Genomic DNA, 107,435 nt, shown 5'->3' with positions numbered 1-107,435 from the left:
CAGAAGCACAAGTACCAAGCTGGGCTTGCAACTGGCACCTGAAGTGAAGGACAGTCTTGTGGGACTGAGTCCTTTATCTGTAGAATCTCATGGAATCTCAGACTATCTCCAGGTAGATACAGGCAGACCACAGAGATACTGCAGGTTCGGTTCCAGACCACCGCAATAAATCGATTATGGCAAGAAAGTGAGTCACACGAATTTTTTGGTTTCCCAGTGCATATAAAGATTATGTTTACACTATACTACCATAGTTTACTTAAGTGTGCAATAGCATTATGTCTTACAAAAAGCACATACCTTATAAAACATACTTTATTGTTAAATATTGCAGTCCATCATCTGAGCCTTCAGCAAGTCATAATCTTTTTACAACATTAATATCAAAGATCACTCATCACAGATCACCATAACAAATATAATAATAATGAAAAGTTTGAAATATTGTGAGAATGACCAAAATGTGACAAAGACACGAAGTGGGCAAATGCTGTCAGAAGATGGATGGACTTGCTGGATGGAGGATTACCAACAACCTTCAATTTATATATGTATTTTTAAAAAAGGGCAATAAATCAAAGTATAATGAAAGCAGATATGCCTGTAGTGCCAGAATTGGGTTGAACTGTAGTACACCCAGCTAGTATCCTGAGCGTTGATTGGTGGTGTAGGGGAAACGCCCCCCTCTGTGCATTGGAATTGCGTCCAGAACCCAAAATAAACTGTTTTACTAATCCTCAGAGAAAAAAGCGAAGTGAACCAGCTCGACTTGACTGTCTCCAGGTTTGGGGGGAAGGAGATCTTTCAATATGGCTTTTTGGCTGTAGGGGGTTGGGTGGGGGGAAGGAGATCTTTCAATATGGCTTTTTGGCTGTAGGGGGTTGGGTGGGGGGAAGGAGATCTTCCAATATGGCTTTTTGGCTGTAGGGGGTTGGGTGGGGGGAAGGAGATCTTTCAATATGGCTTTTTGGCTGTAGGGGGTTGGGTGGGGGGAAGGAGATCTTTCAATATGGCTTTTTGGCTGTAGGGGGTTGGGTGGGGGGAAGGAGATCTTTCAATATGGCTTTTTGGCTGTAGGGGGTTGGGTGGGGGGAAGGAGATCTTTCAATATGGCTTTTTGGCTGTAGGGGGTTGGGTGGGGGGAAGGAGATCTTCCAATATGGCTTTTTGGCTGTAGGGGGTTGGGTGGGGGGAAGGAGATCTTTCAATATGGCTTCTTGGCTGTAGGGGGTTGGGTGGGGGGAAGGAGATCTTTCAATATGGCTTCTTGGCTGTAGGCGGTTGGGTGGGGAAAGCACAGGAGCCAGTTTGGACTCAGTGCTTCCCTCTCTTTCTCTGTAGACACTTCTATTTCGTGTTGACTCTTGAATTTTCTTTTTTTTCCTGGTGGTCCTTTTAAAATCTAAGTCAGGTCATATCACTCCACTTAAAATTCTCCAGTGCCCCCGCCCACCTCTTTGAGAGTGAAAGCTGAAATCTCTCACTGGCTCTCTGGGCCCATAAGGCTCTGCCAGCATCCTCACTCCCAGTACCTCCCTAACCTGGTCCAGTTCTCTCCTCCTCCCTCTTTCTGCTGAGACCCTCTGGCCTCCCTGTTAGTCCTCAAGCTCACCATGTTTACCTGCCTCAGGGTCTCCTACCTGGAACATTCTTCCCTCCTTCCACCCCTTCCTGTATCCTCAGGGCTTGCTTCTTCTCTTTCTTTAAGTCTTCGCTCAAATATCCCCTCAAAGTGACCTTCTCTGACCAAGCTCATTGAAGCTACAGCCCTCAGCTCTGCTTGTTTTCGTTCCCCTCCATAGCACCTGTCACTGTCTAATATACGGCGCGGTTTCCTTCTTCATTTTATTTACAGATTGTTCTTCTGCTCTTCTCCCTCCCAAGATAAGCGTCACAAGGGCAGAGATTTTCTAAAATAGCACCTGGCACACAGCATTTCATCAATGTTGGTTGAACTTATTTGTTCGTTTTGTTTGTTTTATTTTGCTCATGACGTCGAGGGAGAGAAGGTCTTTGAGGACGTTTCTCCTGCCCCTTCCACCCTTCTCACTCAGTCTTCTCCAACAACCTATTTCATGTATCTTGATGAAAGGCAGTCTTGTTCCTAGAAAACCTGTTCCAGGGTGTAATAAGCTTGCAGTCAACCCATTCCAGGGTGTAATAAGCTTGCAGTCAACCCGTTCCAGGGTGTAATAAGCTTGCAGTCAACCCGTTCCAGGGTGTAATAAGCTTGCAGTCAACCCGTTCCAGGGTGTAATAAGCTTGCAGTCAACCCGTTCCAGGGTGTAATAAGCTTGCAGTCAACCCGTTCCAGGGTGTAATAAGCTTGCAGTCAACCCGTTCCAGGGTGTAATAAGCTTGCAGTCAACCCGTTCCAGGGTGTAATAAGCTTGCAGTCAACCCGTTCCAGGGTGTAATAAGCTTGCAGTCAACCCGTTCCAGGGTGTAATAAGCTTGCAGTCAACCCGTTCCAGGGTGTAATAAGCTTGCAGTCAACCCGTTCCAGGGTGTAATAAGCTTGCAGTCAACCCGTTCCAGGGTGTAATAAGCTTGCAGTCAACCCGTTCCAGGGTGTAATAAGCTTGCAGTCAACCCGTTCCAGGGTGTAATAAGCTTGCAGTCAACCTGTTCCAGCGTGTAATAAGTTCCTAAGCAGGATTCCTTCCTTTTAGAGCAGTTTATCCAACTATATCTTTAAGCGTCTTAGTTCAGGTTTCTTTGTTCAATGGAGTAACGTAGAAATACATACCGAAATAAAATATCCTTCACTCTAAGTGTCTTCATTCAATGGGGTAACATAGAAATACATACCTAAATAAATATCCTTCACTCTCTGCATTGCAAGGTCTATCTATTTTGGTGGTAAGGTAGGCTAGGAGGAAAAGGATAGAACAGTTGGAAGTTTATTTTGTTTATTTATTTATTTTTAAATTTATTTTATTTATTTATTTTTGGCTGCGTTGGGTCTTCGCTGCTGCGCGCGGGCTTTCTCTAGTTGCGGCGAGCGGGGGCTACTCTTCGTTGTGATGCACGGGCTTCTCATTGCGGCGGCTTCTCTTGTTGTGGAGCACGGGCTCTAAGGTGCGTGGACTTCAGTAGTCGTGGCACACGGGCTTAGCTGCTCCACAGCATGTGGGATCTTCCCGGACCAAGGCTCAAACCCATGTCCCCTGCACTGGCAGGCCACCAGGGAAGCCCTGGAAGTTTAACTCCCTTATTTTGATTCATTTATTTGCCATTCCTTCTTTTATTTCCCCCACATTATTAATGCCTCTTTGGCAAGTGGGTGACTTCTTTGAGTGGCAGAATTATGAGCAGTGAGGAGGGGGTTCCCTTCAGACTCCACTATATATTTTTCCAGGGTTTTTTCTTGAGCGTCTGCAGCCTTAGGCACTTCCGGTGATAACTAAATCTCTGCTAGCCCCTTGGCAGATTTTGAAGGTATTTAATATGAAATCAAAACATGATTTTAAGTGAGATATTGATTTTGAAGATTCATAACCAAAATATATGTAGTTTAATGATACATAGGTTTGTCTCTCAAGAACTCTGTAGTCTTATTAGCTTCAAACCACCTCAGCTAAATCCTTTATGTTATTCTGAATTCTTACCAGTTAACTCTGAAGACACCTGTTCACTAGAATCAAAGCTCACTTGATCATTAGACTAAACATGAAAAATCATCATCATTGTGTCTCAGGTGCTATATGCCAAGTACTTCACACGTGTCATCTCATTTAATCCCCCCAGAAACCTATTTAGCTAATTAGAAGGGTAATTTTTTAAAGGTTAAAATCGTAACCCTAATACAAATGTAAAATGCACACATGTCCATTTATTTTATTTAGCGCATTTTATTTAATGATAACTTATTAATAAACGAGGAAACCAATAAGGTATTATAACTGATTCAAAGAACAGTTCAAAGAACTACACACATGTAGTCAATTAGGAATACTGAAATGAACTTACAAATAAATGTAAAACAGGTTAATATCCAGAGACAATGATCAATTACATTTCAGTAGACACAATTTGCATATGGACAAGACTCATTTGAATTACTATCAGTATTTTACATCTTGTGGAGTTACAAAATAGCTCAAGGAAATAACCTATATGGGAAAAGAGTCTGAAAAAGAATGGATATATGTATATGTATAACTGATTCACTTTGCTGTACACCTGAAAGTAACACAACATTGTAACTCAACTATACTCCATAAAAAATAAAAATTAAATTTAAAAAAATAGCTCAAGGACAATGAAAGGTAGAGATAACCCAGAGGGTTGTGCTAGACGGGTCACCCAATACTCTTCATCCATTTCAAAGTCTTTTACTATTGTTGTTTCAGTGTTTTCCTGACAGTAAGATTCCAACTTTGGAGGTTTTAGAACTCAATGCATAGGAATAAAAGATCCGTTTACAAATATTTGGTAAACAAAAGATGATCTTTAAATAAAGCAAGTAATCACAGAATATTAGATCTGGATCAAACGTTGCAGCTAAAACTTCACATTTTATACATGAGAGAATCTGAGGTTAAATAATTTGCCTAAAGTCATATAGCTGGGTGTTGGCAGGTCAAGAGAAGAACAGAGAGACCAGGACTTTCTCCTAGAGTATTATTAAAATAAAGAGAAACAAAAAAAATTTAAAACCTTAAATTTTAAAACCTGAGGGGTAATTAACAGATTACCCCTCAGGACTTCCCTGGTGGTGCAGTGGTTAAGACTCCACACTTCTACTGCAGGGGGCCCGGGTTCGATCCCTGGTTGGGGAACTAAGATCCCACATGCTGCACCACACGGCCGAAAAAAAAAAAAATTACCCCTCTGTCGTTACCAAGATGAACTGGGGTCTGCTTGCCCATGGCACAGCAAAGCCAGTCTACTGACCCTGGGCAGTGGTGAATGAAAGTCCAGCGTTTATGGCAGGGCGCCCAGAAAGGAGAACAGGCCGCTCATGCTCAAAAGACCCCAACTCCCTGCTGGCTTTCACAGGAGGGTTCTTAGAGGCCATGTTCTTTCAGTTAGGGTTGCAGGGGGCATGACTTTCTTCTGACTGGTGGGTGGTGAGGTGACAGGATGATGCTTCTGGAATCTTAATCATCACCTCTGGTTCCAGCCAGGCTGGGGTCCACGTGCTTGTGGTCAGCATGCAGTCACCACCCTCCACCTGGGTAGGGGACGAATTTCTGCAGAACAACTCAAAGCTAAGTGTCAGATGGTGATGTGCAGCCCTCGAGGGGTAAGCAGGGCTCTGCTTTATCACCGAACCGTTGTTTAAACCATCACTCCTTTTCTCGCTTGGCTGCGTTTACTTTGTGTCTGCATCCCCTCACTTCCCTAATTAGTAACTGCTTGGGTCTGCTCTGTGGAACTCAGGGAAGGCCTAGAAGATTAAGCCTCTTTCTCCAAACAAGAAACAGGGGACATGGAGGCCCTTTTGTACCCAGGAGGGCCCTGGTCAGTTTTAATCCCCCCTTTTCTCTGATATTCCTCAATCCTAGGGGGACCAGGGGTGGGACAAGAAAAGGAATACAGTTTTGGATAGAGAAGTTAATCATAAACTTGGCAGGGGAACTCGGTTTTAGGGGGACTCAGTTTCACTCCGATAAAAATGGACTGAAGCAAGTATCAGTTAGGAAAATTCCCCAGGATCATAGTTCAGGATAAGATCAGGGACTGTGTTGCTATCAGAAAACCTATTTGCTCCCATCAGGGCAAAAGTGACAAACTCACATTGCCTAATGACACAAATGGTATATTCATTTTAAGATTTACAAACATTTTCTTTAACTGTAAGTTTTCACTGAACTGAGTATTATTTCTTTGATTCAATATATCTGCCAGGAGACATTCTCTGAAAAGACATGCTCATCAACTGACATTCTCTTTTTAATTAAGTCAGAGTAGTCCCCTGCCTTAAGGACACATTATCAAAGAGATTACTGCAATTACAGACTTGAACTCTGATTTAGTAAATTAAGGATGTACTTGACATTTAATCCAACAGAAAAGCAACCTGAGAGCTACAATATTTAAATTAAAAATCAAGTCATGTTCAGATTTGATTCATATATATGTACATATATATATATAAACAAATCAGTTTGTTACAGTGTTTCTTTGCTACTTAAGCTACTGAAATGCACCTATAGGTAATCAATACAGCTTGATTTAACACACTTTCACAAGTGGGAAAGTCCTGGAGATCCATTGATCTGCTTATTCATATTGTAGTTGTCAAGACAGGCAGACCCTCAGACATATTGCATGTTCAGTTCCACTAAAATGAAGCGACTATTGGAATAAAACGAGTCACATGAATTTTTTGGTTTCCAAGTACATATAAAAGTTATGTTTACACTATACTATAGTCTGTGAAGTATGCAATAAAATTATGTCTAAAAAAATAATGTGGATAACAATTAAAAAATATTGCTGTTGGGTAAATGGTACCAACAGATTTGATTGATGAAGGGTTGCCACAAACCTTCAATTTGTAAAAAAAAATACGTTATCTGTGAAGCGCGATAAAGCAAAGCACAATAAATCCAGCTCTGCCTGTGTAACAGTAAGTGAACAGGTGCAGTAACTTACTGTTGTGGGAGATAGGCAAAGGCTCGCGCATGGGACTGAATCACATATAACTGTTTTTTCTACTTAATCTATGTCCGTTTTCCAAAACCATTCACTCTGACTTTGAGAAAGCAATCCTCTGACCAAAGTAGCAACTAATCAGTCAAAATTAGTGTTGGAGAAAGATTGTTTAGATCTTTTATGACCTGAAGGCTGGAGCACATCTGGTGAACAAGGAAAAAGTGTTGCAATCTCTTCTTTGGAATAGAGATCATCTGTCCTGGGCTAGTACATGCTTGGCTAAAAAAATTACTTGTGCTGGCAAAGGCATAAACATTCCCAACATAATGAGATTTTCTCTTCAGGTACATCTTGCATTTGGAAAAATCAAAAATGTTGGAGGGACTGCTGTGAAATCTCTTCACTGTACTTGCAATTTTAATTGGTTCTCCTTCCAGCAACGGGACGAGTTTTAGACGCCACCATCTGAATGTTATATTGAACACTTTGGGTCTGTCGAAAACTTTATTAAAATTGCAAATTGGGATTTGAGTATACAGACTATAGAGGTTAAATGGAACTGGGATTTAATCTAGAGAAGAGAAAAATGATTTTTAATCCTGAGTTAGTGATTCAGTAAATGCAGAGACCGCCTGAGTTCCATGTTTAGTTGGCGTAGACCATACAGCCTCTCTTTTTCTCACGAATGCAGACCCAATTCATGAATAAATCTGTAGGCTCCACCTTCAACATTTATCTAGAAACGGACTTTTGTCATCACCTCCACCTCACCTTGGTCCAAGCCATTGTCCCACTAATTTATTACTATAACCAGTGATATCATAATGGAAGATACTGAATTTATCAGAGAACATTGAATTACTATTTCTTAAGAATTTTGGGACTTCCCTGGTGGCGCAGTGGTTAAGAATCCCCCGCCAATGCAGGGGACACAGGTTCGAGCCCTGGTCCAGGAAGATCCCACATACCATGGAGCAACGAAGCCCGTGTGCCACAACTACTGAGCCTGCACTCTAGAGCCTACAAGCTACAACTACTGAGCCCGTGTGCCACAACTACTGAAGCCCATGCACCTAGAGCCTGTGCTCTGCAACAAGAGAAGCCACTGCAATGAGAAGCCCGTGCACCACAATAAAGAGTAGCCCCCACTTGCTGCAACTAGAGAAAGCCCGTGCACAGCAACGAAGACCCAACGCAGCCAAAAATAAATAAATAAATTTATTTTAAAAAAAAGAATTTTGATTGTCTGTGTTCACTCTGAGTGTAAAACGTTATCATCAGCAAAGGCATTAACGAATCTCCAGGCTTTTCTACCATATTTGATTTCTGAAATATTTATACTGATAACGGTTTACCTAGACATATTTAACCTAGGCTAGGTTGTGTGCACTTTCTACTTTGAAAAATGTTCCTATGCAACTCTTACTATTGTAACACATCAAACAAACGTAACCAAATTATTTCTAGCATCTCTCTTTTCATAAAATAAAAGCACAAACCTTTGTGCTTTTCCAGAGGCCCTCTAGGAAATCTCAAAGATGGTTTTATTATAAAAGATAGTCTGAAATTTAAAAAAAAATTCTATATAAAAAATGTCAAAGGAAATTGAGGGACTTGATTAAGATAGGATACTGGGTGCCTGAGAAACTATTTAATCGAAGTGACAGTATAACACTTAAAAATAAGCATAGATGGGACTTCCCGGGAAGTCCAGTGGTTAGGACTTGGCACTTCCACTGCAGGGGGCATGGGTTTGATCCCTGGTTGGGGAACTAAAATCCCACATGCCACATGGTGTGGCTGAAAAAAACAAAAATAAAAATAAGCATAGAAAATAAATGTCCATCTGTGAACCAGGAAGTGGTCCCTCACCAAACACAGAATCTGCCAGCACTCTGAACATGGGCTTCAGATCCAAGTCCCCAGAACTGTGAGAAATAAATTTCCATGGTTTATTAAATAATTAATTTTTTTAAAAGCATAGAAATAGCATTATTGTACAGAACTTAGCTCTTTCATAAGCGAGGATCTTTGCTTTTCTTTTTCTTGAATAATCAAGTCCATAATACAGTCAATATAAAATGAAGAAAATTATTTAAGACACAGACTCTCTGCTTTGTAGGCAGATTACACATCAGGTAAACAATAAACTTTGATATCATAGGTGAAGGCAATAATTGGTGAACCAAGGAAGACAGCCCATCAGAATTGAGAAAATTTTGTTATAATTTTTAACATTTCATAGCTTTTATTGAGACTCGGGTATAATAAATCAAAGCAGATAAATTCAGTTTCAGAGTATTGGGCTTAATTATCCTCTTTCATATTCTGGAACAAACTGACGTTTTAGGACAGTAATTTCTTAGCGTATGATGTCAAAATAATACTAATATTAATACTAGGATGACATTAACATAAATATGCAGTGTGTTCATTATTCCTATCTTCAAAGCATTCAAATAACTTTTCAGTTTTTCAATTTCCAAAACATTAAGTCTTGATATTTATAACTCACAGACAAAAGTTCTTTAGGATACTCAACAAGTCCTAAAAGTATAAAGTAACTCAGAGACTAAAAAGCCTAAAGGTTGTTGCTTCAGAACAAAACTAGTCTCCCTTGAAAAGTGAAAGAACAGTGGTATTTCTCTGTCACTCTTTTTCTTGGTATAGTTTCAACCTCTTGTTTATAACCTTTAATGAAAGTGATGATCTTCTATCTCACAGAGGAAAGCAGGGAGTGGACAGTTGAGAACTATCAGACACAAGCCTTTTTTAACAGACTAGCAGCACTCATGAATGCACATAACTTTCTGCAGCTGTATTATTATGGGCTGAATGGTTGTGTCTCGCCACCCCAATCCACATATTGAAATCCTAACCCCCAATGTGATGATGTTAGGAGATGGTACCTTTGGGAGGTGATTAGGTCATGAGGGTGGAGCCCTCATGAATGGGATTAGTGCCCTTATAAAAGAGATCCCAGAGAGCTGTCTCACCCCATCACCCATGTGAAGACATGTCACTCATGTGAGGACACAGAGGGAAAATGCCCATCTATGAGCCAGGAAGCAGGCGCTCTCCAGACACCAAATCTGCCAGCACCTTGATCCTAGGCTTCCTAGTCTCCAAAACTGTGAGAAATAAATGTTGTGTAACCCATCTAGTCCATGGTATTTTTGTTACATCAGCCTGAACAGGCTAAGACACACATACATCTCTTACATGGCCTTAAAATGGCAACAACAACAAAAAAAGAATACATTGATTAATATGACCCAAAGCTATAGCTTCTCTGTAGCACAGAAAAATAAAAAGGCAAAGTATATAATGATCATCTGTTATTTATAACTCAATTTAATGTCAACCCAAGGCTGAATGGGAAACGTGAGCTGGAGGAAGACCGGTGGATAAGACGTAACAATCAAAGACAGCTTGGAGGTTCTGAATTTGGGTGGCTCCAGGGGCAGGAATGCGATGGAGAGAGATAAAGATCTCGGGGTGGTAAGCACCTTTCTCTGAAAGAGACGATTTCTGTTCTAGATGAAATGAGTTTGAGATGCCAAAACAATCAGAGGGAGATGGGCACCAAGCATTTGGCCCTGCATCCCTGGATTCACAGGATGTGTCAGGGCATTCGTTTGCGCTGGGTCTTCAGGGTAACAGATTTGTGAATTGTCCTCATTGAGGTCATGCAAATAGACGAAACAGCCAAAGAGAAATTTGTTTCAGAATTTAATTGTTACTCTGTGCATAAGCATTACTTGTTTTGTTCCTGAAATAGTGTCGCTTATAACTGTTTTGAAAGTGCAAAAGCCAAAAGAGGTTACACCATAGCACGTTCAGGCTTGAGGTCACCAACACAATTTTAAAAAAAAAAGTTTGATGAACGCTTCAAGGAGGCTCAGAGAATTACGCCAGTCTCACCTTCCTTTTCCCTACTTGGAACTTCCTTCTGCATCGGTTTCCCTTTAGTTTGTGACTTACTTGAATTTTTAGCTCATTAATCTCTTGCTGTGCCTGACTTGACTTTTGCAATACTGTTCTGGTTTACCTTGATGCCACCTTGGAAATCTAATGGGATTCTGCTTTTGCGACTAGCTCATGGTTTTTATTCAGGAGATGATACGCCCACCTTGCCTAGGTGCCCAGAGCACAACTGCCTGGTTTTCAACTCACGGTAAATCTAGTACAGCTTGTGGCTCGGTCACCACTATCTTTTCAAAACGTTTCAGGAAATTTATAAACATTACAAAGTTATGTTATGAAAACCAATTGTATTTCTACCTTTTGCAATATACACATCAGTTTTGAGGACAGTGCGTGGCACACAATAGGTGCTCAATAAATAAATGTTGAATAAATGGGTGGGGGCCTTGGATAGGTAGTTAGGTAAGTTTGAGTTATTTACGGAGGTGGTTCTCATCCCCGTAAGTTGCACTGTGAAATCTGAACTACTCATTATGCTGGGGGTAGAGATGGAACCATAAAATGCATGGCATTTGACCTCGAAGATAAGCCCTTGAAACACACATGAGAAAATATTCTTGGAACTCTAGACTTTTCACCTTCAGAGCTGGGTTTTGGAAAGATGATAGTGTTTTGAGTTTCAAACATATGGAGATTTAAAATTTAAGAATAATAAATGGGAGAGGGAGAGAATAGGTAAAGAGCCAAGGTATGCTTGTCCCCATCTTCAACTCGACCAAGTTTGCCCAAAGTGTGGAAGGAGTGTCTTTGGGTTGGGGGAGGAGGAGGGTCTGGTTGGAGGGAACTCTAAGGTTCTTTATGCCTCCTCGTAACTGGTCCCAGAGGAGGTTACAAATGGTACAGTTCTGGGCTTGAACATCCGGGAGTAGAAAGGACCTACGTGTCCTGCTTCCCAAGAAAGCCCAAGGATGTGGCAAGTCCATGAAAGAAGAATCTCCACCCAGCAAAGTTCAGTGGCAGTCAAGGAGGAGTGGTGTCGTGGCATCTCTGGATAGAGAAGGTCCAGGGTGGCTGCCTAAGTCTTACTTGGCTCTGACATAGCCCAGGGGTCGTAGACTAAAATGTTCCATTCTCATTGACGGTCATCAAAATGGCAAAGGGAAGAAAGGTCGTGGAGCTGTTTGGGATGAAGATAACATGGGATGAACTTCATGAACTTGAAGTCCGTAAGTGATGGGCCAGACTACGTGATGAGGTGATAGCAGGGGTACAGCCCAAATCGATGACCTGAATTGACAAGTTGCCTCTCTGTAGAGGCCAGTGGAAGAGAGAGGTTGAGAGCAGACCCGAACTCTTCCCCTGCTGTAGGAGCCCCGCTAGCCTGCCACATCATTATACCCTGAGCCCTGAATCTGTGCTGGTGGTAAGATGCCACGTCCTGAAGGGACTGACGGTGTTAAACCTGAATGCAGGGATAAACGACTGAAGTCTTTGACTTTATTTAGCAGGTATTAGATTGCCTTCTCAGCCAGCAGACAAAATGGGGACTCTATAGGGATTAAGTATTCAGAAAAATAAATTATCATTACAAACACCTGTGTTTGGGGCGCTCTCCCCTGTGCTCTTCCTAATATGTGTATTTCTTTAAGAGTGAGCCCATGTACCTACTTGGTTACCAGACGACTTACAACTCAGTAACAAAGTAGCAAGACTTATTCTTAAATCTCATAAGGGTAAAACATAAAATGGTTTTGAGGTATGTGCATTTATCACTTAGAGATGCAAATACTTATAAATTGTTTCTGAATGTGCTCCTCTAGAAAGACTCGAGGAGGTTAGGAGCAAAGACAACCGATCCACAAGAGCACGAGTTGTGTTTTTAGTGTCCGGCTGAAGTTTTTGTAATACTAATGAAAGTCGAATTTCGGAAGGGACCACCTCCAACTGAAGGACAGGGAACAGGAAAGAGCTTTCTTCAGTAGCATAAGGTCAGACGCGTTTTTATTTCCACTGAAGCTTGAAATTCAACTGTGTTTAGAAAATTTCAGCATCCCAACGTTGGAAATAAGGCAAAGCATAAAGTGTTAGATGCAAAACAAAAAAATAAGTGTTTCTGTGTTCCACTCAGCAGCCCCATCTGAGAGGAACATACATTAGATTTACACACTGTAAATTTAAATAGTCCAATAAGGGAATACATCAGATAGAGAAGCAGTTCTCCCTCATTTTCCTATCTGCAACATGTATGCATGGGCAAAAGGAGGAACAAAATGCCCCATTTGGGCTTATCAAAAAGGATAGACCAAATAATAATAATATCCCAAGTCACTTACATAAGATTTCATTATAAAATTCTTTAATGACTCTTATTAAGGTAGTTGGTGGGCTTCCTAGGTAATACACATTTGGCTCTTCTGTCTTTGTTTACCCTACATTTACATATTCGTTGACTTTGAAAGAAGATTGTTATATTATCAGCAGTAATATATGCTTATTGTAGAAGATTTGAAAAGAATCGGCATGATCTTGCTACCCAGACATAATGACTTCTAATATTTTGCTATATTTTCCTTAAGGGTTTTCTCTATGCACCTACACACTTATTTTCATAGTTGATATCATAGTACCTAAATAATTCTTCATCCTGTACTTTGTAAAACAAGTATTTTCCATGGTTAGGAGAAACACTTTAACCCTTTCACTGATTGATTAATTTTCTGTCTTATGTTGTATCACAACATACTCAACTATTAATATTTTTTGAACGGTGTGTCTGTTTTCCTAGTCTAACATTATAAACAATACAAGGACTGATTTTCAGTTTTCATATAGGGCTACATTCCAGTTACCGTTCCCTAATCCACACCCTCACCTCACACGCAGTATAGGCTGCTGGAGTAACTCTAACCCCACTGGACTATGGCTTTATAAGAAAAGAAAGTGAGAGAAATCTTTCTCTCTCTCCACCACGTGTGCACATAGGGAGAGGGCAGCTGTCTGCAGGCCAAGAAGAGAGCTCTTACCAGAAACGGACCTGCTGTACCTTGATCTTGGACTTCTAGTCTCTGGACCGTGAAATATAAGTTTCTGTTATTTAAGTCACCCAGACTATGGTATTTTGTTATGGCAGGCTGAGCAGACTAACACATTTTAAAAGTTAGTGATACCTACTGATAAATTACTTTCCAGAAAGTTGTTACCAATATACATTTCTCCAGCAGCATGTAAGGAGTCCTATTGCCCTGTACTCTCACTAGCACATTCAAAACATTTTTAAATTTTATTCTTTCAAGATGTATCTATGTATCAATCATCTATCTCTCTATCTATTCTTTCAAAGATTTTTTTTTTTTTTTTTGGCCACGCCTCAGGTCTTAAGGGATCTTATTTTCCCAACCAGGGATCAAACCCGTGCCCTTGGCAGTGAAAGAGCAGAGTCCAAACCACTGGACCTCCAGGGAATTCCCTCTTTTAAAGTTTTTTGAAGCTTGTTCTTTTAAAGTTTCATTTCATCCAAATAGACTTAGCTTCTAAGGCATTGCCCCATGGAGGTACCACTATATTTTGGAGTTCTCAGTGTTAGTAGTATTTCATAGAGGTAAAAATGGCCACTCAGGAATCCTAAAGCAAACACATACGAAAAAAAAAAAAAACTTTTTAAAAATTTCCATTATTTCATCATCTCCATTTTATATTCATGGAAAGGAAAAGCTAAGAACTAGGAACCTGAGATGGTTTCAAGGCAATTTGTTAATAGGATTCACAATCAAAGACCTGGGATATAGGCTTTCTTCAATATGAAGCCCTCATCTATCTTGCAATGAAAGATGTCATTTTTTTTTTTCTTTTTGGCCTTGCCGTGGGGCATGTGCGATCTTAGTTCCGCGGCCAAGAGATCAAACCCTTGCCCCTGCAGTGGAAGCACGGATTCCTAACCACTGGACCACCAGGGAAGTCCCCAAAGACGTCATTTTTGTTCGAAAACAGTAATGTAGAAAAATTGTCACATGCACAGAAACCATACTCTCCCTCAGTAACTTTTTATCATGCTCTTAAATAAAGCCCTGGCTAGCAGAGCATTCTCCTTTCCTCACTATGCACCCTAGACTGTTTATGTTTCCTGAACGATAATTTTCTTTCCTTCGGCTTGCAATAGAAATCAGTAACTTAAGAGACAGCTTGGATCTGAGAACTAAATTCCACTTTTCGTCTACTTTTATACTAAGAACATCGCACCGTGCTCTGTGCAGAATGCAGATGTTCATAGCATAAATTAGTTTACTATTAAACAGTAACAGAAATTTGCCGGTTTTTGCCACTGGCAGTTTATCTTGAGGATAAATTCACAATGGTGTGACTTGTGTCTGACTCACTTTTCCATTCTCCATTCTTAACTCACCTGTCCCATACAGTATTACTTTACAGTACACTGTGCACTGTTTTCCTAACTTTGCCCTGAGCTGGCAAAAGTGAGTGGAGATGAAAATATCTTTCACGTCAGTCTGTCTTGCCTCATAACATTCTCAAGCTGTTTTCCCCATTGTAGCCTTTCAAGGACAGTTCTGCCCTACTGGGTCCTCTTACAGCAGTTTGGATTTCCATGGAAGGGTTGCCTGCAGAGTTGATAATGGCACAGAGAAGAGAGAAAATTAAATTCACCTGGGTTGACCAAGTGGGCAAAAGAGAGCAATCCAAGGTCAAACAAAGGATATTTCAAGAGTCAATCTTAAGGGACTTTCATTTTATGGAAACCCCAGCCAGAAATGCCCTCAGCTCAGAAAGTTTTTCTTATGAGGTTTGAGTTTGCATCTTAATGTTATTTTTACAGCATCAGTACTGGTTTTCATTTACCATAAATAGAAACAACAACAACAATAACAACAAACCACTGAGTTGAGGAATTGAAATGATAATTTGAGCAGAGTGATGAATGGGTAGGGTATGGAGTCAAAATGCCAGTTCTTCATATAGAAAAATGTTCTATTTCAGGAAAAAAAAAAAAAAACCAAACTCTTGTGGTTCTTTAAAAAAGCCACTTCAGTGACGCTTGTTTTCTCCAATTTAGAAGTGCAGGTACAGCAATTCTAATTTCTTAACTGTCGAATGCTCTTTAAATTGAACAGAAAAAGATGTAATTAAGTGTGTAATGTACTTGGAATGAAATTAGGCTCAAATCTAATTCTTCTTCTGTGCCCACTGTAGTGTGGGAGTTGCCAGTTTTTTAACAGCCATATAGAAAAAGATGACTTTTTAATATTAGGATCTAATATAATTGAATACATGCTGGAGAATAATACTCACATAGTTTCAATGGAGACTTTTAGAAAAGACTTGTGTCTAATTCAAAGAACATTTTGATTTTTGCAGAAAGTCAGGTGGCGCTTCTCCTCTTTCTGGTGACATGCATGCCTCTGAGAGATGGGGTAACCAGGAGAGCTCAGCAATTCCACATCACGACAGTTCAGTTAAGATCCAGAGTTTTAAGTGTATTGGTGTTCCCCCAGAAAAGGGAACTTTCTCTCATAATATACAAACATGCCATAAAATAGTAACTCACGGCTTTGTCAAGACTGCCCCAAAATGGTATGTGGTCCCACACAAATTTTAGACAAATTAGAAGTTATCAAGCCCTGATCTCAAAGAAAAAGAATAACCGTGTAGTGTGGTTACTCTGTATGCTAAGTGTGTCACTTGTATTATATCATGTAATTCTCGTAACAGCCCTCTGAAATAGTTCCTATTATTATTTCCAAGTAACACATGAAGAAACTGAGACTGAGACATGTCAAACTTAATCCCCCAAAGATCCCACAGACAGTACGTGCTGGACCTGTGACCAGAATCTACATTTTGAAAAAAGCTACTTTACTCTGTTGTTCCTGATCCTACACAAAGTCTTCTTTTTAATTAATTAATTAATTAATTAATTAATTTTTGGCTGCGTTGGGTCTTCGTTGCTGCGTGCCCGCTTTCTCTAGTTGTGGCGAGCGGGGGCTACTTTTCATTGTGGTGCGCGGGCTTCTTGCTGCAGTGGCTTCTCTTGTTGCGCAGCACGGGCTCTAGGCGCGCGGGCTTCAGTAGTTGCAGCACGTGGCTTCAGTAGTTGTGGCTCACGGGCTCTAGAGCACAGGCTCAGTAGTTGTGGTGCACGGGCTTAGTTGCTCCGCGGCATGTGGGATCTTCCCGGACCAGGGCTTGAACCCGTGTCCCCTGCATTGGCAGGTGGATTCTTAACCACTGCGCCACCAGGGAAGCCCCTGATCCTACATAAAGTCTTGTGGGCCACAGGCGGTATGCTTGGGATGGAGGATTTGGAATAAAATGTTTCTGCAACTACCATATCCTTAAAATGTTATGATAGTTTATGAACAAACTGGCTACAAATACATTTTTAGCATTGCCTGTAAAGCAGCACAGAGTACACGTTTGACATTTTGAAACCAGTACCTGCTTAAGATTTCACAATACTTGATTTTTTAACTGGTAAGTGGTCTCATTTTCCCAAATGTAGCCCTGAATGGAAGGGCCCAGGGCCTCTCATTGTCTTTGAGCTAGTTTACAACTCAGAGCTGGAGTAATGCAGATGAATTTTGTGCAGAGGAATACAAAGGATCGTCGCCCTGTAGATACCGCCCAATTTTGCCTCCATGAGTAAATTTACTTCGGCATTCCTAATTGTGTGTGTGAGACTGTGTGTGTGTGTGTCTGAATTCTTCCTTGAACCAGCTGTAACGTCTGACTTCCCCCATAATTTAATGAGTTAAATAAAATCTTTGACGTACGTTCACGTCGTATCTGTATATGACTCCTGACTTCACCATTACATTTTTTTTCTTTTTTTCTTTTTTTTTTTTTTTTTTGCGGTACGCGGGCCTCTCACTGTTGTGGCCTCTCCCGTTGCGGAGCACAGGCTCCGGACGCGCAGGCTCAGAGGCCATGGCTCACGCGCCCAGCCGCTCCGCGGCACGTGGGATCTTCCCGGACCGGGGCACGAACCCGTGTCCCCTGCATCGGCAGGCGGACTCTCAACCCCTGCGCCACCAGGGAAGCCCTAAATTTTTTTTTCCTTTTTTCTTTATTTCTTCCTTCTATTTGAGCATCTATTACAGGGGCCAAATCTAACCCCAATCCTGTTTTTGTATAGCCTACTAGCCAAGAATGATGTTCACGTTTTTAGCAATTTAAAAAAGAAAAAAGAAAAGTGATATTTAGGGGCATGGGAAGACTGTACAAAATTCAAATTTTAGCATCCATAAATAAAGTTTGATTGGAGCACAGCCACGCTCATTAGTTTATATATTGTCTATGGCTGCCTTCCTGCTACAACGGTTGCTCAGTTGCTACAGAGACCTGATCTAACCTTCTTGCCCTCTACCACCTTCCTTCTCGTTGCTGTATCTCATCGCGGCTCGTTCCTGGCCGCCACCCCCGCCCCTCCCCAACCAGACTCCGAGTGACTGGAGGGATTCCGACGCCACCTTAGTTCCCTGAGTACCGTGGAGCCCTTGAGAGCCCCTTTCGGGCTGCGGGTGTGGACGAGGCTCCCAGCATCCGCTGCTGTCTGTTGCGTTCCCTTGCTCTCTCCTCCCCCAAAGAACTGTCTCTGCTTCACTGATCCTCTGCTGGCCAAACCGTTGCTGCCTGCCCGCTGCTGCCTCCTAATCCAGCCTGTAGTATTACTAAAACATTGTATTCAATTAGAATTCTTATATTTTGAACTCCATCAATTAAAAAATTGTGAAAATTTGTTTTCTCCCTGTTATAGAAGAGTTGATATTATATCCTAGATTTTGCCTTTTGGCCTGCAAAGCCTAAAATACATATCTCTAGCCCTTTAAAGAGAAAGTTTGCCCATCCCTGTTCTTTAATTGACAGGTACTATTCTAGCGCCTGGGGATACTGCGGGGACCAAGAAAGAAGTAGTTCCTGCCTCTGCGGGGCTCATATTCTTAGAAGAAAGACTGAAAGTCAGCAAATTAATATGTATGTATGTACAGGAGACTATCCTTGTTCTAGGTAATACACACCATACTTAGGGGTAAAGCGGTTTGATGTACGCAACTTGCTCTCAGATGGTTTGGATAATAACAACAATGTGTGTATCTACAGAGTTTTGAGGGGGAAAGAGCGTTACCCAAGAATTCTGTGCCCAGCTAAATTATGATTCATGTGTTAAGGCAACAATCTTTCATTATAAGCATCAAACTTGTTAAGAGACTAGATCTTAATTATTCTCACCAGAAAAAAAGACATGATAATTATGGGATGGGATGTGAAGTGAAAGAGGTGCTAGCTAATGCTGCAATGGCAATTATACTGCAATATATAAATGTACCAACTCAACATGCTATACACCTTAAGCTTACACAGTAGGTTAAATATATTTCGATTTAAAAACCAGCTTTTTGGATGACCATGATGCCAAGTTAGATTTAGTATCTACTGACATCATACTCTGTTTTACAGTTGGTTCTGTGCATGGATTTCTCCTTCACTATCATTAAGTTTCTTGAGGGCAGGAACTATGCCTTGCTATAGTAGAGTACCTTGCACATGTCAGAGTAAGAACTCAATGACCATTTGTAGAATTAAATTGAATAACGGCTGAAATCTCTTGCCAGGTGTAAGCATCTCATTGTACCTTCTTTCCTATGCTGTAGCACTATACATACATACATATATGTGTTACCTTATGGCTTTGATGGGGTTGTGGTTATTATAAATACTCATATTTAAGTTAATAGTATATAAGTTCACTTTTCTCCTAGCTAGGTACAAGAATTGCGTGTAAGAGCACCACCTGAAAACACACACACACACACACACACACACACACACACACTAAAAGAAGATATAATTGAGTTGTTGAAAGCCCTAGGAATTGGTGGTGATACTTTTAAGCTTCAAAAACCTGGACCAGGAAAGGCAAATATGTGTTCCTCATATTACTTCTTCTCATTTCCAGTGCCTTTTAGCAGACGGCTGATAGATGAGGGTCCTCTTTCTTCCCTAAGAGGATTGGTTTTAGACTCCTTAACCTGGTGTCCTATTCAGCCACTACTGAGCCATGTGAGTCAGCATGTGAATGAAAAACTGGTTGTCCATTCTTGAAACAGAGGAGAAGGTAATCGAATCTAATTTTATAAATATCATTTCTTAATTCCCTTTAGTCCTTTCTTGCCTTCTGTTTGAGTGATTTTTTCTTTCCCTTTTCCTCCCTTCTTTATTTATGAGTTAGATGTTTATCTCTACTTCTTAGTGGTATGTCAGTGGGGAATTATTGTGATGCAATGGTAGCTTCCGAGGCCACTACCAAGGGGTTAACTTGGAAAGGCTCACAGAACAAATGAAGATGCTGAAATCACACGGTTTGTTGACCCTATGTAAAGCCAATAGCAAGAGGCCAGGGAAAAGAGAGGGAGTAAGGTTAATCGTGTTCTTAGGAAAGTCTGCAATTGAGACGGAAGGACCAAGTTACCTGAATCCTGTAGAGGCAGACGTTCGTGTGTCCCGACCCCCATTTTTCTGCACCAGCCTTCCCCTCTGACGTTGTGCTGTGAGGACCAGCATTGAGGGTGAGCAGATAGAAGGTGTCTGGAGCCAGTTCATACTTTCTCTACCAGACTCAGGGACTGGGGTGCCTGGCTAGAGTTGTAACTCAACCCTGATAACTTGCTGAGCGTCCGTGTATTTTATCTGACTGGCTTGAGCAGAGGGCAGACGGGGCCACAGTAAATCCTCACGAATTTTTGGTGTCTTGTATGTCTCATGAATGTGCTAACCTGGTCCTCCCATCCCTTTCTGTCTGTATGTTCAGTATCAATATAGTCTATTTTCTTTACCTATAGCAACATATCTGTGTATCTGTTCATTGTTTTCTTTCTTTCATTTTCTATTACAGAATTGAATGTTCTTAAATGTTGCAGCAAACACACGACAGGTGATTACAAATTTTTAACATGCATACTTGATTTTATGCTGTCCGAAATTAATCAATGATTGATGGTAGCCTCCTCTCAGAAAAACCGTAATTTAGGAACACAAAATGTTTCAACTGTAACCTCTCCTTCTTTCATGTTAGGATGTTTTAATTTTCTTGGTTAGAATGCCTTATTATCACAACCAGTACTCATTTAGTTTCCCCCAACATGTAAAATTGCACTCTCACAGACTAGGACTTTGAATTTCCATGGGAACCATTACCTTCCCTACTCAGCTAAGACTGCTGAGCAGAGGATAAGCTTGGCAACTTCCTGAGCCTTCAGAAAGTGAAAATCTCTTCAGGGTCCTAATTTGCACAGGTATTTCAGTTCAGCTTCTCATTAAGTGGCCCTAGGGCCACTTCTTCATTGGGTTAAGACCTCAGTTCCTGGGTCTTACTACTGTGATTTGAATTTCACCTTTATTTCTGCCATCTGAAGCTTTTGCTTTCTCTATTTTGAGATCAGTTTTATATTTTAACATAGTTACACTGTACCTGTCATTTCTATAAATTTGGAGTCTCATGCCACGACCGTCATTTCTAGGTAGAAAGACGATTTGGTTCCACAGGTCTTGCTAAACGAACTTCATCCAATTTATTCAAGAGACTATCACGAAGAATCATCATCTCCCTTCTGATTCTTAGAGTTTTGGGCAACAACGTATGGATATTATTCAAATCAACTCAATAAATAATATGGTGCTAAATACTTCAGGAAACATAAAGATGACTAAGATAGTCTCTGCACTCAAGAGGCAAACATTATACAGTACAGAGATGAAGAAATGTTCATAAATAATCATAAGGCAGAAAATCTTTACGTGCTAGAGAGATGCATATCGCTTTGCAATAATGCATGCTACATTTATTATTAAACAAAATAGTAAGCTCGTTAAAAGAAGGAAAAGGGAATGGAAAGAAAGCATTTTCTTGAAGTAGTAACCGGAAGAGTTTCATGGGGGAGGTGCTAGTTGAAAAGTGTCTTGAATAATGAGTGGGATTTCTAAAAGTATCAATAATAATGGAGGGGGAAGTATTGGAAGAGAGGAAGTGAGTCTTCCAGGTTGAGAGGAAAGCATCCGCTTAGATAAGGAGATGGGAGAGTGGAGGGCATAAATAAGGAACAGCAAGTGGTGACAGTTGCCAGGTTAGGTTGTTAGAAGACAGTATTATTAGAATGTCAAAATAAAAGAAATGAAAGTAAAGCTTGGGTCAGGATGAGGTGGGACAAGATGGGCACTAATTTAATTTAATTTAAAATTTCTTACCGTCCTATTTATCTAAAAGGAAAGGAAGATGTTGGTTTTACCTTTTAAGGATAAACTTAAGAACCAGGATCACTTAAAATTTAGTTTGAGTGTTTTCCTCTTCGCAATGTCCTGATAGCTTAGTTTCACTAGTTTCCGAGGTAAACTGAATCAGCATTTTTGTCTCTCAGGCACACAAGCTCCATCTAGTGGCCAAAGAATGTAAGCACTGGAATGAAAATCGATATAGAAAACATTTATTTTTCACTTGTTGTTTATATAATGATTAGCTAATAAAAGTGGGCCACACTCTAACTGGACAGGGAAATCAAGTTGTCTCAAACAACTTTTGTCATTTATTTAAGAGAATATTGGATCAGATGAAAATGGATTATAGACCAAGGACTTCTTAAACATGAAACCTTTGAAAATTTCACATCAGGGACTTAACATCAAGTTGTATTTTGGAATGAACCTTAAAGCAGGACCTAGTTGAGTTTCTAGAGAGAGTCAAGAAAAGGCAAGTCCACGTAAATGAGGAAGAGGCTGAAATACTGGAGGTAACGGTATTCGACCAGAATATTCTCTTCTTCCCCGTGCCTAACTCCTACTTTGCCTTCAGATCTTAATTGAGATGTGACTTCCTCTGGACAGTGTTCCTTGACTTCTCAGGTCTGGATTAGATGAATCACTTAATGTCCTCCTAGCGACCGCCATCTCCACGATGCCGGGACCACACTGCACTGTCACTTCCCGTTTTCGTCTATAGACCTCATTACAGTTTAAACTCCTCAACAGCTGGTACCATGCTATTGGTGTTCACTTTTCTATCCGTAATGCTTAGGGTAGTACCTGCCATCTAACAGGCACCCCACATATATTATTTACAAAATCAAGGGACAGATAAATGAAGAGAATAACTGTGATAGAAATGTCCAAGGAACACATGTTGAAAGTGTCGGTAAAGCTTAAACGAAAAAAGAAAATATTTTCAGGAAAATTACTAGTAGAAGAAAAACACTTTTCTTCATTGTATGTTGATTCTGCACATGAAGTCCACTTACTTATAATCTCTGGTGCTTTATCATTTTCAGAGTCCTTAGCTACTCTCTACCTTGGTGGGGGAAAAATAGTTTTTAAGATACTACTTGAAATAGTAAATACTTAAGTATTTTAAAAGTAGTTAAGCACTAAATATTTTTAAACAGGGGAAAATAGCTCATGGTGTTACTGTAGAGATTAAACAAAAGGCTGCATATGAAGCCTATGGACCAGTGTGTAGCGCATCATGTGTGTTTAACAGTTGGCACTTTTATTCTTTCACCACCTCATCTCATAAACTCCTTGAAGCCACCCAGAGAGTCAGAGGAGGCAGGTATTTCAAAAGTCTTTCTTTAATTTTTATTTATTTTGCGGTACACGGGCCTCTCACTGTTGTGGCCTCTCCTGTTGCGGAGCACAGGCTCCGGATGTGCAGGCTCAGCGGCCATGGCTCACGGGCCCAGCTGCTCCGCGGCACGTGGGATCTTCCCGGACCGGGGCACGAACCCGTGTCCCCTACATCGGCAGGCGGACTCTCAACCACTGCGCCACCAGGGAAGCCCCCTCAAAAGTCTTTTTTACAAATGAGAAAACTCCTGATTATAGAGGCTATAACCATATTACGGACTTACATCAGTTATTACGTTTTTGAATCCACACTAAGTAATATTCATCGTCCCTTCTTTGTCACCATGTTGCTTACCTAGAGGGAGAGAAGAAAATAAAGGACATTTGGATGCTACGTAATCACAGGGCCACCTTGCAGAGGATGAAACTAACTTGTAAGGGGCATATTATTTTTTTATTGCTGCTCTAACAAATTGCACAAACTTAGTGACTTAGAACAATACAAATGTATTAGCTTAGAGTCCTTGTCGGTCAGCAGTCCAACACAAAGTTCACTCTGGGATAAAACCACGGTGTTGGCAAAAGGCTGCGATCCCTTCCGGAGGCTCTGGGGGAGAATCAGCGTCCTGACCTCTTCCATTCCTTCCTGCTGCTCCACAGCCAGCAGTGGTGGGCAGACCTCAGGGCACAGCCTGCTGACGACACCTTTGCCCTCCTCTTCTACTTTTAAGGGTCCTTGGGCTTACTCTGGGCCCACCCGGATGACCCGGGAGAATCTCCCTGTCTTAAGGCCAGCTGGTTAGCAAACGTAATCCTCTTTTTCCGTGTAAAGTAACATGTTCACAGGTTCCGGGGATCAGGGTGTGGATATCTTTGGGTGCACGGTGGCATTATCCTGCCTATTCCGGAGGAACAGTGAATTCTAAGGGGAATCCTGGCAAAGGGATCCCCGAAGGAAAGCAAGGGCTAGGTGATTGTGGGCATAGTGTCTTCAGATGGAAGGGTTAGAAGTATGACTGTCAGCTGCCTGAGTGGACCTAGTAACTCCTATAGATCTGGGCAGACACTACACGCTCCGCGTGCTGTTTACATGGGTACCGCTAGGACCTATAGCCTATTTTGTATTTCTGCAGTTTTCTTTCCAACTTGAACAAATGTGGGGGTTGTTATATATGTCTGTTAAATTGTATCTTTTAGGTTTTAGAGTTCAAATTGTTAAAATGAATTTTGTTTCCTGGTTCTGTCTTCAGTCATATTTCCTATGCTATGTAGGTTTTGTTTCATACTCTGATTTGACCAGAAAATGATTTCTGTATCCTAACCTATGTTACTTATGAAAGATTATCAACAAAAATTTGGCTACAGTTACCCAGCTTTGAGTCTACCTAATTATTATTATGTCAAGTCTCATCCACAAACATCATAAAGGGCCAGATTAAATGCTTTGCTGAAATTAATTTCTATCGTGACTATATAATTCCCATTTTTAATTCAAAGATTAAAAAAGAACTAGAGTATATAGCATGACATCCTTAGTTTAGTGATTCTGGTTCTTAGTGACCACCAACCTCTCTTCTAAACGTTCATAAAATATATTGAATGATGGACTCTGGAGTTTTACTTTCCTGTTCTAAAGTTTTCAGTGTCTTTTAAACCTTTTTTTTTTTAAAAGCAGGTGATCTATTACCTTTTTCATTTTTTACAGTTTCTCTGAACTTACCAGCAATGCAGTAGGTCTTAGATTACCTATAAACAGCTGTGGGATGTCGTTTGTGCCCAGAAACATGAACTTATTTGAAACAGATAGGTGTTTGTGTACAGTCTCCTCAGCCATCTCGAGTTTCAGCTCTCTTCCTATGTTGTTTTGCCTTTACTACTTTCAAGTCCGTGTTCCTTAGTGAAGAAGGAAAGGACGCACAGATTAAGTCGTCTCTTTTTTAACCTATCTATTATTCTTTCAGGTAAATTGATAATCCTCTGTTTATAAAAAGCCATGCAGGCTTGTTTCTCTGTGCTCTCTGATACATTCTCCTCTCTGGTTAAAGCATCCTCCTCCCTGTCTTTCCCTCTTGAAGGTACCTGGTAACTCTAGACCTCAATGAATTCTCTGTGGTACCTTATAGTTTGCAGCACATAGTTTAACAGTGGAACGGGTATTATCTTCCATTAGATGCTCTTTAATTATTATTTTGTGATCTTAGAATAATTGTTGATTTCTTGACCTTTTTTTGGTTCCCCTGAACAGTGGGGCTTCTTGCTAAGTAAGACTACTAGGAACTCCATAGACATTTGTTGGTTGGTTGAGTTTTTAAGTATCAAATTTGGCTAGACATTCTTCAAATATTAATCTCCTTGAGTCATTTTTCCATTTGGGGAAACACAAAGAAAGAATATAATACTTGAAGTTCTTTTTAGGGTAATGAAAACAATAGTAATAATTAGTAGTAGTAGCAGTACTAAACACCCAACAAACTAAAAGTACCTTTGGAAGTCATTCCCTTCTCCAACCTTCCACCAATTGTTAATCATTTCCCTAAGCCATTTATTAACAATCTCAGCCACATTTGAGACGGTAGTTTGGAAATCTGTTGTTAAAGACATGAGATTCTCTTTCAGCCTTGTCAGTCGAGGCTGTGTTTCTGGATTTGTCCTGCCTTATTCTAGAAAAAGGTACCAATCTGAACTTCTTTGAAGTTATACCTCATTTACACACTAAATTTAGAAAGCACATCACTCTCTTGGCACATTTTTTTAGCTTGTAGAAATGGTAAATGCTTAAAAACAATAATAAATAGTGTTTAATAGTTATAGATTTTAAAATGGTTCATGTAGTTTTCAGTGTATTGATAATCATGCAAAATAATGTACTAATTTGGCTGCAGAAAAACCATGCCCTAACAACTTAGCAATTTTGCTCTCAATTTTGGATAAAATAGCATCAGAAAGCCATGAAGTAAGGCTTTGGTCTCTAGGAAGTAAAAAAGCAACACAAATAGATTCCATTGTTTGCCAGCAGGAGGTTAGGATGTAGGTTGGCGTTTAGAGTAGCAAGCAAGAAAAATTCTCTTTTTCTACGTTAAATACTGTGAAAATTCTGGTGCGTCCTCGTTTATTTTGTTCAACTAGGCAACTTGTTACATCTCAATCTACGACCTGTATGGTCTGTGTATTCCCATGTGGTTTATTTGTCTAGAACTCTATTAATTGGTTATGGGGATTTGGGTTGCCACCATGACAACCAAGCAGTATAGCTCGTTTGCTTTTTCCTAGATACAGAAGCTTGGAAAGGAACATCTTTGCTGCAGCTGCTTATTTAGTACCAGGACCTGGTAACTATGGAAATTTAGATCGAGATTATGTGGCTAAATTGTTCACAAGGTACATGCAGTCTGCTAAGTAGCTGGCTCAAAGATACAGTAAAACATGTCATGGCCAGTTCATCCCTTTGCAGCAGTCTTTTTATTAAAAAGGTCTTATTTAGCATTCTCTCTGTTTTAGGATTCCACAAACCATATTTTCATAACTTTGTCATCCATCCATAAGAAGAATTTAATATCTTTCTTTTATTAGGTAGATTTTGTTCAGTGCATGGTGACCTTTTGGGGGGATAATAATGACAGTGTTTACATACTGTTGTACATGTGTTTTCTCATCAGCAGTGTTATCCACAGCATTTACTGTACACCATTATGATGCACAAGACCTGGAAGTTTAAATTGGTATAAGAAAAAGCTCTTAATCTCAGACTACTTACAATATGATTGAAGAGAGTATATAAGTAAAACCACGTGAACAAGATGGTAGCATGTGTGCAGTTGAGAGGAAAGTGAGATCATTTTGTCTGGGGTGATGAGGTTTTTTTTGGTTTTGGTCACGTTATACTGAAGCAAGAGCAGAAGTATAGGCAGGCTGAATGACAGAGAACATTGCAAGGATAAGAAACTCAGGAAACAAATGTCTAGAATAGTGGTAGAAATGATGCACAGACTTCTGAAGTTAAAGCAGTTGAGGCAACTAGTGAGAAGTACAATCAGAGAATTGGGGTGAATGTATATTTCAGTAACACATTTTCTCAGGTAGATTTATTTTCGACCTCCATTTATTTACATGCCCACAAATCCTAGGCCATTAATAATGCATTCTTCTGAACTTGTAACTAAAATGTCTTAGCTATTCCAAAAGAGAAAAGAATACATCATGTATAGTTTTCACTACTTGCCTTCTTCAGTTTTCTGATGTAATTCCTAGAACATTCTGTCTCCCTTCCCCTGACTCTCACTGCCAGATTTTTAATCATAATGGATTCCGCTAAAGCTCTTTGAATTTCCTGTTTAATCCATATTCAGTAGGAGAAATAACACATTTCCTTGTTTTTCTGTTTTTTGTTTATTTTGGTAGAACTTAGAGTGACTGTTGGAGAGATTTGGTTTAAATTTAAGGAGCAGAAAAACTACGATAAGTAAAACAACAACAACAACAACAAAACACAATGTATACAGGATCAACGGAATTTTTAAGATCTTAAAATAGTTAAATGCCCCAAAAGTAAAAAAACTGTGCAAAGAAATGTGACCATACAGAAATCTGGAGAGTAAAAATCTGTTGTGAGCTTTTCTTCCTTTGCAATAACTCTGACCACCATTTAGGTCAATTTGGGCAATAAAACTCAAAACACCAGTTTACATTTTTAGCAAATAAAAGTGCGGTATAGAATCTCCCACAGATGCGGTATGTCTCAGGCCATTTGGAAGATTCAGGATCTGCCACATCCCAGACTCTCAGGAGGACACTTCGGAATCTGAAGCATCTTTTAATGTCCACATGTCCTAGGTCAGGGTCTGATGGCACGAAGACACTGCACCCCACACAGGGCGGCGGGAAGGAGAAGGGGCTGCGGAATGCAGACCTGGGAGGGGACCGCTTAAAAGCCGAGAGGCAGAGAAGAAAGGATTCTTAGTGGGTATGACGCAGGAGGCAGATGAGGATGGGTCGGCGGACCAAGGTCACACGCCAGGATACTGCAGACTTTGGACTCAAATCGGAGTCCCTGACTTCAAGCCCGTTGTTTCTGCCAGTGTCCCGGGGCGAGCTGGGCGAGGTCTCCACGAAGGAGGCAGATCTGAGGCGCCGGGGGCCCCGGGGACTGAGCCACGAGGCCGCGCTGCAGAGACGGGCGTCCAGGTGGACCCAGGGGTCCCGGGCCTTGGAGCGCCCGCTCGCCCCGCCCCTCGCAGCCCCGCCCCCTCGAGGCCCCGCCCCCAGGGTCGCTCTCCGCGCCTGCGCCGGGATGCGCCGGGCCGAGCGGCGGGAGCGCGCCCGTCTGCTGGCTGCGTCCTCGGGGTGCCCCGCCCTCAGGTGCGTCCTGCGCGGGGCGGAGCGCGGCTTCCGGCACCGCGCCCTCCCCTCTCCGCCCCTGCCTTCCCCGTCCTGCAGCGTCGGGGGCGCGCGCGCGCGGCCGCCCTCTCGGACACTGTTCCGAGCTGAGGTCCCCGCGGACTCCGCGTGTCCCGGCCTGTCGGCGCTCGGCCCGGCCCTGAGGTGACGCGGTCGCCCAGGGCTGCGGGGTGTGAGGCCCGCCGGGGTGGCTGTCACCCCTGGGAGGGGGTGAGGGGTCGAGGAGGGGCGGCCGGCGGGGGAGGGGCGGTGGGTGCGGCCGGGGGGTCTGGGGCTTGGAGTGCAGCGGGGCTCGGAGGGGGCCGAGCCGGCAGCTGGGGGCAGAAGGGTCCCCGAGGTCGGGGAGAGCGCCGTTGCGGCGTGTCCTGTGGAGGAGGATGCTGTTCGCCCCCCGGGGTGTCGGGGTGCGGATGCCGGGGTCGCCGCGGGACCCCTGCCTTGGGCTGGCCGGGGTGGTCTCCATCCTCAGGGCGCCGTTGCGGAGGGCGGAGATGTTGGGAAGGGAATTCCCTCTGAACACCTGGCCGCGAGCGCGGGTTCCCTTGGGAGCTTCGGGCTGCTCCTCGCTCTGCGCTAGGAGGAGTTCGGGAGAGATGCGCAGAGCTTGGGGCACGGTTTTGGGGGAAGTGCCCTGGTTCCCGAAACGCAAGGCTCCAGGCGTGGAAGTATTGATACTACAGCAGACGCGAAAGCTCGGGAGGCTGCCGGCGCTAATAGCTGCAGGAGGGTTGCTCCTGGGCTCCCAAGGCTTGGACAGACGTTTCTAAATAAGTCTGAAAGAATAAAGGCAGTCACGTTTACTTTCCATCGAGGACGTTGTGCAGGAACGGAAGGGGAGAAAAGGAGTGTATGTTGGACTCCCAGCCGTGAGGCAGGTTCAGTATTATCTCGTTCAGTCTTGCCAGCATCCTTTGGAGGTCGGAGGGGTCTTATTCTATTGGGCAGATGTGGAAAACGCTTCCCAAAAAAGTTAAGTCACTTATTTCGGTCCCAACTAGCCAAAAGGGCTGAGCTTCCAACCCAGGGATGCCAGACTCTAAATTCTCGTCCTTGATGCCCTATATTTTGCTTCTATCCAGAGAGCGATGTTACATATTTTTAGGGAAGACTCCGTACAAGAGAACATTATTAGGGCAGTTAGGGCTCTTGGGGGTATTTGGGTTAAAAGCTAACTAGTAAGGCATTAATCCTGGAATATGTGCTGTTTAAGTGTATTTTCCTTCAAACAGGATTCAGTATAGGGAAATCTTGCATTCAGGGTCAAAGCAAGTTTATTAATACATTAATACATTAATACATTATTAATACATTACAGGTTTATCTGAGTGTCTTTTATATTCTAGATGCTACGCTATGTGCCAAGAATGCCAAGATGAATACGATTTGTAATCTCTGCCCTTGAGCTTGAGGAGATGATTGCATAAAAGAATTTTGTAGTATTCTCATAAATTGGAATCTTTGCTAGTGTGTGAATTAATCGTCCTAGAATAGTTGTAAGCACAAGTTTTTAGGAACCTGTTATATATAAGAAAAGGTATTGGATAACTTGTCATGTGGGTACCATTGCATTATTTTCCCATTCAGCAAGAAATACTGTCATAAAATTTAGGTTAAATCATATTGACAATTATTATTTTCTTTTATTATTATACTACCTTCAGTAAATTTTAGAACACTAGAGAAGAAGAGAACATTTATAATTTATTCCCTGTTAAGTTAAAAGGCTTGGTTTCTTTTTTGGACTGTGCTTCGCTGCTGGTGAGATCTTAGTTCCCCGACCAGGGATTGAACCTGGCCCTCAGCAGTGAGAGTGCCGAGTCCTAACCGCTGGACCACCATGGAATTCCTGTAAAAGGCTTGATTTTAATAGTGCCTTTTTTTTTTTTAATTTATTTCTGGTTGTGCCAGGTCTTAGTTGAGGTAGGCGGGCTCCTTAGTTGCGGCTCACCAGCTCCTTTAGTTGGGGCACACATGCTCCTTAGTTGTGACATGCGAACTCTTAGTTGTGGCGTGCATGTGGGATCTAGTTCCCTGACCAGGGATTAAACCCGCATCCCCTGCATTGGGAGGTGGATTCTCAACCACTGTGCCACCAGGGAAGTCCCGACAGTGCTTTTGTTTTATTAGTTGAGAAGCCAGTGATGTGTGTAGCTGGGCAGGAACTTCTTTCAAGTCATCTGCCAAAGATGTTCTTAACCTCTTCTTCTAAAAAATAAATCTTAAATTAAAGGTCTCATTGATACCAGATTCCATTTAGCTTTTATCTCTCAGAGTTCTAGTGGAAACAAAATCTTCAGTTTAGGCCGAAATGGCACCTTGTTGAAATGTATAACATTACCTCTGATGCGGCTGTAGGTAGGTGGATAGAAGGGGTAGTGGAACGTTTCGGAAATATCTCCTGATGGCTTCAGTTTCTCAGTGAAGTGGGGATCAAGGTCATCATTTGAGGGCGATGCTGTGGGTGGAAGCTTTGGGGATTAGGAAAGTGAAAGGACTAGTGAAATATGGGATTGCCAGGCAATTAAACAATTATTCTTAGGTACGAAAAGTGCAGTCAAGGAAGTATGGGTACACAAAATAAAGATGTCTAGTCTAATTTTGCATATAAGGTATTTGACAACCTGTTTCCAGGGCCTGTCCTAATAGTGTCATCTAGAGGGTACACCTGCCCTTTTTGCCCCAATTCACTTTGCCCGAGCCTCTGCCTCATTGCAGGTTTCCCTGTTCTTTACACAAGTCAAGCCCCTTTGGGGAGTCTAGTTCTTCCATTCTTTTTCCCTGCCTGGAATTTGCATTCCACTCTTTCCCAGACTCTTTCCCCCAGTTGCACTTACCACATTATATTAAATTTTATCTATCTGCAAAGTCAGTGACTGTGTCTAACTCCGTTTTGTATTTTTTTTAAAAAAGTTTGGTGCATAAATCCCTCAGTAAATGTTTAATGACTATGCCGCTTTTCTTCTTTCTTCCTCCTTTTGTCTGTAAGGGTGGTCAGCAAGCTTTTTCTGTGAAGAGCCACACAGTAAATGTTTTAGATTTTGTGGACCACATGGTCTCTGTCTTGATTACTGAACCCTGCCGTTGTAGCACAAAGCAGTCACAGGCGGCACAGAAACAGCTGAGCATGGCTCTGCTCCAATAACACTTTATTTCTAGACTCGAGATTTGAGTTTCCTATAATTTTTACATGTCACAAAATACCATTATTCTTTGATTTTTCCCCCGATTTAAAAATGTGAAAACCATTCCTAACTACTGGGCTGTACAAAACAGCCTGTGGGCTGGATTTAACCCCCTCGGGCTCCGTTACAGACCTTTGATCTATAGACTCTCAGCAAATCTGGATAAAGGAACTTGCGGTAAGATGATACTGGTTTTAGTATTACCATGGGTGGTAGAGAAGCAAAGAAGGCCGTCTTTTTGTCACGGATTTCATGGTCAAGTTCAAGATTAAGACGTAAACAGATCATGATGACACAGTATGGTAACCGCAATTACAGTTTATTTATTGGAACAAAGGAGTAATAATCAGCTCTGCTTGGGTGGATGAGAAGTCACCTCTAATAGTCGTCTGTTGGGGATACTTTCAGCTTAGATCGTTTCCAGGAATCTTTTCAAACTTGCTAAGGTGACTGACTGACCACATCTTTTGCCAGGATGGCTGTGAACATTCGGATGGCTCAATTCCTTTTTTATAGGATATAATCTTAATTTGTTCCTCTCAGAACTAAAATTAATACATTCTAGATAATTTTTTCTGACAGTTATTTCTAAAGGTCATGCACATTTTTACTGCTTTGAGAAAGGTGAAATATATTTCGTAGCACATATAGTAATCAATGTTTCTTTAATACAGTAGTGAATTTCTGATACTGAATTTTGGGTTATGTAAATTCAGTCTTTAAGTCAACTATTAATGCATTAGAAAAGGAAGATGGGCTTTAGTGGGCTTTCCGTTTTCTTGCAACTTATTAGATTTAATGTGAATTATTTTTATCTAGGAAAAGTATGGATATATGGCTGTTAGCATTACTGACGCCATCCTGGGCTCGTACAGTTTATCCTGTCCTTTCACCCACCCTACCCAGGACTGAACTGTGCAGTAAGTCACTTCTCTGTTGTCAAAGCTTTGCAGTTAATAGAAACTGTTTTAATAATCGTTAGGATCAGGTGGCCTCCATGCTCTGTTAGTCCCGAAACACCGATGATGTATATTCCTGGTGCCCACGAGACTAGGTACCCAGTCATGAATTTTGACTTAGGAGTACACGTCCCGTTTCCAAGCACCTGCCTCCATACGGTAGGTTAACTCTAAAGTCGTCCCAGTGGCCCCCGCCGGTAGGGAGGGGAGTGCAGCTGCAGGTCGTTTTTCCCGATCCGGAGCCCACCCTGTGAGTAAGTTACCCTGTAATAAACGGATCCATTGATTGCGTGCAGCTGCCTGCCTCGTTTTGTTTTTCGGTCTCAAGGTGCTTTCTCAGTTCAGTGAGCACTTTTCGTTCCCTCCTTCCTCCAGCAGAAAGTTAAATATTTAATTAAACCTTTAGTGATACTAGGTGCATAAAACTAATTATTATTTAAAGCTCTATAACAAACTTAACACATTCCCCAGATACGCTGTGGAGCAATGGAAAGACACTTTAAATATTCTTAAAAATAATTTTGTACCCATATTTCTATGTCTTTGTCATAGTTCTCGAGCAGTTAAGAATTGGCTTTGTTTAAGAGTTTTAAAGGTACTGCCTTGGTAAGACTTTGGAACTGTGTCAAGTATTGTAAGTTTTCCAAAAAGTACAATTTGTTAAATCTATGCCATTAGAAGTTTTATTGCTCTTAAGTTGTGAACTTGTGCTTTCAAGGGTCATCTTCTAATATACGTTGCAAAAGAGGTCTTACATGTGTTGTCTACTCAAAAAGCTGCTTTTTTACGGTTGTCTGGTCGTCTCTATTTACAATGCCCTGGGCTTGTGTGAACTCTGTTACTTGTGAGTAAACTCCTCCTGGATGTTGACTGTATGATTCTCTTCCCACTTAACAGCCAATGTTAAATGCGGGGCAGGCCAAGCATCCTTCACTGCCTTTTGCTTTTGTCCTTTTGAATCTCACCACATAAGGCTATAACGTTTGGGATAATTCAGGGGAATTATAGTGTAGAAAGAGGAAATTTAGAGCTTCATGCTAAATATGGGTTTTCTTTTGGTCCAGGAAAAGGCACAGGACGAGTTAAACTTTTTACAGATGTCCCCTTGCTGGCCGTGCCTCGTTCCTAACTTTGCAGCCCCGCTTTCAGCTGTGCACTGGAGTCAGAAGAGCCACTTTCATGTCACCTCTGCGGGGTGGATTTCCACCTTTCTTTCAGGAAACCTCAGTGCCCTGCCCATAGGGCTTGGTTTCAGCTCAGACACCGTCTCTTTATCTTCGGCCGAGGTCTTCAGTATAGAAAGCACTGCCTTCCCATATCCTTCCTCCATCCCAAATCCCCCCTCCCTACCCTGCAAAGCAGTGTGGGGCGGGGGGAGCAGAGGGGACTTTATGATCACCCCACCAGTGGGAGGTGCAGGCTTCCCTCTTTTCGTTCTCCTTCCGTCTTCTCCCAAAGGACAAACATTAATTCGCAGAGACACCGTGGTCTCAGCACTTGAAGAAGCAGCACAATATTTCCCTCAGCACCTGTGGTTTGCAAGGAGCCTTTTACAGTAGTTAGTGCTTCACATCATGATGCAGAGCCATCCTCGCCTGATTTATTCCCCACGGCCCTTTTCAAATTGCACCTGCTTAAACTCCGTGGGTTGTGGGTGCCCAGGTGGGCAAATAGGTTCACTGTTGTCAGTTTATAAAAACCTATCTACAGCTTTGAAGTTACTGGTTAGGTGAACATTAAACTAAAAGTTAATGAAGAATCAATGTTAAGAATGTTTCATTTTAGTTTTCAAACACCCAAACCAGGTGTTTACTTTCTTGAAGAAAACAATAAGTCAATTGATTTTTCTTCTTGAAGATGTTTTGTTTTAATAATTTGAGTAGATGGAAGTTCAAGGTTATTGAAATTTAACATTTTTCACATGATTAGACTGGAGCTTATGAATATAAAAAACATCGGTTTGTTCAGGTGAGTCATAGCATTGATTCATCTGTATACTTCATAACAGAGTTCATGCTTCCTGGTCAGCATTTTCTTCCCTCTGTCCTCTGGCCATCGATTCTGGGGGAATTACCTTGACTCAGTCCATTCTAACTCACCGATTTGGCACTCGCCCCAGCTAGCAAGAATTTTATTTCTATCTGTCTGTTCCATTTCCAAATTCTCTAGTAGCTTTCTCTGAATTGCTTTGTCCTTGTTTCATGAGTATGATATCCCTTGAGGATATTAGTGTTACTACTTTTATAGACAGTAGTGATCAACATGTGTAATTACGTGCCATGTTCCAGGCACCATTTTCAGCTTTATGTGTATTTATTCTTTTGGTCATTCTGACAGGGACAGAGTAGGGAGACAAAGTAGGTAATTAAATAGTTAATCCCACTAGGGGATCATAAATAAAAAAGTATGGGAGACCCTGTAAGTTAACGATCACTCAAGAAAGCAGGTTTGCTTAACAACAGAACCAAGCAGCAGAAGCACGAGACATGCCCCCAAACAATGAAACGATGGTGGCGTGAGACCCACATCCTGCCCAGTGAAGTCGGCAAGTTGATGATCCTTGAGAAGGGGCTTACATGTCTGCATGCGCTAAGAGCAGAGATATCGGGGAAAGGTGACATTATACCAAAACCTGAAATAATTTACAATATCATAGTATGTGTAACGGGACCGCCGTTTTGCTCATTTCCATAGCGCCATGACAATCCCAGTTGGGCCATATGGGGTCAAAAACTCCCCCGCCCACCATGTAGGAGGAGTTAATAGTGGAAGACTTGAAGAATGAAAAAGAAGGTGGTCTTTTCCCCCCTCCCCACTTTTCCTTTGCTTATAAAAATGTAGCCCGCCGAGTTCTCAGGACGGCACTCCCTTGCCTGTGGGCTTGTATCTCTCACAAGCGTCCTGTACTAACAAACTCTTCCTTCCCTCTCACTCTGCCTCTCCCGGAATTCTTTCTGCGCTGAGACAGAAGACGTTCTGGCTGAGGAAAAACGATGAGGAAGAAAAATTAGAGCTCAGGGGCAAAAGGAAAACAGCATGAAAACACCTTTTGCTGCAGAAGGGATTTTGTGCTTTGGAAGAAAGGACAAAACTGAGGCTGAATGGACACTGAAGTGACTCCTTTGATTAGTCATTGTGCGTCATCGTCTGCAGAGACATTTATCTCCCTGTTACTGTTACTTTAAAGCTACTTTAAAAACTACTTCAGTGGTTCTCCGCTTTTTATCGGGCCCTGCGCGCTCACTCCCGTTAGCGTCAGTGGACTGGACACTTGGTAGGCAGGGAGGCACGTGGGTCTTTAACATTTCCCTTTGTTCCTGGCACACTTCACTTTGAAAACTGCTGTTTTCGGAGTTTTCTAACCATGGAGTTAAGAACACATTATACTGTAACACTGGCTGAGTCCTTTGATGTGAGAAATAGAAACTGATCTGTCCAGCTTAAGTGAAACTAAAATATACTGGGTAGATAATAGGGCATTTCACATAGTCCAAGGAAGAAGAATCAGGTTTGGGGCACAGTAGGTATCAAACCTTAGGGGAAAGCTTAGTTCCGAGAATGTATGAACTTTCTTAAATGCTTCTATTAATCTAACTGTTTCCATGAGTCCCAGTCTCTGGGTCTCTTAGTTAAAAATTCCACTCTGCCTGGAGAAAACTTAAATGCTACCGCTCAGAGGTGGCCGTGGTGATGGTAGTCGTGGTGTGTCTGGTGGGATGGCGGGGTGTGTGCACAGGTTCATGGGCTTCAGGCAAGGCTGTTAAAGACTCAACCCTGAGTTCAGGGAGCAGTTCTCAAAGGAAGGAAGGATACTGTGAGTCCATCAGCTGCTTCAGGAGGGGCCTGTTTTCTAAAAATGAGGCATCGAGCTTGCAGCGTTCAATTGGAATGAATAATTCAGTGGCTCCCAGTAAATCGATGTGTTTGGCAGATAGCTTGAGAATGTTCTTGCTGTTAAGTTGGTTAGTGTTTCTGTGTTTCGTAGTAAATCATCCTCGAATGAGTGTGATCCGTCTGCCTTTCTCTACCTTCCACCCTCCCTCCTTCCCTCCTTCCTTTCTTCCTTCCTTTCATCGGCCTAGAGGTGATCACCAGCTCATTGCAGGATCTGATATAACAGGAATGAGGCTGTTGGGAGCATTTATTTTGAGTGTATCCTCCTTTCTTGGCTGCTGCAATGTTGCTCTTTTTAATTTACTCATTTAAGATTTTTACAGTATACCTAATTGTGTAATTACTTTTTTCCCCACCATATAAGGAACACATATTGATGGGAAAATTGAGAAAATAGAAAAAAGCACAGAGGGAATGAAAGTTGTCTAAATCTCATCGTTAAATTTAAGAAAAAGCTCTCTTCTGCACATATAAAAGAGGATGTTTATTTGATCCAAACTTCAATTATGTATATTGCCTTTTGGGGGGTAAGACAAGCTGCCTCTAAAAAGTTGCCTGCTTTTTTTATCCAGGTGGAGACGGTCAGCCAGCTTGGAACAGACTGTTCTTGTGGTAGAGGGGGTCACACCAGTGGCTGCCATCAAATAGGTTTATATAAAACAAGGAACAAATGTCTCTCTGAAGAAGGCTTAGCGGGACTTTTTTGGTGTCTCCTCCAAGCTGCCCTCTCGATACCTTTCTAGGTGACGGGGCCGAGCCAACTGGAGTAGGGACCACGGAGAGTGCACTCGGGAGCCCGGCCAGGCTGGCTTCTGCTTGCATATAACCTCTTTGAAGACCTGCGATGTGGCTCCAGCAGAGGTCCACTCGCAGAAGGGGCCCCAGGGGCCTCCAGAGGGTCAGCTTAGCCTGGAAGAGGGCTACTGGGCCTGTGATGCAGTGATTTAGGTCATACAGCTCAAAAAGTACACTGAGGTGGAATTTGTTTCCGTCACTCCAGAGTGAAACCCTGTACTCATTAAGCACTTTCTCCCCTTCTCCTCTGGCAACTACCAGTCTGCGTTCCATTTCTGTGGATTTATGTATTCTGGAAATGTCACATAAATGGAATCCGATTTGACCTTTTGTGTCTGGCTTCTTCCACGTAACGTAACGTTTTGGAGGTTCATCCACGTTGTAGCGTGTATCAGTACCGCACTCCTCTTTACGGTAAATAGCAAATCATTGCGTGCATACACCACAGTTTGTTTTTCCCTTCGTCTGTTGGTAGACATTTGGGCTGTTTCTGCGTCTTGGCAGTTATGACCCTGCGTGGACGTGCACTTGTTTGAGTCCCCATGGAGTAGTGGGATCACGTAGGAACTCTGTTTAACAGTTATGACCCTGCGTGAACGTGCACTTGTTTGAGTCCCCATGGAGTAGTGGGATCACGTAGGAACTCTGTTTCACTTTTGGAGAGCTGCCAAACTTTTCCTCAGCAGCTAAACCCCTTGGCAGTCCCGCCCGCAGTGTATGAGTACCCAGTTTAGCCACGGAGTTTCTTATGAGAAATTTGCTCTCGTTCAAAGCAGTATTCCTGTAGGTGATGCAGTGGTTATTCTCTGACTGCTTTCAAGATTTTTCACTGTCTTTCATTTTTAGCAGTTTAATCACGATGTGTTTGAATGTGGATTTCCTTCGATTTATCCTGTTTCGGTTTCATCAAGCGTCTTGAAACTCTTAGGTGTTTCATCTCTGGCCAAATCTGGGAAGTTTTCAGCCAGTAATTCTGTAAATACGTTTTGCAGCATTAACACACTTCTCTCTTTCTGGGTCTCTGATCGTTTGAATGTTAGACCGTTTGTTATTGTCTCACAGTTCTCTGAGGTATTGTTAATTGTTAAAACAACAACAACAAAACCTCTTTTCTCTCTTTTGTTCAGATTGAGTAGCTTCTCTTGATCTATCAAGTTGACTGACTGTTTTTCTGTTGTCTCCATTCTGCTTTTGAGCCCATTCTGTGGATCTTGTGTATTTGTTGCTGTGTTTTTCTGTTCTAGAATGACTACTTGGTGCTGCTTGATATCTTGTTTCTTTGCTGACACTTTCATTGTTTTCAGGAATGACTGTTTTCTTGCCACTGTTTGCTGGAGCACTTTTTAAGTAGCTGCCTTAAAGTCTTCGTCAGATAATTTCAAAATCTGTGTCACCTTGGCAGTGGCACCTGTGGGGAGAGTGACATTTTTCACATGCTTCATTACCGGAGTCATTTTGCGTTGTGTGAGACTGCGGGTTTTGTTTTCATCCCGTAGACAGCGTTGATGTCTTCTTTTAGCGTGCTGTCCACCTGGTTAGGTTCAGGTCTTCAGTTTCTGCCCACGTTCTCTGAGCTGTGGTTCTAATTTCGGTTTAGTTTTCAGAAGCCTTTGCAGTGCAGTTTGAATCTGTCCGTGTGTGCCGCCCAGTGACCCATCCGGATCTGGGCGGTGCGTCTGTCTGTGAATTCAGTTCCTCAAGTGTTTGGTGCACGGAGTAGGAGTAGATGCATATTTACCCAGATTGGGTGTGTTAGTCCAGGAGCTAATGAACAACTTCATTGCGTTGCTTCCCTGAACTCCTCTTTTCATTTGCTCTCCCTGCTACTTTTTGATTCCCCGTGGCTTCTCTTTTCCATCTTCCAGCCGCCAAGCTAGGGTTTTCCTGCCCCATTGGGCCACGCACTTCGGCGACTGCATGTGCCGCATTCAGGGCCCTGTGTCTGGAAGGTGACAGAGCAGAAAGCGGCGGGCTTTGTCTCCCGACCCTTGTGGAAGAAGCTCCACTCAGAAGAGAGAGTTTAGCTGGGCTCAGCTTTCATCACTGCAGTCTGACACTGCTGTAAACGGGGTTGCTTGGGGACAAGGGCACAGGAGAATGTAGAAAAGAATAAAAGACTGGGTGTTTCCCCGTTCTCCGTGAGCAGAAGACTTCCGTTTCCTACCGAGCCAGAACTAGAGAGCTTCCTCCGGAGCTTTCTCTGTGTCCCAGTGCCCACTTGCAGTGCGTTCAGTTTAGAGGACACTGGAAGAGAAAAAGTGGAATTCCGGTTCCCCCTTGTTTCACATGCTACTATTTACTTTTCAGGATCTTCACATTGCCGTTCCGTGCATTCTGTCCGGGTAGGAGAGACAGTGTGGAGTATGCTTAACTGTCTAGCCTGAGGCTGAAACATCTGTCTGTCTTTGACGTTAGAAATGGCATATACTTGACTGTGTGGTTCCAATTTCTTTTTTTCCAATCTCCTTTCTTTAGTAAACTAATCCAGAAAACATGGCTACTGCAATTCGGGAAGTTGGAGTTTGGAGACAGACCAGAACACTCCTACTGAAGAATTACCTCGTTAAATGCAGGACTAAAAAAAGTAGCGTTCAGGTAAGTTAAGTGACCATTATGTCTTATTGCAGTTTATTTTGCATTAGTATGTTCCATCTTTAAAAGATGATTTGTTTTGCTGGATACATTTTTATTATAATTTTATATTCTTAGGTCCCTTTAATTTGCTTGTAAAAACTTGTTGTGTTGGCCTCAGAAAAGTACCTAAATTATCCCATGTTTTCTGAATGTCAAAAATTTTAATAATGATGTCTAAATTTAGCTAATTTCTAATATCAGTGCTTGATTTTGAACCTTGAGGCATGCATTTCCCGTTTCATGGAATGAAACATAGATTCTGCAGATAACTTCATGGAACATTATTCCATAGTTTATTCCTTATCGCCGGCCATCTTTTGGGCTCTGGATTGAATTGCCCATAATTACTAAAATGCCACATATTTGCTCCCACAAGCATACATTACTTTATTATTTATTTATTTAGCATACATTACTTTAAAAGGTGAAAGAAAGTAAGAACTCTGGCTAACCAGTTACTAGTGATTTTAAAGGATGGAATGGTATTGTTGATCTCTTGAAGCCAGCAGAACAATTAAACAGCAAGATGAAACAATAATGAGCTCACCCCTGTTAAAGTTGACTACCGAATATAATTGAGTATAGTTTTAGTAGTAGAAACTTAGCTGTAATTAAAGCATGAGTTTTAATTCAGACTTGAATAAAGACATTTTTATGGTGATCCGTATTACAGATGTTTGGTAAGTTACTTTGAATAAAGTCATGTATGAGTAAATTTATTATTATAGTTTATATTAGTAATCTAAGATGTTTAAATGTTAGCTTTTATGTCATTTAAATGTATTATGGTGACATGAATTTTAAAATATTTTAGTAAAATTGAATGTAAAGGAAAAATTCATATGCTGTTGGGTTAGGTTCAGCACAGTATTTCTTTTAGGATGGAATTGCTTTTATTTTTTGTACTTAAGAGAGGAGACCCAAGTTCCTCATGTTTTTTGTTAGTATTAGTTATATTCATAGAAATCTTGATGATCTTTGCTGCCATTGTTATACTTTGTAATCATTTTGTTTGTTTCCTTTGTTATAGGAAATTCTTTTTCCACTATTTTTTTTATTTTGGTTAGTATTAATAAGCATGATGCATCCGAATAAGATCTATGAAGAAGTGCCTGACATGGAACTTAACCCCATGGACAAATCTGTCCTCTCTAACCTAGTTCTTGGATTTACACCAGTGACTAATATTACAAGAGACATCATGCACAAGGTTTCTACCGATCACCTTCCTAACGGTATTGTGAGTTTACATGTGTATTCTGTCTCTTGCAGAAAGCCTCTTCAGTGTTTTGCCATTTGCTTTATTGAGTAAATACCATTCTTAACATTTAGATATATGTCCTTTCACCAAAACATAGTTTTATAGAAATACTAACATCATGTAATTCTGCTGCCTTATGATTCTTGTGAAACTTTAATTTGTAGTCTTGGTAATAGGAAGCATATGTTATTATGCTATGTTAAATTATGTTATGCTATGTTAAATTATGTTATGCTATGTTAAATTATGCTATAATTTAAATATTATGTTTTAATATTTTATATTTAATTCATAGACCATTTATAAAATAGCATATTTGTATAGTATAAAAGATTTGAAGGAATATTTCATTTTGATTCTGACTCACGTAACTACTAAGAAACTAGGAATACATAAAGACAGTAATGCTGATGCCAGGATGATTGATTTAATGAAATGCTGAATTGTAGAAAATAAGAAAATAACCTGTTATCTTCCATCATATAGGATTGTTAGTTGTAATTGACTTTAGTGTGTGTCACGCATTATTGGATAATGTGGCACTAAACAGAAGATGTTGATACAACCACGAGGCAAATAGCTTTCTCCCCAGTGGTTTCTTTCTGGTGTATTACTGTTTAATATTTTCATCTTACTAGTATAGAATACATTTGTTGGTTTATCATATTAAGCATAAGCAGCATGATAGCCATAAGAATTTAGCATGTCAGCTAAGAAGAACTCATCAGAAATGTTGAGAATGAAATTCGTTGGTAATTCTGAGTAGGACAAAAGTATATATGCTAAAGAAATCCAAGTCAGTGTGTATTAACTTAGATGCCAGAATAGTAGAAATGTATGTAGATTTTTTTTTTTTAAGTTCTGTCTTTTTAATGGCAGAACTCTGAACGTGAGACTGTACATACATACATGGTAACTTAACTGGTAGGATGTTGAATTAACACCCTCTTTCTTCAGATCAATCCTGGAGCTCCATGTACACCTTCAAGGTCTGGAAAATCATGAGAATTAACATTTAAGTAATACTTTATAATTTACAAAGCATTTTCATGTCTGTAACTACATTCGATATTAACAACCCCTTGTGATCAGCTAGGTATCGTGGGTGAGGATACTAAAGTTCAGGGAACTAAATTGCTTACCTGTTCTCACACAGCTAATAAGTAGTAAAGTTAAGTACTGATCCTACGTGTTTTTTCCCATTTCATGACATGTTCTGAGCCTCCTGTAGTGAAGACTGCTTGATTGTAAATAAGACTTCAAGAAAATGTTGAAAAATTAAGATTATGGTATGAAAAGAGCTTAATGATGATTACAGTATTTTTTCATGTATCTTCTAGGAAAGGAACAAGCAGTATTGGGTTTAAATGGCAATTTTTATTCAAAGACGAGTGTGTCATAGTTACTAACATACACATTTAGTTTCTGAGGAAGGATTACGGAATTTTCTTCGTAAGAAGGAATATTTGAAAATCAAATATCCACTCATTTATCAAGGAGTCGTTTGTATGGTTTTACTTTGACGTAGATAAGTGGACTACATATATTGCATATAAAGCATATGATCTATTTTATTACGTTAATAACTTATGTGTTACATGACACATACATAATTTATGTCATCAAATGACAGCTAAGAAATAGTGTCTGTAAAATTGCACTATTTTAATATTCATTTTTTAGTTTCTTTTTAGAAGAGCTGTATTCATTTTCTAAGAAGTTAGAGCATCAGACAAGTGCTTATGAAATATTACATTCATCAAATATAATGTTAAACTTGGTGTATTGTATTACAATAAACTATTCAAATTTGTGAGCTAACTAAATTGTTATAATATCTTATAGTCATAATTACCGAAGAATATACAAGTGAAAAAGAATTGCTAGCATCCAGTCTTTCTAAGCCCAGCAACTTTGTAGGTGTGGTTTTCAAAGACTTCATGTCCTATGAACTCCGTTTTTTTCCTGATATGATTCCAGTGTCTTCTGTTTATATGGATTCAAGAGGTAAATGGCCCTAAAAAATCAATGAAAATGAATTAAATTCCCATTTTTGCTGCTCCTATAGTTCATATGCAAAATTTGATGGTGTCCACCATTGGCAATTTAAATAATAGTTATTCAGGTAAGAAGACTGTCAACTGTAGCATGAAAATATATGTGTATTTATCTGTCTACATCTATATACATAATATGAAGTATAATTTATGTAACATCCACCTTAATTTTAATACATTTATATTGTTTACAGTAACAAAACAGAATTTTATCTTGAATTGTATGACATTCTAAGTCTGTTCTTTTCTCCATGTAATTGTTTTCATATGTGGTATGGCGCGTACCTTTAAAATCTCAGGGTCTTCCACCAATAAACCTTATTAGTTTTATGTTGGAAACATGGAAAACAGCCTTCAATGCCTAAACCTCTGAAAAGATAATTATCAACCACAAACATTTCTTGACTAATATTAAAGTCACTGTTAAGTACTGTGTTTGTGACTTGATTCCGCAAAGCCCTTACAGAATTTTTCTTTTTTTCTGTGCTGTTCACCTGAACTTGCCATTGCGTCTGGAAGATCTTTAAAGCTGATAAGTCATTGTAGAATGGCTTGCCTTAAAACAGAAAACTGATTTATTTTAAATAACTGTGTTTACCATTAATTTCTTTCTTTCCATTTGTATTCATTTACGATTCAGTATCCTAACACATGTAACTCTTCAATTTCAAAACTTTGAAGTAAACAATAAGGAACGTGATAGATTTTGTTTGCCTTTGGAGGGCCATTGCTTATTTTCTTTGGTCCTGTAGAGATTGATTAATTATATTACTTTGGTAACCCCATGTGTGCTGCCTTTAAAGAAAACACTTGTATATTGCAGAATCTTACGTCTCACCTTTTTTTCTCCGTAGCTGGCTGTTCAAAATCATGTGAGGCTGTTCAGTACTGGTCCTCAGGGTTCACAGTTTTACAGGCCTCGATAGATACTGCCATTATACAGGTAAATATGAAAAAGGAAGAAAATAGAGTCAAACTGTGTTTTACCAATCATCCCCGAAGTCTTTACCACAGGATTTCATTTGACTGCTGTCAAATGTACAAAATACATAACTTAATACAACTCCTTTATGGAAAGAGATAAGGGAGAAGTCATACTCTCTGACTTAATTTTTTTGAAACCCACCTTATTTGATGGTTTCTAAGCATGTGATTCAGCATTCTGTATACCAGTATTATCATATCTGTGTTGACTGTAGATAATATTTATGAAAGGTCTACATTTGCAGACCTTTTCCCTTGAATAAGAATGACTTAGTTTAAAGAAGGTGAGTATCTTTATCTTAATCACAGTGGTAGATTTTATTTCTTATTTAACAAACATTTATCACTTGTTTGCCAAACATTATTTCTAAAAAGTTATGTACTAAGATCAACCCATTTAATCTTTAACACCCCTATGTTAAAGGGTGCTGTTATTGTCTGCATTTTATATGTGCACCTGAAGCACAGGAAGGTTATAAGTGACTTTCCAAAACTCAGTTAATTAGTGGCAAAACTAATTCAGACTATCGCTTTTGGGCTCCCAGTTCTATATTTTAATACTGTACTGCCACTAAGATTGTGTATAAATGTTGTTGCATTTACGTTCTAAAGACATGCTTAGGCCTGATCCAGTGTTTCACATTTTAGCAGAAATGAACAGGAGACCTTGAACAGGAGACCTGTCTCTGTTAGTTGTTAGACTGCTATGTAGTAAAATGACTACAAAAATAATGCTTTACTTGACTGCGTTGTTAGAACCATATGAGATGATGTATATAGAATTATCTTATAAACTCTCACAACGTGGTATAAAGGTACTGTAGATACAGTATTCAGTAACACAGAAGATTAAGGTAATGGCAGTGAGATATAGGGCATATCACACTGACGGTGTTAAAAGTACTTATTTGTGTTTTGGCTAAAGACCTTAGCTGTCCACAACCCAGACCATACTAGATGAACAGGTGGAGCAGATCTCATTTTAGCCATTCATTTGAATGTTAAGTAGAAGTGTATCAGATAGCATAACTAGTTTTATTGTTCTGTCTATATGCGTGCTGCATATATAGATTTTAAAACACTAGAAGGACTTACTATCTAAAAGAACATTTTAAAAAGAGTCATTCTTTCATCGTACTAGTGATCATTCCTTAATTCCTCAGTTTTATAAATGCATGTTTTTATTAAGATGCATATAATTGTCAGCTAAAGATGATAATGTGCAGTTTTATTTTCTTTGACAAATTATTTAATAAAAATTTATATACTTCCGAACTTCAGACTTTAAACTTTATGACATGCCTCCAGAATGAGTAAAAGCAGTTTTCTATAGGTATCATGATGCAGGGGTCAATCACTTTATTTCTGGTGTGTAGCTTTTTGAGGATGGTGTTTGTACGAGGTTATTGATTAAATTTGGGGGTATAACTGTCACATTATTTTAGGGGCTACTATCAGAACTAAATTAATTGTATTTACATTTTCTAATTACAGCTGAAGACCAATGTTTCTTTTTGGAAGAAGCTGGAGCCAACTAAGGCTGTCCTTATGGGAGAAACTGCTGTTGTGGAAATAGATACCTTTCCCCGAGGAGTAATTTTAATATACCTAGTTATAGCATTTTCACCTTTCGGATACTTTTTGGCAATTCATATCGTAGCAGAAAAAGAGAAGAAGTTAAAAGAGTTTTTAAAGATAATGGGACTGCATGACACTGCCTTTTGGTATGTTATTAAAACTTTGTTATTCAGTGTGATTAATAATCGTATAAGTATACAAATCTTCAGAATTGTAATTTTGTTGTTCACCTGACTCGATGAGGTGCTGATGCTGTTTTCTCACAGTTATTGCCTTTGTCTTGGAGTTTTTTGAGACCAGTCAAAATGCTTCAGCAATTGATTGGCTTGTTTTAACATAAGGGAGGTGAGCTTTGGAAAGCTCATGTGGATATTATATATTTAAATTTTATTTCATATTTTGTTTGAGTTGATGAGGCGTGCTCCATGTATTTCAGTGTATATTTCAGTGTATAGGAAATAGGAGACTTGGGGAAGTTAGAAATGAATTGCCTGTTACAGTCCTCCTCAGGTATCATAGCATATACATGTTATTAAAATGTAATCAAAATGACAGAAGTTTGTGTATGTAGTATATGGGCTTTCTTTCCCCTGGAGAAAGTTATTTTTGTGAACTTTTTAAGATTATAATATGCAAGTAATTTCTAGAGAAACAAATGAAAAAAGTTCACAAATGAGCACATTAGCATTTTTATACAATGATAATTTTATAGAGGCATGCATTTTTATAAATAATTCTAGGTGTATTTTTCGTACTTTTTCCACTATGTAATAACAACATTATTTTGACCTCTTTTTTGGGGGGGAAGTTAATACTGTTGCATGTGAGTTATTATTGTAGACCATTTTATTCCATTTAGCTCAATGCAACAGTTAATTAAAACACTTTATGTAATGGGGTCGTTCTGCATGACATAGCATCTTTGCGCAGTTTTTTTCTCCTGTCGTTTTACTAGTGATTGGTTTTTGAGATGCGTTGGTTATTAAAGTATTCTGTGAGGAAACAGTAGCTGGAAGAATGTAGGCAAATCAGTTTCTCAGTGCCTCAGTTTTGCCTCTGTAAAATAATGGTTTTAGTTTTGGTAGTTCAGGTATCTTTTAGCCCTATTTTGGTGATTTTATGATAGCATACATTAAATTATCTGCTAACTTGAAAAATGAAAATAAAATGAAACTAAATACTGTGGTGATTTCACTGAGCTCTGATTTTGAGGAGAAATGTTGAGTCCTGTAGTGAATCCATTGTTGATCTTCCTGATCTCACATTGTGTTCCTGTAGTAATTATGTTGTCGATTAGCAAGGTAACCTCTACTGTCTAAAGTACCAAAAGCCATCAGTTTGTTGCATGTACCATAAAGAAAATTGTCAGTCATTAAACTCTTTCGTATTTTAAGAAAATCAGAAGTATTGTGCATTGTTGAACTTTTGAGGGTTTTAGATTTAAATTAATCATGAATTGCTATAAATCTGTACAGTTTTTTTTTGGACTCTTGGAAAGATAGTCACCATTTTATCTCTGTGTCAGATGATACTTTTACTGACAACTTAACCAATGCTGCTGTATTTTTAATTACATAGGAGAGCTTTAATTTTCAATAGATGAGCATACAAAGAAATGAAGAGATTGGCTTAATTTTAAGAATAAAATGGCTAAATTAAAGCTGAAGTTTTATTTAAAATGTTTCTGTTTTTTTTTTTTAATTGTTAAAGCCTATATCTTTAGCCATAAATGTATCTGTGTTCCCATTGCAGGCTCTCCTGGGTCCTTCTGTATACAAGTTTGATTTTTCTCATGTCCCTTCTCATGGCAGTCATTGCAACAGCTTCTTCTTTATTTCCTCAAAGTAGCTGCTTTGTGATATTTCTTCTTTTTTTCCTGTATGGCTTATCATCTGTAAGTACTTTCATTTGAAATGGGAATAAAGAACTGTCAAAATATTTGATTAATAAAGTCTTACTGTTTGGTTTACTTACAGTCGATTTCCCATGAAAGACAAGATTGTTACTAGGCTACTGATACATGAGTTGTATCATTGTGCCTCCATATTTTTAGAAAAGTTACAGAATATTCTCAAGTTTCAATTTAACTTGTTTTCATATGATGTATTCCACATACAGTTCCTCTGTGTCTGTCTTTCACTATCTTCATTTAATTGTGCTTATTATACACCATTAAGATTGTCTGGTACTAGACATTTTATTCCTTTGTTTTTATGAGATCCTGACTGTTTCAAGTTAATTTATGTTACAGGATGATGTCGTGTAAAGATATATCTTTGTAAATGTAGCTCTTTGACAGTGTTGATTTCCATTGGGTAGTTTGGTTAAATGTGGGATGTTCATGACAAGCTTTTGTTTTAAGTGGTCCCGGTTTCCATCCTGATTGGCTTATGTGCCCATGCTGTATCCGTTGTTAAATATTTTGACTATCACCCCTGCTCTTTTTTTTTTAACATTTATTTATTTATTTATTTTTGGCTGCGTTGGGTCTTTGTTGCTGCACACGGGCTTTCTCTAGTTGTGGTGAGCGGGGGCTACTCTTCGTTGCGGTGCGTGGGCTTCTCATTGCGGTGGCTTCTCTTGTTGCGGAGCACGGGCCCTAGGTGCGCGGGCCTCAGTAGCTGTGGTGTGTGGGCTCTGGAGCGTAGGCTCAGTAGTTGTGGCACATGGGCTTAGCTGCTCCGCGGCATGTGGGATCTTCCCGGACCAGGGCTCGACCCCGTGTCCCTTGCATTGGCAGGGGGACTCCTAACCATTGCGCCACCAGGGAAGTCCCATTCCTGCTGTTTAACATGATAATTTACAAATAACTGATATGCTCCTCTATATAATTGTCTGGTTTTTAACTGGCTCTGTTTCTTGTCAACACGTGAAGTTGAAAAGATGGGCTCTGTGTAAAAGCTTGTTGACATACTGTTTTGTTCATATTTGTCCGTATCTAACTGCAGAAACACACGGTGGTTTATGGTTTCTACAGTGCTGAGATGATCACGTTTGCCTATTACATAGATATACTGCAGTTTTTAATATTTGTCGGTTTAAATTTTTAATGTAGAGCACTATTTGTATGAAAATTAAATATCTCACCATGGCCTTTAGAAATTAATTGTATTTTAATGAATGTATTTTCTAATGAAAATAACTTGTTCTTTCACAAGGAAAATTTAATTTTGTTTTCATACCAGTGTATATGAACAATGCTTTAACCTTAATATTTATATCTTACAGGTATTTTTTGCTTTAATGCTGACGCCTCTTTTTAAAAAATCAAAACATGTGGGAATAGTTGAATTTTTAGTCACTGTGGCTCTTGGATTTGTTGGCCTTTTGATAGTCCTCGTGGAAAGTTTTCCCAAATCTTTAGTGTGGCTTCTAAGTCCCTTCTGTCAGTGTACTTTTTTGATTGGTATTGCACAGGTAGGTAATATACATATCTTGCTTTCACTAAATATTTTCTTTTCTCTCCACTTCCATGCAGCGTATTATACTACCATGCATACTGCCCTTAGTTTGCAAAAAAAATTATTTAAAATTTTCAACATGAAAAAGGAATGATATTTGAATACTGGAGTACATTTTATATTGGTTTCATTTATATTTTCTCCATTTTTAAAGTTTTTTATTTATATGACCTGTTTATGAATAAGTTCTCCACTTCTCACTTTAGTGTATCTCAATAATCTGTTTCACTGCAGTAGCTCAGTTTGTTAGAAGTCACGGGTTTATGAGTCAGGCAATCTAGATGGCTCTGCGGCCTGGATTTATTGCTCCCTGTTGTAAATTTATCTCAGTGTGCACCTGGGAGAGAACTGTGTGTGAAGCAGAACAAATTTTTCCTGACTGTAGTAGTGAAAGTAGTACCTTGTGGATTTTATAGGTCCAACGTTCATGAGATTATCTCTACCTAAATAGTATTTAGATTTATAAATTTGATTTTTATTTGTCTTTACAGGGTACTCAGGTTCTAAGGGGAAAATTCTTATAAGAAACTGCTTTATGTATTAGAACACAAATTTGGTTAATGTGTAAAGAAAAAATGTAATTACTTAATACATGAGATTATTCATGTTGGCTGGATAGACTTCTTATTTGTGAGACTTTGCTTGTTTATGAATATTGAGTTAAACGAATTTTAATTATTTGAGACCTAAGAGCTGTTATTACATGTTTTGAGAGTCCACTGAGTCCCCTTAGGAAGGGAGAATTATAGATTCATAGGTTTTTGTTGAGTGGGAGGGACTTTGAATGTCATTTAATTCACCTTCATTTCACAGATGAGGAGACTGAAGTCCAGAACAGCATAATTAAAGTTTATTTACTTAATGGCAGGGCTGAGACCTAAACGAGGCCTCAGTCTCTATTGCTTTCCTTCTGCTCTATCACCTGTATCTACTATGAATAATTTAATAGCTGTGTTAATTAATTATAGTACCTTCTCCCTTTTCAGTGTTGAAAGGTGCTGACCATAAGTTTATCCTCTAATACTTAATTTGTCTGACTTCTCTGTGGACCATAACCCTTTTGTTTGCATTAGTTTTTATTTCATTTGATAATCATAGCATTGGAATTATTGCACATGCCCCAAGGATAGATGTATACTGGTTTTAGAAGCACAGCATTGAAAACATGGTTGAAAGGGGTTGCTGTAGTAAGCTCACGGTTTGGTCAAGTTTATTGTTTTCTTTATAAACTCATGTTACCAGTTTGGTGGAGACTGTTTAATCTGTTCAGAGGCCCAGTTTACTGACTCTGGATATTATGAGAAGCTCTAAATAGTGTTAGCTATTTTATAAAATGATAAAATATGTTACCATTTTTATATAATAAAGTTGGTGTTTCTGTTTTTCAGGTCATGCATTTAGAAGATTTTAATGAAGGTGCTCTATTTTCTAATTTGACTGAAGGGCCGTATCCTCTGATTATTACTATTATCATGCTGGCCTTTAACAGCATATTCTATGTCCTTCTGGCTGTCTATCTTGATCAAGTCATTCCAGGTATGCAGGTAGTTATTGGATTTTACGGTAAAGATATTTAGGTTTCTTTGCCCACATAAGGTTAACTTAATTAAAAAATTTTTCTTCTAAGTCGTATGCACTGTTCCAGCTTTTAATTTAATTTTAAATAAGTATATTTCGTACCTTATTCATTAACTGCTAGTGAATGTATAAGGAGATTGTGGGTAAAAAGAGATCAGTTTGTTCTGAAAACCTTCAGTCCCTAATTGAACTCCTTAACTCAGTCCTTCCCCACGTCCATCGTTTTGGCTACAGTGTTTTGTTATTTCACCCGATAAGCTCCGACACCACGAGCAACCTGGTGACCCCTCCCATTCCCCACATCCCTCATCCTGCACCGATAGCAGACTTGTGCGGATTCAAAACATTACCAAATAACCAACACCCCCTTTCCTTTTCCCCCTGAGTTCCTCATTCATTTTGTCTGTGTGCCAGACCTGCAGTCCTATATGGAAAGACAGGTGTGGCTTTTAAAACTTGAGTTACTTTGAATCAAATAAGCTAACAGTTCCTTCTTGGTAGCGCAGGCCACAGGCCAGGTGCTCGGTAGCCGCGCTTGGCTGTTAGTCACCACACTGCAGAGCTCAGATGAGGACGTTTCTGTAGTTGCAGGAAGGCATGGTGGGCTCTGCTAGTCTAGACCGCCGTGGCAGCTCCCATCTAACTGCCTACCTCACGTCTGTCTAAGAACCTCACCGTTCCCTCCAGTCAAGCTAACCTCCTGCTCAGACACCTTGCAGGGTGGGCACAGCCTGGAGAAGCAAGTAGAAACTTGTTATGTGTTAATTTCCTCCGCGCTGCTTCTATGTATTTAGTCCCTTCTTAGCCCCTGTGCCCCTCTGTTGTATTTTACATCCATCCACACGGTCCTGTTTATCTATTTAAACACATCTGCAGTGTATCCGTTACATTATTTTTAGCTACCCATAACAGAGAACCTCTTTAGTTGTCTTAAACAAGAAGGAAATCAAGCGTTTTATTTAAAGTCCAAAGATAGGATGGACCCCAGGTCAGTTGGACTTGCTCAGCTGTGTCATCAGGGACCCACTTTCTCCGAGTTCTTGCCTCTTGGTCTCAATCTGGCAGGTTTGCTCTCCTCCTGGCTGTATGGGGTTGTGCTTCTTTGTTCCCGTCCAGAGGGAGAGGGAGAGGTTGCCTTTCCCCCAGTAAACCCTTCGCTTCTGTCTGGTTGGCACCTGCTTATGGCTGCAGTGGTAGCAACCACCAGAGCCTGCCAGGGGCTCATTAGGTCCACTGGCATCTCTCTGTAGTTGGGATCAGAGCCCTTTGAAACATGCGCTCATCTAGAGGAGGGGTGGACGTTAGAAAGGACGGGAAGGGTCGCTTCCTTGGGGAGAAACGGAGAAAATACGTACATGCTGTGTGGGCAGTCAGAGCTAAGTCTCCTGTGTCGGTCCTGGTGGCTGTGTTTTTCTCCTAGTTCTAAAAAGTCTTCTTTATGAACAATATCAACTTTTCTGAATACTGTCTGTTTTCAAACGCTAAGCTGATACTCATTCAAGCCTTCAGGCTATCCAGATGTAAACTTTTCCTCTTCTGAACTCTTATTAGCACTGTGCGTGGCACGCCTCATGCTGTACGTTGTGTTTTAGCCGTTTAGTATGTACATGTAGCCATAACGATGTAAGTTTCTGTAGGGCAGAAAATGTACTTTGCTTACATTTACGTTCCCTAGACTCTCAGCAACTCTGAAACTATTTCTGGACAAGAGTTATTTGTCAGTAAAACTTTTATTTTTCACACACTATCTATTTAGTATTTTATGTCTAAACTTTAGATCTAGGTTGTCTTAGGTTTCACAGACTGCCTTTATGATTTAATAACTAGTCTTCAGAAATAATTTGTTAGGATAACTCAGGTTTGTTTTTTTTTTCCAGGAGAATTTGGTTTACGGAGATCATCGTTTTTTTTTTTGAAGCCATCATATTGGTCAAAGAGCAGAAGAAATTATAAGGAGTTATCGGAGGGCAATGTTAGTGGGAGTATTAGTTTTAGTGAAACTGTTGAGCCTGTTTCTTCAGAATTTATAGGAAAAGAAGCCATAAGGTATGATTTAATCTTTGGCAGTTTAGGTCTAAGAACTGCTCATGGAACATGCCACATTTAAATCCTATCTTTTACATAATGCATGTAAGTATGGTATCTTTGAAGATTTGGTGCACATTCCATGCTTTTTTAAAAACCAGTATTAAGGGCTAATTCTCTTTCAAGTTTTTATTTTCTTTGCGGCCATTTAGAATAAGGTTGCTGCTAGGTTTGAAATTTTATGTTTGAATAGAAATTTTTAAAAGTAATAAAACCTAGTATTTATAAAATTAAGCTATTTTAAAGTTTCCTCATTATGTAGATTAAAACAGAATAAACATTAACTTTCTATTTTTATTCAGGCTACATTGTCTGAGATATACACCACACTAAATCGTGCTCTGTTGATTTCATAGACCCTTAGAAATTGTGACATAATTAACTTGTCACATCAACTTAATTTCTGAGAATGAAGGAAATTCATTACTGTTCCTTCTAGTTCAGTCAAAACCAAATTAAAAAAATAATGAGACCGAGAAAAGAAATAAAAGTGCAAGAAAAATTGGAGTATAATTTGTGTTTTTTAAATTTAAGAAAAATGTCTAAAAGCAAGGGAGAGTTAGATATTTAAGATGCAGTCAGTGGGCTGGCGGTCTGCCTTCTTAAGAGTGAAATTTAAACTGGTGAACAAGACTGTTCATTCCTTCAAAAATTATGTAAAACATTCAAAGTGGAAGGAGAGAATCACTTCACATTTATAGACAAGTGCTGATGTGAAATAGCACTCGGTTTTTAATCTCCCTTAACTGATAAACAAGTATTGATTAATTACAAACAGAAAAGAATCCAATGTGAAATAAGAAATCTATAAATTGCTTGAGTCAAATGTTTCAGTTTCTTTTTAGAAGTTGGCTTATCATGAAAACTGAATGAATAACACTTAAAATGGAGAGGAATACTATACTTTTCTCTTGTAGGTTCTTTAAAATACTTTTATTATTATTGTCAGATTTCCTTGGTTTATTGTTTTAGTAGGAAGATACTTTATTATTATTCCCGTTAAATATGACAGCTTTGATTAAAAATATTATACATGGAAACACGTACTTATAGATTGCTTTAAATCCTTATAAAGTAGAAAATGGTGTTTTTCAGAATCAGTGGTATTCAGAAGACATACAGAAAGAAAGGTGAAAATGTGGAGGCTTTGAGAAGTAAGTAGCTTTCCTAGTGTTCAGTCCATAGCATTAAAGTACAAGTGGAAAAACAACGTACGTAGCTTGTGGGAAATTTAAATTCTTTACCACAATTTTCTCTCTTTCCTTTAGGGATACTTCCATTTATTTATGTGACTAACGGTCATAATAAAACTTAGCATCAAAGTAGTAAAAGAAAAAAGTAATATCTATCGAGATGAAAAATAGTCAACTCCTTGAACAAATCTGTGTCCTTTTTCATTTTATTATTAGCATGTGTATACATGTTAGTTCCTTTTTTTTTTTTTCCTTTTGTCCTAACACAGGGTTTCTCAGCCTTGGCACTATTGACGTTTTGGGTCTGATAGTTCTTTGTCACGGGGAGCTGTCCTGACAGTTGTGGCGTGTTTAGCAATGTGTCCGTCAGGGTTCTTCAGAATCGTTAGAATCTATATACACACATATACACAGAGAGTGAGAGCACTGTGGGGAGGGGCGGGCGGGAAGCGGGGAAGACGATTTTTGAGGAATTGGTTCACAGGACTGGGGCTTGACAAGTCTGAAATCTGTAGGGCGGGGCTGGCGGGCTGGGCACTCAGGCAGGAGTTGAAGCTGCGTCTGGCCTGCAGGTCTTGGGATGCTGTCAGCGTGAGATCACCTTCATCAGATCAGGGGTTACAGTTATTTGAAGCTGGGTTTTCAGCCCCCTTTCTGCTGTCTCCTTTCAGACACTGACACATCCATCTGGTGATATTCATTCTACTTTACTCCTGTTTAAATTGAACTTTTAAAGCATTTACTTAGCCTTTTCCAAGCTATTGGTTAATTTCTGGTTTTTTGCCAGTAGATTTAACATGCCTCTGAGTACCCTTGGGAACAAATTTTTGTTTGTCCTTTTGTTTTAATTCCCTTGGAAGTTCCCCAAAGCGGGTACACAGAAATCCCCCCCCGCCATGTTTTGTGCCCCCTCTAAATCGGTTAGTGTAATAAAAAAAGAAAAAGCTTATTTTGTATCATTTTTCTTATTGTTCATACCATTGACTATAACAAAGAATTATTATTGTGTTATAATATTAAATATTATGTTATTAAATATGCCGGTAACTTTAAATCTGTCTTTAAATTTATTGACTTCTTTCAAGGTTGCTCAAGTATTGTGTATTGTCTTACATGGCTCAACAGAAATAAGAATCACATTTGAGACTTCTCCTTTTTCCCTGAACTAGATTTATCCTTTGACATATATGAGGGTCAGATTACTGCGTTACTTGGCCACAGTGGAACAGGAAAGAGTACATTGATGAATATTCTTTGTGGACTGTGCCCACCTTCGGATGGTGAGTTTTTTGACTTAAAGAGAAAAATCCCTTACTTTGTTTTATTAGGGTTATTAGCTAAGGTACCATGGTAATTATTTATCCTTGTGATATGTACCGATTGATTTTTGTCACTGATTTGGGATCAACTTCTGTGTCTGTAAAGATATTTTTCTTTTTTTTTGATTACACACATCTGTTTTCTCTTCAATGGAAAATAAAAGTGACTCAGTCATATTTAATAAGGAGGATCTACTTTTGTGCCTGTTTTAGCAGATATTTTACTTGTGTTTTTGTTTACTGTTCATTTTCAAGGAAGGATAAATCAGTAATTAATTGGAAATTAAATGAGGCCCATAGACATTTTGGTTGAGAAAATAAAGACTTCTAAGTATCCAACAGTAGTTCAAAAGGAAAGAATGACGAGTGTCAGTACAATCTCCTAAAATAGATTTGTAAGAGCAATGCCTCAAACGTATAATTGTTACATGTGACTGCCCTGTAGGTGAGAATTCAGTACAGCAGCTCCATTTTTCCACAGTAACCAAATAGAGTGGCAGAACAATAAATATTTTAATTTAAGAAAGGGCCAAACTTCCGTGTACTGATTCTGCATCTTTTTTTTTTTTTTTTTTTTTTTTTGCGGTACGCGGGCCTCTCACTGCTATGGCCTTTCCCGTCGCGGAGCACAGGCTCCGGACGCGCAGGCTCAGCGGCCATGGCTCACGGGCCCAGCCGCTCTGCGGCACGTGGGATCTTCCCGGACCGGGGCACGAACCCGTGTCTCCTGCATCGGCAGGCAGACTCTCAACCACTGCGCCACCAGGGAAGCCCTGATTCTGCATCTTTTTAGATGTAGTTTCACTTCTAAAATTAGTTTGATTTTGTTGCTTATCTCTGTGTCGCTCTTTGAGGGTAATTATAATACCTTTCATCATGTAAGGATTTATTATTTCTGTTACAATTCTCCATACATTAGCACGCTGGTTTAATAGTTCTTCAGTAAAGGGGGCTATATTAGTGTTCAGTTAATAGAAGAAAAAAGCTTGGATTTAGATTGAGTGATTTTCTCAAGGCCACACAGCTGGTTAGGGGTAAATTTTAAGTTCTTTGTTCTCTTTACTGTTGCCTGGAAATGAGGGAAAATTGTTCCTGGAATATTAGTTAATGCACCGATAGATAATTTTGTTTAGTATGAAACTTATGGTTCTTTGCTCTTTCCACTCTGTAATATGCCCTGAAAATGAAGGAAAATGAGATTGGAATATACGTGGCAGCAAATCACCAGTATGATGGTGATTTCCACCAGTATGGAAATGAGGGTGCGTTGTGTCCTCCAAATTTATATTGACTCTTATTTTATGTCTGTTACATACAAATAACTAAATTATTAGTATATACTAAAACATATATACTTTTTGATTCTTAATATATTTAATGTAAATACATATATTTTGCTTTTAGGGTTTGCATCTGTATATGGACACAGAGTCTCAGAAATAGATGAAATGTTTGAAGCAAGAAAAATGATTGGCATTTGTCCACAGTTAGATATACACTTTGATGTCTTGACTGTAGAAGAAAATTTATCCATTTTGGCTTCAATCAAAGGAGTACCAGCCAATAATATAATACAAGAAGTATGTTATTTATATAGAAATCTTTACTTTTATTTGCTATAAATTAGTAACCTTGTGCAATAACTTCTGTAATAAAAATATGCTTGAAAATCTAAATATAAAACCTGTTCTGAGCCAGTAAACAGAAAGTCATTATAAAGAATTAGAACTTGGAGCAAAAGTTTTAGCACATAGAAAATAGTCCTTGTTTCATCTGGAGGATTCTAGTCACTCAATATAGATGTTTCTTTTCTTTTCTTTTCGCCTCCACCCCCTTCGCCTGCCACACAGACACACACGGAGTCTTTGCACTGATCCCCTCCCACCACGCAGGGGTCACAAAAGTACAGCAGACCTTCCCATCAGGAATCCTTTTAGCTATTATTTCAAAATTATGCATGGATATATGTCAAAATTTAGTTCTGGACTAAAAGAACATTTTAAAAGTTGACATTAAAATTAGAACACTTAAAAACTCATATTGATAATTATGTAAATGATGTGATTTTAAAAACGTCTATTGACACTTTACTTTCATAGGTGCAGAAGGTTTTACTGGATTTAGACATGCAGGCTATCAAAGATAATCAGGCCAGAAAGTTAAGTGGTGGCCAGAAAAGAAAACTGTCTGTAGGAATCGCTGTTCTTGGGGATCCAAAGGTAAGCAGATATAGTGTCATTGATGAGATCATTTTAAATTATGTTGAATTAAAAAGTGGTTGTAGAAAGATACACATACACACATTGTATAAATTTTAAACATACATAAAATACTATGTGTTATTATGGATGTAATTATAGTAATAAGATTTTAAAACAGAAGTCAGAAAGATATGCAGCATCTTTAATTTAGTGGCCATCTCTCGGAAGGGGAATGGATAGGACTCACTTTCTTTATACCTGCAGAGTTTTATTTCTCTGAGAGAAGATCTGAAGTAAAATAACATTTGTTAAAGTTCAGTGGTGGCTATAAAAGTATTGTTATGTTTATTATTCTCTTCAGTTTTTTATACATTTGTAATGGTTATAATAAAAATTTAAAAGTAAGAACAAAATCAAACGAACAGTTCCGTTTTTCACTGTTCTGTTGATTTGATTTTTTGGTCTGCTTTGTGCTCTTCTCTGTCTGGCAGAAGCAGAGAACCAGCTGGTCACTGCTTTGCACAGTGTTAGAAAGCTGCCAGGTGCACACCTGTGGCCGGGAGCCCCCTGGGTGCCCACCATCCTGCCACATGCCCTGCTGCTGTAGCTTGGGGAGGACTGTGGTTCAGGCTTTGTGTCAATTTATCTTCCTCCCAATCCCCACCACCATATTTTCATAATTAAAAATAGTCTTAAAATAAATTTCTTTCCCTGAACTAATACAGAGCATAATTCTCTAACGAGCAGTTGTTACATCTACAAAACTTAATTGTTCAGGTAAAAGCGAAATACTCAGTGTTTTGTTTTTTAGTTTGTCTATCTGATTGTTATTATACTTATGTCTTATACATTACAGACATTTGTATTTTAAAATTAAACCAAAGAAGGTATTCATATGCCAAACCGATAGTTTTTTAAATTTATGCTAACTCATATATGAGTGGAAAACTCAGACCTAATACATTTCTGATTGGATAGAGTAACTTTAAGTGGGGAAGGTTTGCAGGGTCTGCATGAATTTTATATATTTTAGTTTTCCTGAGGATTCCCTGCCTTGCCCACCCGTTTGCACACAGGTACTGTTGCTGGATGAACCGACAGCTGGAATGGACCCTTGTTCGCGTCATATTGTTTGGAATCTTCTTAAATACAGAAAAGCTAATCGGGTGACAGTGTTTAGTACTCATTTCATGGATGAAGCTGACATTCTTGCTGGTGAGATTTTTACTTTATTTTTAAAGGTTAAGGTCATGGGGCCAAATGGGAGATTAGACATAGAAATGCTAAATTCTGAGGAATAAATAAAGAAGCTGTGCGTTCTTTGTTTCTGTTGCTTTCTTGTCGTTTGTACATTTGGCTATCAAGGAAGTTGTGAAAGCACTTCTGTTAGTAACCTTATAGGAAGAGTTCGAGACATTTGGAGCATGTTAGGAAAGTAGACTGTAGACTTCCGCTGCCTGGGTGGAACCCCTGGCTTTGTCACTTAATAGCCACGTGAAACGTGGGCAAACTGTACATGTTCTTATTGCCTTCCTGTTCTCATCGAAAAAGCAGGTGATGATAATCTATACCTTCCTCATAAGGCTGTTGTGATAATTTAATGAGCTCATACACTGGTGTCTCATAGGTTAATCCAGAAAATATAAATGCCAATTATTAATGCTGTTACTAACTCTGAAATTGCAACGCAAATCTCTTTTTGCAGATCGGAAAGCTGTCATATCACAAGGAATGTTAAAATGTGTTGGTTCTTCAATTTTTCTCAAAAGTAAATGGGGGATTGGCTACCGCCTGAGGTATCATTCATTCTTTACTGCCTTGTTCCTTATTATATTCTTGAGCTATTGTTACTGTGTTTAAGCTTTGCCATGATGTGCTTCGGCCATTTTTGTATGGCACTAACTTTAACTTAAAGCATTCAGAATTTACTTCTGGCTGTTGACTGAGTAATCATAAAAAGTTACGGTTTTTGGTTTTCTCTAGCATGTATATTGACAGATGCTGTGCCACGGACCCTCTCTCTTCTCTGGTTAAACAACATATACCTGCAGCTACTTTATTGCAACAGAGTGACCAGCAGCTTGTGTATAGCTTGCCTTTCAAGGACATGGACAAATTTTCGGGTATTCCTTACTTTCAGTTTCTTGACTGCTGAACCAGGTTCTTGCATTGGGGATGAGTTTTCTTAATTTACTTGGTTTATTTTTCTATATAATATTTACGCGCTCGCAGGTCGCCAGAGTTAATATTCCGTTTCTGCTTTATTTTGCTTTTGAAAATCAGAAATGCTGTAAGCCAACATTTCTTTTTTTTATAAACGGCATGCAAGAAACTCCAACTAGGGTGTTAACTTACGTAAATAATTGTTTTATTGTCAAGAAAGAAAGAAATTGTTCCCTTTTTTTGTTCTGGGAATAAGAATATAAATATACATATACACAAATATATACATACGTACACACACAAATGTGTATACACACACACACACACACACAGTTGTTTGTATAAGTCCTAAGCTCTTTTCCAGTTTCATGATTTCATAACGAATTACATTATTATACGGTAAACCCTTGAATTATTTTATTTGTGACATTTAGTTTTCTGCTTTTTGATGAGGAACTCAAACTCAGTGTCCTTTATCTGTTGACAGATGACTTAATAAACAAAAGGATATTTCTTACTCTTGAAGATACGTTATGCAGAATTCCCATAGCATTCCTATAATTAGATAGAAATTTTCTATGCGGTTTTCTATGGTTTCCTTTTGAGAATAAGGAATCATTAATTAACTGAATTGAAGTACATGTGTCAACGTAATGTACTCTGCCCATCACTCTGTCTATAAAATATTTCTTAGTTTTAATTTATATTATGATGCATGTCTAATAGATATATATCTCCCTAAACAAACATTCCTTGGGGTCCTTAGCAATTTCTAAGAATGTTGTCGGGGTCCTGAGACCAAACAGTTTGAGAACACTGTGCCGGCCCAGTAAATTCAGTCATATGCTATTTTAAAACGACATTTTAGAAGAATTCATGGTAGTGTGCTTACTGACACAACGCTCTTTCATTTTTCTCCTTTAGGTTTATTTGCTGCTCTAGACACTCATTCAGATTTGGGTGTTATTTCTTATGGTGTTTCCATGACGACTTTGGAAGATGTATTCTTAAAGCTAGAAGTTGAAGCGGAAATTGACCAAGCAGGTAAAAACAAAGCTAACAGCACATTTTAGGCAATGAGCCAGACAGATAGTGATCAAGACAAATAATTGTAGAAGCATGTGGAATTTGTATTTTGGGGAAGAAAGGGTAGAAATAAACAGGTAAATAGATATTTACAGAGAGTGATAGGAGTCATGAAGGGATTAGTGGGGCAGTCTCAGGAGGCAGATAGCTTAGATGGCATCTCAGGGGGGACTGGGTTGGGGTGATATTTAAAGTGAGGCCTGAACGGCAAGAAAAGTGAGATTTCATCGCAGAGCCTTCCAGGTGAAGGGACTCGCTACTGCACAGGTGTTGGTTGAGGGATGGGTTGGATGTTTCTGATGACGAAGATAGGCCGCCGTGGAGAGCCAAGGAGAGGGTAGCATGTAGTGGGCTCAGAGCTGGAGGCCAGGGGCCACATCATATTTAGTCTTTGAACATGTTTAGTCTGGAAAAACATTTTGTTTGTTTTCTTAGTGTGATATGAAGCTACCAGACAGTTTGAAAGCAAAGGGGTAGCGTGATCTGATTTGCATTTTTAAAAACTGCGTTCCAGTTGTTGAATGATGAGTGGATTTAAGGGAAGTGTGGAAGCAGAAGAGCAGCTAGGAAGCTACTGCAGTTCGTCTTAGTTTGAACTAGGATGGTTGTGACAGTAGGGAAACATGCACAGCGCGGGCTTCTCCCAGAGGCGCTGCTGGTGACTTGCAGGTGATGGCTTAGCGCTAGGGGTTGAGGAACGGGAGGTCAAGAACAGTGTCCAAGTTTTTGGCTTGAGAACTGGAAATGGAATTGCCCTTTCCTGAGAAATGGGGAGCAGCAGGTTTGTGGAATGAAGGACTCCAGGTGTGAATTTTGGTTATACTGTTGAGAGGTTTAGTAGACATCCCAGTGGAGATGATGCCTGTGGGCTGTTTGATTCACACACTTGGAGCTAAAGGAGGGCGTTGGGCTCAAGATACAAACGCTGGATCCGCCTGTGTACCGATGGCCCTGTGGGACTGGATGAGGTGCTTCGGTGGCGAGCGCAGACGCAGTGGAGGGAAGCCCCGAGGGTGAGCCGTGAAGGTCCAGGGAGGGCTGACCAGGAAGGCACCAGTAGCGCCCTTTCTGTCTTCATGAAAGAAGATGCAGGAGCTGGGGCAGCATGGTGTTTGAGGCAAGAGCGAGTGGGCAGTTCTCTGCTGACTGCTGTGAAGAGGAAGATGGCGGCACAGAAAGGGGGTTTGGTAGCTTAGAAGACGGGGAATGTGGAAGGGTGGGAGCCGGTCGTGACCTTGACGCGAGTGATTTCAGTGGTGCGGTCGAGATCCGTGAGGTTTAAGCTGAGAATGGGTTGAAGGGTAGCGAGACTGGCGTGGTGCTGGGTCCTGAGAGTGAAGGAAAAAGGATGTTTCTCTCAAACGTGGAGGAAGAAAGGTGAGCTTACGATGAGGACGTAGGGGCAGATTGCAGCTAGAGAAGGAAAGTTCACGTGAAAACGTTGGATCAGTTGGAGCGATAGCAAGATCTTAAATTTGGGCATCCGTCAGTTTGATGAAACTGAGTAGAGATAAAGGTATGGGAATGGAAGGAATGAAGGGAGCTAGAGGTCAGGATGTAGAATGCGTTAACAGTGCATATGTCCGTAATACTGAGGATGGCGGAGAGAGCTAGATGGAGAAGGTGCTTGTGTGTGTGTTGCTCACTACTTTGAGGCATACGAAGTAGTTTCTAGAAACATCTGGGAAGTGGGAATGAAAATGAGAAGGGTGAGCTCTGTTCAGGTATTATTCACTTTTCCCTATAGTACCTTTAAGCCCATTATGCAAAATAAATTTACCTCTAACATCAGCTTGCTTTCAGTTTGGTCGATTTTATTTGTTTTATTTTTTAAAGATTAGTATATATCAAATTCTGTAGAAGGCCAGTTGGAGCTCACTGAGTACTATGATTGTGATATGCAGTATTTCAGGACCTGCTTTTAGTTTGATTAGTCGCTGTGTCAGGGGAAGACAGGGACTGGACTTGTCCATCTACTGAGTCATCCGTTCAGACTGTTGAGTTGGTAAGATGCCAAGACAGCCAGGTTGTACCTAAATATTATTTTATACATTATTCTGCTCCACTCTTAAAATTTTTAATGTTTACTCATTTCTTAAACTTAGCCTAAGTCCTTCTTCATACCGAAACCAGTTTTCGTCTCTTTTTATTATTTTTCATCTCTTTTAAGTCAAATCACTGTTGTGAAAATAACGTATCTTGATTTCTATCCCCATCCAGTAGTTTTGTCAGGTTTTGGTCTAATGGAATCAATCATATAGCATGTCTCTTTTGCTTATATTTATTCTGGTTTCTTTGACTTAATGTAATGTTTGTAAGATCAAACTACTATGGTTATACAATAGTTTGTTCACGTTCATTGTTTGACACTATTCTATTACAGGAATATTTCATGACTTATTCTTTCACCTGTTGATAGAGCATGTGGTTCTTTCCAGCATGTGGCTATTGCACAGGGTACTAGCTAAGGATATTCTTGTACATGTGTTTCAGTGAGCCTCTGTACATAATTCTGTTGGATTTATACCTGAGAGAGAATGTCCTGGGTCATAAACTGTGCACATGTTCAGTTTCGATAACATTGCCAAAGTATATGACTGTCCCCTTTGTCCTGTATCACTGCCAGGTGTGTGCTGCTTTGAAATTTACATGCTTCAGAAAGGTTTTCATCTTTTGAAGGAAGATAACGTAAGTTTCTATCGTTTTGTTTTGGCAAATAGATTATAGTGTATTTACTCAGCGGCCACCAGAGGAAGAAGTGCATTCAAAACCCTTTGATGAAATGGAGCAGAGCTTGCTTATTCTTTCTGAAACCAAGGCTTCTCTGGTGAGCACCATGAGTGTTTGGAAACAGCAGGTGTTTAAAATTGCAAAGTTTCACTTCCTTACCTTGAAACGTGAGAGCAAATCAGTGAGATCAGTGTAAGTATAACCGCTCTTCCGTCTGATGAGTTGTTTTCTTAAGGATACAAACTAGATTTACCATCCTAGTCTTTAAAATGTAGACATATGTAAATAATCTGTGTAGTTTTGAGAGATTAAAATGGTAATTTCACAATGTCAGAGAAAAAAATTACACCTCTGGTGATTTCATTGGATATCATTAGAGCCTTAACTCTTTTTTAAAACTAGCATTTTTTTGGTCTCATCTATAAAATGAGGGAGTGACAAATAATTTTCTCTAATTGTGTAATTTTTGAATTACTGTCATTGCATTTAAATTTTATTTTGCATTTACATTTCTCACAATTGTTTTGCCTCTATTACTAATATTTATGACCATTTTTTGGTAAACAGCAGGAAAAATAAGTTTTATCCTTATTTATCAAGGTGAAGAAACGGAAATATAAAGAAGGGCTTATAGCGGGTAGAACTGGGATCAAAATGACGTCTTTTCCACTTAGCCGTGTCTCTGTCAGTTAGGTTCCCATGGGCTGCTAGACGCTGAATTATTTAGAGGTAACGTTAAGTACTTTTATACACCACGCTGTCTTGTTAGATCCAGAATGGCGGTAGAAATAAAACTTAATAATCAAGAATAAGAGGGGCTTCCCTGGTGGCGCAGTGGTTGAGAGTCCGCCTGCCGATGCAGGGGACGCGGGTTTGTGCCCCAGTCCGGGAAGATCCCACATGCCGCGGAGCGGCTGGGCCCGTGAGCCATGGCCGCTGAGCCTGCGCATCCAGAGCCTGTGCTCCGCAGCGGGAGAGGCCACAACAGTGAGAGGCCCGCGTTCCAAAAAAAAAATATATATATGTATAAAGAATAAGAGTTTTGTTATATGTTTGAAATATGCTGAATTCATTTGCTTTTTTGCCCAGACTTTTTCACTATCAAAGAAATGTCAATCACGTATCTGATTTATTCCTGTGTCAGCATTAGTGAGAGAAAAACCTTTGTTTAAATCAGCATGTGTCCGTTAATTTAATTGAATACTACTCTCATAAAATACTCCCTGAAAAGCAATAAAAGAATCTCGGCTCCGGCTGCCATAACAACAGCAGAAGTTTATCTTCTGGCTTGAACAGCAGAAGTTTATTTTCCCACAGTTCCCGAGACTGGGAGTGAGGTCAGGGTCCACATGGTCGGGTCCTGTTGAGGACTTCTCCTGGCTTGCAGCTGGGCGCCCCCCCCCGCCCCCTCGCTGTGTGTGCACACAGAGAAAGAGCCACCAGAGAGCTCTCTGGTGCCTCTTCTTCTCAGGGCACCAATCCCGTCATGAGGCCATGCCCTCGTGACCCCATCTGACCCTGATGACCTCCCGGAGGACTCATCTTCAGATGCCATCGCTTTGGGGCGTAGGGCTTCTGTGTATAAATTTGGGAGGAGGGTGACAGACATTCAGCCTGCTACAAGAAGTGTTCCGTGGTCAAATCTGTATTGACCATGCATGTAGAAAATATCATAACTTACATTTCCTCTCTTAAAGATTTGTCCATTAGCATATAAAAACACATGAGCCGTTCTATGCTAAAGAAATTATTTCAACTTTGTTTAACTTGGAGTTTCCAAATATTTTTTAATCATGAATTTTGTTTTTAACCTAAAACACCCACTAACTTATTATGGAACTAGAGTTCAACGCAGTATGCTTCTGGCAGTGCTGATATACATCTACTTACAACAATTTAAGAATGACTTAAAATTATAGGGTTTCTGAAAATTATAAAATGCTGATGTGTGATAACCTAAGCTCTCTCTACCCACTGTTGTGACACCTGTCACACACACTGTAGAGATTTTTTGCAGGCTGAGATGAAAAGTTACCTGTCTCGGGTCTTCCCTGGTGGCGCAGTGGTTGAGAGTCCGCCTGCCGATGCAGGGGACGCGGGTTCATGCCCCGGTCCGGGAAGATCCCACGTGCCGCGGAGCGGCTGGGCCCGTGAGCCATGGCCGCTGAGCCTGCGTGTCCGGAGCCTGTGCTCCGCAACGGGAGAGGCCACAACAGTGAGAGGCCCGCGTACCGCAAAAAAAAAAAAAAAAAAGTTACCTGTCTCTCAGGTGGAAGGGCATTTTGAGTGGTTATAGTAGAATTATGTGCTGGGCCAGCTGCACATTATGGTCCTTATAACTCACTGTAGAGGAGAAATGGAAATTGATGTGGTTAGGATGACATTTCAAAGATACCAGTCATCTGAAGTCTTCACTGTATTTTTATTTTCTTCACTGTATCTAAAATATTTTTGTATCATATATTTTCTGAAATATTTGGAGAGTACATAGGATAGAGGTAGGGCAGGAAATAGTTCCTTCAGGAGAATAGAGATATAATGTGACATAATGTGTATTTTTTTTTAAGTTATAACTACAGGTTTACATGCCCTATAAAAATTTCAGGGTGGCTCTGATCTAAAATATACTTTTATAACTTTTAATTTTATTATTGAATATTGGCTTTCTTTCTAACATTGTCATGAGACCATTTTGGAGAGTCGAATTTCTACTCCCAAGTGGGAATTTTTCAAGTTTTTTTTTTCCTTTTCTTTTCTTTCTTTTTTTTTTTTTCTTTTTTAAATGAGTACCTTTTAACTGTCATGTGAAGGAAGATTGTTTTGTAGATTTATATATTAATGTGCCTTGAACTGTGTATTTTTTTCCTTTCAGGTTGCTTCTGCTTTTAATTTTTTTCGCAGTTCAGATTTTTATGTTTCTGGTGCATCACTCTTTTAAAAATGCTGTTGTTCCTATCAAACTTGTTCCAGACTTATACTTCCTAAAGCCTGGAGATAAAGCTCATAAATACAGAACAAGCCTGCTTCTTCAAAATTCTACCGGTGAGAGTATGTGCAGGTTTGTGAATGTGTGTTGGTGGGGCCTGGGGTGAGAGGTAGATACAGGCCAGAGATTTGGATTTTAGAAATATATATATGTTAAAGGCGTGGTCTGTGTGCATGAACCTAAATTAAGTAAAACTCCTCACTGATGCTGAGTAATATATTACAGAAATGAAATTTTGGTTTAAGTGTAGATGACAGTTTTTAAAATATTCTGATTTATACTGTATATAATCATAAAATTTCCATTTTTAAGAGTAGCGACATTATTCGCAGAGCAGCGTGTTTCATCTCAAAGTTTATGATGCGCAAAATAAACTTCAGAAGTTGAAAAACCCTCTTTAGAAAGAGTTACGGCATGTAATATTTATGCAGTTAGATACCTAAATAGAAGTGTTTAAACAATTTTTAAGGACTATCTGAAAAACCAGAACTAAGAACAATTGTCTTAGAAATCTCTATGATCAAATACATTAAATCTGTAATGGATATTTTTGGACTTGCTATTGATTCTTTTTATTACGTAATTAAATCAAATATGAAAGAAATTTTAAAACATACGGCTTTGCGCAAACCTCAGAATAAATTTTTAAAAGCCTGATATAGGACTTCGATTTTCAAAATATTAAAACCTAATTCAGAATTTGACGTGAATTAGATGTTTCTACACCATCTCCCATCTGTGTGGATAGTGTATCGTCCCGAGGTTCTTGAAGAGGAAAATGAGCTGCTCTGTAGTTTACCGTAAAGCAGACGCAGCTTCCTTTGCTTATCCTGCTGAACTATGTTGGCAAGTTGCATTTCGTACACCCTTTCTACACGCACAGATTCTTTGGAGTTTAACATTTCCCAACACTTCACCTGTATTCTAGTATCTTTCCTTTTTGATTCACTATTAACTGAAAAGCTTTACCCGGTGTTAAAATAATAATGATAGTTAGGGACAGTTACAGATGGCCGTTACAATCATTGCTCTTCAATTCTAGCTCTCTGTTTTTATTCTTTTGGAGGAAAAAGGTATTTAGTGATAGAAAACACTCTTGAATAGAAAATGTTATGTTTCTCAATTTATTGCTCCCATTAGAATTCTTATTTTGGTTTTAATGTACATTTCACATTGCTGAAAGATAGTACTACATGGAGCCTTACACTCTGATATTGTGACTTTTTTTGTGTGTTTGGGGAATTGTACATTATCTCAAGTATTTCTGCTTGGTGTTCACTCTCCCTGATCTGCAGAAATTATAGTATTTTCAAAGTTTTGTCCCATCTGTTAATTTTAAGTATTTCTAGAGTTGCTTACATCCGTCTGTCTTTCTATCTGTCTATCTCACATTTTCCTAGACCTTGTTGTTGGTCCTAAAGGCACATTTCCTTTAGTGTTCAGTGGTCTCTGTGTGTATGTATGGGGTGGTCTCTTATCCTCCTGGCAAAGCTTTCTGTTATCACAGGGGATACAGTTCCTTCAGTTATAATAGAGCCCTCTTCTCGAGAGGACAGAGCCTCTCTGGCATCTGGAAATGAGAGATCAGTTAAGGCACTAGGTTGGGAGTAGATGTCCTATGACTAGAAGCACCCTTCTTTCTGACACTCAGGTTTGTTGCTGAGTCTGAGCCACCGGCCGTGCTGCTCAGTTACTGCTAGTGTTTTCCTTTGTTTGGTTTTGATTTCTCTCAAAGCCACACTTGTCCGTCCTTGAATCCTGGCTTTTGTGATGGACAGAGAAGTGTTTCCACTCATCAGGCATGTTGGTATAGATTTAGACCTCGGACAGGATTCAGACTCTCCCCCTTAGCTCCAGGCTATGTAGAGAATATAGATGGAGACCTGGTTATGGGTTTTACTATTTTAAAGTAGTAACGCAGTTGACATTTATACTGTTTGTCTGTTCAAATCATGCAGCAATCCTCCAGGGAGTGATGCCACGTAACTCCACACCCTGGCTCCCACCTCTCTGAGCGTGGCACGTTACCTTGTTACATAAAATTGCCAGATAGATTTGTACTCTTACTGTTTGACCAGATCTCACATATTATAGGTACACTCTGAATGCGAGTAATATCAGTAGCAGCGGCAGCAGCTGAAATTGGCGCAGTAGCTGTGTGTCAGGCTCTGTTCTGAGGTCTGCATGTCTGGACCTGGATTTGAATTCATGCTGACTGGTCCCAGAGCCAATGTTCTTAATCGTGTCTTAGCTAATGGAGAGAAAATACCTCTTCAAAAAGAGAGCTCTGGGCTTCCCTGGTGGCGCAGTGGTTGAGAGTCCGCCTGCCGATGCAGGAGACACGGGTTCGTGCCCCGGTCCGGGAAGATCCCATGTGCCGCGGAGCGGCTGGGCCCGTGAGCCATGGCCGCTGAGCCTGCGCGTCCGGAGCCTGTGCTCTGCAACGGGAGAGGCCACGGCAGTGAAAGGCCCGCGTACCGCAAAAAAAAAAAAAAAAGAGAGAGCTCTAAATGTTAGTAAAAGCCTGTGTCTGTTTCTCATTTAAACTGATTCTTTGTTATTTGCTTATCTTCTAATACCAGACTCAGATATCAGTGATCTTCTTAGGTTTTTCACCACCCAGAACATAATGGTGACAATGTTTAATGACAGTGACTACGTGTCTGCCGCTCCGCACAGCGCAGCTTTAAATGTGATGCAGTCAGAAAAGGTAAGAGTCGTGTGTGGGATTAAGCGATTTCCTCTAAAATCAGTTGTTTGCTGATTTGACCTTCTTAGTTGGAAATTAAAATTTACTCTTGGAAATAGCTGTCTGTGTTTACTTAGAATATACTTTATGCCCCGATGGAGGACCATAAATAAAGCTCTGAGGAATTTAATTGTGGTTATGTCACTTTTTTGTTTAAAATGTCAAAATATCTAGATTCCAAACCAGGTTATTTTTATCTATCATTGAGTATTATTTCTATGATTTGTTGAACCCGTTTTCAGTACAGTTAGTGAGAGTTAACTTAGCTGGTGAGAGAAGCTTGGTACATAGCCATCATATAGTCATTTATATTTCTGTATACTGTATAATAACTCTATTTTTTTGAATTGTAGGACTATGTTTTTACTGCTGTTTTCAACGGTACTATGGTTTATTCTTTACCTGTATTGATGAATATCATTAGCAACTACTATCTTTATCATTCAAATGTGACCGAAAGCATCCAGATCTGGAATACCCCATTCGTTCAAGTAAGCAAACCTAAAAATAGGTGTGCGTGTGTGCGCGTGCATAAAACAACTATGAAGAGCCAAGTGATAATAACCAATGAAATCTGTAGCAGTTCATCTTGTGGCACCTCCTAGTCTTAAACCTTGAGCTGGGGATGGTTCACATCCTGGGTTTAGGAGCCTGTGGCATGAGTTCGCTTCATGGTCAAGGAGATTCTGTCTTGGTACTGATACTTTTGTAAAGCATGAGTAGTTTTTATATTAGAGAAGAAAAATTTAGACAATTAAAAATGAATATTGTTCATCGGAAGTCTACATGCTGGGTATTGAACCTTGAGAAGTCACCCAGTCATTTTTCCTCTAGGACAGACTGTTGGATTATAGATACGAAAAGCCACTTAAGTCTCCAGGAAAACAGTCAACATTTTTCTCTGAATACTAGTATTGTTTTCCATATGCTGAAAAATAAATGGACAGGTATCTTTCGGTAATAGCATTTTCTGCTTTCTGTTGCCATACTGTTTTTCAAAAGCTTTACTGAGATGTACTTCAAACACCACCTGATTCACCCATATGAATGTACAATTCAGTGGTTTTTATTATGTTCATAGAGTTTTGCAACTCTATGTTAAAAGACGTGACATACGCTATCACTCTTGCTTTTGTGAGGCATCGTATTTCTTACATTTTGGGGGTAAAGCGGTACATAGTAGTAGTATCAGTCACCAATTTTGAGAATATAGGCAGAAGAGAGATTTTGGCTTCGTTTTGCTGGAATGGAGATATTGATTTCAGCTTTGAGCCTGTGGAGAGATTGGTTATCCTGGTGGCATTTGAAGGTATGAATCTGGAGAGATTTCTGGGCAGGAAATAAATATTTGTGATACATATTTATTGTGATAAATAAATATTGTGTCAGCATTGCATAGGTGATATAGAAATCATCATCGGAGTTGTAGATCATCCCTTGTGATTTTTGTTGCTGTTGTTGTGAAATATTTCAATCCTACAGAAAGTAAACAACTGTGTATATAGTACCCACATATTTCAAATGTTAGTATCTTGTTCTTTCTTATGTATTAAAACGTTAAAGACACAGGTGAAACCTCCAGTGCGTCCCTCCCCAGCCTTCTTTCCTCCACAGTTCAAAACGTTTAATTCCTGTGCACATCTTTATCATGTTACCACCTTTGTGTGTATCTGTAACTGTTACAAAAGATCTTGCTTCTTAACATTTTCCATCAAACACTGACATACAGCCATACCGTTGTTTAAAACCAGAGGGAAAGAGTGAGACTTTTTAAAGTTCCCTATTCACAGATATAATCTTGTTCACGTTCCACACTTTTTCCCCTTCAATGATGAGATTCTGTGTAATTGAGTCCAGCTGTCATCTCATTAATCTCCACTTCTTGTGCTACTCAGCTTACACATTTGTCGGTTCTGTCTGGGTCTTCCACTGTAAGGTACGAGAGTTTGGGACAAATTCGACAACGTCATATGGCATGAATTAAGGAACTGGCTTTATTGCTAGAAACTCGGGAGGCCGGGGCCGACAGAATGCAGCCTCTTTCCACATCATCCCGTGGCATGGAGAGTGGTTCTGGGTAGTTTGCATTTGGGGCACCAGCTGTTTACTAGGTTGTCTGGGAGCATTTTCTGTCCGCACCTGGATCCACAGGCCTATCGGAGTGACGGTCCCCCCTGCTGGGAATAAGCAGCTCCTGGCTCCGTAGGAAGCTGAGCTTGGGTATGACTTTTCCCAGTGGAGAAAAGGGGGCTTCCTAGATCCCAGCTGGCTTGTAGTCCAGTCCAGGTACCGGTGAAGGCATCAGGGTCATTCTGAGAGAGCCACGTTCGTGGCCTGCGTAGAACCACTGGGAGACAGGTTAACTGTGCTTCACGGACAGTATAATTTTTAACTCAATGGTGAACCTTAATTAATGTGCTGTATTATTCCGTGTACTTCCGTAAGAAAATGGAAGGACAGTAATTTGCTCAGGATCCCATAGCTACTTAATGTGTCAAACTGGTCCTATAGCCCGCTGACTCTGCCACCTGCTGCTTCATGTCGACTGCTGTCTAGGGTAGGTATCCTAACGCTTCTTCGGGGGTTTTGATAGTCTTTTAGAAAGTAGTAACATGATATAAAGTGATTCCCAGTTCTATTTCTTATTCTGTGGTTGTCTTTCAGGGAATTACAGACATAGTTTTTAAAATCGAGCTGTATTTTCAAGCAGCTTTACTTGGGGTTATTGTTACCGCGATGCCACCTTACTTTGCCATGGAGAATGCAGAGAATCATAAGGTAATGACTCAGTTAAAAAATTACAGGTGCAGTTGACTAATAAGAAATCTTAGACAAAAAGTTAGCCTACCTTGTGTGAGTGCAAGACTTCTGTGCAATTATTATTTCAAGAAGTAAATGGAGTATAAATACGTTTATTACGGTAATAGTAGTAACTCTCACTTATTATTTGAGGACCCATCATGTGCTGGGTCGTATTCCGTGGTGTGGATCTGGATTGTTTCCAGTTTTAACTATTATGAATTAAGATCCTATGGACGTTTGCTCTAGCTTTTTGTGTGAATGTAAGTTTTCATTTCTCCGGGATAAATGCCCGAGAGTGTACTTGCTGTGTCGTGTGGTGATTGCATGTTTAGTTTTATAAGAAATTGTTGAGCTGCTCTTCAGGGTGGATGAGCCATCTTGCATTCCTACCAGCAATGTGTGAATGACAAAAGCATGGATTATCCAAAATCATCACGTTTGACGTGGTCTATGTTTTTATACTTATATTGAAATTTATATTTTCCCTCTTCTAATTCATTGAACACGAAAGTTGTCCATTTTTTAAATCATTTCTCTTCTTCGTCTTAACTAATATTTATAGCCCACTCTTCTCTTACCTCCTCTATGGCTAGCTCTTTCTTATAACACATTTAATTATTATGAACAGATGTTTCATAGATGACAAAAATCAACTGAATAAGATTGTTAGGTGTTTGGATTTATGAAAGATTCTTAAAATTTCAAATTAAATAACGAGAGGGTTAGGAAAACAATGATCATTTAAGTTTACTGTTTGTACACTTGCAAATGCTATTCCCTTGTGGTGATAAGAAACAGCTAACATTTTTTTATACACAGGAGTGTGTAAAAGGCTTTCCAATGCATCACCAGTACTTAAGCTGAAAGCCCTGTGTAAATCAGCAGGTACTTGGCCATTTATTAGTGTTTTCATGAAAGGTCAATATTTAAAAGTGAGAAACCTGTTTTTCTCTCTATTTCCACAGAATTTCCAAAGCAGTTATGTTTTGGCCGCTTACTGTTTGCACAGCTATAACCCCCATGACACCTTTTACTTTATTTTAGTTTTGTGTTTCTTAGCAGCACTGCTGTATCCTGATGCTGAAAAATTTTGTTGAAATGTTTACACCTCAGAAACAATGAGCCAGATTACAGGCTAGATAGAATTTCTATTTAGCTGTAGGAGGGCTTTCATTACCTGTAGACAGAATGTGACCTTTTTTGTTGATGTAAAATTAAAAGTTCTACAATCATTTGCTAGAGTTTTTCGTTTGCAAGATGTTTAAAATGACAATCAGTTTTTGCCTTTTTCTTTTTTTAGATCAAAGCTTACACTCAACTTAAACTTTCGGGTCTTCTGCCTTCTGCATACTGGATTGGACAGGCTCTTGTTGACGTCCCCTTATTCACTGTGGTTCTTACTTTGATGTTAGGCAGTTTATTTTCATTTCATCATGGATTATATTTTTATGCTGTCAAGTTCCTTTCTGTGGTAAGTTAACATCAGTTGTATTCGTGCTATTTATAAATAAAATGTTATTTTAAAAAGCTAGATCTTTATAAATGTGATAATTGTCTGATTGAGTAATGGTGACGTTCCAGAAAACAGAACCGACATCTGTTTAATTTTTGTGTACGATACCTATCCTCAGTGCAGTTTATATTGCCCTGAGTGATTTTTAAAAACAATAACTTTACCATTATGAACTAATTCCTTGAAACTGAGGTGGTCTTTCATGTACACTGCCTACTTGTATGTAATCAGGAATACTTAAACAGTCCTTCCTTTAAACGTCTTCTTGTCTCTGTGCCCAAAAATAATTTCACAGAGAAGAAGCTCTTTTATTCCATAATTTAAAGTATGGCTTCAAGTACTAAGGAAGAGTGTGATTTGTATTCATATTCATATTCGTATGTCAATGACTGACACTAGATCCTTTCCTATGAATTATATTAGAAAAAAGCGAAAACAGAGCTTGGTAGGTTGGGGTTGCTGAAAGTCCGCTTAGGAGCTTTGCCAGAGGCCATCCTGACCTTACAGATTAATTTCCACCTTATAACTTAATAAACGTCTTTCTTAAAAATTTACAAAGTGCAGTAAATGCTGTACAGTAAAAGGAAGCTAATAGTTGATGGAGATGATAAAGCCGTAACCAGCTATGCTTGCTTTTCATAATAACATGGTAAGAGACAGTATTTTACTTGGCATAAAAAAAGAGCTACAAATAGTATTTAGTTTAAATGGCTTATTCAAGATTGTGTTAGCAGTTAAAAACATGAGCTTTATTGATTTAGGAGAAACTCCTCAAGGAACTACAGCTTCCGTTTTTTTGGAGCAATTTGCTGAGCAATAAAACTTGAAGAGTAATTATTCCCTAACGATTTAGTGTGACTGGTATTTTACATCATATGTACGGTTAGCTACTCATATTTTTAAATAAAAATACCCATTTCTGTCTTCCAGGTTTTTTGCCTTATTGGTTATGTTCCATCAGTTATTCTGTTTACCTATATTACTTCTTTCACTTTTAAAAACATTGTAAATACCAAAGAATTTTGGTCATTTATCTATTCTGTGGTAAGTCACATTTTATATTATTTTGTCTCAGCTTTTCCTAGCGCGTTATTTGAAAGTCATGAACTCTTTTCATGGTTGTACTGAAAGGGTTACTGTGTCTTTTCTAAGTGCAGAGCTTAGCTAGCTAGCAGCGTCTGTTAGTGTGTATGTTCGTCTTCAGCCCCATCCACTCCATGAAGGGATGATATTTTGTTGCATTTAACAGCTAGCATGACAAGGATGCCAGCTACAAAAAACTGGTATCAGCGCTCTGACACTTTCTGGCTAAGTATCTGCTGGGGTTCCAGGTTTTATTAGAAGATTAAAGACATAGTTAATGCTGAGGCACCCAGTAAGTTTGTTTGAAATTGCTAAACATCTTTTCACTTGTTTTCTCATTTTTTTCTTTAGACAGCATTGGTTTGCATTGCAGTCACCGAAATAACTTATTTTATGGGATATACAGTTGCAGTTATTCTTCATTATGCTTTGTGCATAGCCGTTCCAATCTATCCGCTCCTAGGCTGCCTGATTTGTTTCATAAAGGTAGGTCTGTTAGGTGTTCTAGTATTTTTTAAAAAGGGTAAATAATTACTGCCTAATCTTTGGGATCTTAGCTCTTGTACTGAAGTAGTAAAAAAAAAAATGTTGACTGCTAGTACTTGATTTAAATATTATTAATGTAGCAGTAAATGTAAAATTACTGTGGAATCTTTTCAAGCATGTTTCTAAACTGCAGATTCTCAAAGGAGAAGGACTGTGTTCATTACATGGTCTTTCATGCCCAAAACAATGTACATAAATTAGAAGTATGATCTGACTGCAGTCCATATGTGTTGGACTGGGGAGTTTTGGGGGAGTTTTTCAAGTGTATTGTACTGTACAGGGATGACGAAAAATGAAGTTTGAGCGATTTTTTTTCAAGAAAAAAATAGAGGAACAAATTAATTTTATTAAGCCTGGTTAATTGAAAACAATTTCTGTGGTTAGAATAAAAATTAAGTGATGAATTAATTTAGGACGATTGCTGATTAATTCTACTGACACACCTCCTTACCTCTCTCCCTTCCCTTTTTTTGGCTTAAGTTTATAATTTATACCTGCTCTGTTAGGCATATTTTGGGGTGAGGAAGATTTTAATCTAACTACAAAACATGGCTATAAATATTAACAGGTAGCTAATTTATAGAGAAGACGTGTTTGCTGTTAAATACACGTTTTTCGTTTTAATTGAACGTTTCTACACGTCGCAGCTAAAAGAAAATTGGTTCCTCTGCGCACAGCGCTTCCAACACCAAACGTGTGGGTTTTCCCTGACATTCAGCAGTTCTGACACTGACCAGAGTTAGCGCAGACCCCACGGGTTCAGTGCTCAGTCCTGCAGGCAGCCCCCCGCTTCAGATTCCAGTCACGGGTCGTGGGTCCCCAGGCCAGCCACGTTCTGTCTGACTTGGACCCCTTGCTGGGGGTCAGTACTTTGCTCTAGAACTGGCTGGCAGGGCCCAGAAAGGTCCCAAGGGCAGAGCTCCTGTCCCTGTGCAGTTCGGAGAGAGTCGTCCTCCCAGCATGTTAGAGGCTTTGTGGCGGTCCCATGACCTGGGCAGGATGAGCTAATCAGTCTCCACGCTCTTCTCCCCTCCCTGGTGGTGGCACCTGGGGCCGGAAGTTCCAGCCCTCTAGTCTGGCTGGTCCTCTGTCAGTCAGCCTCCATCCTCCTCTGAGAGTCCCCTCATTAGCATAGACTCAGCTGAGGTTGAGAGGGGCTTGTTTTATATGATGAGAGACACTCCTGTCCCCTCTGTCACTCAGGAAATTCCAAGGGTTTTAGAAGTTCTGTGCCAGGAACTGTGGTCAAACACCACATTTCATTATATCACAGTATCACAGCCACATATAAATTTTCAAAACGTTTTGTCTTAGATTTCTTGGAAGAATATGCAAAAGAAAGAGGACACCTACAACCCATGGGATCGTCTTTTGGTGGCTGTTATATCGGTAAGAAATAACTGTGTTAGCATGTTACCTTATGAGTGGTTTGGTCATATGGTTTTAACTCTCTTTTTAGTTTTTATTCTATTGCATAAAAATGAAGGTGCATGAGAAGTCAAGTGTGTTAGTTAATGCTAGCTAATATGCATTTCACTTACTGAATACATCCACTTTAATGTACTTGTTTTTTTCACGTCGTTAATTCTATTTACTGATAATTCTGGCTTCCATAGAAGCAAAAACAAAGCTTTTTTAAAATTATAATTTATGAAGCTGACAACAGATGAACTTTACAGAGGTAGAAAAGTATGTGAAGGGTCATTTTACTAAAAATCAACCTTGGTTTGTATTAACATTTATTCTTTTTTTTTTTTAACATCTTTATTGGAGTATAATTGCTTTACAATGTCGAGTTAGTGTCTGCTGTATAACAGAATGAATCCGCTATATGTACACGTATATCCCCATATCTCCTCCCTCTTGCATCTCCCTCCCTCCCTCCCTATCCCACCCCTCTAGGTGGTCACAAAGCACTGAGCTGATCTCCCTGTGCCATGCGACTGCTTCCCACTAGCTATCTATTTTACATTTGGTAGTGTATATATGTCCATCCATGAACATTTATTCTTAACTCATTGTATGACATGCAAAAAAAATTGTGATGAAGTTTTTCAGTGATGGAAAGGAACCTGATGTATGTGGTTTTGGTTCTGTTGGTACACGCGGGAAAAAAAAAAACCCAAAATGATTCAGTCACGAGCTGTAACCTGTTTTTCTTTTAGCCTTACCTGCAGTGTGTGCTGTGGATTTTCCTCTTACAGTACTACGAGAAAAAATATGGAGGCAGATCATTAAGAAAGGATCCCTTTTTCAGGTCAGTTTTTTAAATTTCAGGTTTAATTTTTTTTAATTTTAATTTTTTTTTTTTACTGTATTGACAGAGTTGTGCAGCCATCACCATAATCTGATTGCAGGTCATTTCCATCACCCCCAAAAAGAAACCTTGTGTCTGCTGGGCACGTCCTTCCCCCGCTCAGCTGGCCCCCAGCCCTGTGTAACCACTGATCTACCTTCTGTCTCCATAGATCTGCATATCTTACACATTCCTTTCAATGGAATTATGCAAGGTGGGGTCTTTTCTTGTCTGGCTTCTTTTACTTGGGCGTAACGTTCTGGAAGTTCATCCACGTTGTAGCATGTAGCAGTACCTCATTACCTTTTTGTTTGTTTTTGCTGAGTAATATTACATTGTAAGGATATACCACACTTGATCTATTCATCGGTTGATTGGCATTTGAGCTGTTGCCACTTTTTGGCTACCGTGAGTCATGCTACGATGCACATTTGGGTGCAAGTATTTGTGTGGACGTATATTTTCATTTCTCTGGGGAGGATACCTAGGAGTGGAATTGATGGGTCATTGTGGTAGCTTTATGTTTAACCTCTTCAAGAACTGCCAGACTGTTTTCCACAGTGACTGCACCATTTTACTCCTAGGAATGGATGAGGGTTCTGTTTTCTTCACGTTGTTGCCCATACGTGTTATTGTCGTTTTGATGTTAGCTGTTCTTGTGGGTGCACATTAGTGTCTCATTGTGTTTTTTGTTTTTTTGTTTTTTTAAAAAAAATATATTTATTGGTTTATTTTTGGCTACGTTGCTGCGTGCGGTCTTTTTCTAGTTGCGGCGAGTGGGGGCTACTCTTCGTTGCGGTGCACAGGCTTCTCATTGCGATGGCTTCTCTTGTTGCAGAGCTCAGGCTCTAGGCGTGTGGGCTTCAGTAGTTGTGGCACCCGGACTCAGTAGTTGTGGCACATGGGCTCAGCTGCTCCACGGCATGTGGGATCTTCCCGGACCAGGGCTCAAACCCGTGTCCCCTGCATTGGCAGGCGGACTCTTAACCACTGCACCACTAGGGAAGCCCTCATTGTGGTTTTTATTTGCACTTCCCTGATGATTCATGATGTGGAGTGTCTTTTCATGTGCTTATTGTTCATTTTTATATCTACTTCGGAGACATGTCAATCTGAATCCTTTGCCCATTTAAAAAATTGGGTTGTCTTTATATTATTGAATTTTGAGGGTTTTTTTAATATATTCTGGTTACAATCTCTTATCAGATATATTTTAAAATATTTTCTCCAAGTCTGTGCATTTTTTTTCAAAGGATGTTTTAAATTTGAAGAAGAGTTATTTCTTGAAATATGGCCATTGGCACCAAATTGGTTCTGAATTTCTTTTTTATATTTCTCACGTATTTGTTTATTTGCTGAATATTCACATTCTGGAGAAAACTGGAAAGTATTGGAAAACGTATAGTGGTTATTCACTAGCCACTGGACCCGCCCCTCATCCATTGAGGCAGAGTGTCTGGCTCTCCTTCTGTGTCTTTGCCTTTATTCCTGCTCTCGTTTTGGGGGAGATTTCAGCATCCACACAGGTAACCCTTCCAACATCGTGACCCCTCAGTTTCTGATTTTCTCCAAGCCAGTGACTTTTGTCTCTGTTCCCCTTCACCCTCTGTTTGCATCAGAGCCATCGATGATGCTACACACTCATCCCGTAGAAACTCAGCTCTGTTTTAACGCTGCTTGGCAGCCCTACGCCCTTACCTACTCAGCAGCTTCCTATCTTTTTCTTTTTTTTTTTTTTTAATTTACTTACTTATTTTTTGGCTGAGTTGGGTCTTCGTTGCTGTGTGTGGGTTTTCCCTAGTTGTGGCGAGCAGGGGCTACTCTTTGTTGTGGTGCGCGGGCTTCTCATTGCGGTGGCTTCTCTTCGTTGCGGAGCATAGGCTCTAGGCACACGGGCTGCAGTAGTTGTGCACATGGGCTCTAGAGTGCAGGCTCAGTAGTTGTGGCTCACGGGCTTAGTTGCTCCGCGGCATGTGGGATCTTCCCGGACCAAGGCTTGAACCCATGTTCCCTGCATTGGCAGGCGGATTCTTAACCACTGCGCCACCAGGGAAGTCCCCTCCTATGTTTTTCTTTTCCATAGTTCTCGCAGGCCTTCTTTGTATCCCTCAGGTTCTCAGAGTCACCTCAGCTCACCTCACTTCTTACTTCTCAGTGGATGATCGTGCCATCTGTCTCAGGAAACAGAAGCACCGGATTATAAATTATAAAATGTGTACACACTTGTCCACATCTTTCGTCACTTTTGCTTTTTCCCAGCCCCAGAGGAAGGTGTCCCCCTTGTTATCCAGGTCTTCCTGTGTTCTGTCTGCTTAAGGATGTTGCTCAGTCAGCTCTCTCTTTCTGTGTCTTTCCCTTTTGGATCTTATTAGGGTATATTTCCCTTTGGGAGGGGGTCGCCTTCCTCCCATATAAAACAAAGTACTCATCAATCGCACTGAAACCTGAGTCCCTCTCTAGCTCTTATCCCCTCTCTTTCCTTTTTTCTTTTTGATCATATGTATATTTTTTACTTTTTTAGAGTTTTTATTGGAGTATAATTGCTTTACAGTGGTGTGTTAGTTCCTGCTGTATAACAGAGTGAATCAGTTATACATATACATATATCCCCATATCTCTTCCCTCTTGCATCTCCCTCCCTCCCACCCTCCCTATCCCACCCTTCTAACTGGTCACAAAGCACTGAGCTGATCTCCCTGTGCTATGTGACTGCTTCCCACTAGCTATCTGTTTTACATTTGGTAGTGTGTATATGTCTGTGCCACTCTCTCACTTCGTCCCAGCTTACCCTTCCCCCTCCCCATGTCCTCAAGTCCATTCTCTAGTAGGTCTGCATCTTTATTCCAGTCTTGCCCCTAGGTTCTTCATGACATTTTTTTTTTTTTAGGTTCCATATATATGTGTTAGCATACGGTATTTGTTTTTCTCTTCTGACTTAACTTCACTCTGTATGACAGACTCTAGATCCATCCACCTCTCTACAAATAACTCAATTTCGTTTCTTTTTATGGCTGAGTAATATTCCATTGTATATACATGCCACATCTTCTTTATCCATTCATCTGTCGATGGACACTTATGTTGCTTCCATGTCCTGGCTGTTGTAAATAGTGCTGCAGTGAACATTAGGGTGCATGTGTCTTTTTGAATTATGGTTTTCTCAGGGTATATGCCCAGTAGTGGGATTGCTGGGTCGCATGGTAGTTCTATTTTTAGTTTTTTAAGGAACCTCCATACTGTTCTCCATAGTGGCTGTATCAATTTACATTCCCACCAACAGTGTATGAGGGTTCCCTTTTCTCCACACCCTCTCCAGCATTTGTTGTTTGCAGATTTTTTGATGATGGCCATTCTGACCGGTGTGAGATGATATCGCATTGTAGTTTTGATTTGCACATTTCTCTGATGATTAATGATGTTGAGCATTCTTTTATGTGTTTGTTGGCAATCTGTATATCTTTTTTGGAGAAATGTCTGTTTAGGTCTTCTGCCCATTTTTGGATTGGGTTGTTTGTTTTTTTGATATTGAGCTGCAGGAGCTGCTTGTACATTTTGGAGATTAATCCTTTGTCAGTTGCTTCATTTGCAAATAATTTCTCCCATTCTGAGGGTTGTCTTTTCGTCTTGTTTATGGTTTCCTTTGCTGTGCAAATGCTTTGAAGTTTCATTAGGTCCCATTTGTTTATTTTTGTTTTTATTTCCCTTTCTCTAGGAGGTGGGTCAAAAAGGATCTTGCTGTGATTTATGTCATGGAGTGTTCTGCCTATATTTTCCTCTAAGACTTTGATACTGGCCTTACATTTAGGTCTTTAATCCATTTTGAGTTTATTTTTGTGTATGATGTTAGGGAGTGTTCTAATTTCATTCTTTTACATGTAGCTGTCCAGTTTTCCCAGCACCACTTATTGAAGAGGCTGTCTTTTCTCCATTGTATATGGACAGAACACTCCCAAACTCCTTCTACAAGGCCACCATCACCCTGATACCAAAACCAGACAAAGATGTCACAAAAAAAAGAAAACTACAGGCCAATATCACTGATGAACATAGATGCAAAATCCTCAACAAAATACTAGCAAACAGAATCTGACAGCACATTAAAAGGATCATACACCATGATCAAGTGGGGTTTATCCCAGGAATGCAAGGATTCTTCAATATATGCAAATCAATCAATGTGATACACCATATTAACAAATTGAAGGAGAAAAACCATATGATCATCTCAATAGATACAGAGAAAGCTTTTGACAAAATTCAACACCCATTTATGATAAAAACCCTCCAGAAAGTAGGCATAGAGGGAACTTACCTCAACATGATAAAGGCCATATATGACAAACCCACAGCTAACATTGTCCTCAATGGTGAAAAACTGAAACTGTTTCCACTAAGATCAGGAACCAGACAAGGCTGCCCACTTTCACCACTCTTATTCTACGTAGTTTTGGAAGTTTTAGCCACAGCAATCAGAGAAGAAAAAGAAATAAAAGGAATCCAAATCAGAAAAGAAGAAGTTAAGCTGTCACTCTTTGCAGATGACATGATACTATACATAGAGAATCCTAAAGACGCTACCAGAAAACTACTAGAGCTAATCAATGAATTTGGTAAAGTAGCAGGATGCAAAATTAATGCACAGAAATCTCTTGCATTCCTATACACTAATGATGAAAAATCTGAAAATGAAATTAAGAAAACACTCCCGTTTACCACTGCAACAAAAAGAATAAAGTACCTAGGGCTTCCCTGGTGGCACAGTGGTTGAGAGTCCGCCTGCCGATGCAGGGGACACGGGTTCGTGCCCCGGTCCGGGAGGATCCCACGTGCTGCAGAGCGGCTGGGCCCATGAGCCATGGCCGCTGAGCCTGCGCGTCCGGAGCCTGTGCTCCGCAACGGGAGAGGCCACAACAGTGAGAGGCCCGCGAACCACAAAAAAAAAAAAAAAAAAGAATAAAGTACCTAGGAATAAACTTACCTAAGGAGACAAAAGACCTGTATGCAGAAAATTATAAGACACTGATGAAAGAAATTAAAGATGATACAGACAGATGGAGAGATATACCATGTTCTTGGATTGGAAGAATCAACATTGTGAAAATGACTATACTACCCAAAGCAATCTACAGATTCAATGCAATCCCTATCAAACTACCACTGGCATTTTTCACAGAGCTAGAACAAAAAATTTCACAATTTGTATGGACACACAAAAGACCCCGAATAGCCAAAGCAATCTTGAGAAAGAAAAACAGAGCTGGAGGAATCAGTCTCCCAGACTTCAGACTATACTACAAAGCTACAGTAATCAAGACAGTATGGTACTGGCACAAAAACAGAAATATAGATCAATGGAACAGGATAGAAAGCCCAGAGATAAACCCACGTACATATGGTCACCTTATCTTTGATAAAGGAGGCAAGAATATACAATGGAGAAAAGACAGTCTCTTTCCTTTTATAGCCAGAAAGCTTCCACCTCCAGTTTGTCACCTCCTTTCTCATGTCCCATTCACTCCCTAACTCCTGCCATCTGGCTCCTGCCCTCACCTCTTGGCTGCTCCTGTTTGTGGTAAGGTAAACTAATGGCTCCTCTCTGTCTGGTAAAGTAGGCTCACCCTCTTTAACTGATCTACAGCCTTAAATGTGACTGACTTCTTCCCTTAAACTTTTCTCCTCTTTCTTTCTTTTTTTTTTTTTCCCATAATGTCAACTTCTATTTGCCTCTTTACCTCTCTTAATAGTACTTCAGAATTTCCTTCGGAAGCGCTCTTTCCTCTGCCCACCTTCATGGTGTTGCTACAGATGCTGACTTCAGCCTCTCTGTCCACGCTGCCTGGGTCATCTCATGTACACCCAAGACGTAAATTCTTTGAGAGCAGGGTCTGTGTTGGTTTTTTTTAAATCTTTTTTATCTTTCTGTGAACTAGTGCTTGACACATACTGGTTATAAATAATTGTTGAATAAATGAATGAATTTAGATAATATCATCCAAATGATGTCAGTGAGTGAAAAATAGCTCTGTAATTTCTACCTTTAAGAGATAACTGATCTCCGACAACAGATCTCATGTTGCTATATTTTTTTCAGTCTTTTTTCTATGTAGTGCTTCAATTTCTTACCATTTTAATTATTTGAAAATCTATTTATACTTTCAGGACCCTTACAACAAAGTCCAAAAGTAAGAAGTTTCCAGAACCACCAAACAATGAGGATGAAGATGAAGATGTCAGAGCTGAAAGGGTGAAGGTCAAAGAATTGCTGAGCTGCCAGCGCCACGAGGAGGTAACTCAGTCTCTCTTACTGAGCCGCGTGCGGTGAGCAGTGAGCAGCCCCTCTGCACAGGGTTAGCCTCGAAAATTGTCCCCTTATATGAATCGATTGCCAAGAAGTTTGTCTTTGAAAAAATATGTTTGTCCACTTTCTTTTGAACAAACCATTATTCCCATCATAGATGGATAGTTATCTAGGCAGTACCCCTTATTAGCAAATACAGTTCTTACGACACAGCCATGAGCTGTGTACGGCCTGTCATTGAACGATGGATATCTGAGTTATAACTCTTTTTTAAATCCTATTTCCCTTATTAGAAGCCAGCCATTATGGTCAACAATTTGCATAAAGAATATGAAGACAAGAAAGATTTTCTTCCTACAAGAAAAATAAAGAAAGTGGCAAATAAATATGTCTCCTTCTGTGTGAAAAAAGGCTGGTATTTAATTATTTTTTCTTGAATAACTTTCCTGGAAGAGTAATTTTCATTCTTTAGTTTGATTTACATATGTCAATTTTTCTTTTAATTCCTTTAGGAGAGATCTTGGGACTATTGGGTCCAAATGGTGCAGGCAAAAGTACGATTATTAATATTGTGGTTGGTGATATAGAACCAACTTCAGGCCAGGTATGGTATAATGGTGTGGGATATATTGAATATGATTTATATTTTTAATTAAAATAAACTTTTTAGTGACAAATGGGATTTTTATGCTCAAATTTCATGTTTTTATTATGAATTTTTTAGGATAGCTTGATCAAATTATGATCTTTTTGGTTATCTGTGAGAATAATGTACATAGTCAAATTTGCATGCACACATGCAGAACACACACATGTACAGTATTTCTGCTTTTATGCTGATTACAAGCATGGGTGATTTGTCCACTGACTTCATAGAAGCCCGTTGTATTAACTTCAGGAAGTAGAGGAGCTAACCTTGACCTTGCCGTCAGCTAGCCTTCGATCACACCAGCCACGCTGGCTCACTCTTTGCTGGAAGATGCCGGGCACACTTCACTCTTCTTTTACCTTAGGTTTTCCTTATGTTGGCTATTCCTTACCCCACAGAAAACCAGATGAGCAAATTCACATGTTCCCTTGTCAGAAAACACCTTTCCGTGGGGCCCCCTGATCCTCCTGGTTAAAACGGGCCTTACCTTCCCACCCAACCCTGCATCCCTGGCCACCTTTTCTAGCCATGTCACTCATCTCTGACACAGCCATGTGTGTCGTTTCTTCATCAGAAAAGGGTGAGAATCTGACCTGCTGTGACCCTGACTTTAGGAAGCCAGGAGTTTGGAAGGAGTTTGAATTAACCCACTTGCCACTTCCTTTACGATGTAAGTTAAGCAAAAATAGTCACTACACTTGGTTTATATTTCTGCAGGTATTTCTAAGAGACTATTCTTCAGACCCAGCTGGAGATGATGATTCCGTAAAGTGTATGGGCTACTGTCCTCAGATAAACCCACTGTGGCCGGAGATTACATTACAGGAACATTTTGAAATTTATGGAGCTGTGAAAGGAATGAGTGCCAGTGACATGAAAGAGGTCATAATTCGGTAAAATAATTGTCTTTAGAGCCCTTTTGTTACCTGGAGAAAGGTTCACATGCCACGGCTTTAAAGTTTCATAACAGGCATTTCCGTGGATCATAATTTTCATAGAAAATTTCATTAATTTTTCATATATTCATATATATTTTCATATATTCTTTACCAAATTATGACAGCCATGAAAATGAAAAGGAAACATTTTTATTTATAAATACAGAATGAATGTACCTATAAATGTCATGAAACCTATTTTAAAGTGAACCTTTTAATCAAGATATTAATTTATTTAAAGTGAGCTTCAACAGAATAATTGTTCTAGGAAAAAAACAGTGTCAGTGATCACTTTATATTTGTATTTATGTGCATCATGGTACACTCATTTTGTATTGTGTATTTTGCAGAATAACAAATGCACTTGATCTAAAAGAACATCTCCAGGAAACGGTAAAGAAACTCCCTGCAGGAATCAAGCGAAAGGTACTTTTATTAAACGACAAGTGTGCGTACAGTCTGGTGCCTGGTAGAGTTCCTTTTTTCTTTTTCTTTTCTTCTTTCACATTCTATTTTTTTTTAACATCTGTATTGGAGTATAATTGCTTTACATTGTTGTGTTAGTTGCGGCTGTATAACAAAGTGAATCAGCTATTCGTGTATATATATCCCCATATCCCCTCCCTCTTGCGTCTCCCTCCCACCTTCCTTATCCCACCCCTCTAGGTGGTCACAAAGCACCGAGCTGATCTCCCTGTGCTATATACAGCTGCTTCCCAATAGCTATCTGTTTTACATTTGGTAGTCTATATATGTCCATGCCACTCTCTCACTTTGTCCCAGCTTACCCTTCCCACTCCCCTTGTCCTCAAGTCCATTCTCTACGTCTGCATCTTTATTCCTGTCCTGCCCTTACGTTCTTCAGAACTTTTTTTTTTTTTTTTTAGATTCCATATATATGTGTTAGCATACGGTATTTGTTTTTCTCTTTCTGACTTACTTCACTCTGTATGACAGACTCTAGGTCCACCTGATAGAGTTTCTTATAGCCTCCCCGCGCTCTGTTTTCTTTCCGTCCAGCTGTGTTTTGCTCTGAGTATGCTGGGGAACCCTCCCGTTACTCTGCTAGACGAGCCATCCACAGGTATGGACCCTAAAGCCAAACAGCACATGTGGTAAGTATGACGTCAGGGACGCTTGAGACCCATTGTGCTGTAGCATCATCACGGGTGGTTTTGTGTTAGTTACATACATGTATCGATTAAAAATCCTACACAAAAGGAGAAATCGTAATTAAAAATTTCTCGAGATCCCCTTAAACTTTTTAAACCTGATCATATTTTTCATCAGCTGTTAACAGTATATTATGTGTGCCAGGACAAAAATGAGAGTACTGTTGTCTGAATAGTTTTTTAAAGGCTTTTTTTCCTGTATAAAGTAACATATGTAAGTAAACATCTCATAACAGTATTGTCCTAAATGTCCATTGGAACTCTCTTTCTAGGCACTCATCATTGTTTGAGCAACTCTTTGAGCCTAGGTTTCCATGTCTATAAAATGTGAGGTTTGGTTCAGACGCATGTTAAGTTTTCCCTATGACTCTGTGGCTATTTTTGTTATAACGTGAAAAGCCATCGGTTTCTGTAATCGGTTGGTTAGCATACTTTTAACCCATAGAAACGCTTGAAATTGTGAACTTTCTTTCCATTTGACAAGCTTTCAAAAATAAGGTAAAATGAGTTGGGATAGAAGAATCACAGTTGGGCAGAATATACTAATTATAGCAATGATATTTGATAAATTTAAATTAACCAAATAGTTGGATTTTTAAAACTCAGGTATTTTCATGAACTTTTCAGGTGCCACCTTCCCTTCTTTTCGTTTTATTTATATTTTGTAGGAGAGCAATTAGAGCTGCGTTTAAGAACAAAACGCGGGCAGCTATCCTGGCCACTCATTGCATGGAGGAGGTGGAGGCTGTCTGTGACCGAGTGGCTATCCTGGTGTCTGGGCAGCTAAGGTGGCTGTTTGCCGCGGAGCGGGGAGGGGCGCAGGGTGGAACACGCGTCTGGATTTGGAACGCCGTCATTTCAGAAACTTATAATAATACACATTAGCTTAAATGTTAAAAAATGCTCCCTTGTTTTATCAGCTTTCTGTAGAATCACTTGGAAGTATGTTACTTTCTTCCAAAACTTGGCCAGCCACTCTGCGTTTGGAATTGGCTTAATTATTCAACAACTGAGAGTGTTATTTTCAGGCATGATATTTGCTATTTTTAAAAATTGGTAGGCATTGTATGGGATTGTAACCCAGCGTATAAAATAAATATACGAGTTCATACTCATATAGGTAAACGATGGAGTAAGTAAATAAATGTGGGAGTAGAGACACATCTCTTTACAGAAAGATGCCAGATGGTGTAGTATCTCCCAAGTATCGCCTGGACTTAAAGCCAGTCTGTATTCTAAAGTATGGGAAGGGGTGGATAGTAACTTTACAGCAGAGAAATGGGACAAATACCACCGTAAGCAGGCAGGGCTGCGTGGTCATCACATGCCCCCTGGGACGTGATGAGAAAGTACTTCAGCTCTGTGTTCTTTGCTCCAAAAACCCACACCCCAGTCTAATCATGAGAAAAACATCAGACTACCCCAAATTGAGGGACATCCTACAAAAACAGTTCTCAAAACTGTCCAAGTCATGACCAAGACCAAGAAGGATAGAATAAGAAAGTGTCCCCGAGCAGTGGAGACTGAGGAGGTGTGGCCACACAGCACAGTGGGATCCTGGGTGGACTCTGGGGCAGAAGGGAGGACATTAGTGGAGAAACCGGTGAAGTCCAAGTAAAGGCAGTAAACTCAGTAATAATATACCAGCGTTGGTTTCTTAATTTTGACAAATGTGTCACGGTAATACAAGATGACAGTATTAGGGAAACTGAAGTTGGGGGAGGGGTATATGAAAACTCTGTATTATCTCTTATATTTTCACCTTTTATATAAATTGACAAGTATTCTAATGTGGGAATTTTATTTAAATCATTCTTAAGTGAGAAATTATCTTCAAAACTGTCAGGTTATCTTATATCTGTACTTCCTTTTAAAAATTACTACAGATGTATTGGGACAGTCCAACATCTAAAGAGTAAATTTGGAAAAGGATACTTTTTGGAAATCAAATTAAAGGACTGGATAGAAAACCTAGAAGTAGACCGTCTTCAAAGAGAAATTCAGCATATTTTCCCAAATGCAAGCCATCAGGAAAGGTAAAGATTTAAAAAATTTAGTTACATTTCTTTGTACAGCAATAATCATAAAAATTGGTTATTGTATTAAGGATTAATGAAAAAATGTAGTATAACCAATATTGGACTAATGTAGTTTGATGAATGGAGTTTTATGAAGCTGACTCATTTTTAATGTTAGATCTTTCAACATGTAATAGTATTTAAAGTTTTTAAAGTTCTTATCCAGGAGTAATGAGAGAGTTATTTTATTGTGCATGGAAATATTTTAAGATTTCAAATAATTTTTGTCTAAATAAGTATCAAAATAAGTTATTGGAGTTTTATTTTGAACTTTCAAAGCTTCAGAATGCATAGTAGTTATTTTGAATTTACCTGTATTTTATCTTTGCTTTCAGTTTTTCTTCTATTTTGGCTTATAAAATTCCTAAGGAAGATGTTCAGTCCCTTTCACAATCTTTTTCTAAGCTGGAAGAAGGTAAGTAATATTTGAAAAACATTGTGAGGTAGCTTTCGAATTATTAAAGAATTTTATTAAAAAGTTTAGAAGTTGGGACTCAAGTTTACTGTAGAAACTATGGTAAGTAAGAAGATGACCTTTTACTCATTTAATCTAAGCTGTAGGTAAATACTCACACAGCAGGGATTTTGTAGATTAACTGTATTGTAGTGTAAACCTTCCACTCTGGACATCACCACGGTTTTTCACGTTGCATCTCTGAGAAAGTTCATCTTAATTAGCCCTCACCAGTTCAGTCCAGAAGTGGGAGCACTGAATTTCGTGAATCCTTACTTCGTATTAGACCAGAGAGGTAGCAATGGTAGCAAGACACCAGTGGCAGGCAGAGAAGGGAGAGGAAAATTCATAGTGCAAGAGGGTAGGCATTCCTCAATCTAAACTTTAAAGAAGTTTATTGGATCTTGGCATTTAAAAAATAAATGTTAGGTGGGATAAAGATACCTCACCAGCAGAGAGAGGCAGTCTCCTGGGTGGGGCACGTATTCATGTACAGGTTATTTTACGGCATTTGTAAACTACGAAACTTCCTGGTGCTTTCTTTTTAAAAGAAAAAAAAAAGTGTTACTTCATTAAATATACTTTTTTAGGTTTATTGGCTGCGCCTCGCGGCTTGTGGGATCTTAGTTCCCCGACCAGGGATTGAACCCGTGCCCTCCACAGTGAGAGCACAGAGTCCTAACCACTGGACCACCAGGGAAGTCCCTCCTAGTGTTTTCTTTATGATTAAAGAGAACATTTGAAGTAATTAGGGAGAATTAAAGGAATGAATAGAAAACCAGAAATTTGATATTGGGCCAGAATGCAAACGGACCTAAAATAAGTACAGAAACGCGTGTGGACACATGACCCATGAGATCCAGAACCTAGTGTAAGAAGTCCAGAGTGGACTGGACTGGGACTGGGGGATGGGAGAGACAGAGCAGGAGCGGAAGACACGTGAAAACAGGAGGAGTGAGGGAGAAGAGGAAAGGAGGGGCAAGAGGGGCTGCTTGGAAAAGGAGAGTAAGGCAAGTCCGTCCCGTGAAATACGTTGCGCTTAGGGCCGTAGAGAACTGGGCGGCTGGGAGAGGAAGGAAGCAGATAGAGGAAAGTGACGTGTATTGGCAGCTTTAAATCGAAATGAGTTGATTATAGAGATTAAAAAAACAACAACAACAAAAACAAGATTGTTAGCCACTCAGTAGTTATTGCCATTTTATTACTTGAAAATATTAATAAGTGAAATATTATTTTTATATTTTAACAGCTAAACGTACTTTTGCCATTGAAGAATACAGCTTTTCTCAAGCGACATTGGAACAGGTACTATAAAGTTAAATTTTAAAAGTTCTTCTGTAGAAGAAAGTGTCCAGTATCTAATTGTTTAGGTATATATTGGACAGGGAAGGAGATTGTGAGCCGGAGACCAGTCGCTATAGAATATTCCTAAACTTTGTAAATAACAACTTGAGCTTCTCCATCTGCTTATTTTGAATAGCTCAGTATTTTTCCTTCAGTTGGAAGAAAATGAGTCATGATGGGTGGTATTTCATATTAGCACATCTGAAATTACATTGCTTAAATATTTATAAATATTTTTATGATGCTACTTTAATATATTAATCAAAAAATAAATAATCTATTAATCCTCTAAAGTAACATTCATCTTTTTGTGGGATTAGTGGAGATTATTCTGTTTAAATAATATTAATGGCAGTATATCTCTTGATACTTGAATTGTTAATGTAATTAGGTATTGCCTTATGCTATTGCTGATTTAGTTAAAATTTTTGTAAGATAATTGCACAGCAGCATATTGTATTCATTAATTTATTTTCATTTAGGTTTTTATAGAACTCACTAAAGAACAAGAGGAAGAAGATAAGACTTGTGGTACTTCGAACAGCACACTTTGGTGGGAAAGAACACAGGAAGACAGAGTAGTATTTTGAATTTGTGTTGCTCAGTCTGCTTACTGCATTTCTTTCTTTTTCACTTTATTTTAACTTCGGTTTAAACGTTTATTGCTTGAACGGTAATTGGAGAACCATGAAAGCACGTGGGATTTTCCTGACTTCGTTAATTGAAATGCTGTTGGTTGTGTGTTTTGCTTTTCTTCAAATAAAACTTGTGTATAATGCATTGAAACTGCACGTTTGTATCTGAAGTATACTGCACTGTAGTCTGTATGTGAAGTTGAACATGTACTTTTTCACTTTTCAGAAACAGTGCTTGTGATTTTATGATTTGAAGAAATAGTGATAGAATCATCTTATTTTGAACAGTTATCTTTTAAGTTTATACCATCTTGTTACATAAGTATGTAATACCCCAATCTAAATAAAAAACGAATACATAAATAACACATAGAACAGAGACATAAAGCAAAAGTTTGCTTCTCCTTTTTAATTTCTAAAAGAAACTGAATGGAAGTTGGCATCCTAAAAGCCTGAACACTGGACAGTCTCAGTGCACGTAGAGGTCTGCAGGAAGTGACATTCACTGGGTGGCATCATCAGCCAGAATAACTGGAAGGAGACCTCGTTCTGTTAGTGATTTTAGACGCAAGTAACTCAGGTACGGTGCTCTCATCACAGTTCTTTTGCTTACGGTAAAATTCAGAGGTGTTTCCATTATTGTGGAAGACTATGTGTAGAATCTTATTATGTGATAGTCTGATTCTTTGACTGCTTGTGGCTAGAATGACAGACATCTATAAAGCTACAAGAATTAAGCCATACCTCCACCCCTCGTGGAAGATAGAAATTTTTTTGTCATCTTCCTTCCAAAGGACACATTATCTTTTATTCTAGAAATAAACTGTATTATTTGAATATCTCTCTCCCTTATAGAGTTTTAACTGTATCACCGTGTAGATTTATTTAGTTACTCATCTCAGATTCACTTTGGAATGTGGTGGAATGTAAATAAGCTTTTGGGCCTTAAATTAAGGATAAGTAAACTATACATAATTCTCTTTAATAAGAAGCCAGAATTTCACTCTCTGACAGAGTTGAAGTAAGATTATGGTTAAGACAGTCTTAGAAATATTTCCTTGTAGAGCCCACGTGTGGACTATAGATATAATATAATATAAATCCTACTAGTGGACATGATATTTCAACCAGATGAGTGAAAGTTATTAACTTTGTGAAAACAAATGTATTAGGGGTGACGAGTCTGAAAACACAGCAGCCACAGCAGAAGGATTTGGTACTGAGCTCCTCCAAAGATCCAAACCCTTTGATGAAGCTATTAACTAACGTAGGTGAAACTCAAGTTTTCGCCGTCCCGTGTAATAAGACAGCTGTGCTTTTAGGCTCTAGCAGCTGATGTACAATAGTGTACCTTTCTCAGCCTCGGTACAAGGTACATGACTGATACCTTCCTCTGTTGCTTTGGCCACATTGCTAACAGTGCAGGTACGTTACGTGCCGTCTCAGAGGTCTGTCTTCTAACTAATCTAAATGAGCTGTTTTACACAGCCTCTGGTCGGATTCCACAGCCTGCAGCGAAGTTACCTCTCCTCGTAGGATTCAGTGGCCTAGTGCGTTTAATCTTTTATTATCAGGGCACTTGCCTCAGGATACCTACCTTTTGGTTCTTCACCTGAGAATCTCGCTTTTCCATCTTTAGTAAAAGTTGTAACTTTTACACTACAGTACTACACGATGAAAACAAGTAGGAAACCTTGGAAAGAAAATCTTTACCTTTGTAGATAAATTAGTAAATAGCACATTGTATTTTCTAAGCAAGTCATTGCTAACCAGTGCCGTAAAGAGATATCTTTTAGTGTCTGATATTCATGTAAATACCCAGGGTTTCTTTTTTTTGGGGGGGGGGTGTTTTTGTAGCTCTGCTGACCAATCATAATCACGTTTCCTATCTATTAAGTTCATTCAGTTACTTCACTATTATTGTGCCCTTGTAAGCATTTTTTTTAAAAAGGACTTTTTTTTAAAGTTTTTACATACTTAGAGTGAATATATTTTGGTCATGAATTAAATTATTTTAATTTAATTAAAATTAAAATGTAGGAGTGTTCTGTTCCCATTTTTTCACAGTAAGAGAATTTTTTCTATTCAGAAGTATAATTTAACTACTACTTAGGAAAACAAGGGTAAGTGGGGTGGGAAGAAAAGGACACAGCAGGTCAAATATGAAATTTATCTTTATTGACAGTATACAGTTCAAAATGTCTTAAATTATAATCTCAAAACGTTTTTTCTGTACCAGTACAAATGAATATAAATACATATATTAGGAAAAATTAGAAAAAGCCACATCACCTGCCTTATATTTTCCACCCACCATCAAATCTTAAAAGTGAACACCCGGACTTCACAGAGCGACTGTGGTTCGTGACTAATAATGCAAACATCTGTCTGCAGCGTCAGGAATGAGCCCTGAAAAACACAATGATGAGCGTCCTTTACGTTTCTCTTTGTGAGCTCTTAATCTTTCTTCCAGTTTGTTCTCAGTAAAAGGCCGTGGGTTTTCTTTAAAGCCTTTTTTTCCTTTAAATTGGCCCAAACTATCTAAAACCAATATTTTTATCATTAAAATGTTTTTAGAGTAATTTTATTCAACAGGCATCTTAGTGATCAAGTTTCAAGCAATGGGTTCTTTGGATAGAACAATAACTATCCACTTTGGCCATGTAAGATCTTACAGTCTAGTAGAAAGAGGTTAGATACTTATGTACTTTAATATAATATGACAGATGCTTTGCTAGTGGTAGTAACACTATTTTATTGGGGCACAATTCTATTTAGGGTAAGTGTTGTCATGCTTTTATTGTTCTGTTGGTCACACAACATTTTCTTCTAAATGTGCTCTGAATTTGAGGAAAAATCATGCTGTATTTTTATGTAACATAAATACACATTAATTTTTTTCAGTAGAAATGCTTACCCCTCATGTATTTTTAATATTCCTAACATTGATTTTTCATTTTCTTTCCTGAAAGAACATGTTACATAAAATGAAAGAATCTATTCTCAGGTGAATAATTTTTATATCAGCTATTCTTATAAGGTAAAAGTTTACTTATTTTTCATTCATAATGTGTTATATGTAAGTAATTATGCTGCCATTTAAGAAAAATAAATATGATTATGTTATTAGTAATAAGCTTTAAGAACTGAAAACTTAAGACAACCCTTCATTTTGTATGAAATGGATTCTTTGTTATTTAGTGTCGATGAACGAATAATGAGTGTCTCATATTAAAAATGAAGAAAAAACCTGGCACTAGAATTGTTAGTAATTTATTTTTAGTATCTGTGGGGTTTTTACAAGAATGTTCAAGGGGGAACATTGACAGTTACTTGTGTTTAAATTCATATTCATATTTTAATCTTAAACTAGATATTCTTTAGATCTTTTTATCTCAAATCTATTTTGTGAAAATATAAAGCAATCATTTTTACTTACATTTTATTACATTTAACAAATTAAATTATTCCCAAATATTTAATACATATTTATCATTTTCCTTAGAATGTTTGAATAAATTGATTCTCTTAACACTTAGGTAAGATTTTAAATTTAATGAACCAATTTTTCTCAAGTACCTAAAGCAGCTCTTGTAAATCTAATTCAGCAGATTAAGCAAATTAATAATTTTAAGCACCTTAAAAATAGAATACTCAAAACTACATGATTAGAAAGCTTGCTACCACACTTGCATAAATACAGAATTCCAAAAAAAATCAGTAATTTAAAGTAATTTTTTTTTATTGGAATATAATTGCTTTACAATGTTGTGTTAGTTTCTGCTGTACAACCATATGAATCAGCTATATGTATACATATATCCCCTCCCTCTGGGACCTCCCTCCCCCCTCCCCCCTTCCCACCCATCTAGGTCATCACAGAGCACCAAGCTGAGCCCCCTGTGCTCTACAGCAGGTTCCCACTAGCTATCTGTTTTACACATGGTAGTGTATATATGTCAATCCCAATCTCCCAATTCATCCCATGTCTACACACAGACCTTCCCAGGGTCACAACAGTTGCCAATAAAAGGGCCATCTCAGGTCACCGAAGTTCACCTCTTGATAACTTGAGACTAAGAGGTGGGTGATGCTGGTGAGGTTGCCCAGGTAAAGACTGGAACTGCTCAAGGGCGTAATTACAGTAAATGCTAACATAAGCATAAAACCCGCATCTACCCTCAAAGAGTCAGCTGGCAACTGTTCAGGTGACTGCTTTTTTATGAGCTTCTAGCTGTGACTTAACAGTTTCAGGTTTTTGCAACCCAGTGCTTTTTCCTAAGACAGGATATCACTTAAGTTTTATTGTCAGGTTGCATCTAAATTCGTGGTAATAGGATTTTCCAAGTTCTGTGTTGTAACTATAGTGTAACCTCCTTAGTTGAAGACTGGCAAAATGAATCCCTCACTTGGGTTGCAATTTTATTTCCCTTTTATCTGTAATTCTTCTATGTCTCATTAACCACAATACTGTAGTCATTTTATTAACAGTGTGATATCATTATTGTTCTGCATCACATTATCTAATTCTTATTGTAGGAAAAGATATTGAATGCTAATTCTCTTGTTTATGTATTGGCTCATAATTTCTTTGGCCACATTATACTGTAGACATTATTAAGTAATTATTATGTAATTGATACTTGTTTTCCGTTGACTACATCCAAACACGTCAAAAGTATGTGAAATCAAGTCTGTGACTGAATGAGATCAAAAGTGTTCTCGGTCCAGCTTTATAAATTGATAAACCCTTAATTCTAATGTCAACTATATTCCTTAATTTTTAAAGGCATTTTTGCTTTAATTTTTTTTGTTTATAAATTTATTTATTTTTGGCTGTGTTGGGTCTCCGTTGCTGTGCACAGGCTTTCTGTAGTTGCGGCGAGCGGGGGCTACTCTTTGTTGCAGTGCGCGGGCTTCTCATTGCAGTGGCTTCTCTTGTTGCAGAGCACGGGCTCTAGGTGCGCGGGCTTCAGTAGTCGTGGCACGTGGGCTCAGTAGTTGTGGCTCCTGGGCTCTAGAGCGCAGGCTCAGTAGTTGTGGTGCACGGGCTTAGTTGCTCCGCGGCATGTGGGATCTTCCCGGACCAGGGTTCAAACCTGCGTCCCCTGCATTGGCAGACAGATTCTTAACCACTACGCCACCAGGGAAGTCCCTGCTTTAATTTTTAATGAATAGACAATATACACAACATGATTCAAAATTTAAAAGTAAAAAGTAAAGACTAAAAAAGTAAGTCATCCTTGCTCTTCTGCTCTTTAAGGAAAGAATAAATCTTCCTACAAACTAAAAAGTGGAAGTTCTGGTCTTCAAATATATGCAAGTCTAGCTTTTATTTGGCTGGTTAAAGAAATACAACTTTAAAAGGGTGGTTGTAACCACTAAGTATGCATGCTTCAGAATTTACCTTCCCCAAACCAAGGCATTAGGTAGTCCTTGAGAACTGTGACGGTGTCCAAAATCTTTAAGGTTTAAACGAAGATTGCTTTTCCTGTATCATTCGTGTATTCACAAATATTTTATTGCATGCCTCTTTTGAATCAGCACTTAAACACTGGGGATACGTAGCTGAAATAAAAAATCTCTGCCCTCACTGAACTTTCAATATAGCAGAATGAGACAAACTACTAAAAAATATGTATGTATATAATGCATTAGATGCTGAGAAAAGAAGATAAGGAATGTTGGAGCGGAGTGGATGTTGCAGGTGAGCGGTGGTAACACCACACTGAGACAGCGAGCTGGGGAGTGAGCAGTGTAGACAGAGGGACGGCAAGTGCCAAGGCCCCGAGGCAGAGTGTGTGGCTTGTTTGAGAGCAACAGGCCTTGTGAGGCTTGAGTGGACCGATCAAGCTGGGGGCACTAGTAAAAGATGGGCTCAGAGGGAGACCCCAGGGGCTGTGATGGACATTGTGTGGACTTCGTGTGCGACCAGAAGCCATGGGAGGGCTTTGAGTAAAGGAGGGACATCATCTGATATATTTGAACAGGAGCAACTTAGCTGCTGTGTTGAACGTAAAAGGGACGCAGTGGTGGGGAGGGGAAGGGGGAGAAAGAAAGACCTGGTAGGAGGCAGCTGCATCTGATTAGGCAAGAGGTTGAGTTGAATCAGGAAGTGGTGAGAAATGGTTGGATTCTCAACGTTTTGAAGGTAGAGCTAGGATGGCGCAGTGGGAAAGAGAGTCACCGGCCCCAAGTTTTCTTTTGTCTGAGCTACTGGAAGGGTGGAATTGTCCTCAGTTATTATCTCTTTGACTTCATCTTCTATTAACGTCAGATGGGATGAAGAGCATGAAAGTTCAGGTTTAAGGATGTGGGGGAAAGATTGGGAATAAGTTTTAAAGTTTGAGATGCTCGTTAGACGTCTGAGTGGAGAGGTCCAGTAGGTAAAGGAAATGAACATCTGAAGCAGTGTTGGCTTCGGCACCGGCTCCTAAGCTGAGAATCACAGTGGCGTAAAAAGTGCAGAATGTCTTAGCAGTAGTAAAATGGATAACGTTCAGGTACAATGCCGGAAGTCAAGGATCCCATCCAGAGAAAGGCAATTCTGAGAACACATTTGAGACCCAGTGTTCTCATGTCTGCAATATTCTGGGCTTTCTGTCTGCAGTCCCTGAATTTATGATCAGAATAGACACACTTGGGAGTTGGCATAACCTGCTTTGTCAGATGTCCCCTCGGGCGAAAATATCCCTCTTTGAGAACACCGATTTAATGCATAGATTTGAGTTGAAAATAGATTCATTTACCCAAAGGTTTCCGCGGAGAAGTTATCTTTAACACATTTCTGTGGTTTTTGCACACACAGGTAGTGTTCCATATTCTGCTCAAGGGCGGTGGGTTCCTGGTTCTGGTCCACTCGGATTGAGGTAGAAGACACATCTTTTAAATTCTGATTTTTAAAGTATAGATGTTGTATCAGAGTTCGATAGAATCCGTCTGCAAACTTATTCTGAAGGTCTTTGTGTACATATTGGAAGGCTTCTCTTAGTGCTGTTTTGAGTTCATCTTGGATTATCTTTTGGTTATTTTGTGACCTATCTTCTTCTTACATGTCAAGTTATTTTTCTGCTCCTCTTAAGCCATTTCTTAATGAGGTTCCCAATTGGGGACTGTTCGTTTGGGGGCGGGGATCACTATTTAGAAGGCTTCATTATGAATATTAGAAATGTGTGCCCGAGAAAACATAACTGTCTATACAGAGCCACACGTCTGTATATCTTTGCTTACATCTTGAAGTTCAAGGTAAGAACCTTAAAAAAGTCCTACTGGCTCTATTTGACTTACAGTCATTTAAATCAACACATATATTGTTACTGCAAGATGCAAACCCCAGGATCTTGTCTTGGGCTTCCTGGATATTCTCGTGCAGTAGGAGATACAAGGCCTATCCAGCAGACTACTGAGCAAATAAAATTGAGGACTGAATTGTATTAAAAAGCCACTGCAAGTTTCTCGGTCATTTTAGTGTAATTGAAAGTCAAAAGAAATTAGAATAACAGCTTACAGTTTAAATTCAAAGCTGGAGGAGAATGAATCTCACACTGGAAATGTGGCAATGCCAGGGAGCTTTTTATTCAAAAACGTTTTATCTCAGACTTCATAATTAAGGTCCAGTCTCCCCCCCACCCCCCACCCCCGACAACCACCGCAGAGATGGTTAGACGCACAGTTTGCAATCCTGCCAGATGTGAACGCAACACAGTACAGGCTGCAAGTGCCTCGTGAAGACACGGCAAAATGGGAAGCCTCTGGCCACCAGATGGCAGCAGAGGGCTGTGCTGCAGGGGCCCCGTCCCCATCCAGAAAGGGGTGGATGGAGGCAGCGCAAGCCGTGGCCCAAGAAGAGCCCAAGCTGGAGCCAGCAAGTCAGCCTGGGAAGCCGGAGCCTCAACTCCACGGAGCAGAAGGGTCATCCTTGTGCTAGTTCATTTGGGAAATAGGAGACAGCAAGGTTCAGAATGTCAGAACAAAGAACACGTGATGAGCGAGCCAGAGAAGTCCCCGCAGGACAGCCAGAGGTTAGCAAGGACCGGAGCTGTGTGCAGCAAGCGCTTGAGACTGGGCTTTAAACCATCGGTGTTAAATGTCTCCTTTGGTCCCTTTAAGGAGCCACAAAAAGTAAACCTTTCGGGGACTCTCGAAAAGACAGGCAAGGAATCCTGTTATCTCTTTGTAGTGGGTCAGTCTGTTAATGATTAAATTCATTTTCTTTTGTTCTTCAATTCCTACATTGGGCCAGACACTAGCTTAGGAGCTGGGGAAACGGAGGCTAACGATACAGAGTCTTGACTTTACAGGGCTTAGAGTGTTTTGGGGAGTTACACAGAAGTAACTGGTGTATTCCTTATCCATTTTTGCATAACAAATCATCCCCAAATGTAGCATCTTAAAACAATGTACATGAATCAACTCACAGTTTCTCTAGGTCAGAAATCTGAGTATAGCTTAGCTGTGTGCTTTTAAAATTAATGAGCAAACGGAGGGAAAAAAGGCAATTTGGAGGAAGCGGAGACTATAGAAGGAAATACCAACTACGAAAGATACAATTAATACAGCACCGTGAAGAGAAACAGGATATTATAAAAGAGTCAGAGGGTGAGACTACATCAGGAACAATCGGCTTTATCCCAGGAATTCAACTTCAGAGAATCGTGAGAGTTGCTAGAAAACAGAAATCGTAAAACAATCTACGCAGATTAACGTTTGGTTTAGAAAATTCCGAAGTTTGCCAATCAGAATAAACAGAGCTCCGCAGAGCTCAAAACTAACGTGCAAAATGAACCCTGCTCCTCCAGGCCAGCAACAATTAATTAGAAAATGTTAAAAAATAGATCCTATCACGTTTGTAACAGAAACTCTGTGCTACGTAGAAACGCATCTTGCAAAAGACACGGAAGACTTTGAGGGCAAAACATGTGACTTTTCTTGAAAGATGTAAAAGTGACCCAAATACACGAGTTTCATCACGTTGCGGGGAGGGTGGGATTCACGGTGATACAGAAGTGAATTCTCTTAAAAGTCAGCTGTGAGGGCCAACAGCCGCTAGGGTGTGGGCGGGGAAGGTCACGGGGAGGACGTGACCTCTGGTTGACCCGCGAGCCGCCCCGCCCCTCCCCCACCCTAGAGGGTGCCTTCTGCCCGCGGGCCCCACCCGGCGGGACTCCCAAGGGTGCGGCCCTGCGAGCGAACAGAACGGGTGGTGTGTCGTTGAGGCCGTGAGGACGCGACTGAGGCCCCTGCCCAGGCCTGGAAGACTCTGGCAGCGGAGGCCCCGCCCCTTGCCCCTTCCCCGCCCCGTGCGTGCCTGCCCTGCGCTCTGGTGATTCTCGAATATTCTAGACCCTCGACCAGCAAAAGGTTACGACTCCCCCCCAGAGGCTCAGCGGCTGGCTGGCACGTTTCAGCAATCAAGTGCTTTCTGCTGAGATTGGGCCTCTGACTCGGGGGAGGACGGATGGGCCGATCGTCTCTGGACGTTTCCGTGAAGCCAAGACGGAGGGTGCTGAGCTGCCCCTCCCCCGGGGGCTTGGGTTTGCAGGGGAGACGGTAGGTGCACCTGCCGGGAGCAAAGGGTCAGACCTCGGGCCCAGGATCCAGAGGGAGGAAGAAGGCTAAGGAGACGATTGAGAAAAGAGAGCTGGGAAAGGGGGCCTCCTGCACGGTTGGTGGGGATGCAGACGGGTGCAGCCGCTGTGGACACCAGCATGGAGGCCCTTGGAAACTAAAGACAGAGCCGCCATGTGATCGTGCAGTGCCACTCCCGGGCGTACCTCTGGAGAAGACTCTAATTCGAAAAGATGCGCGCACCCCAGTGTTCATGGCGAGCAGTCCTGTTCGCAGTAGCCAAGACGTGGAAGCCGCCTAAGTGTCCATCGACAGAGGACTGGATCAAGAAGGTGTGCATACATGTGGCGGAATACTGCTCAGCCGTAAAGAAAAATGAAATATTGCCATTTGCAGCAACATGGGTGGACCTAGAGAATATATACTTAGAGCAGTAAGTCAGAGAAAGACAAATGTTATATGATGTCACCTACATGTGGAATCTAAAAATTAACACAAATGAATCTATATACAAAACAGAAACAGACTCACAGGCGTAGAAAACAAACTTATGATTACCGAAGGGAGAAGGCGGGGGGAGAGGGATAAATTAGGAGTATGAGCTGTTGGTTTGTTTGTTTGGATGAGTGGTTTGTGGGCTCTTAGTTCCCCAACCAGGATGGAACCCAGGCCCTCGGCAGTGAAAGTACCAAGTCCCAGCCACTGGGCCGCGAGGGAACTCCCAGCAGTACGGGATTAACAGTTACACATTACTATTTGTAAACTAGATAAGCAACAAGAATTTACTGTAGAGCACAGGGAACTATATTCAATATCTTGTAATAACCTATAATGGAAAAGAATCAGAAAAAAATATATATATAAAATGGAATCACTTTGCTGTACATCTGAAACTGACACAATATTGTAAATCAACTATACTTCAACTAAAAAAAGAAATATAAAAAAATTAGATATCTGAGACATGTACTGAGGGGGGCTGGGTTAACGTCACGTAGCATGGTCATGCGTAAATCCAAGTTTGGAGGATGTAAGCATTGCGAGCTGTAGCAGTGCTGCACCGTCATCAATGCACAGAGGCCTGGAACAGGAAAGGTTGGCTCCTGTTATAAACGTGGAACAGAGAGGCCTGTGGACTTTTTGTCACCTGTCCAAGGTACATAGCTGGTGAGCGACAGCTAGGAATGTAGGCCTCAGACTCCTAACCCTGTAACCGCTTCACTGCACCATATTGGAGATTACAATCCTTAAAGTTACAGAAGTAGAAAAATTAGCCTTTCAGTTTAGTTACTAAGAAAGTGTGTGTGTATTACGATATCATTTTAGTTGTTTTTTCCACCCATTAAAATAAATGTTGTCAATAATGTCTGGGATTGGAGCTAGGTTAAATATTTGGTGTTTTCCTGTTCATGGACTTTTACTTCAAGCAACGAGTGGGAAAACAAGAAGAGAAATGTGACTCGCAACAGGGAGGCAGTGCAATTAAAGTCAAAGAAAACATTTATTTCCATATTCTTTTTTTTTTTTTTTTTTTTTGCGGTACGCGGGCCTCTCACTGTTGTGGTCTCTCCCGTTGCGCAGCACAGGCTCCGGATAAGCAGGCTCAGCGGCCATGGCTCACGGGCCCAGCCGCTCCGCGGCATGTGGGATCTTCCCAGACCGGGGCACGAACCCGTGTCCCCTGCATCGGCAGGCGGACTCTCAACCACTGAGCCACCAGGGAAGCCCTATCTCCATATTCTTAATGAAAATGACGATCACCTGAATAGTCTCTGAGTGCTTCACCCTCTCTCCTTCACGTTCATGAGTGGTTATTAACTTGTGTACACATCCCAAGAAATGTATAGATTACAGTTAAAATCGTGTAAGCAGATTTTCAGGGTTGATAAACAGGGGTTATTTAAATTCTGAGAACGTCCAGCATTTGTAGCTAAAAAAAAAATATTCTGCCCATCTAGTCTAAACTCTTAAGCTATTTAAATGAATGTTAGATATCGTTTTTATTAGCATAATTTTCACAGTGGTAGTTAAGCGTGAGTGGGTTTGGAGTCCAGACACTGCTCTGGACTCACGTATTGGCTCTGCCTCTATTTGAGCATCTGCAAATTACTTCGACTTTCAGTCTTGCATTTCGAATCTGTGAACTGTGTACAAATATAGTACCAACTTCACAGCTTTGCTTTGAGGGTAAATAAAATAATTCATTTTAAACCCTTAGCATACCTTCTAGCACATAGGAATCAGCCAATACAAAGAACCACTTCACTGAAGTGCAGTGAAGTCTTCGGTAAAGTTTTCTCATGTAAATTACTGTGATTTCTGAGATCCTCACTTTCTTTCTCTGTTCAACGTCCTTTCCTTTGAACCTGCTCTTTCTTGTCGTGGCTGTTGAATTTTTAATCATTCAAAGTTAATACAGACTTACTCAGAACTGGGGGTTTTGTTTCTCCCTTTTTGAATCTGATCACTTTTTTGCATATGCCAGAAAGGTAGAGTAATAAACAAATGCCACGTGACACACACTTAGGGACCAAGCCACAGCTGCACCCTTCCTGTGGCACAATTGGACTAGAAGAAAGACCTGGGAAGAAAACAACTTACCAAGTAAAGAATGCGTTTGGCAGGCTTGTTACACACAGACCATGGCCTGTTTTCAGAAGCCAAACTGAATGCAAACAGCTTTAAAAGAGGCAAGCATTTGTGAAAAAGTCCTTGAAGGATTCTTAACTGTTCTTCTGCACAAAAAGAAACCAGTGAATCAAAGGTGCTTCTCAGGTCCTCACTCCGATTTTCCTGACAGTAAGTCAAACTTGTTTTTACCTTTTACTCTGTATAAGGTAATTAAGGCGCAAAGGACATAGCCAGTGCCAAGCATCTTGACTGATGTTGTTAAATTATCAGATTGTTCTGATACTTCTCAATTATTCTGTATTTTATATTGTAGACCTAATGAGTGATTTAATTTTTTAAACTCAGTAAAATCGTATTTTAGCATGAGAGTAAAATGGAAGATAGACTCAGAAGTGTGTGTAAATATACTTAACATTGTTGAGTGCCAGATTTACACTTCTCAGGTTGGCCGTCTGAGAATTTGCAGAGTTTAACTTCTTGGGAATGGGTTTGCGTTAGGACGAGTTGCTTCTCCCTGTGGGTTCTTTTTCATGAAGATGGGTGTTTTTCCTTAGACACTTTCTCACGTTAGAATTTAGAGGTGATTTTGGTATTTGGTAGCTTTAGCTTTTTATCAAAAAAAAAAAAAAGGAAATCCAGCAAGTTCTCTAAACATTGTAATTTGCATATAACATCAACATTTATTCGAATGCGTTTAAGTCACCAGAGCTGTGATACCAAATGATCATCTCCGGAATTTTAAATTGAAAACACAGAAGGATTCCCTGTTACCCATCATGATTCTACGCGTATCGTATACTCCAATCATACTAGCTAACCAATGTTTCTGGTTTTCATCTGTATGTATCTGACATACTTACTTCTTAAAGGGAGACCCATGAGTTTAAAGAGGAGAAATGAGTTCTTTGGGATTCTAAGGATGACTGTAAAGTGATTCAGCTTTCCTTTACTTCTGTTATAACTTTTTTAAAAAAAACTAAGTCAAGGGCAAAGTCTGTTTTGGATTCTAAACATTACTAACATCTTATTCTCTGATTTACTTTATTTATTTATTTATTTAGAAATTTTTACTGGAGTATAGCTGCTTTACGATGTTGTGTTAGTTATTTACTCTAGGTTGTTGTAATGTCAAGATGTGGCAGAAAACTTTACTTTTGAGACAAGACACACCCTAGCCCTCATCTAGCTCATAACCAAAGCCTGGAGAGAAAGGCCCACAGGCAGGATATTTTACATTCATTAATATTTTATACTCTTTAAAAACTAGTGAATGTGTGTTACTGTAATGTCAAATAAGGCATTCATCGAGGGCATCCGGGAGTATGTTTTCAAAGTGTTCAGAAGCTATTTTGGGTAACTGGATTTATTTTTTATTTTTAGTTTTTGCTCTTTTTCTTGCCCGGTTGTTGCTGTGTGATATTTACTGTCTCTTCTCTTGATGAACAGGACAAAATGATTAAAAAAGAGAGGCACGTGTGTCAACAAACTCAGGCCCTTCTGTCTAAGAATTTTCTTAAAAAATGGAGAATGAAAAAAGAGAGCTTATTGGTATGGTTCACAATATATATTTTACCATATTTAGTGAATGAAAATCCATCATTTCATAGTATGCCATTTTTATTGCTTTTTGATGTTCACGCATTCTATGGGCTAGTTGATTTGGGGTTGTAAACATAATATTTTGCAAATGTTGCAGAATAGGATAATATTTATGTCAAAAGGTAAAATTAACTAATGGGCTCATATGTCAGTTCCTGAAAAACAAAGTAAGTAACATTTTATTGAATAGAGCTAGCCATTCTCCAAATAAGTAATCCACTTGAATCTGTGGAGTGATTCAGACTTACCCTGGGCAAACTTCAGTAGTAGGAAAAAAAGAAATTTAAAAAAGCCAGGCAAAATGAAATAGATTTTAATGGTTGAATCATAGCACTCGACTGGGGACGTTTTCATAAGATTCTGTTAATTGGTGGGGCTGGGGGAAAAAATTATGAGCAACAGTAGAGAACTTTGGGGGGAATCTGTTTTGAAGACTATACTTTTACACACATAAGAGTGGTTTCAGGATCCAGATCACTGACTGTCAGCATCTCTGTGCTCTCTTTAGTTTCTAGTATAAGGACGTGCACATCAGCACAAAGAGGTTTGCTGTATGTTCCCATGAGGTCTATCTGGGGCCACCTTGGCCACAAAGAGGCTGTGTTCTGTTGAAAAAGAGCCAATAACATTTCTTTTTTCTATTAAAAAAATTTTTTTATTTAAAAAAAATTTTTTTTAAATTTTATACTGAAGTATAGTTGATTTACAATGTTGTGTCAGTTTCAAGTGTACAGCAAAGTGATTCAGTTATACGTAGACATATATTTATTCTTTTTCAAATCCTTTTCCCATTTAGGTTGCCAATAACATTTGGATGGGAGCTAGCAGAGTTCACGCCATCCTTAGCTCCTAAAGCAATTCACTTCTAATATTTTAGTGGCTGTGTTGATAAAGGGTACACTTACAGGGATCACCCAACGTAACCTTTAAAAAAACTTATTAATAATGTTTAAAATCTCAAAATGCAGAAATCCTAGTCCAATGAACTCACATCCTATCCTGTTCACCCACCTGCTAACATCCTGCCATGTTGGCTTCCTCTCCCCATCTCCCCTCAACTCCCCTCTTAAACTATATGACACTGGACTGCTAAAGCCTTCAGCTGGCATCTATGAAAATTAAGGGCATATTCTCCTTCATGACCGCTAGTACACTTTATAAAGTTAGCAGTAATTGCATAGCATCATCGAATTCCGTGTCCAAATTCAGTTTCCTAAAATTGCCCCCAAACGTCTCTTAAAGTTGGTTTGTTCAAGCGAGGCACCAACCAGACCCAAGCTGTTCTCTTGTTGAATACCCACGTTCTGTATTTACCTGATGGCTTCTGCATTCTGTGATTTAACTCATTCCTTTCCCATCTACGTTTCTTTTTTATTTATTTTTTATTAAAGCAATTTTTTAAATTGAAGTATAGTTGATTTACAACCACCTACATTTCTTGCAAACAGAATTTAGATCAAAAAATTGGATTTTGGCTTCAGGTTAAACCCTTTGGACAAGAATATCTCCTATGGGATGCTATGTAATTATATTACATCAATATGAGGGCATACAATCAGCAGTGGTTCTACTATTAGGGGAGCTGTATTTCTAGATTAAGATCAATAGACATTTTTGATATTATCTCAAAGTTGTATGTTTTTTGAAATGGTGTTTTCTTTAAAGGATAGACAGTAACTGGGAAAGGAAGAAAGTTGGAGGGTGAAATGACGCCACGCTCAGCGACAATACTTTCTGTCTTAAAATGTGTTTGACTGTTTCTCTCTGCTCTGGACCACATGATAACCTGGCTCATTTTTCTTCTTTCGTGTGCTGGAGGAGTGGACCACAGCGCTGCTTCTGGGGCTCTCTTTGTGCTTCTTTTCGGTGCTCTTCAAAGCTACTCATTTTCATGCACAGCCTCTTCAAGTCCTGGGATGCGTGGATAAGTTTAATGCCTTTGATCTGGTGGTGGTGGCCTACACGGAGGCTAATGGATAAGATGGCTTTGGCTTCGTTTATGAAAGGCGTGTTGTTCAGTGACCCGCGTTTCACTATCATGCAACGTATTCATGTTTAAACTGAAGTTTGTTTTGCAAATTGAGTTTATTTACCCAGCCTGTGGGTTAGTGGTTTTCAACTGGCGCAGGATCCTCATTTCATACGTGGTGGAGGGGTTGCTGTGGACCTACAGGTAAGGGCGCCTCTCGAAGGGAAATAGATTTAACGGGGGGCTTTTTAAAGAGCATCCACACCTTCCACCCTCTCGTCCTGGAAATCTGTGGTGTTGTGAGTCATTATTATTGTGCGTATGCTGCATGCCCCGAAAAGTACGGTTGGAGCAGGAAAACAAGGTTGGACCCTATGCTGGATGACTGCACACTTTACCCCTGGCCACTTTGCCCCGTTCT

The 107,435-nt window shown here is 39.7% G+C and overlaps 1 protein-coding gene across 3 annotated transcripts; it reads left to right on the top strand.

The window, feature by feature from the left end:
* The first annotated feature begins 28,444 nt into the window (after positions 1–28,444).
* On the top strand, positions 28,445–94,504 carry ABCA5 (ATP binding cassette subfamily A member 5). 3 transcript variants are annotated; one of them, XM_060290316.2, is made up of 39 exons: positions 28,445–28,506; positions 39,851–39,970; positions 41,040–41,244; positions 43,116–43,277; positions 44,182–44,270; positions 45,806–46,035; positions 47,642–47,783; positions 49,118–49,306; positions 50,739–50,886; positions 52,806–52,974; positions 54,109–54,167; positions 55,376–55,486; positions 56,930–57,105; positions 57,625–57,744; positions 58,803–58,941; positions 59,432–59,522; positions 59,710–59,849; positions 60,814–60,933; positions 63,696–63,897; positions 66,578–66,747; positions 69,274–69,401; positions 69,794–69,931; positions 72,105–72,218; positions 73,543–73,713; positions 74,686–74,799; positions 75,190–75,324; positions 76,699–76,773; positions 77,550–77,641; positions 83,840–83,966; positions 84,272–84,389; positions 84,491–84,582; positions 85,345–85,520; positions 85,916–85,991; positions 86,586–86,680; positions 87,406–87,525; positions 88,624–88,773; positions 89,151–89,230; positions 90,519–90,574; positions 91,096–94,504. In XM_060290316.2, the coding sequence occupies exons 2-39, from the start codon at positions 39,869–39,871 to the stop codon at positions 91,201–91,203; spliced, it is 4,929 nt and encodes a 1,642-aa protein (XP_060146299.1). In that variant the 5' UTR covers positions 28,445–28,506; positions 39,851–39,868; the 3' UTR covers positions 91,204–94,504. The 3 variants fall into 3 exon arrangements, with proteins under 3 accessions (XP_060146299.1, XP_030693912.1, XP_030693913.1); XM_030838052.2 differs by lacking the exon at positions 28,445–28,506 and adding an exon at positions 28,564–28,689; XM_030838053.2 differs by lacking the exon at positions 28,445–28,506 and adding an exon at positions 32,549–32,647.
* Positions 94,505–107,435: the final 12,931 nt, after the last annotated feature.

Source organism: Globicephala melas, chromosome 20 (assembly GCF_963455315.2).
Source record: "Globicephala melas chromosome 20, mGloMel1.2, whole genome shotgun sequence".
Lineage (NCBI taxonomy): Eukaryota > Metazoa > Chordata > Mammalia > Artiodactyla > Delphinidae > Globicephala > Globicephala melas.
The sequence above is the reverse complement of the archived record's forward strand: the minus strand, read 5'-3'. Positions and strand labels throughout refer to the sequence as shown.

Excerpts from the sequence above, each read along its gene's own strand:
- ABCA5 (XM_060290316.2), top strand. The coding sequence starts at position 39,869 with ATGGCTACTGCAATTCGGGAAGTTGGAGTTTGGAGACAGACCAGAACA. Across the intron at positions 63,898-66,577 it reads AGCAAATCAGTGAGATCAGT|GTTGCTTCTGCTTTTAATTT; the intron begins GTAAGTATAACC and ends TTTTCCTTTCAG. Across the intron at positions 83,967-84,271 it reads GCTGCCAGCGCCACGAGGAG|AAGCCAGCCATTATGGTCAA; the intron begins GTAACTCAGTCT and ends TTCCCTTATTAG.